The 144,179-nt window shown below is 35.4% G+C and overlaps 4 protein-coding genes and 1 pseudogene across 32 annotated transcripts in view; 4 read left to right on the top strand and 1 right to left on the bottom strand.

The window, feature by feature from the left end:
- Positions 1-13,778, top strand: part of LOC115455742 (basement membrane-specific heparan sulfate proteoglycan core protein) — a 204,384-nt gene extending 190,606 nt beyond the window's left edge. For 28 of the 29 annotated variants that reach the window (XM_037444079.1, XM_037444078.1, XM_037444090.1 and 25 more), the window contains 17 exons: positions 1,819-1,945; positions 2,575-2,744; positions 3,265-3,472; positions 3,627-3,818; positions 3,952-4,093; positions 4,294-4,429; positions 4,751-4,920; positions 5,348-5,580; positions 5,851-5,996; positions 6,141-6,245; positions 6,925-7,023; positions 7,379-7,637; positions 7,838-8,035; positions 8,245-8,342; positions 8,961-9,078; positions 10,473-10,617; positions 13,522-13,778. In XM_037444079.1, coding sequence (XP_037299976.1) covers positions 1,819-1,945; positions 2,575-2,744; positions 3,265-3,472; positions 3,627-3,818; positions 3,952-4,093; positions 4,294-4,429; positions 4,751-4,920; positions 5,348-5,580; positions 5,851-5,996; positions 6,141-6,245; positions 6,925-7,023; positions 7,379-7,637; positions 7,838-8,035; positions 8,245-8,342; positions 8,961-9,078; positions 10,473-10,617; positions 13,522-13,543 — 2,568 coding nt within the window. In that variant the 3' untranslated portion in view covers positions 13,544-13,778. Of the gene's footprint in view, positions 1-1,818; positions 1,946-2,574; positions 2,745-3,264; positions 3,473-3,626; positions 3,819-3,951; positions 4,094-4,293; positions 4,430-4,750; positions 4,921-5,347; positions 5,581-5,850; positions 5,997-6,140; positions 6,246-6,924; positions 7,024-7,378; positions 7,638-7,837; positions 8,036-8,244; positions 8,343-8,960; positions 9,079-10,472; positions 10,618-12,869; positions 13,078-13,521 lie in introns of those variants that run through there. The other variant, XM_030184415.2, reaches the window with a different exon arrangement.
- A 31,965-nt stretch (positions 13,779-45,743) lies between these two features.
- On the top strand, positions 45,744-140,011 carry LOC115455748 (PDF receptor). The gene is made up of 14 exons (XM_037444037.1): positions 45,744-45,866; positions 79,465-79,610; positions 110,957-111,067; positions 118,762-118,919; positions 120,490-120,593; positions 121,269-121,425; positions 124,196-124,425; positions 124,997-125,069; positions 127,714-127,799; positions 128,599-128,785; positions 133,961-134,076; positions 137,475-137,609; positions 137,786-137,872; positions 139,337-140,011. The coding sequence occupies exons 2-14, from the start codon at positions 79,514-79,516 to the stop codon at positions 139,347-139,349; spliced, it is 1,554 nt and encodes a 517-aa protein (XP_037299934.1). The 5' UTR covers positions 45,744-45,866; positions 79,465-79,513; the 3' UTR covers positions 139,350-140,011.
- Positions 52,673-66,344, top strand: LOC119190898 (annotated as a pseudogene).
- LOC115455750 (tubulin polymerization-promoting protein homolog) lies at positions 81,583-83,842 on the bottom strand. Its single transcript, XM_030184422.2, has 3 exons — positions 83,654-83,842; positions 82,651-82,838; positions 81,583-81,916 (listed from the first exon to the last, which is right to left on the bottom strand). Exons 2-3 carry the CDS (start codon positions 82,830-82,832, stop codon positions 81,727-81,729), a joined length of 372 nt encoding a protein of 123 aa, XP_030040282.1. The 5' UTR covers positions 82,833-82,838; positions 83,654-83,842; the 3' UTR covers positions 81,583-81,726.
- On the top strand, positions 89,928-102,990 carry LOC115455749 (tubulin polymerization-promoting protein homolog). The gene is made up of 2 exons (XM_030184421.1): positions 89,928-90,331; positions 102,626-102,990. The coding sequence occupies exons 1-2, from the start codon at positions 90,147-90,149 to the stop codon at positions 102,813-102,815; spliced, it is 375 nt and encodes a 124-aa protein (XP_030040281.1). The 5' UTR covers positions 89,928-90,146; the 3' UTR covers positions 102,816-102,990.
- Positions 140,012-144,179: the final 4,168 nt, after the last annotated feature.

The following is a 144,179-nucleotide window of genomic DNA, read 5'->3' as shown; positions in this document are numbered from 1 at the left end:
CTTTGGAATGCTCTGCCAGTTACGTTGAGGAGGGCAAAATCTTTGCCTATCTTCAAAAAACAGATAAAAGAGCATTATCTCAAGTTAGATGAAGACATTGCTAATGTATAGGTCTATTATTTCATTTTTATATATACTTAGTCTGGCCATAAATACTGTTACACTTAATTATAAAAAAATATTACATTTGAATTTCGAATCTGTCATTTTTATACGATTGTTCATTGTGTTTTCTCATTTTGGCGCCAATACATTGTAAAATATTTTGCGATATTAAAATGGTGTGGGGTGATAAAGAGAACCGAATCGCTGTGATAGCATTACACAAAGTAGGTATGGAGCCAAATGCAATTTTTAAAACTCTCCATACACTTGGTATTAGTAAAATGTTTGTGTACCGGGCTATTAATAGGTACAATGAGACCTCCTCTGTTTGTGACAGAAAAAGATCTGGCCGTCCACGTAGTGTTCGTACGAAAAAGGTGGTCAAAGCAGTAAGGGAAAGAATTCGAAGAAATCCTGTCCGAAAGCAAAAGATTTTATCTCGGGAAATGAAGATAGCACCTAGAACCATGTCGCGTATTTTAAAAGATGACTTAGGACTTGCAGCCTATAAGAGACGCACTGGCCATTTCTTAACTGATAATTTAAAGAAGAATAGGGTGGTAAAATCGAAACAACTACTGAAGCGGTACGCAAAGGGAGGTCACAGAAAAATTTTGTTTACGGATGAGAAAATTTTTACAATTGAGCAACATTTTAACAAACAAAATGACCGTATTTATGCTCAAAGCTCTAAGGAAGCTTCCCAATTAGTCGACAGAGTGCAACGTGGACATTATCCGACTTCAGTGATGGTTTGGTGGGGTGTTAGCTATGAAGGAGTGACTGAGCCATATTTTTGTGAAAAAGGTATCAAAACATCGGCACAAGTGTATCAAGATACCATTCTTGAGAAGGTAGTTAAGCCCCTTAACATCACCATGTTCAATAACCAAGTATGGTCCTTCCAGCAAGACTCGGCGCCGGGTCATAAAGCTCGGTCCACGCAGTCTTGGTTGGAATCGAACGTTTCGGACTTCATCAGAGCTGAAGACTGGCCGTCGTCTAGTCCCGATCTTAATCCGCTGGATTATGATTTGTGGTCAGTTTTAGAGAGTACAGCTTGCTCTAAACGCCATGATAATTTGGAGTCCCTAAAACAATCTATACGATTGGCAGTGAAGAATTTTCCCATGGAAAGAGTGCGTGCTTCTATTGATAACTGGCCTCATCGTTTAAAGGACTGTATTGCAGCCAATGGAGACCACTTCGAATAAGCTTTTTATATTTTTAATTGTTTTATATTTATGTATTAAACTGACACACTGTAAAAGTAATAAATGTTATTTGCAGTTAACAATTTTCTTTTTTCTTTATTACAATATTTATGGCAAGACTAGGTATATATATATATATTTTATATTTTTATATCTATGTATATGTGTTTGTTTTTTTTTTTTTGCAATAATTGTATTTATTTATACGTATGTATAGTATTTGTATTTGTGTATAGTACTTTTTTTCTTATCTTTAAGTAAGTAATTAGTTATATCCTTCGTACGCCTTATGCTGCCCCTTATTATTCCGTTTTCTCTTATATCCATCCCATGGTTGTCTGTAAGAGATTGCCTTGTGCGATAAGACCGCCATTTGTACTTTTTTCTCTTTTCTTCTTACATTATTTTTATCCATGGTGTACAATAAAGTGTAAATAAATAAATAAATAAATAAATAAACATTATTATTAAGTATACAATATTACATTTATTCCTGCAGACTTATGGAGATGGTGCAATGCTTATCATCAATGGCGTACAGGAGTCCGACGCGGGCATCTACCGCTGCATAGCAACAGGGCCCTATGGAACTTATTACGATGATTTTAATCTAGAAGTCGAACCAAGTAAGTTTCTTAACCGTTATTATTCTGTTTTCTATTTGAATACGGTCGAACATACTCATGGTTTTTTTAATTTTTAAAATATTTTTTACAGCAGTGGTCATTATGGATCTGTTTTTTTTTTTCATATACTTTAGCATAAACATAAATTAAATTAATACGCTCCTGGATCCAGTATGCCTTTTGACACTTGTGGAATCATATCATTCAGATTAGAGGCGACTTGTACACATTATCGATAGCCTGTTTCTCGTATCATATTGGCTACTGAAACACGGGCAAGCTTTGTGTACACTAGTTACCAAACCTTCGGCCGTTTAAACATGAAGAATTTCTATAATTATTTCTTATGTTTACGCGAATGTTAGACATTTAAATTAAACAATTTTGCGGATATTATCGCGGTTTTAATATTTTACTTTTCTCCCGACGTTCCGAAAACTTTGCACATGATCACGGGGGAGACTGAGGTGTTGTTCATCCGCGAAGTCAGTTACAATATCTACCTACATTTTACAAAAATACAACTTTTGGCATTTAAATGAAGACTCTGTGCACTACTTACAATGATGCCATACCATCAGTCAGTTGGACGTGTAAATATAATACTATGACTTATGCATTATCTATAGGTAGCAGTGGTCCGATATACCCAGACAATAGGGACAGCCCGTGGGCGGAGTACACCGCGCGGCTCTCGGACTCTGTAGACCTGCCGTGCAGACACAACCTTGAAGAACCGGCCGCTGTTGAGTGGAAGAGGGAGTTCACCCCGTTACCAGCCGACGTCAGATCTAACCAAGTGAGCGATGGTTTATTTTAAACAAACACGCATTCACATATATCACGCCTCTGTATCCGTAGGTATAGGCAGAGGTGCAATTGAGGCACCCTCGTTTCTCCTTGTGTGGTTCAGACTATAATGTGACAAGGGCAAGACTATCGCTTTTTAGACTATGAACTGATACTGAGATTAAAAGTCAACAATACTTCGGCCGACCCGGGATTTAATCCCGAGATCTTCGATTGGAATAATGGTACTGTGCATGCAGTACAACTATGCAATCGAGGAAGTCATTCATCAATTGTGCATTATCTTCTATTGCGTATTTTTATTACGCTTCTATCAAAACGCTCTATGAATTTTATTGTTTACTGCGATATATATTCAAAATGCACACGGTGTAACACGATATACTGTTCAGTTGAAGCAGATGCAGTATAAATGATGATTATGCCTCGCCAGTCGACACAATTATGCCTGTTCGAAATCCGATATACAAAGCTGAACCCGGAATGACAGTTAATTTATGTTATTGCAGCCGATTCTCCACCTGGAACGTGTGACGGAAGCCGACGCGGGCATCTACGTGTGCCGCGCCACAAACTACATCACCACTGTCGAGTCGCGCGCCGTGCTGCGCGTGGAGGGCGTGGTGCCCAGGTTCGACGGCTCCGCTTGGCTCTCTCTGCCCTCTCTCAAGGACGCTTACAAACAGTTCGACATCGAAATATCGTTCAGACCAGCTGGTAAGATATTGAGTAATTCAGAGTGCCAGATCTACGTTGAAATAATCAAGTTGACTGTTACAGCATAGGATGAAAAATATATTATAGTTGTATTCTTATAACATGTCAGTAATCAGTATTATGATTAAACTATTAACTTCATACAATTTTACAGATCGCGACGGACTGATCCTGTACAACAGCCAAAACGCAGGCAGGACCGGCGACTTCATTGCGCTGTCGTTGATGGACGGCATCCCGCGATTCTCGATGGATTCTGGAGCGGGTTCGATATCCGTGGAGGGCGACCGACCGCTGGTACTCAACGCGTGGCACACAATCCGCATCAGCAGGACCAATTCCAGATGTGAGTTTCCTGTGTATTTCATTGCCATTATGTTAATAATTAAGAATAAACAACTACATCACTCCTTTCAATTTATTTAGCTTAATCGATCCAAATATCAATTTTGATTTTTAAACTAATTGGGTAATTACAGTGACCATGGACGTGGACAACACCGGACCGTTCAACAGAGATTTTGCCGAGCAGTGGACTTTGCTTGAACTGGAGCAACCAATGTACATCGGTGGCGTGCCAGACTTCGACCAACTGCCCGCGGAACTTGCCGGATCCTCTGGGTAAGTGGCACTTATGAATACCGGCGTTTTAGACAGAACCATGCCCAAAGTCCAGGTATTAGAAGTCTTGACTGTACCATAAATAATAAATATGAATTATAAATAATGGCCTAATTCAACCCAACATTGTCATGAGTCACCATGAGGGTTTTACACCTTGTATTTGGAAAATGTATGCCATTATGAAACCATTGTTCTAGTTTTGTGGGTTGCGTGAGCATGCTGATACTGGGCCGCGAAGAGAAGAACATAATGCTAGACAACCTGGAGCAGTACCGCGTCAGCGGCTGTGACTCGTGCTCGCCCAACCTGTGCCTCAACAGCGGCGTTTGTCAGGTAATATATTCCACTAGACGTAAGACGTAGACGGAAGTTATTCCATTTCACTTTTATATGTTGAAAGTAATAAAATTGTATCAGGGCCATAGAGTGCACCTGTGTATTGCGCATACACTTGTGCGCTGTTTCCCGCGTGCCTAGCTGATCTCTGTTAAAATTGGCTGCTTTGGCCAAAATTCAGCTAGAAGTGATTAATTCACTGTAGATCATTTTAAATAAAAACAAACCGTCTCTCTGCACAGAACTAAACTGATATAAATTACATAAGCATTTCTTTACACTTAACTGTCAAACTCATGACGACCGTGCAATGACCAGGAGGCGCGCAATGAACTCGGGTACATGTGCATATGTGCGCCCGGTTTCGCCGGGTTGAACTGCGACCGCACCGGTGAGGCGTGCCGGCCCGGACTCTGCGGCCCGGGCAAGTGCGCCGACACCGTCGACGGATACAAGTGCGCATGCCCCGTCGCTTATACCGGCAAAAAGTAAGTATCCTTGTGAAACTAAATGTTATAGTTATCAGAAGCAGGGTGGGTGTCGCTCCAAGTGGTCATAAACAGATATATATGTACATAATATAATTGCTGGAACTTTAGGAACAATTCTGTCATACATGATTGTTATAACTTCAACCCTTTACGTGACCCCTATGAGGAATAATTTTCCCCTTTTTGTAATATTTTTAATTGATGTTCTGCTCCTATTGCTATAATAAAACCTTTCTTGATAAATGGGCTCTCCAACACTAAAAGAATTTTTCAATTCGAACCAATAATTGAGATAAGATTACTGCGTTGAAACAAATAAATGAACAAACTCTTCAGCTTTATACAGTACGTATAGATTACCCTCAATTTACCTTAACAATTTTACGAAATTGATTATCTAAAAAAAATATTATTATTTAAACAGCTGCGAAGTAAGACAGTCGATCGAGTACCCAGCCTTCACGGGCAGCGCGTACTTGGCGATCAAACCGCCAGTTACATCCCGCTTACTAAACATGTCGATGAAAGTGAAACCCACCCAACCTGTCGCTGACGGCATCATAATGTACTGCGCGGAGTCCTCGCGAGGTTACGGCGGCTTCACATCCCTAGCGGTCCGAAATGGAAGACTAGAGTTCCGTTACGACCTCGGCGGAGGTGAGTTGACATTCTTATCGATAATCGATCTTAATTAACCTATATAGTAAGCATCCCTAATCGCCTACTATAAATATAAAACTGAACTATTTGGTACTCTTTCATCGTGGAAACTCGATGGTGTGGTGTGATAGATTACATCGTGGGTTCAAAAGGATAACTAGGGAAACTGTTCACAAACAAAGTTTGTTTCTAATATCTTAACAATCTTTACCGTATGCGACGTAATAAAAAATCTCGGAAACACAGTAAAAGTTTACTTTATTATAGGAAGCAACCCAGTGGTCCTGACCAGCAACAGGACATTGCCAGCGAATGAATGGACTGACGTTCACGTCGCACGCTTCGGCGGCTCCGTGTCGCTCAAGATCAGCAATCAACCCATCTACGAACGAAGGCTGGACAGACCTTCCGAGGTGCGTTTCTGTACAAAGTTTAAAGCCAGTTTTGGTGTTGACGGTACAAAATTAAATTGCATCCATGCAATATTAGTTGCAAGGATACTTTTGATTACATTTCACATTCATTCTACAAATTAATCTTACGTATTATTTCGATAGACCCTGAAATTCGAAACGCCAATGTTCGTCGGCGGCGTCGATGACTCTATCGTGCTCAATAACAACACGGGCGTCACTGGAGGATTCAGCGGTTGCATTAGAGATGTAAGTATTAATATCACATCAAACCTTCAATTAGGTCTCGGTGATTGTACAATTATATTATTAGTTTAAAAAAATTACCAGGAACCTACGTTTTTTAAGTCTAGAAAATAGCCTATATTGTATCACTTCATGACGTTAACCGTTGTTCGTCCATCTGAGCTTTTTCCACACAAATATTTATGATTCTGGAAAAAATGAAGTCTATAAACCATTTATGCGAAAATTGGCAATACGCTGGTCTTCCAATAATTATAATATGGGGTATTAATATTTTCACCTAAAAATACAAGAATAATCATTGAAGGATGTAAAGTCAGTCAATTTGCGCTAGGCCTAGCTAGTGAATAAAGCCGAAAACCTCTGGATAAAAAAACCTCAAACCCCGTCCTCAGCCATGGAGTAGTATAATACATCGTTTACACTAGGTGTTCATTCCCGTTACAAGTTCCTAAATCACTATAGGAATCCATAGCACCATAAATACATCCATAGATGAAGCCAGCGCCATTTATCTAAAAAAATAAAATATTTACTACGAGGAAAATTACTAGAATTAATAACCTACATGTTAAACTAGGTTATGTCTGTCCATGTGCCAAAAATCATCTAATTCCGTACAGCTGTGCTGCAATACTCCTGACAAATCATATAGGAATTATAACATTTGATTTTGTTTCAGGTGATGATAAACAGACTGGCTGTTGACATCGTGAACTCTTCGATCCAGTCCGCCAACGTGCGTGAGTGCAGTAATTACGAACGCGGCGATATACCCGATGTAAGATTCGTTGCTATACTTCAGCACAGTATCGGTTTGACGCAATGAGCAAGAGTCGCTCGGCGCCAACTTAACCACGTCGTAATGTGCTGGTTCTGTTTCGAATACAGTTTGTTGAGTTCATATTAACATCTATATTATTCGAACTGTGCTACTTAGGCATCTAGTTCACTTACGTGCTCTTATTAATATTATGTATATAGAGAATTTTAATTCGTCTCATAGGATTCCTGCGCAATACAACAAATGGATACTCACTTAAAATAATACTCTATTTAGCATGGACTTTATTTTAAAATAAATTTATATATCTATCTCTTATTGTAAACGCCCGTATTCTTGGTATTGTGAACAGACTGACGTCGGCTGTCAGTGCTACAACGATGGTACTTGTCCCAACGACTCCACAACGTGCGTGTGCCCGCCCGAGTTTACCGGAAGGAAATGTGAGACTCGTCTCGCGTTGCCGATAATCTCTTCGCGGATGACGCCCACGGACCCTTGCTCCCATCGACCCTGCCGCAACGGGGGCATCTGTCGCCCGGACCTCAGGAACCGCATGAACCACACCTGCGACTGCCCGCTCGGTTTCGCCGGTGCTTCCTGTCAGATGCGTGAGTAATCAATACCTTAGCAGTGTATAACACAACCTACCATTTTACTGAAATTAATAACTAACGGTATATTTGTCATTCAATTTGATAGAGAATAGAAAATTCATTGAATATAAAAAAATGTGGGATAGTGACTACTGATTGTTTTTTATGAATCACGCGAATTCGATGAGTTTGCATTTAAAGAAAAATGTTTTTAGCTCTGGAACTGTTGGAGAGCGTCGGGTTCAACGGCAACGGATACATAGAGCTGCCGTCGCGGCTGCTGCGCTACGACATCCTGCACATGGAGCCGGCGCTGATCGCGCTCGCCATCCACACCTACAACGACGGCGTGCTGCTCTACCAGCGGGAGGTGAACGCGACCATCGGCACCGGCGACTACGTGCTGCTGCGAGGTAACATGTTAATGCAACTACTATTGTTCAACCACGGCCGTACTCAGGCGAGGGACGAGGCAGAGACCCCATCTCCACCTGAATTAAACACAAATCTATTGTTTTGTATGTATGTTGCGTTGAATTATTGGGATAACTTATATAAAATTTCCGCATAATTATTATCCACATATTATGGTAAGGATAATAATGAATTGTTCTGGTTGCAGTGGTGGATGGTTACGTAGAACTCGAGTGGGACATGGGCAGCGGCATGTCGAACATTCTGATCGACTCTGTCCTGGTCAATGACGGTGAACGCCATCAGGTACGCACAGAGAACGCTTATTGTCTCATATGATCACGGTTACGTCTACGATGATGTAAATGTATTTACCTAACTATATTAATTCAAACTCATAGAAATTTTAGTTATTGTCTGGCTTGAGTAAAGTCCATAAATTATAAACATTATTATTTATAATAAAATTTGAGTTGTACAATGTAGGTAGATATTGTAACTTTGACTGTCTGGATGTTCAACAACTCAGTTTCCACTGGTGATCATGAAGGCTGCAGTCTTCGAAACGTCGGTTGAAAATTATAATATAAAAAACTGCTATAAAATTCGTAAAATAATTGTATTAATGTATGTACACAGAAAATCATGAATTATCCTATATTACCATATTAGCCCATACTATAAAATAAATAAATAAAATACTCTATCACGTAAACGAACAAAATTGCACTTATTTACGCTAAAACAAGTTATATAAATAGATTGTTACGAAATTTAATCAATCATATAACTTCGGACATTCTAAATTGGTAATCAAATTAATAAAAAGAAAGTACCAGGTAAAGCAAAGAAGCCAGCTCGGGCTGGCAGGTAACTGGTACTGCTCACAGAAGACAACATTATCATATAACATGTTGTTTGCAGATCATAGTGAAGTTCTACGAGGACAAGCACGTGTCGCTGTCGGTGGACGGGTACACGAACACGGGCGACTCAACTGGCATAACGAGTGTCATGAACGCTGATTCCAATATTTACATTGGTGAGTGAATTACTGGGGCCTTATTCTCTATCCCGCACGTTATTGTGACAGTGCGTAACAAGCACGTAACACAACGCATCATGTTTAGGACTATAGAAATTTGACTTACAGAATACCATTCCATGCACATTTCTCTGAGATAACATGACACGGCCGCGTTACGCGTTTACACTATCATACAGAATAAGGGCCCTGGTATTTTATCTACAGTGGCGCCTTTACTGTTGTGACTGGCAGCAGGTCCTGGCGAGGGCTTTTTACCCGATTGCTGAAGGATAGTAATGGTCTTTATTTTGTGCCCCTCGCGAGCGCGACGTCCTCGGAGCGCGAGGTTCTAGGCGGTTGTCCTGTTCGCCACCTGTTATAGAATACATTAACAAAAAAGGTGCGCTTCATGGTGAGCGATTCGACTACACATAAACAGTAGAAATAATGGCGCCTAAACTTTGAAGTACAAAGGACTGCGTAGCATTCGGAGGCGCTCGTCATGCGAGTCAAACTGCGGTCTAACTTTACACACACACACACAAAACATCACGCATTCATCCCCGGAGGGGTATGCAGAGGCGCAACCAGGGCACCTAATTTTCGCCAAGCGTGTTCCGTCCCATGATGTGATAGGGGGCGAGCCTATCGCCATATCGGGCATAAATTCCAGACTACGGGCTTATACTGAGCAGAAAAACCCAAATATCTAACTTTAAGCATAACAATATGCCATTGATATCCAATATACAGTGTAATTTTGACATTGCGTTACTAAATGAAACCACATACTCGTCTTCACCTTTGCTGACATTGACATTGATTGACACCAAAAATCATCCATTAATAACGAATATTTTTTTCCAAAAATCTAAGTTTTACTTTTCTAATTATTTTATCATTTTGTAGTTTCATGCGAATAAGTGTATTTCTGACTGAAAGTATGATGATGCCGCTGTAACGAATTCTCTTAGAGTAGTGGTATTAGGACGCGTAATATTAAAATTACTTTTTATTAATATTTATTTTATTCGAAACTTACACTTTTTATTTTACATCGACGGCTCAAGTAACTTATTGTAAAGTGTTATATCCAAGTAGATAACTATATGGTTTCATTTAGTAACGCAATATTAAAATGACCCCGTATAACCTTATATATAATTATAAATAATAGTAAAACACGCACAAAAAACAAATGCATGCAAGTTTTTTGCATTACAGTTAATAATTAATAACAATCTTATATACATAAACAACGCCACGAACAACTCGCATGCCGCTCGCCTACTGATAAGCGATACAACTGCCTATAAACAGTAATAAAAGCAATATTACATTAAAGTATTGTAATATTCCAATTATGTAATTCTTTATATAAATTCTGAGGCGCGTTTTGTCAATTCCAGGTGGCATACCAGACGCTCTGAACGTGCTGAACAACTACCCGGGACTGTCGGGCTGTATCGAGCAGGTGGAGCTGATGGGCACGAGCCGCGGACTCAAAATCGGCCAGGTCGCTGTCGCCGGCAGAAACGCACAGCGATGCAGAAAGTAATCTATCTTACTATCATACTTATATTAGGAGAACGAAAGTTTGTGGAAATGTTTGCATGTTTATAAAAAAAGAGTAAACAGAAAAAATTTAAAGGTATTAGATGAAATTCGGTATAGGGGATTCCTGAATTTGGACAGGCTATTTTTATGTCCTGGTAATTTGTACCCATGGGAAACAATGGAACTTTTGAATATATTTTTTTAAAGAGATTAGAGAGCGTCTAGTAGTGCATACTATAATTATTGGGGTATAATAGCTGACAAACTTGAGCACACTATCGCACGATGATAGATTTTTTTTATAATACTTTTCATGGGTCAGGAAAAAATAATACGCCACAAATTGGCTGTTCAGACTTTCCGTGAAAACGAGAGTCCATTTTATGGCAGTCAATTCACACTTTCGCTATATTTTTCTACGTAATTTATTTTATTTATTTATATATGAACTACAGGGTGTTTTTTCAAAGTGTAGCCAATTTTTTACAAGAGGTTCAGAAACGGTAGTGTAGACGATTAACGAAATAAAAAATAACGATTTTTTTCAAAGAATTCAGTCCTATTGAGCCTAAAAAATAGAACACGCAGACAATGCGAAAGATTTTTATTAATAAATCAAGTCATTCATAAACATTCATAGCGATACCTAATTTTGACCTACGCACGCACACATCCAAAACATAACGGCGTTAATATCTGCGACACAGTTACCCAACTAATGCAGATATTTTCGAATATTGTATTTAAAAAATAAACTGTATTATTTATTCCAAATAAAGATTTATTATTATTATACGATAAGAAAGGCTCAAAAATATCAAACGCATGGGCCGCACCGTCCCGCCGCCCAGGGCTTTGACCGGGGCAGGCGCCGGTGCTGATCGCGATCTTCCCTATCTACCTACAACACCCGTGAGGCTTGATGTGATGCCATGATAAGCTCGGCCATCGAAGGTTTTCGAGTTTTTCGAGCGAGACCCTCGCGCTGACACCAATGAAGCAGCTAAACAATGCGGTGTTAACGAGTTTTACGTGTTTACTAAATTCTTCAGGGTATCACTCGTATTGTTGAAGGTTGATAGCAATTCCAATTTTTTAAATACGCCATAATAAAGTGGTTTGCGATTTTAAAATGTTAAAATAGTATTTAAGTTTTTATTTATTATGAAGGTCCTAAATCCGGTAAAAGTAAAGTACTATCAACTATGTCTAGGTAATACTTGTTATCAGAGTATGTGCCCACGTCTTAGGGGCCATTCAAGTATTACGTATCGCAATTTTTGAAGATTTTTGATCCCCCCTCCCCCCATGTAACGCGCCGTAACGTTTTCCTGTACGAACCCCCCCCCCCCCCTCCAAAGATTATGTAACTCTAAAGTGTCAATTTTTTTCTAATATTCACAAATATGTTGCGCAAAGTACCGGAAAGTCGCTAAAATACCTTTGATATTGTTTTTAACGCGTTGAACGGACCCCCCTCTCGCCCCTGTAACAAAACACCCCCTCCCCTCCAAATTGTGTTACGTAATACTTGAACGGCCCCTTGTCGCAAAGAAGTAAGTAGGCAAGGTTCGGTTTACGCGTTACGTAGCGTCGGCAATGTTCACATTGGCTTGTGTTTATCGTTGTATGTTTTTTATCAATGATCGCGCGTACTATAAATATTGACCATAAATCAAACTGTTTAGATATTTTGAAATGTAAATAACTTACTTATTAATATGTACGTAATTTTAAATATTTTAAATTTTATATTAGTCATCATATTATATATTTTAAATTTAATAAAAAATATGGATTCTCTTTGAAAAACACTCTGTATATCTCATTGCTTAGATAACATCGTGCAATATATAAGTAAAAATTCCAATTGCGAGTTTGAATATTTTTGATTGTATTTCTCGTTGAGAATTTCGATATTTTTTTCATATTGCCGTCGCACGGATGTAGACTCTCGTTTAAGTAAAGGTAAAATAACGATTTATGTTTAAGTACATTACTCAAACAAAATATTGTCGAATATGGTGCGACTGCTTAGTCGCATAAGTAATATATTTTGTCGCTCCTTACCAAGAAGTTGACGAAAATAGCATTAATAATGAAACAAGAGTAAACAACACGATGTTAACTAAGCTTTAGGTTGTACAGGCTCAATTAACAATTTGGTGAAAATAAACTAACACAATGGCGGAAACTCGTGTTAAGCACTAACAAAACATTAACATTGCACGCTGCTATGGATTCGTCAGTTCAATGTTCCCCGACGTGTATCCTTACTTCGAAGAGATCGATGTTTTCGAGTCGCCACCTCCTCGTTACTTCTTCAACTCTAAAATGGGACTCAACTCTAACATTAGCCTGCGAGTCCTTGTACCATCCGTAATGAGTTTCGTGTTTGTTTACATGAAAACGTTACATTATATCTATAATATTGACTTCTAAATAGGACATGCCAGGTGGGTGATCTAATGGCATTGTGCCAGCCAAATGTCGATAATTGCTATCGATATTTTTAGTGTTGCATGCTGTGTTTACATAATGAATATTATTTGCTATGAGTTTATTATCTTGGTAAAACACAATTTCTAAGAAAATTACCACCTAAATCAACAAAACAAGCGATTAATATTCAATAATAATATTTATTATGTTACATTATAATGTGCGTTATTTGTTTTGTAATTATCTTAATAATATAATCGTAAATACGCAGCCCTACAATAGTGAACTGATATCCAGTTAATAATACGCTTCCCGCTTATAATATAATAGACTCACAAGCATGCGTGGTGTAAAGATATTTACAATGTATATGCTAACAATAACATGGAGCGCAATAAATATAATTGTCCCTACGTATCATTTGTATGGCGCAAAATAATGTGTTTTATCTGTTTACAGTTTTCTACCTGATCGGATCTAGCTGACACAAACTATGCGAACGAATCTACGAAATCTCTACTCTCCTACACAACACGGAACAGCAAACTGCATTATGATATGATAATTATAGTCATGAATGTTTATCTGTTATGTCTAAAATGTGAACATACATTTGTTTGAAAATAGGTAGAGATTAACGAAATTGTTCTTTTAGTATTAAGTATAATTCAATCTGGACAATATGGCTAGTTTAGTTTATAAGTATGGTAATGTAATGAAATATCAAGTGATCGAATAACATACAATGTTGAGTGTATGCTGCAACGGGGTGCTCGCCAGAGTCGCATTGGTGCCATAAGTTTCGAAAGTAACGTTAAATATTACAGTAGATAGGAAACTATTAAACTAATATAAATACGATGCATTATCTTGTTTCCATTTTGAATATTCGCTTATTCGCGAAGCTTGCACTTGTCGAGCGCTATCGTTAATTTACTCTCACAATAAGTTAGTGACTGCATCCAGTGGTATGTACCTCGAAGTGCCAAAATATGTTCGAATGCTACATGCTTATGTTTACCACTGCCATTTTGTTTACACTTATTATAGATAGGCGTTTATACCCATCATAATCGCTTTGTGAGCAACGAACTATTTTAAGTACTTTTCGTTTACTTTTATAATAATAATATGTATATTGTTTCTCGTCATAAACGCGGTGGCATTTAATTTTAACATTATTCTCTCGTTATCATCGGTTGTTACCTTAATTTGCTCGGTACAGCTGGTCTAAGTTGTATTTAGCTTGGTTATATAATATGATATTTACTTATAATATACTCTGACCCCCTTATTCATAAACGTTTTTTATCTAAGGACGAAGTAAAGCTGTGATAACAAGCTTGTTTCTCAGTGCCCAACGGCACTGAGAAACAGACATAGGGCCTTTGTGATTGGCTATTATTGTTGCATCTCAATATTAGCCAATCACAACGGCCCTATGTCTACGCACTGAGAAGACTGCCATGCCGTCAGCACTGAGAAACAGACTTGTTATCACAGCTTTACTTGGTCGTTCGATAAAAAACGTCTATGAATAAGGGGGTTTGACTATAAAAGTACTGATATTGTATGTCTATATTCTACGTAACATTTAATGTAACTATAATATTAAACAATAATTATGCCTGTCTATTATCAGTACCGCTTCTTTGAGAACAAATGCAACTTACAATAAGAAATAAAAAATATTATACTAATGTTGTGTTATTTATGTGATCCTAGTACAGACCAAGTCATAAACATACATCATTTTACAGACATGAAAATTAGCATTGTTTTAGGATTTAAGAGTCCTACAGACTATCCCGCTTTGACATTACCACTGTAACTCCTCTGTGGAGCTCGCCGAGTCTCGGGGAACACTAATGAGCAATAAACCACAGCGAAATTAATCAAGTGGAAAATTAAGATCCTCGCTGGTTAAAAATATAACTTTTTTACTTGCCTCCAATTAAAATCGAGGGACAATACTAACTAAAGACGCTTTTCAACCTTTAACCACAGACTCATTTACCGCTGAAAAGCCAGATATAACCTTATAAACACACGTTCTGATGACGTTGCAATGGACATTGCTTAACATTGAATTTCTTAACATTTTCGCTTATAACTTTTTTATTTATAGTTCTACGACAAAAAGTTACTGGACCAAAGTTGTAGAGAATTTAATTTGCAACAAAAAATATTTATAATTATTTTTTTTTGTCAGATAAATAGTTTAAGAGATACATCGTAAAAACTATTTCAACCCCTATTTTCAAGATGGCGGTCGTGGGACAAGGGTGGCGACCCCACAAACTTGGTTTTAGCTTTACACTGACCCCCCCTACACTTCAAAAAAATAAAATTGCGTCCTCTAAAAAACGCAAGGTAAGGCCTAAAAAATGTAACATTTCAATGGACAATACTTATTTGGCGGTCCCTTTTGGGCATAAAGTTTCATTTATGAACGTAATCTAAAAAATGGCGGTCATGGTCACTAGGTTCACATTTCATGTAAACACAAAACATTTAATCAAAACTCATACATACGCGTACTACGAACTACAAAAGAAATGCCGACAAGGCGTCGGCCGGCGTGCCGCGCTGCGCCTGCACAGCACCATCAGCTGATGTTCGTCTTACAACTTACATTATGATATTTTTTTAATAATATTGAATTTTTTTCTAATTAATAGTTTAGTTTATCCATCCATACGTAACGCAGTATAGAAATTTAAGAAAATTCGTTTAAAATAGTAAGCATTCGATCGCGCTGTCTTCGTTTTCGGTAGCGCTTCCCTTACACCTGGTATTTTTGCCTACACTTACTTGTCTACATGTTCAGACAAAAATGTCGAATAGACAACATAGCTACTTGCCAGTTTACAAAACAAGTGGTGCGCCTCGGCAATCTTTTTTTGCTAATAATAATAATAATGTTATCGTTATGGTGATTAGGTCTAAATACAACCAGCAATACAATACGATATTGTAATATTATTTGTGAGTAGCGAGCCGCACATTGTATTTTGTAAAGCGCTCTTTTTACAGTAAACATTATATTAGCAAAATAATTACAGAATACAATTTTAAACATTCTTTTGACAACGTCCAGCCAGAGAGAATAATAATAGAATAGTCGCCGCGTGACATATCTTCTCTTCTGCCAGCCTGCCCGCGCAGCCGAATACTTCCGGAAACGCCCGATGTCATCGGCTAGGATAGCGGCGCGTAACATCGGCCATCCTGCAAAGTGAATACCAAAGGTATTCACAAAAATAAATTTGAGAAAGCAGAACTGAATCGGATACTTATATTTTAAACATTTTTACCAGTAAATCACTAACTATTTCTGATCGATTAACTCTTTAATAAACCAATCAAGTCTTGCGTATCCACAATATCCAACAACTTATCCATTTTGCAATTAACTTTCACGCTATATGTGTATATAATTTATTTTTCGTTAGTACCTAAACCCCGTTTCCTTACTTCATTCCCAGCAACCAAAGACCTTCATTCTATTTATCCAAGTTTACATACAGTTAATGCTGAATTCTAGTAGCAATCATAGAATGTTGAGAACCAAACTTAAGTTTAAAAAAACACCCAGAACAATTAAACCTTTCAAAGCAAAACCTCCAATTAGTAAGACAGCAGCAAATGAAAAGGAATGAGAAGCACAACTAAAGAACTCCATAGAAGTCGCAAAGGAAGTTAACACATAAGATAATATAACACACAATAAGGACTTATCAGTACACGATTCATACATATAAATAAGCATACGCAACATATACCAACTCAATCAAATCTATTAATCAAATGGTTTACGAGTAACACAGCATAAAGGCAAGAAGCGTTAGAAAAGTCATAACTGAAATTAATAAAATATTTAAAACTAACATGCGGAAGATTGCCATGCTTCCAGATTATAAACACAGAAAAATGCATTTAAACGACCAGAGGCATTAAGAAAAGAGACGGGAAAATACAGACAGCGAAAAGAGATTAGATCCCCAGCATAAAGGATAAAAACGGCATAATAGAAACCACAATACGAGAGTCTCTATCAAAGCTACTAAAAGCATCCAAGAATTATACACATGCAGAAATACTACAGAAACAACAGATCCAACCATTAAAGAACCGGTACCGGAGACAATCTCTGATAAATAAAAGTAGTCAAATAAAACTCCAGGTGCAGAGAACATCAGCAATGAACTTCTCATCGAGAACAGGGACATTATTAACACCTACACTCACATAGTTATTGACTGAGGTCTTAAGAATAAATTAATTTCAAGTCAGTGGACAACAATTACTATTATATGACTACACAAGAAGATTGAAAAGGACATTTTTTTATTACTAGCTCTTCTAACCTAATCGATAACATAAGATGTACAGACTCCAAATTAAGAACGGATACATTAGCAACAGAACTGGGTGCACGACTTTCGAGAAGTGAACTCTACATGCAATAAAAGTAAATTAGGAAACAAGTTACATTGTGTTTGAATTAGTAATAACGAATTAGTTGAAGTCACAAATTAGGGACAGAATTTATTATTCCAAGTTTCTTAATCTGAGGTACTTTACCGCTAAAATACAAATTTCTTGAAGCATATTATTGTGGACTGATACATTCGCCACAAAGGCAAGTGATGACTATAATTGATTCGCCGTGTTGGCAAGTTGAAAGTCACTCTGTTATGGAGACGGTTGCCAGAACGAGAATCAGCAAAATTAAGTTTCATTAACAAAACAGAGTTATCAATGTCAACGTTAACCCATTTTTGTAAAATAAAAAATGATATCTGCCATCTCGCGTCTTTATTCAAGAAAACTGATTTTAAATTGAGCAAGTCTAGATTCGTAGCTTTGTAAACTGTGGCTGTGGTTATTCACGTGTGAAAAATGATACAGAAACTGCTTCTGGGCTCTCTCACCAATCTCTGAATATGTTCGATGAATGACGGACTCCAGAGAGCATAGCAACATTCAAGATCAAATCGGACGAAACAACTAAAAAGACGACAGAGATCTCGGGATCTTCAAAACTTTCGTTTGTTATAACAGAAAACCAATTGAAAGCGCAGCCTACCCCGTAACTATGAGTCGAATAGTCAGTTAAGCCACGCGTGTCAAGACGCTTCCTAAATGGGATATTATTTAAAATATAAGAAACTCTAAGAAGACTATAAATCTTAACAGTTTGAATAAATAACTATAGGTCTACAACTTGATGTCAAATATCTACAAAGTCCTCGCTAAAGTGATTCTATATCGCAGGCATAACCAAGACACTGGACCAGATTCAACTAAGAGAACCAGCAGGCTTAACCATTACCCCAGTGTTTATAAAAACTGTCACTGGCGATCGAAGCCGATGTGGAGACATGTGATTTACAATTACACTACTCAAGTACAGCGTTAGCTACACGTGTATGTTCCGCTTATATAAACAACCAGCACAGAGAGAACATGGCCAACATGGAATAAAAACAACTACAGCAATTTTCATATGCATTACACAATGTTGGCAACTCATCGGAACCAGGATTTGTACATAATTTTCGGTAATGTCAATATTACATTCCGTAAATTGGGCTCCGTAAATAGTATCGATACTGAAGCACGCATCCGTCGCTACTTCTACCGAATATGTTTCAACTTTTTTTTTTTTATTATTATAACACTACTTGTAATTTCTCGCCATATAATTACATATATACAAAATGACAATAACTGAACTCTAAACATACTTTTTTTTAACTATTTGATTAAAACATCAGCTTCTAATGACCCACTAAAATCAAAAGAATTCCTTGTGCATGTCTGCTCGATAAAACCACGGTTAATATATTTCTACAACTAAACAGGTTAACAGAAAATAACTTATCATAAGCAGTATAATAGATGTCAGTCGTAAGGTTTTATCTGATATTTTACTTTTTTTTTGTTCATAATGTTATTACCAACAATAAACCACCACCACCACCATGGTACACTTCAAAATTGCAGGAATACTCAAAGACAAATACAAATGTTTTTGCAATCTCAGATTACCATTCCCACTGTTTATCAAAAATTGAGCGAAGGTTAACCAACCAAGCTTAGTGTTACAGCTAGTACGGCAACACAATCCAGTATACCATTTCAGAGTCACCATATTGTACCCTTATTCATTCGCAGAAATATTGCTCACATATTGTACCTTATTAGTATACTTAGAGAGCATCAATTTTTCAGAGCCATTGCGTAAGTGCTATATAAGAATACCAAACATTTCAATTAATAAGCCAGTGCTTTTCAATTTATCTCGAGTCCAAGTACAGACAGAATAGTTTTTTTTTTATCATGCTCCAAACCAGATCAGTGAGGGTATCTGGAACAGAAGATATGTATGTTATATTATATTATTATATTACATTTCTAAACAACAACGTTTGCTCTGTCTTATTTTCTTTACTCTTTTTTCCTAAATTGCATTTATACATCAACACAGTTGACTGGATTTTGGAACCTCGTATACCACAAATCACATAATATTGTACTTCTGCCGTATATTGTAGCTTAATCTCTTTATGTCAGACTGTAAGCTTTCCATGTAAGATTAATGAATTCACAGATATTATATATAGTTTATAATTAAATATAAACACTAAACCAGAAACAGAAATAGAAAAACAAAAAGAAATTAAGTAAAACAGAATTAATGAAGCAGATCAGTAAAATAAAGCAGTCAAATCAGACAGAGTATGTTCTGACGTAGTGTTACCAGGTGTCTCGATGTGCGCGGAATATCCCGGTTATCAGAGTTCTGGAGACGCGTCCCGATTTGCGACTGATTGGGACATTAAATGTCCCGAAAATCAATAAATTTATCAAAAGACATTATTATCAAAAAATAAACAACACATCACATCACTAGCCCTGTAGGTATAGTTTTATTTTGTTCTGTTGTTTAGACACGCGACTGTACCGTGATCTATGATTCGATGTTAAAACAGAAATTGCAATGAAAACCAACATTAGCATGACTTGCAGTATTTTTTTGTGTTTCGACCTTCTACCTGGATCCCGATTTGTTTTACCTGTTGCCCGATTTCAAACAAATAGGACCTAGTAACACCAATCAGAATGCTCATGGCTACAGACAGAATATGATCAGAAGGCTCATGACCACAGACAGAATATGATCAGAATGCTCATGACTACAGACAGAATATGATCAGAATGCTCATGGTTACAGACAGAATATGACCAGAATGGTCATGGCTACAGACAGAATATGATCAGAATGGTCATGGCTGCAGATAGAATATTATCAAAAGGCTCACGGCCACAGACAGATCAGATTAAATAAAATAAACAGTTACGCACGTTCGCATTGTCAGCCTGAAGTGTTGCGCCACCGATTTGACTTCACATGACTCCAGTCATTCCTGTCTCCAATGATTTAGTTTCTAAGAAAACACCCTCTCCAGTGAGCCAAGCAGCAGGCATAACGAAGTTTTTGTTATGAATGTCGTGAATCGTACTAATGTGCAGACATCAATTCCATATGCATTCCCAACATATTTACTTCAACAGACGTAGACGTTGCCATGGTAACTAAAATCTGAGAATCTGGTAATTTTAATTTTGGCATTCAATGATTCATCACAGATTTATTCCGATAGTTCTCTTCACATTCGAATTCAATGTAACTTCAAATTATCATTTGTATAATCCCACTTCTGAATGTAAAGCGCTCTTTTTACAGTAAACATTATATTAGCAAAATAATTACAGAATACAATTTTAAACATTCTTTTGACAACGTCCAGCCAGAGAGAATAATAATAGAATAGTCGCCGCGTGACATATCTTCTCTTCTGCCAGCCTGCCCGCGCAGCCGAATACTTCCGGAAACGCCCGATGTCATCGGCTAGGATAGCGGCGCGTAACAATTTATTTGTTCTATGTATGTAGGTAATTGAAATTGTTTTGAGGTGAATGACCTAATGAACTTGCGTGGCAAAATCGTAATGTATGTACATCATGTTCTAAAATCGTTAAAGTAAAAAATAATTCCTGCGGCTAAACCATTGATTGTAATTTGATAATTTTTGGTATACGTACTACTAACGTGATACTCGGTATGTGGTTTCATTTAATGTCGCTATGTCGTCACCACCCTATATAGAGCGCCCATTAGGAAAATTGGCACACAAGAATTTTGAATTGCTGCGGCCTTTACCGTGAAATAGTATAACTGCTGCATATGTAAAATTAGAAAAGCTTTAGCTTTTGAGGAGTAGATTTCCCTAGTTCGTATTTAGGATGCGACTATGCTGTCCGTATCTTAAGCCAGCAGCCACTAGCTAATTAAATAAATATTATAAATTAAGCCACCTAGCGGCGAAAAGCGGAACCACGTTTCGTATTGAGGTAGAACGTCTAGATTCTAAACGGTATGTAGAATGTAGGTATACATCTGTATTATAATATGTGCACTGAACAGACTTAAAAGTATTAAAAACTTGTAGATGGTGCTGGATGTTCCGGGAACCAACGAAGCGTATTACGTATTATCTCTGCGAATTGAAGCATATTTACTCATGTATCTTGGTAAAACATTACTATATAAAATTTTGTGGTCTGATTTTTTAATAATAAAATAGTAATATTGCAAATTTATTTCTTATCAATTGAAAAACTAAAACACGAGTAGGTATACTTACAATCCAGTTTAGGGGAAGCAATCTTCGTAGTTCAAAAATATTTTGAATATGGTTTTCCAGTACATACCTATAAGTCTTTGGTTAAGAAAATGTTATGCCTCATGAAGTACATAAAATTTTGTACTAGATAAACGCATGAATTGTGCTACCCATTCACATTCTGATTGTAGGGTAGGCGCAACACATTTTTACAAGCCTACCGATGTTACTAGCTTTTGCTCGCGGCTTCACCCCTGTTAAATAGTTTTTCGGGATAAAAATTCTCGCTATATGTGTCCAGGATCTTAAATTCTTTCCATACCAAATTTCATCGAAATCCGTTAGGTACATAGTTTTAGACTTTATCGCACTTAGACAGGCAAATAGATGCGGCAGGCGATTTTGTTTTATAATATATATTTTTATAACATTTTATGAGGAACAATTCCGTCATACATGATTGCTCTGTAACTTTAACTGTTTACGCAGCGTATGCAACAGATGCCTTCAAAAGGAATAAATTTTCCCCGTTTTTGTAACGTTTTCATTGTTGCCCCGCACCTATTGATCATAACGCGATGTTATATAGATTATAGCCTTCCTCGATAAATCTAACTTATCTATATTACACCAAAAGAATATTTCAATTTGAACCAGTAGTTCTAGGAATTAGTGTGTTTAAACAAACAAACTCTTCAGCTTTATATAAAGTATAAACACCTAATTCGTTTTTCCCGGCAGCTCCGTGCCTAATTGATCAACTTGAGAATCATAAACAGAACATCCGCTCCTCGTACATCCGTTAGTCGGACGACAGTAGTCTGTATCCCCATGCCAAATAATAAATACTAAGTGTAACTGCGCAAACTGTAAATGTAAAGGCTATGTCGACGTTCCAAAATTTGTGAGAGCATTTTTATCAGAAAACCCCATAGCGAAAACTAAATCACATTAATACACTAATTGAATTCTTGGTAACAAATACTACAATGAATGTTAATTCCCCATTCATACCCAGATCCAGCTATATTATCGAGTTCGCACGACACAATTAATTTATGCGCGCATCGATTTGCCCCGTTGACCTTGCACTTTCAGATTGCGCTGGAAACTTTTCTCTGGGTATTATACAATGAGATGAAATATGATGTAACCTCAATACCATTTTCCCACGCCCTTACGTAATTGTTTTAGGACTTATGAATTCATTAGGTTAGTTGAAGATAAAGTGAGTAGATTATAGATAACGGTATAAAGACATTCGAGTATGTAGCCTTGTAGGTACTAATGTGGGTACATTAATATAAGTTTTTCTTAATCCACTACATTTTGTGGCAAATTACCTGCCTATATTTTTCTCTGTCCGGTTCTGCTAGCTTCCAATCGTAAATTCATAATATTTCTAGTCAGGGAACAAAATTAATAATGTGAACAAATATCTACATTGTGTTCGACGAAGAAATAGAAATAGACCTATTGTGTGAAATAACGTAACTAACATTCCACGAAAAAGCGTATATAATCTTTTAACTATCCCTTTATCCAAAACTAACTTGGATCACTTCGTTGCTGTGCCAAGCTCTGTAGGCAGTATAGCTCTTGCAAAAACGTATGACCTTGACATCACGGACAATCCTAAATATAGGAAACAAGTCCTGCAATTATTACGTACTCACAATAAATTATAATTAATCACATTCACCACCACATGTTTAGAACATAAGATGTTGTTATGTTTTGTCACTTCTTATTATGTTTTATCCTTTTTTGTCTGTTTTAAGTTTCTACTTAGATATTAATTTATTTATCAATTAAGTATCACAAAAGCTTACAGTCGAAATGCACCAAGACGCTTGAGTGAAAAAAAAAACAAATAGACAAAATAAAACAAAACGAAACAATAAAAATTATCAAGAAAAAACAACTATCTAGATACATTGTACATTATGGGAACAGCTTATTAAATTTAAGAAAAATGCTTAAGTTAAGTAATAAATGACTTAAAAATAAATACTCATTTTTGTAAATGGTATGACTATTATCGACAAATATGTCGGCATCCGGTCTACTCTGAAGATACGCATTTAATAAAGCTATAGCCTTGGCGGTGGGAGTATTGCTTGTTTGCGTAAGATGCCAAGCAGATAAGCAGATGGACCAGTGAGGAGGTGGTGTCTTCTCCGCCCAACAGCCCGAATGTACTGGTTTGGAACGTATAGGTGAATATTTTCATGCACCGATGGATTGTCAATTTTATATCGCAAGAGTAAATAACAATGTAAAATGCATGCTAATTTGCACCTGAGTTGCAACGTATCATAACTAGCCATCCCAGTCACAAAAAGTGAAGGAAATAAAAATGGGTAGTAGCCATACATCCGATGATATAAGTGCCGACAAAACTTTTTATGTATTTTCTCCACCATGAGAGTATACATTTTTTCACGGGGATCCCATATAATAGCATTATATTCTAATTTACTTCTTACATAGGAATTCTATAATAATTTAAGAACGCTAATATTTCTGAAATGCGGGGAGGTTCTTATAATAAACCCTAATGACTTGTGAGCAGCTTTACAGTTGCTCATAATGTGCTCATGGAAGTTTAGTTTGGAGTCAATAATAATTCCTAGATCACGTATAGATGTAACTCTATCCAGGATCACCCCTCCCAGTGTATAAGTCATTGTAACTGGTTTTCGGGAAAGTGAAAAAGTAATAATGTTACACTTAGAAGAATTAAGTGGTAGCTTATTTATTTCACTCCACCTTGCAAAAGCATCAATATCACGTAGCTGCGCGTCACTGTCACTATCATGTGAGATTGATATAAATAATTTAATATCGTCAGCAAACATTAAACACTTTACCTTGCATAAAATGTTGGGTAGGTCATTAATCATGATCAAAAATAATGTGGGTCCCAAAGTGCTTCCCTGACTAACACCAGAATGAGTATAATATTGAGAACAATAGTGTGCTATTCTAACGTATTGTTTTCGGTCTTTGAGATAATCAGCAAAAAATGTAAGGACACTTGGTGAAAAACCTATAGATGAGATTTTCTGCAACAGGATGTCATTGCCGACAAGATCAAATGCCTTACGGAAGTCTAAATATGCTGCGTCTACTTGGGAGCCTGCGCTCTTTCTTGTGCTAACATAGTCTTGAAATTAACATGATTTGTGGGAGAAGATCGCGCTGGATGATAACCATGCTGCGAATCAATCAATTGTCGGTTGCATTGAGTTCGGCAGTTGCTGGATGTAGATTTGGGACACATTTATGGAATACGGACCTAAAGTACTCAGCGAACGCATCTGCAGGTTCTTCGCCCTCCACCGACTCATCTTTAAAAATGTACATTCTTTGGACTGCTGATATTTTTTTCGCCTCTCTTTTATATATTTCCAGAACTTAGAAGAATCACGCCTTATGTTTAGCTATAAGAGATGTATATAACTTTTAAAAGCCTTATTAATAAGTTCTTTAACCTTGGATCTATAATATAACCAATATTATTATATTTGCCGCTGTACAGTCAGCAACAGAAGTCGTTGAACATAATTTGTTTCCAATATTTCCTAATCATTATCATTCACCATAAGTTGCTGATTAATTTAAATACAAAACAACTTGTCATAATTGAACTACAAAAGTAGCTGAACGCCGTCAAACTATTAACTGCTAAACATTACTAGCGACAATTTTGTATGATCTGTAATAAATACAAATGTGGCTGAAATTAGCAAATTCTTTGTTTGATATACAAGCTTTTTTCCTATTCGTTAAATTGAACCCATCAAGTTTCAAGACACCAATCTCGCGAAGCGCAGCGCACCGCGTTTTTTACTATCAAAACATTGCCGAATAAATACAACAGTCCAGGGCCCTTATTCTGTATGGTAGTTTAAACGCGTAACGCGGCCGTGTCATGTTATCTTCGAGAAATGTGCGTGAAATGGTATTCTGTAAGCCAAATTTCTATAGTCCTAACAATGATGCGTTGTGTTACGTGCTTGTTACGCACTGTTAAAATAACGTGCGGGATAGAGAATAAGGCCCCAGAATGTTAATTAAATTGTTATTTTATAACATACTAGCTTAGCTTTAGCTCGCTACTCTGCCCGCGTGAAAAAAAAATTTCAAAGATAAAAGTCGTGCTTTATATTTACCCTGGATAGAAAGTAACGTATAGGGCTTAAGAGTAATGTAGCTTCCTATTAGTGAAATATTTTCAAAATTGGTTAAGTAGTTCCTGAGTTTAGCGCATTCAAACAAACAAACTCTTCAGGTTTATATAATAGTATATATTGAAGTTAATAGCTAGAATTATACATTTTTAAGTATGGATAAAACATCATTATATATTAGAAAGTAATATTATAACATTAATAGTAATAGGTTAGTTACATTTTAAACATCCTATTTTATAGAGCACTGGCCGGTTTAAGAAACAAATGTGTAATTTCAAAATTATTCTGACAGGAGATTCTCCTCGAAGGATTCAACGTAAACGTCAGTTTCTTTTTCATATTTTTTCAGCCAATCTTTTACTTTGGAAAAAATAACTAGTCCGCCATCCTGGGCCGTCCGTCATATTGGATTTAGAAGGAAGTCACTTAGCTGACCATCCATTATCATCCAAACTAAATGTATAATATTTTATCCCAATAAGTTGAGGAAAAAATCGCTTAAAAATCATTTGCAAGATTTGACCCAAACATACATACATACATACATATATACATACGCAGATGCATAAATATATACAAACTTTGCATCGTAAATAAAAGCTTGTAATAAAACAAAACGATGTTAAAAAAGTAATGGTGTAGACTTTTATCTTGTACTAGCTTGTGCCCGCGGCTCCGCCCGCGTTATAAAGTTTTTCGGGCTAAAGTTTTCTCTTATAACAGTCACGCTATATATTTTCCCGTGAGCCTTTGTTTTTCCCAGGGTCTCAAACTGTCTCCATACCAAATTTCATCTTAATACGTTGGGTAGTTTTTGAGTTTAACACGTTCAGGCAGACAGATGCAGCGGGGGACTTTGTTTTATAATATATTTTTGTAGCACTTTTTAAGAGGAACAATCCCGTCATACATCATTATTGGATAACTTTAACCGTTTACGTAGCGCACGCAACAGAAGCTCTTAAAACTATTAAATTTTCCCCCTTTTTGCAACATGTTTCATTACTGCTCCGCTCCTATTGGATATAGAGTGATGATATATATAGCCTATAGCACTCCACAAACAAAGGGTTATCCAACACAAAAATATTTTTTCAGTCTGAACCGGTAGTTCCTGAGATTAGCGCGTTCAAACAAACAAACAAACTCTTCAGCTTTATATAATAGTATAAAAGTATAGATTCAATAATGAGATTCATCAACTAATGCATTGTCAAGTTATAAAACTCACAAATAAAATTTTTGGCGACTTTTGTATCATTTCATGATAACCTTAATCTGTACTCTTCTTTGGTAAGTGATTTATGGTCCGTTTCAGTGTTCTGGTGTTTTGTAAATTAGTATTTGTGCATCGACTTTTGTTGCTGACCGTACCAATATATAAATTTGCATGTTGTGGTCTCCTATATTTAAAGAGTCACGTCACATTGCTAATTGTAAAAATGCTACGACATTGTTTTCGTTGCAGGTCCTTAAATAAATAAAGAAATAAACATAATATTATGAAATATTTATGCGAAAGTGATTAACAATATTATACGATTTTTTTAAAGTTCGCACAATATTTATTTAATAAACAATTTTTTTTATTATTTATCATGGTATGCATATTTCATGGATCCCAATGCAATTTTTGCGGTCTCTTATACAACAACGGTATGTGAAATACATTACTTGTCATATTCATAAGAGAGATAGTTTGCAGATCACATCCATCAGCCCAATTAGCGCATTTTTTCTCTATACTATAGAATATATCGTTTGGCACATAATTTTCATAATACGGTGCTTGTTGGTTTTCTTGCTTCCTGGTTGTAGTACGCCGGGTACTAATCGAGATAATGGTTGTTTGTTCGTAATTCAAATCCAGCCAATCAGGGATCTTTTGGGACTTTTCTTTCTTTTTATGCATTATGTTGTACCATATGTGCTGCAGAAAATTTCGTGACAGTCGTTTCGGTAATTCTGCCGTATATAATATCGGGTACGATTCTCTCAAATAGTTCAAAATGTTAACATTTAACGGAATGCTGGTGATATTATGGAATACTGGCGACACTTCAACAGTTACATTGGCGTCCATGCGTTTTTGAATATCAATTTTTATTGTGTTGTAAACTCGTATTGGTAGTTCCCCGGTGGCTAGCAACATTTGCCCATTAACATCTTTGTAGAATAATGCTTTAGCCTTTATAGTTTGGCTTTGAGCAGCGTGGGGGCTGAGTATAAAGGATAGCGTTACGATGGCTACGGGATACCTAAAATAATGTTTTTTTTAAACAGCGCATCTCTGTATAGTCTCCATATAGTATCGAACAAAAAGTCTTTTCGCATGTAGTTGATACATGTATGTACAAACTGGGGCCTTATTCTCTATCCCGCACGTTATTTTGACAGTGTGTAACAAGCACGCAACACAACGCGTCATGTTTAGGACTATAGAAGTTTGGCTTACAGAATACCATTCCACGCACATTTCTCGAAGATAACTTGACACGGCCGCGTTACGCATTTACACTATCATACAGAATAAGGGCCCAGGTAATAAAATTGTTTTGTTGACATGAAAACGGAAATATTTAAAAAGTGAAACACATTAGAAAAATGTTGGTTTCAGCTATTTTTCTTTATGTCAAAATGTCAAATCTAATGAAGAAATTTGATACATTTTCAAAATTTTATTCTATAAAAGAAAAAATGCAGCGCAAACCGCGAAAAAAAATGGTGTCATTGTTAAACCTAATGCAGTAGCAATAAGAGTAGCACAAAGTTGGTGTAAGCATTTTCAATCCGGGAATTTTGATGTCAAAGATACATCTCGCTCTGGGCGCCATGTTACGGATGAAGTGGACGCCATTTTTGAAAAAGTCAAGCAAGATCGACATATCAATAGTTACGATATATCTCAAGCGATATAGCTCTTGAGCTAAGAAATAACCACAAAACAGTTTTGACTCATAAGAAAATAGCTGGGTACACAAAAAAACATGATATTATTTGGGTGCCACACGAGCTCATTGAACACAAAAAACTTAATGGACCATGTACACATTTGAAATTTTTTATTGAGACGGAATTAACCGAACCGTTTTTGGAGAGATTTATAAGTGGTGGTGAAAAGTGATTCACGTACGACGAGAACGTTCGGAAAAGGTCGTGATTAAAGGCCAGTTAGGTCTCATAGACTGCGGAAAAACCTGAGTTAACTCTCAATTACGTGATTCTGTGTGTACGGTGGGCTTAGAAGGCACTGTTCAAGATGAGCTTTTAGCGCCGGGCAGAACCATCCATTCTGGATCGCTACTGCCAAAAACTACCTAATGAAATCAAAAAAAGAAGTTGAAAGAAAGCCGCCTAAATTGATCAATAGAAAGGGTGTTGTCTTTCATCATGATAACGGTAGATCACACACATCTTCAGCTACTCAATAAATATTAAGAGAGTGTAGCTGGGAGGTGTTAATGCATCAATCATATAGCCTTTATCTTGCACCTTCAGATTTCCACCTGTTACGGTCTCTTCAGAATTCTTTAGGCGGTGCCAAATTTACAACAAGAGAAGACTGCCAAAACTAGTTATCACATTTTTTTATCAAAAATCCCAAATTTTTACCGCAACGGGATTATAGCCCTTCCTAAAAGATGGCAGAGAGTGATCGAACAAAATGGCACATATATATTCAAGTAAATAAACTTTGAAAAAGAAGTCTTGAGTTTTCAAATAAAATGCGAAGAAACATTTTCCCTAACCAATATTATAGAAACGTTTTTTATACTGCATACACAGTACACACACACGCACAATCGCGCGGACCCCAGACCCAAACACACTCTCGCACACACACTATTTAAAATATTATATAAGTTTATCTAGTAGCTACAAAGTTTCTGATACATAGTATTTTAAACACATTGATCACTTTGAAGGTGAAAAACTTACATTGAAAATGATAAATACCGAGAAAATCGTCGAGTTTTTAATGATCTTAAAAATAGCCCATAAACTCTTTACAAGGTTATGGTTATTATATTTTCTTAATAGAATAGGTAATTGAAAGACTTATTTTTCAAACTGTGTCCTATTAAGGATTTAAGATATACAAAACTCAATTTTATGCTCACTTTGAGCATCAGGAAAAACATAATATAAGCAGGCATTTTTCGTAAATATTTTGCAAGAAATAAGCAGTTTGGCCTATGGTATTTTGCTCAGTACTTAGTCATTTTTTTAATAAACATAATACCGTATGTCAAAGTTAAAATCAGCCGAAAATCCTTTAACAACAAGTATTATAGATTGACTATAAAATAATGAAATTCAAGATGGCGTACGTACACTTTACTAAAATGTTAACATTGGATCTGTTCATATTTGTAATTACCATCGGTAATTACAGATGAGTATGTCTAGAAATAGAATGTGCAGGCCTTAAAACAAGGAAAATGAAGATGGCGGTCACTTTTACTAATTCTAACATTCGGTCTACAGTATCCATCCAATAGCAAGTAAAAAAATATAATACTTACGTACTAAAAAAGTTACAATTTAAGAAATTATAAAAATGATTCAACTCATATATACATAATATTCTGTTTCATATATTTCGCAGAAATTCGCCCGACCGTACCTACTGTTTTAGACTGCTTTTTATATCCTTTAGTAGGATTTTGGGATTAAAATTGGCACTCATTGGATAAGTTTTTGTTTTAACCTACTTAAAACAAAACTATTTATGGAAGCAGAACGTATTTTTTTTTGGAAATTGTATAAAATTATTTTTGTATAATTAAAATACGTAAATAATGACGATAAATAACGAAAAAGCTGTGTTGATTTTTAAAATTCGTTATGCGTCAATTTTCACTTGTAGACAGGCGAAAATATTCGGTATCATACAGCCTAAATTCGGTTTTTATGATAATAAATATACAAAAACCAGTCTTGTCTTGATAAACAACCAGTCTTGGTTTCCAAAGCAAAATTGCCATTGGATAATTTTTTAACGAATCGCGTATGTACCTAAAACAAATTCTACTTTAATAAACCTGTTAATGAAACTTACAATAAAATTATTAAGTACTTATATGTTTTTACTTAGAGCTGAGCGTAGGTATACCTACGCGAAATGAAATTTATCTGAGTTATCGGTAGCTACATGGCGATTAAAATTATGTGCAATTAAGGCTAAAGTCGAAAAAAAATTTTCATCTTTTATAAGCACCAACAATACCTTTAATCTTCATTTTATTCTGACATGATCTTTGATCAAATATTGGCAGCTCATCTTGGATTTACACAACGCTAATAATTTAGATTTTCTTTATATTGATGTGGTACCTCTTAATGAATGAAAAATTATCTTTTAGGGATAATATAAACAGAAATGTATATTTCAAATGCATTACGAACGCACGACCTTGTGCTTCGCTGATACTGAGAAATTTCTCAAAGCAAACTAAATATACATACTTATTTAAAACGAAACATCTACCGCTTTATAATACTGACTTCACCTTCAGACGATGAAATTCCTATAAGCGAGATTTTATAGTACAGAATAGTTATATAAGGTACGTGGGGTGAGACCGTAGGAGGTGTAACATCGTTTGAATAACATGCTATTTTGTTATAATTTTTGTTTTCTGACAATATTTACTACGACTCTATAATTTCCCCTACGTCACATTAGTTTGTATAAATGACTTCGACAATTCATAAACACGTCTATACACACTACACTGAAATCCGATCTTTGCGCATACAATTATTTGTTGTTAAAGGACGAATTCAAATCATTTGATCTTGTATTTACTTGTAAAATATTGCAAATATTTGTCAAAATTTACAAACAACGATGTGTCAACTTAGTAATTATTTAATTTTATTTAGCTCTGGTGAATAACCGATTTTGTTGATTTGTTATTTATTTACACGTATATAAATACTACTTATATAAATATATGTTTAATATTAACAGTGTCACTCGTGTGGGATAAGATCGTATAACTAGAATGTTTTAAAAAAACAAATATAGCTTCCAAAATTAATAGATTATGAAATTTATAAAATAATTCAAATTTTTAAATATTAACTACCTACATTGGAATATGTTCTTTTCATCCAATTTAAAATCCCTTAATATAAACGGTTTTAAAGAGCAGTTCAAACTATAGCTGTGAAGATCCTATCTTTCTCACACATTTATAAAAGCATAATTTGGTAAAGCTTTATAAAACAATACTTACTTACCTATTATTTTTAAAGAAATAAAAATTTATTAAGTTTTAGTAAGTATATTAAATTAAATATAACTAAATTAATGATTTATTATTATAATTTTTAACGAATTCTAAAAAAATATTCGCGAACGCTGTTTAACACGCTGAAAAAGTGTCCAATTTTACTCCAACGCATCCTAATAGTTATATAATTAGTATTACTTTCACAAGGTGTTAGTATCGATTGATTTCCTGAAAATCTCGTGTTCGTGGAATACTTTCCACACGTATCACGTAGAGTTGAAATTGAAATTTCAATACGAATTAAGGAATATACGCAGTGGCTAGCAATGCATCGAAGGTTATTTTGTTGTCATGGATTACAATTATTGGCAGCGTTAGCCGTTTATTTATTGTTAACAAGGAAAACTTACTGCTAAAATTGTCATTTAAATGCATTAGTTAATAACGGATGGCTAATTACAAATTTTCACATATAGGTACAAGTACAATTAATGGATGAACAGCTGACAGTAAGGAACACAAAAAAAGAGATCTAGAGCCACTCACTTACAAAATACATTAGGGATTAAAAAAAGATTTACTTACTTTCCTTTTAAGTTCAGGAATGCTAGTGTAAAATAGGTCCAAATTCAAATCATGCGCCATTGTATTAAAAGATATAATGGTTCGTAATAAAAAAAGAGTTCTGATGGTATTTGGATGTCACATTAGGGGCATGTAACAAAAGTGGTTTTCTTAAGTAAGAAGGATATGTACGGATCCTATCCTATTCAATAAGTCCGGACAGTCCACCGAACCATTCGCAATGTTTAAAAGATAGACCAAATCGGCTATGCGCCTTCTTTCGTGTAGGGGGAGAATGTGAATTTTTTTACAGCGTGCAGTATAATTTGGTAGGTAGGTATAAATTAGATTTAAATTGGATTTATCTTAAGAACCTTCTATGTTTTCAATTCTATCAATATGTACATATTGTAAATTGGGTTCCAAACCTGTGAAGCATATTCAAGGTGACTGCGGACATAAGCACAACACAGAATTTTGACAGTTTTAATATTTCTAAACTCAGAGGAGAGCCTAGTGACAAACCCCAAAGCCCTTGAGGCTTTTATTACAATGTTAGAAATATGTTCGTAAAATAGTAATTTGGAGTCAAATGTAATACCGAGGTCTCTAATAGAATTTACTTTTAATTAATGAATCATTAAAGAAGTAACTGTAATAGATAGGCTTTGGTTGATCACTAATTACCCACAGATGGCCAGCTTATTTTTTTCTCACCCTCTTAAATATGTTACTTTATTAGTATCTAATTAATTGATACCTTCTACATATTTAATAACCGAGTAAAAGTTTAGAACATGCTCGAGTACATATTAGTGAGCATATTGGAGCTCAATAATTAGTAACATAATAGAGATTAAGTTATACTGAGTAAATCTTTTCAGCTGTCATTATAGCTAATCTATCCACCACATAGATAAATATTGCAGGTTACTATAACATTTCCTAACTCATCAACCAAATGCTGCGATAATAAAGTATTGTCGAGTTTTTTTTTAGACTAGCGTTGCATATCCAATCCTGCCTCTTATAGTAGCTGTAGTCAAGACGCCTTTCTAAAATCGTTGACGCTAATAGAAAACAGAAATATGTATTGGAATGACGTACCTTATTGATAAGTATCCGTACGATATGTCATTCTCGTACATAATGTTAGCGTTAACGATTATAGAAAGTCATCTTGGCTATTTGATGCGTCGCCTGTTATTCAGTTAGCCCGGAATGTCTTTCTCTTTATAATTTTTATATTGACTCGGCACTTAATTGCAGTGTTTTCATAGTATAAGTGCACTGTTGCATTTCTTTGCCTTATGTAAATATTGTACTTATTATCAAATTTCCTTCAACATTAAAATACTATATACTTCCTGCTAATGAGGACGCCCTAATATGTACATTTCAAGCTTCACGCTTATCGTTCGTCTTTGTGAATTATAATATTTTTGCTGGTCTCCATGACGACGCGAGAGACGAAAACAAATTTATTATCTTCTGGTAAGTCTTAACACCAGTCGAGCACTCTTATTATGCTCCGCCGACCTTTACCTAGATTGCAAACATGAAACTAGATGCGAAATATAAATTCTAAGGTCTAGTTGCTACTACTAATGCTTTATAACAATTTAATGGGGTTTTAATGGGTCTGAAAAATTATAATAAAATAATATTTATTTTTTACGGATACATAATTATTAATAATAAAGATTATTTATACGGCGATTGAACTCCGCGCAGTAACCTTGCTCGTATGCCCTTTAAACTGCAGTCGTCCAACCAATTAACGCATTTTTTCTCAATATTGTAATATATTGCATTTGGTATAACAGTAACATAAGGGTCTACCACATCTGGCCTTATGACTAAGAAATCATTTCTCCCTGCCTTTTCCACATATGGTCGGTCATACAGAGCTGATTTTTTATGCGTTAAAGCATTTTTTAACTCAGTTTCAACGATAGACGCATGTTCATCAACGACTTGAGGTTTCTTTGTCGTCTTTTTATATATTGCTTGTCTCAGTACTGGTTTATCGTCTTCACGATATACAGTTTTCTTTAATATTCTGTAAAGCTCCCGAGCTTTTGCCAGTTTGTCGGAATTAATTGACCTTCTAGCAACCTTAAATACTTCTGGATCGTTCAAAAAACGTGTGAGCTCACGCATGCTTGCGTCGTCAATTATTTTCCTTTCTATAGCTCTTATATGATATGGCATGACGCGAATTGTTTGAGCAATTTTTAACATAAGCGCTGTAGCGAATATTTGCAGCTGAAACATTGTATAACACTTTTAAAACATCTTCAAATGTGGTATGAAGCGTGCTAGAATTAAGTAAGTAAAATTGATTGGTTAGTAGCACGTCGACGGATCAAATATTTAGGTAATAATTAAGAACGATAGGAAGAATATGGATAAAAAAAGAACTAATAAATCGGATACAACATTCAGAGGCCACGCCGGTGCTACTGATTTTGAAGTGTGCATTGTACGAGATCTTAGATTGAGTAGAACATTTTGGCGCAGCTCAATGTAATTGGCGTACTCTAGTGCTATGTTTTTTTTTTATAAACAATGGAAAATAAGCTCGTAAATAGTTCATATCTTACTAGATTTAAATGATCAACTCTCAAAGAAGCGAAAGTAACTCGCCGTAATGAAAAATAAAAAAAAAATATAAATAAGTTAAAAACATGTGTTTAAAAATGGCGTATTAATTTCATAACACAAAAGAAAGAAAATCTCATTTTGAATTAGCACCTAACTCAATATTTGTTATGGTTATCAATAAACAAATTACCGTTAACATCCTGATACCAGTTACAATAGGTATCACAAAATATTATTGAACAATATTTACAACTTATGTTTAAATCTCATATGTTTCAATTTTAATACCGACTACAAAGTATTTAAAGTAAAAACTATTCACTCGATGCAAAAATAAATTGACTGTGAAATCATTCCGACTCAACCAATGTGCAATACACAAATCGGCTTTATTATTGCAGCGGATTTATGGTCGGATTAATAAATCCGCTGAAGGATATATCCTTCCTATCATGGAAAAATATATACTTATAGCGGGACTTTTATCCTAAAAAAACTTTATCTCAGAAAAACTTTTTACACGTGTGGAGCCGCAAGCAATAGCTAGTAAGTTATAAAGATTTTGAATTTGGTGGAAAGGTTAGCTGACAAAAAATACGGCCATAAAATTTATTTAAAACTTGTAAAAAGGTGTTTGATTTATTTGTGTAAACAATTCGGACCGACAATGAAGGTTTCGTATTTATTATAAAAATATTATCTATCCTTGTTTGTACTGTGAAATGGAATTAGTGTACGTTTGAATATTTTTATCGCATACATGGTCAAGTAAGGAAATGGCTACAAACCATACAGGTCCTGTTTTTGTTTTCCACACATTTTTGGTATACACTCCCTTTTTTTCCGAATCTGAGCACTTATAATATTTTCTTACCTTTATATCCCGTCCATATTTTATATAACATTCACATTCATTGGTAAAATATACTGTGCAATACCACCCACGCAAATCTAATCCATCGTGGGTATTTGTGTTGGATTACATTTCGATTTCCCGATGAACGGCTACATTGTTTCACACACTAAAGCCACGAAAACTTTCGCCGCCATTCGTGATAATTGTCAAATGCAATTCAGTCGGATGACTGACTTATCCCATCAAAGGTACCCCTCTGATTTGATAATTTTATAATGAAACTCCATTCGACGAATGCTGTAATGAATGCTCTTGATCTGTTGTGACAATGTTTACTTCAGCGTTTATAACGAGAACTAAGTAACTAGATTTTATACTTAGTTATGAGAATATCGCCACTTACTATGATTTTGGACATTAGTATTAATAATACAGACAGTGAGACAATTGTACTGTAGGTTATTTTATAATATACGATTCAATTACCTTCTTTATTATAATTTAACATAACAAATTGTTACGCGCCGCTATCCTAGCCGATGACATCGGGCGTTTCCGGTAGTATTAAGTAAGTAAGTATTAGAGTAGTAGAAGATAATAAATATGTCACGCGGCGACTATTCTATTATTCTCTCTGGTTGGACGTTGTCAAGAAAAATGTCTAAAATTGTATTCTGTAATTATTTTGCTAATATAATGTTTACTGTAAAAAAAGCGTTTAACATAAGGTAATAACATTATGAAAAAAAATATTTGTAAAACATCAGATAAAACCTTACGACTGACATCTATCGTACTGCTTATGATAAGTTCTTTTCTGTTAACCTGTTGAGCTGTAGAAATGTTTTAACCGGGGTTTCGTCGAGCACACATGTACAAGGATGGAATTCATGTCATGATGATACTTCGAAGATGGATGTCTTCAGATTTTAGTGGGTCGTCAGAAGCTGATGTTTTAATCAAAAAGTTAAAAAAAGTATGTTTAGAGTTCCGTTATTGCCATTTTGTATATATGTTATTATATGGTGAGAAATTACAAGTAGTGTTATAATAAAAATAAAAGTTAAAACATATTCGGTACAAGTATCGACGGATGTGTGCTTCAGTATCGATACTATGTGTGAGCCCAATTTACGAAATGTAAAATTGCCATTACCGAAAATAATGTCCAAATCTTCTGGTTCGTACGAGTTGCCAACATTGTGTAATGTATATGAAAATTGCTGTAGTTGTTTGTTCCATGTTGGCCATGTTCTCTCAGTGCTGGTTGTTTATATAAGCGGAACATACATGTGTAGCTAACGCTGTACTTGAGTAGTGTAATTGTAAATCACATATCTCCACATCGGCTTCGATCGCCAGTGACAGTTTTTTATAAACACTGGGTTTACGGTTAAGCCTCTTGGTTCTATTATTTTATTATATTCTCTTAGTTGAATTTGGTCCAGTGTCTTGGTTATGCCTGCGATATAGAATCACTTTAGCGTGGACTTTATAGATATTTGACATGGAGTTGTAGATCTAAAGTTATTTATTTAAACTGTTAAGATTTAAAGTCTTCTTATTGTTTGTTATATTTTAAATAATATCCCCATTTAGGAAGTGTCTTGACACGCGGGCCTTAACTGGCTATTCGACTCATAGTTACGGGGTAGGCTGCGCTTTCAATTGGTTTCCTGTTACAACAAACGAAACTTTTGAAGATCCCGAGATCTCTGTCGTCTTTTTATTTGTTTTGTCCAATCTGTTCTTGAATGTTGCTATGCTCTCTGGAGTCCGTCATACACCGAAAATATTCAGAGATTGGTGAGAGAGTCCGGAAGCAGTTTCTGTATCATTTTTCATACGTGAATAACCAGTGCCACAGTTTACAAAGCTACGAATCTAGATTTGCTCAATTTAAAATCAGTTTGCTTGAATAAAGACGCATGATGGCAGATATCATATTTTTTATTTTACAAAAATGGGTTGACGGTGACATTGATATTTCTGTTTTGCTAGTGAAACTTAATTTTGCTGAGCCTCGTTCTGGCAATCGACTCCATAACAGAGTGACTAGCAACTTGCCAACACGGCGAATCAATTATAGTTATCACTCGCCTTTGTAGCGTATGTATCAGTCCTACAATAATATGCTTCAAGAAATGTGTATTTTAACGGTAAAGTCCCTCAGATTAAGAAACTTGGAATAATAAATTCTGTCCCTAATTTGTGACTTCAACTTAGTCGTTATTACTAATTCAAACACAATGTAACTTGCCTCCTAATTTACTTTTATTGCATGTAGAGTTCACTTCTCCGTGCACCCAGTTCTGTTGCTAATGTATCTGTTCTTAATTTGGAGTCTGTACATCTTATGTTATCGATAAGTTTAGTAGAGCTAATAATAAAAAGATATGTTGTTCTTATCATTCTTCTTGTGTGTGTGTGTGTGTGTTGACTTGAAATTAATTCATTCTCTAAGACCTCAGACAATAACTATGTGAGCGTAGGTGGTAATAATGTCCCTGTTTTCGATGAGAAGCTCATTGCTGATGTTCTCTGCACCTGGAGTGTTATTTTATTACTTTTATTTTTCAGAGATTGTGTTCGGTACCGGGTCTTTAATGGTCGGATCTGTTGTTTCTGTAGTATTTCTGCATGTGTATAATTCTTGGATGAATTTAGTAGCTTTGATAAAGACTCTCGTATTGTGGTCTCTATTATGCTGTTTTATCCTTCATGTTGGGGATCTAATCTCTTTTTGCTATCTGTATTTTCCGTTAATGCCTCTGGTCTTGTCTTTTTTCTTAATGCCTCTGGTCGTTTGAATGCATTTTTACTGTGTTTATAATCTGGAGGCATGGCAATCTTCCGCATGTTAGTTTTAAATATTTTATTAATTTCAGTTATGACTTCTAATGCTTCTTGCCTTTATGCTGTGTTGCTCGTAAACCGTTTGATTAATTGATTTGATTGAGTTGCTTTATGTTGCGTTTTCTTATTTATATTTATGATTCTTGTGCTGATAAGTCCTCCTTGTGTGTTATATTTATTTTGTGTGTTAACTTCCTTTGTGACTTCTATGAAGTTTTTCAATTTTGCTTCTCATTCCTTTTTATTTGCTGCTGTCTTACTAATTGGAGGTTTTGCTTTGAAAGGTTTAATTGTTCTGGGTGTTGTTTAAACTTAAGTTTGGTTCTTAGCATTCTATGACTTAAACTTTGGATGAATAAAATTAAAGTCTTTGGTTGCTGGGAATGAAGTAAGGAAAAGGGGTTGAGGTACCTACTATGGAAAAATAAATTATATACTAATATAGCAAAATGGATAAGTTGTTAGATATTGTGAATACGCAAGACTTGATTGGTTTATTAAAGGGTTAATCGATCAGAAATAATTAGTGATTTACTGGTAAATATGTTTAAAATATAGGTACCCGATCCAGTTCTGCTTTCTCAAATTTATTTTTGTGAATACCTTATGGTACTTATTCACTTTGCAGGATGACCGATGTTACGCGCCGCTATCCTAGCCGATGTCATCGGGCGTTTCCGGAAGTATTCGGCTACGCGGGCAGGCTGGCAGAAGAGAAGATATGTTACGCGGCGACTATTCTATTGTTTTCTCTGGTTGGACATTGTCAAAAAATGTCTAAAATTGTATTTTGTAATTATTTTGCTAATATACTTAATGTTTACTGTAAAAAGAGCCTTTAACAAAACTTTATGTTGCATTATAAAAAAAAAACAATTTATACCATTTTGCCACAACAGTTAAAATTTAAAAATAGTACTTAAGTCTTGTAAGCGTTATGTTAATATGTGTTGTTTAAAATGGACAAAAGTGAAAAAAGTCAAAATTTGAGTTACTTATTTAGTTGTCTACGAATTTATGTAACTTTGTAGGGACATATTAGCGAGGTCGTTAATAAGAGTGCGTTAGGGGAAAAACGGACTCTTTTTCAGCGTGTTAAACCGTGTTGGCGAATAATTTTTTTACAACATTTCTATAGAGTTATGATACTGAGTCATTAACTTGGCTATATTTTATTATATATACTTACATAATAGTGAATATTTTTTTATTCCTTAAAAATAACAAGTAATATGTTATAAGGCTTTTAGTGGGTACTATTATTGAATAAAGCGTAAAAAAGATAGGACCTTCACAGGTATAGTCTGGACTACTCTCTCAAACCGTCTATATAAAGGTGGCACTAAATTCCATCTAAGGTTCATATTCCGATCTAGGTAGTAAAATATACTAATTCGATTTTTTTTATTTTATCGTATATAAAATTATAATCAAACTTTGTTTTTTCACGAAGGACACTATATACAAGCTGTTGTTTTGCATCTCCGCCATATTTAAGGAGGTTGGTATACTCCACTTATAAAAAACCAAACAATAAAAAAATAAGTTCCAAAAATTACACTTTAAGATAATTTATTGATTACAAATAAAACCACATGTGTAATGGCAATCACCCCAATTTCAATCCCTGTAGCATCGATGATTTTCGCGCCACACAGCACACACACCACGCGGTGACTAAAACAGCTGGTGCCGTCCGAGTGTGAGAGAGCTATTCGCGTTGCCGTGGGGTCCTATTCTGATATGTATGTGAGGGTTAATTCTGAATCATCGTAAAATAATTTAAGTAATTTTGATTCCAGATTGAGGTAGGACATACATTGTATTGTTACATGATTATGTGTACCCATTACAATGGACTCTCCCAACATGACGGGGCTGCAAAATAACACCATGTATATTATTAAAAATATTTGAAGAAATAGTAGGTAAGTATATGAAAAATAAATAACAATTCAAGAAAATCAGTTATCCAGCTAAGCCAAAAAAAAAACATAATTACTGAGTTGATACGTCTTCGTGTAAAAATAATTTTTAAAAAACACTTGCAATACTTAACAAGTGCAAGATCGAATGATTTTAATCCGTTCTTAGAAACGAATAATTGTATGCATAAAGATCGGACCTCAGCCTATAAACGTCTTTCACACAAGACAAATTTTGAATAAACAAGCCTAAAACTGTTTTTGGTTTGTGATACTCTTTAGCTAGAAAATTAATTCCAAACAGTAAATACTCAATTAAAATTAGACAAATCCTTGCACGCAGTTAGTCCAGATCTTCCATGGAATGGTTAAATAGTACATGTATTCTGTTTTTAAGCACCGTAAACATGCCTAACTCGTCGGAATAACTCACGCGAACTAGGGGAGTGTAGAGAACAAGATGGGGTCGCAGAAGATATTATCAGGAAACAAATACTTAATACAATAGCAAATTATTTGTTTTATACGATGTCATACCTCCTACGATCTTACCCCAACGCACCTCATCTTATTGGGCAATATGTGATTGTATTTACAACTATCTTACTCATGTGATTTATTATAATAAATTAAAATATAAGAGGCATAAAGTCCCCAATATCCCCCCCCCCCCTCCATGCCTTCCGTAACCCTCTACTATTGACTTGGTTCAAGAATACACCTCAAGAAAGCGAAGAAAACTGAAGACTCCTGAAAATTTAAGACTCTTCAAGACGGAAGCATACCTGAGAAGAGTTATAGGGACAGGGTGGTTTAGGAATAATAGGGTGGCATTTGGCACGGCATTACGATCTATAAATTATTGTTTCTTATTTGCCGCCTCCCTATATTACACTGCACCTGCCGCTGTTCAGGTGTTACGTGCACGCACACACCCACACCTACATACGCACAGTTACACGCCTTTAAGAGGCATCACAGCGACGTGGGAAGAAACAACGAGCTGGGTACCGGCGGCTGAGTTTCTTAACTCAGTTACTCGCCCAGCAGCCGCGAGTACCTGAAGGTCTCCCGGCACCCCAACAGATGACTTCAAACAGGCATTTATTTCATCAGCAGGAATTGATCGAGGAATGACAGGCAATGTTTGTCGAAATTCCCCAGACAGTAATATCAAAGAACCACCAAAAAGCTGTTGATTACCATGTAAATCTTACATTGTGCATCTTGCGTTGCTTCGAGTAAATGCGTTTGACAATTTAATTCATATTACATTTGAACAAAAATATAAACACAAAGCAATAATTATCACTGACAATTTGCTTTAATCGAAGCACGTCCAAAACGGAATGACCGCATGAATGACATGCTTTTACTGTCAACACTGAAAAAAGTTTCAATTTGACAGCACAATCCCCATTTACAAAATGATTCGCCATTTATTGAATCAATAAATGGCGAAGTCCGAACAAAGCCTAAACATTTGGTTTGGATAGGTGAGCCGGTTCTTGAGTTATAAAATTAAAACGAAAAGTGGCATTAATTTTTATAGAGTGCGTTCGGCTAATTTCGGACGGTTTTTCGGTGTGTTGCGAGGAGTCTCAAAAATTTTTTTTTTCTCATAAAATATTTAAGCGATACCAACATTTAATACATGACACTGGTTATTATTAATGCTACTTTATGTGAAAATTTAATAATCTTCCAATTCTCTCTGTGTAAGCTTAAAAGTAGATGATAAAATCAGTATAGAAATTTAAAACCCTTAGAAAAGATCGGACCTACGCAGGGTAAGTTCGGACTCCGTTCTAATAACGCTTCTAATGCTAGTACGATAAGGTCCACAAAATCAAACAGAAGTCTCAAAAATGTTAAAAAGAGCAAAATCCACCTTTTTAGTTTCAATGCACATAGCGCACACATTCTTGGTCGTAGCATCAACTGCGGTATATAGGGTGGGGCAAAAAGACACAGCGTAGCCGCCTACATAGCTTAAACTAAAAAATAACCATATTCGTGGTATTTTTTCGTTATACGATCTTACCCCGTATCCGATCTTACCCGAACGCACCTATATAGATTTAAAGGTGTACTTGTAAACGTGTTTTGTTTCTTTTGATATCCGCCGTGTGGCGTTGTTGTCTTCCTTGTGTCAAAATATATTGTATAGTTCGTTTAACTTACGAATTAATAAATGTAAATAAAAGAAATCTTACTCAATTTAATTTAAATATAATCATAACCCAACAAAAATTTTGAGCAAATCGATAATCTTTATGGCGGTCCATTCAAGTCAACCATATGGTGATAACTTTTAAACTATTCGGAAAAATTATTTAGTATAAAAGACTAAGTTTATCTTCATTAAACAATTTAAGCGATAAATGTATTTATTTTGATAAGATTTTGATATATATTTTAAAATGTGTATTGTAAAAACGTATCCGATTTAATTATATTTATGGCTCACTATTTTGGTCATAGTAGCTTCCACATAAAAGGCTGATATATGCTGCGGCGGACTTTTATTTAACTATTCAAGACAAACAATCCTCCGGTACATCATTTTTGTCTAACTCGAACGGTTTAGTCAGCGTACACCAAGATAGCAATTTTTTTCTGACTTACTTGATATGTATCGTTATATTATGACCAAATTACACAAAATCTTTATAAATTGTAGCCTTTGTGTTATTCTGATGTATGACCAATATTACTGTAAAGATTCATCCAAGTCCGTTCGGTAGTTTTTCATAAAAGAGGAACAAACATACATACATCCAGACATCCATCCTCACAAACTTTCGCATTTATAATATAAGTAGGATAAACACTTAAAATCTGATTATATGTTTTTAATAGTTCATTATATATGTAAGTCAATGAGACACTTATCAAGTTATATTTATTGTAACTAAAATGTTTAATAGTGTTAGTGTTTTTAGAATATTTTTAATAATTGGAGCGAATTTAAAAAAGTACTTAATTAATACAATAGAACTCACTTTAATGTTTTTATTATTATTTTTATTTTAGTTATAATAGTATAAAATATAACTATTTGTCAGATATCCTCATTACCGACGGCTAATTTTACCGTCTGTTCTGTATTAGTACTTTCATTACCGTAAACAGTCATTCTCGATGCCATTTTAAACAGAATTTTCAAACTCAATTATCTCTAAAACTATAAAATCAATTTCCGCGAACTCTGAGAATCACCGAATTCTCTATCGCTATAATCGTAATTCTGTCGCATTTCAGTGGCGGTATGGACGCTATACAAATGCCCAGAATTCGCGATGCAACTTCGATATGGGAATCAATGTGAACGCCACAGTTGCAAGTTCATTATGCAACCGCGACCGACGCGACGCCTGTCTTGATTCTTGATACAAACTGAAGAAACTGTAGAAATATCTATATTTCATAATTTAGATATTATGTCTTATAAATTATGAGTGACGTCTCCCCGCAAGTTGGTTTGGCTTCTCCAAATTTGGACAAATAATGACGAATATGGATGGCAGTAACATAGGCATAGCCATCCACTAAACCACCACAGATAGAGAAATACATAAACTTGGGGCAAGAGATCGGATCAGGCAAGGATAACCAAATTAATGAGCTTCATAGACGAATCAGGCTTATGTAGGCAGCCTGCTCGAAACTGGACTTACCTTATATTATGATAAAAATCTTTGCAAAACAAAAGGCCAGGATATTGGGCTAGTGCATTTTACTGTTGATCTCTTATGGTTCCGAGACCTAGTTCTTCCCTAAAGATACTATACATAAATTTGAAGTAGCCCCAAAGGCACTAGAAAGGAAGTTGGTAGAAGTGATATTGATGGAGCGCAAAACAAACAAATGGCTAAGGGAACAAAGGCAAAGGCACAGATGTAACGATATAAGCGGCGTTCTTGAAATGGAAGTGGGGTGGAAATCTCGCTCGTAACGATAGATCATGATGTAAAAATCTACTTGAATGGAAGTCATGGGGAGAAATGCTCAAGAAAAACCACAGGTGTGGTGCAAAGACGATGTGAAGAAAATCGCTAGATCGAACTAAATCATCAGAGCTCAATGGCGCAGTGAATGGAAGATGTTAAAAGAGGCCCCCGTCGAGAAGGTTGGAAAAGGCTAAAGAAGAAGAATGATAGTAATAAATAAAACGCATAATATGGATACGAATTATAAAAATCAAACCTCTATTTATTCAATATAATTTTTGAAAATAATTAAGCATATTGTACTACAGGGATTCAGGAAACGTTCATCCTATGACGCAAATGCCAAGCAAGGTGTTCCTGGCCCTCGTTTTCAACTGAAATCTTTATAATATGCTGGTTCTGTGAGATCTGAGCGTCAAAATTTCGAATCTTGATTGTTCATCTCATCCTCATTTTTAAAGTTATATTATTTAAGTATTATATAGTTGCATTATTATTTTTTAAAATCACCAATTGTAAGAGTCCATTAGGTAGTCCAGTCTGTCAGGGATAGGTTTAATTGAGGCTGCGTTAATGTATGGACTACATAGCAAAGGAAATAAATGACATTAGCTATCATCGTAAATAAAAATTGGGAGGAAAAGACTATAAAACTACAGTTAAAATTATACAATTGGGAACAGTGGATAACGCATCCATGGCAACAAATTGCAAGGGCGTCTTTATGCACCGCGCTCCCTCTCCGTGCTGTTATTTCGCGCTCGTCATTCGTCCTCCCGAGTTCACGCGCCGCGGTCGCCACAGTACTCTTGAAGTTCCGCCGCGGAACTCGACGCTTGTGTTTGGTTCAAGGATTCAAGGTTCGGTAGTGTAAGCCGTTGCTGACTTCGTGGCATTTGGAAATTGGTAAGTAATTAACATTATTAGGAGCGAACCTTTTGTGTTTTTTTTTTTCAAATCATGTCACAGATTCAGGTATCCGATCTTTTAGAGTCATGTTTGCCGAGAGCCCTTTTTATGTTCTTATGATTTAAGTATGTTTTAAATTATAAAATTTATATTTATTTATTATTGAATATTTTTTTATATTATGCAACTGTCTAGTTTCAATTTGAATTTAGTTTTTTGTATAATAATGTGTACTTTTTAAAAAAATACACAGATAGAACCGAGGAATGAAAATTATCGTAAAAGAATAGATAAAAAAAATAGTATCTATATTACGCACAAACTTATGATATAATTACGGTTTGAATTAATTTAAGAATATATATTTATTCCCGGACTTATTTACTCTTCTTTCTTTTTGAACTTTAAACTTGAAAAAGTGCCTAACTAATTTATTAATAATGCAACTGCGACATATAAAATACCTGCCGAATGCAGGTTGATATTTTTCTTTTGCGTGTTAGTATCTATCACCCACGGTACATAAAATCTGTAAGTTAATATGACGATGCGTGCAATAACAACGCATGCAGTTCTTTAAGACAGTAATCGTAATATGAAGGTGACTTCGCAGAAGAAAATTATGGTCTAAGGCTGAAGATTATTTTAAAATTCCCACATTTCTTATAAAAAATATTTACTGTTAATATAATTAAAAACTTTTGCAATTACATCTAAATGTATGAAGTACTTCCCATTTACCTAAAATAATAAAATTTGGAAAAACTAGGTTGCATAGCACAAGGAAATAAGAACGAAAATCGATATTTAGCTTCATTGCATGAAAAAATATTTTAGTTGGTGATTGACCGAGACGTATATAGATGTATGGGCGCATATGTTTTTTCAAGCAGAGAGTTAGTGTATCTTGCAATAGGGCTTCATGGAACGGTTGCTGCGCGAGGGAAACTATTTACCCAGTTGATGTTTTTGTTTTATATCGAACCTACATGTCACAAGTAAAATCCTTTTTTTTAAAAAATCAAATTAAAATGATATGATTCTACAACTAAGAAGAATTGTCTAGTAAGATTTATATTTTTTGCTATATGAGTAGATAATGAAATAACGATAAGCAAAACATCTCAAATCAAAATATTATATCGCATATTAAGATATATTTAGCAGCACCAGTGCGGAACGCTAGAAAGCTAGCATCTCCGCGGTATAAATGAACCTTTTATAGTAAATCTCTTTCCTGTAGATATTATTATACTAAAAATAAACAGTTCAATTATTTTCGGGGTAGCAGGGTCAAATTAAAAAAAAAATAGAAATATTCTAATTTTCGTAGATAGATAACAGTCGTTTTATTTGACTGTTAATTTTATGTATTTTTTTTTACTTTGCTGGATATTATTATTTGCAAATAAATTTGAATAAAAAAAATAAGATGCCAATTTAGTAATCGATAAGCTATCAAGCACCATGTCACTTGTCAGTTAGCGATGAAATAGAATATAATAATTAAACAAATAAATAAATATAAAAGCAAATGTCCGTCGCCCAGGTGGGCGACGGACATTTGCTTGGATGATGTTGTGTCCAGACATCGTAGCCTTTTGCAGAAAAGTGGCCGTGTGTGATGAGCCGATCTATTCGAAATTGATTTTTTTCAAAGAAATTCGATTACGTCCTGTGGCCGAGAGACGCACACACTTGCAACTATGGGTATGTGTGTATTCATAAACCGTTTTCCGTTTCGACATGGATTTCATGCATTGTGACGTAGGACACATCTATCCGAACATCCAACCCACGCGTATTTGTGGCAGTTGTACTTAGATGATAGAGCCTTTTTTAATAATAATATATCTAGACAACTTAATGAACAACTAGAAATATTATTCTGCGTATATATAATATGTATATGTGGTGTAGTATTTTATTAATCGATATGTAGTGTGCATTATCGATGTTTCAATAAATATATAAAAGTTTAAATGTTCAACTTGTCCTGTGGCGTAGATGCATTGTTTGTGCGATACGGCCACAGCTTTGAGATTCCGGTTTCGAATCCCGGTATGGCAAAGTGATATTAGATTTTCCGCGTCAGTATCATCCCGGGGACTGGAATTTGGGCGATATGACGGTAGACTCTTCGTATCCGTAAAATAGAAACATTAGCTGTACCTCTATCTATCGCTTCGGGGATAAAAGTCGTAATGCGTGTTTTTATTTGTATTATTGCGTTTCTATAAACAAGAGGCACTAAAATAGGTACAAAATAAGAATTAAAATAGTCTTGTAAGATAGAAACACATGATAAACGCACCAATGTTTATTTAAGTTCTCATTTGTTGACTTCATACAGTTTAAAGTATGAGTTATAATATAAATCCATCTTGTTCGTATTTTGACACGTTATACTCGTGTTTTACATGTTAATGATTTTACAAGTGAGTATATATCGTCTGCTTACGGGGAAAAAGTAATAAGTGTAGTCAATGTCAATTCGAGTAAATGAGTTTTTAAATTTTAAATTGAAATTTAATCTATTTGGAACTGATTAATTAAAAAACAAAAAAAAAATTACTATTTTCTCTACTTTAGACATAACGAGTCGAGAAAATGAGCATGCATGTAGCGTCAGTAGACATATAGAGATAAACGATAAAAACACGAGAAAAAGTGTCGACAAAATTTTGTCGTGGCGCGCATGCCTGTCCGGCTGGTAAAAGTTATGCAAATTACGGAAAAAGTAGTAATTTGTTGAATCAAGTTACGGGGAGTATGGTGGATGTCGCAGACATTCCCTTTAGTGCAATGTGTGGTCTAGCGTTGTCCTACAGTAGTTTCCTAGAGAGATTGACCAGCCGCGGTTGATTAGCAACTAGTGCCTCTATCATGGATTGCAGTAAGTGACAATAGATACCTGCCGTAATCGTTTGGTCCGATTTTAGAAAGTTGTAATTAACGACACCGATACTAGGCCACGAAACACACATAAGTAAATTATTTTTTGAGTCATTTTTCGCTTGGGCCAGAATTTGGCTGGTTCTCCAGGATTCAACCATTGCTACGAGGGCTTCCGATTATCGTCCAGGATCAACTTTTCATCACAGGTAATGATTCTATTTAAAAACTCTTTCATTATTGTGTCGGTTGAGCAATGTAACGCAGCATTCGAGGCGTGTTTGCTGGTTTGATAGCCTCAATTCATGAGATACCCACCTTTAAACCTTTTTTAGTTTCTGGATTTGCTTCAAGTGGATTAAAACAGTTTCATCACTTACATCGAAGCCTGCAACTGACTCTAACGTAGTTTGCGATGGATCCGCTTCCACAACAACCTTTAAGTCCTCATTATCCACCTAGGTCTCCGGCCATCCACGGAGCTTGTACTGATGGTTGAAATTTCCAGAACGTTGGAACTAAAAACGTGCCGTGTTTTCTTATGCGACATCAGCGCCATCCATACACATCGTTAATCCTTCGAGCTGTTTCTGTAGCACCGGTGCCACGGTGGAACTCATACGTCTAAATATAGCGATATTTTATGTTTTCTCGATACAATGATTAGTATTGCAATTGCTCTAAACCCTTTTGATGTACAATCATATTGTTTGATATGCCCACATAAATATCTAAACAAATTTAAAATCTCCAGTCGCCTTTATAGAGTTTCGTCTTCACTAACATTTTTTTTCTTTACAAAAGTCAAATGAATTTACTACTACGTCATACAAACATAGAAACGCGTACATATGCGATTTTTAGTTTTAAATTTGTCCATCTACTTTTGTAACTAACTGTACAGTGTACAGGTATCCCCGCATATGACGTACTATTGCGACGATGTCCGATGATGCTTGGAACGTTTACAGCGTTTGTCATGCAATTGTGCGAAACTTCCTAACGGTAAACGCAGGTGCGGCTCGTCGACCGCCCTGTAGACTGGGGGCGTTTGGAGAATTCCACCACGGTATCCCCTGCCTGTCGTAAGAGGCGACTAATAGGGGCCATCGGGGGGTCGCCGGCGGGCAGCAGGGGGCTGTCCGCCGCTGGTGTAGGTTGTGCATGCTTAGCACATTGTGGTGACCCCCGAGATGGACGGCAGTTTGTAGTTGGCCTCATGCTGCCGTAGACGCCAAGGGCGTCCTTCGGTGCGCCGGGGCTTCTGAGCCCCCCCCCCCATAGGAGACGGGCCGCAAGGCGGCACCGCGCAGGGGCGGCTGAGGACGAAGACTTAGACAACTCCGTCAGAGGAAGCCCGCAGCCGTTCCTAATGCGCCGAAGAGGGCCACTGCGGAGTTTTAGCTGGTAGGCCGTGCATAGGTTAGCTGTACATAGGGTTAGGGACTCGGCCCGGCGGTCGCCCGAAGGTCGTCATCAAATCCGGGCGGTTCAACGCCGGGCCGTAAGGCACGGTTACCCCAGCATAACCGCTCAGTCACCCCCCACAAAGGCTGAGAGGTAGTAATAATAGTAATAAGGGACTTTCTCCGCGAAAACAAAAAGTCGCGTAGGTTTTTAAAGAAAATCCTTTTGTAATCCACCTCTACTCACATAGTGGGTTGGTTCTTTGAATGTGAATCAATACAGTATTTTACCTATCCCACTTGAAGATATTATCGATTTTTCTATTTCTAACATAAAGCGGGAGAAAAAGATAGAATATTGTATAATAGTGAGCATTCTGAATTATAAGTCAATGTCACACGTCAATTTCCATGCAGATTTTTTTGTAAATTCTACATGGGACTTAAGTAACCGCGGTCCTTTCAGACGAGCAACTTGCTTGTCTCATCATATACGTTCTATGTTCTATGTTGAGGGGCTCCTTTTTCCGCATTTAGCCCGTAGTAGGTCTGGCCGTTGTGCGTGGTATGGCGGCTTTGGGTCTAGTCCGCCCAACTCCTTCCAGAAGCGCAGGATCTTCCTGGTTTCCCCACAGGCTACTCGGCGTGACCCCGGTGTATCCCTCGATTTCAGCCCATTGTGCAGCTACACCTTCGCATTCTAGGATAACGCGGTAGGCTGTTTCGTCATTCGACAGATATCCCTTGCAAAGGGGGCTGTTGGTGATACCTAAACATATAAGTGTTTATTTAATGGGCAGTGTCCGATGATTGTACCCACCATACGTAGAGAAGCCCTGTCCAGGGACAGAAGGCGCTATGTCAGATGTCGATACGGGTGTGGCACTACTTCTCAGGACTCTCTGCATGCATTGTTACTTGCCCATCCGCATGATGTCCTTGTGTTCTTTGTCGCACCCATGATCTTAGCTGGTAGAAAGGTAGCGGTACTATTAGAATGGGTCCAACCATTACCTGACTTGACCCTCTTTTGGCCAGATCGTCTGCTGCGTCGTTACCTAGAGAGCCACTGTGACGTTTAATCCATTGTAAGGTGACTGCGTTACTCCTGCTTAACTCCTCCAGTGCCTGGTGACATTCTAGTATGAGACCTGACTGAATAGTTTCACTGTCAAGGGCTCGTAGTACCGCAGCGCTATCTGACACTATGCGTATTTTAAGGCCCCGCTTGTCCACTGCGTTGGCAGCCTGTATGATGGCGATACATTCAAATTGATATATGGAAGTATGTTCGCCTAAAGCCATTGATATCTTGATGTTGATTTCTGGTGAGAACACTCCGGCGCCCGATCCTAACTTGATCTTTGAGCCATCTGTGTATATACGCAGTTTGTGTGTTCCAGACCAGTCTTGTTGTTCTTCGGTGAGCTGAACAGTGTAGCCTTTGCTGAAGATATGTTGTTTGGACACTTTATCATTGGAGGCAGCCATCAATGGTTAGTAGTTGATAGACTTCTCAAGAATATCATTGTGGGCCCCTTGCGTTGAACCCCAGAGCTTTAGTGTGTTTAATCTGATTGCTGCTGAGGCCCCCCCCTTGTTGGACGAAATTTCCAAGGGTGTTAGCCCCAGCGGTACCTCCAGTGCTACCGTGGGTGTAGTTTTCATGCAGCCCGTTATAGCTATACGGTTCAGTCTTTGGAACTGCTATAGTTTGCTTCTAGTTGTGATTTATTTAGTTCTGGGCCACTATACGACGGCTCCGCAAGAGATAATTGGTCGTGTCACCGCTGTGTACAGCCATTGCATAATTTTGAGGCGTACGCCCTAGGTTTTTCCTAGGAGTCTTTTGCATTGCCAAAAGGTGATACAAGCTTTGTCCAGTTTTTGATCCAGATGCCTCTTCCATAACAGTTTATCATTTAATACATCACCTAGATATTTTAGCTCCTTTGTGAGACTCCGTGAGGTGTGTTTGACTTTAGGTAAGCGTAGATTTGGTGAGATTTTCTGCTTCTTTGTGAACTATACCTGTTTCATTTTTGATAGATTTACAGACAATCCTTGTTCAGAACACAATCGTTCGACGATTTTGAGAGCCTGTTGCATAAGGTCACATAGGAATGCCTCAAATTTTCCTTTTACAAGGATCTCTTCATCATTCAAACATATTAAAAAATATTGATTTTTAGTTACGGTGCCTAGGAAAAGTCTAAATATCAGCCCTATAATATCACTAGGTGTGTAACATAAAAATAAATTAATTTATAGGACGACAGAAACAACAGTTTTTCAGAAACGATTAGCGCATTTCCGCAGAGTCCGCATACTTGTCTTGGCAAGTCGCTAGTAGGTGTCGGACTCCTAACACCAAAGAGGAGAAGCGGAATTTCTTTGTCGCTTCCAGATTCAATAAGGGGGCTATCGCTTAACGTATTAACTCCCGTTCAAACGCATCTGTACCGTCTATCTTACCACACCATCCTGGGTGGTAACTGACCATCTTCGTGGAAAACCGCTTGTGTCCATCCGATCCCAAAAAAGGGTGACCGGACGAACCCTGTTATTTACAGGCAAATAGCGATCACGTCCGTACCCAGCTGTCATGGAGCGAATTGTTAATGCTCAGCTCCTGAGGTTCCTTGAGGATCATCAGCTAATAAGCGATCGTCGATACGGTTGCCGCGGTGGTCGTTCGGCTGGTGATCTGCTTCTGTATCGCACGCACCGCTGGGTGGAGGGCGGGGAGAGCAAGGGTCAGGATATAGCTGTTGATCTAAATATAGCGAAGGCATTCAACAGAGTATAGCACAGAGTTTTCTAGCGAAGATACAATCTTATGGTATCCCCAAGGAACCCTGCAAGTGAATTACCAGGTTCCTAGATGGTCGGAGCAGTAAGGTTGTCGTTGATGGCGGCAGCTCTATGACCAATTCCGTTAATGCTGGTGTTACACAAGGCTCGGTGCTATCGTCCAAACTATTCATTCTGCACATCAATGACATGTTGGATTCCATTGACAATATGCATTGCTATACAAATGATAGTACGTGTCATGCACGATACATCGACCAACAGAATGCCCCTCGGCGCACAGTTGATGAAAGACGACCACAACTTGTATCTCAAGTCTTCTGTAGTACAATTACAAGTTTGCGCGTTCACTGCTAAGAAGAACCATGGCGCCACAGTTCCAAGGAGAGGCTCTTATGTCGAATAGCATTAGGATCCTCAGCGTCAAAATTTCGAGTGACGTCTAATTAAGGAGTCATTTGGAGGACAAAGCCGAAATTGGCGCAGTGCAGCCACAAATTGGCGCTTTATAAAACGCAAGTTCGACCGCATGTGGATTAATTGCTCACACTTCTGGCCTGGGGCCCTCAAACACTTGCTTAACCTATTTGACTCCTTATAGCGACAGGTATTTCGCATCATCGGTGCTCCCAATCTCACGGGTAGAGTGGAAGCGCTGGGTATGCGGAGAGATATTGGATCTCTTTGTTCTATCGTGTTTAATTTTGGAAAATATGATCACATTTCTAATTATCGCTCACAATTAAAATGGCTACGTGTGCGACAACGCCGACCACACTGTTCTCTATGCTCATCTTTTCTACACCTCCTATTTACTTATCCTCTAATTTCCAATACCTTTGCGATAGCCATGATAGAAATCATGATTCATCTGGCAATCTTCTCCTTAAGTGTCCTCCTCACAGCTCGGATGTTATACATTCTTCTTTCGCTATACAATCTGTACTTCTGTGGAATTGACTCACTCTCGAAATCAGAACGGCTTCGACTCGGCTGACCTTCAAATTGAGGGTTCGACAACTATTACTGAATGGATTGGAAATGACCCCCGTCCCTAAGTCATATATGTATATATATATATATATATATATATATATATATATATATATATATATATATATATATATATATATATATAGTATGCATTTTATGTATTAGTATATTATATTTATACCTTATATCTACATTTAATTTATTTATACTTCAATTTGCTCGCCGCAACAGATTTCTTTAATGCACCTACCTTGCTCATCTTTGCTCCACCCTAAGGTTGACTGGGAGAGAATGCCTACGGCATTAAGTCCACCTATGTAATTTTTTTTTGTATCTGAAATTCAATCTATAGGTACTATTATATAAAGCTGAAGAGTTTGTTTGTTTGTTTGTTTGAACGCGCTAATCTCAGGAACAACCGGTTAGAATTGAAAAATTATTTTTGTGTTGGATAGCCTATATATTGAAGAAGGCTATAGGCTATAAATCATCACGCTATGATCAAAGGGAGCGGAGCAGTAATAAAAAAATGTTGCAAAAACGTGGATTTTTTGTTTTGCGTAAACGGAGTTATGCAACAACTAAATATGACAGGGTTTATTTCTCTTAAAAAACTCAAAAAAATATATTATTAAAAAAAGACCCTAGACACATTTGTCTGCCTGACTGAACGCGCTAAACTCAAAAACTACCCAACGGATTTCTAGATATTTTGGTATGGAGATAGTTGAAGACTCTGAAAAGGATTTTGATAACTTTTTATCGCGGGAAAGTATATAGCGTGACTTTTATAACAGCAAACTTTAACCCGGAAAAACCTTAACACGCGGGCGGAGCCTCGGGCAAAAGCTAGTTAATAAATAAATAAAATATATTCTACCGCCTCTTTCTTGGGGAGTGCTCTAAGGAATTGTTTATTATATGGTGCCTACATCAACTTTTTACCATCGCAGCAAATGATTAAACTTGACAAACTTAGACAGCTGTTTATAGACACAGTTCTCCGTCCTGGAAAGGAAAGGGATAATGGATGTAGGTCCAAAGTGGTTTACCAGGGAGGGATTTGGGACTTTTGGAAGGGAAATAACAAAAGCCACATAGAGGGGAAAATGCCTATGCTAAAGGAAGTATTAATAAAATGGGAAATGGCAGGGAGAGCATAATCCAATATAAGAACTATCACACAACGGCTGATGTTGTCGTTGCCTGTTGCATTGGATTTTATTGATAGGATTATCTTTTTGATCTCGTCTGGAGCAACTGCAGAAAATTAAAAGGGTGTGATTTTAGGACTTGGAAGACCAGCCAAGAAATCTAAAGTATTACTTTTGATTTTGTGATCAAACAAAGAGGCGGAGAAGATTATTGGTGATTGATGTCATCCAAACCAACAATTGCACCAGGGTGGTTAAGGTATTTTCCTTTGCCAATACCTAAAAGTCCGTAGAATTTCCAGATATTAGCTGGGCTGGATGAGGAAATATTATTGAGAATATGGCGGCGTTTAGTGTTGCGTATCATCTGAAAACATATATAATAAAATAAATAAGTGTGCAAGATATATTTTGGCGTTATTTAAAAATTAATTGTGAATAGAATTATACTTTTTGTTTTTGTAATTGTTTTTTTTTTAATATGAAATTTAAGTATTACTTAACATCAGAAGTGGTATAGGGCTCCGTAGCTCTATCTGCTTTTGTTTTTTTTTTGACAAAAGTTATTAAAGTTGAATTTCGATAAACGAAAGAAAAATATGGCAGATAGACGCATTACAAGAAGCAGTGCAAACAGTGATGAAACAGATCTTCGAGACACGCTTGGAATGGTCTTGACGCGCCTAATTGCTTTAAAAAATACGCCCGTTGTGAACGCTGCACGTTGTACAGATCTCGCGACGCTGCCTAAGCCACCTGAGTCTTATACCAGTACCACTAGTACCGGGATCACGGCATCGAGTCTGGACACTACGGACAGAATCATTGAAGCGTTGAGTGCATTATCTAAAAGAAGATCTAACCATTTTTATATCTCTAAATTTAACCCGAGCTGAAACGAAATCGATTCCTGGTGTGACGAGGTTGACAGGACTAAAGAGTTTAACGGATGGGATGATAATGAGTGTTAAATTGTAAAAGACTTAAACAATGAGTTGATGGTTGCGATTGTAATACGCGGTATAACTGACCCTCAGATTCATGTAGCGGAGACAAACTAAAAATTACTACCCAAAGATTTAGTTATAATTGCAATGAGCTAGGCCATGTACAAGGATCATGACCTAAATGTCCTAAAGATGATGGTTCATCAGATAAAATGATACTAACAGTACTAGTTGGTGAAAAACTAGAAAATCGGTCATGATGTTAGTGTGCTTTTTACGAAACAACTTTTAGAATCGCGTAAACGAGAAACGAGAACGAAGAAGCTAAATTTGTTGAAAATAAAAGGTAAGTCGACCGATAATGATGTAGTAACTGCAGTAATATAAAGTGTACCCACTAATGTATTAATGGACAACGACTCGCGTGTTTCCTTAATATCCACAGCATTGTTTAAGTATTTTAACTGCCATCAAACCCCAAACTAATAATTACTACGGGGCATAGGTAGTCAGGGTGTAGAATCCACTAGTTGTCATTTTAGTGACCGAATTTGATGATATTTTTCTAGACGTTGATTTTCTTATTGTCTCTGAGACTTATACCTGTTATAATAGGAATAGACGTATTCATAATTATTAAATCGTTAAGGTGTTGCTTATGTACGAGTTAACAAACAGCAATGTTTAATGCGCTTTGATAGGTCGCTTCGTGGAATTGACGCATTTAATATTGAGTTCAGTGAGCATCTTTGCATTGAAACGACACTTAACAGTCTTCAGCGTGAAAAGTTGACAATTATTAAAGAATTTAAAGGTAATTTAATTACTGGTACTGCTCTGTCAACTGTTAACTGCAATACTGGCAGCATGCACATTCAATTCATAAGTCACGAACCGGTCAACTATCGACCATATTAACTTTCTCTTGACGATAAGATCAGGGTGCGAGGAATTATTCAAGATCTCCTAAAAAAATCATAAGAGAATCTGAATCACCTTACGCAAGCCCTGTTATTCTCGTTAAGAAGAAGGACGGGTCCGATAGAATGTGCGTGGACTACCGCGCATTAAACGCCATTACGGTGCGTGATCGTTATCTTCTGCCTCTTGTAGACGACCACATCGACCGATTAGGAAAGCATAAATATTTTAGCTGTCTTGATATGGCCACCGAATTTCATCAAATTAAAATTGATAATGATTTCGTGCCCAAAACTGGATTTGTAACCCCAGAAGAGCATTACGAATATTTAAAAATGCCTTGTGGGCTTACGAATGCCCCAATTGTTTATCAAAGAACTTAGTTTTGGTAAGGTTTAGTCAAGGTTTTAGTTTATGTAGACGACGTTTGTATATTGTCAAATTCTGTGAAAGACGCTCTAACAGATTTGCGACATTGACAGGTGTGGGTTTTTCGATTAACCTTAAGAAAAGTCATTTTGTGGCGACTGAAATAGAGTATCTTGGTCGCAAATCACTCAAGGTCAGGATAGGCCGAGTGAGAGAAAAGTTTAGTCAACTCGCCTGTACCCAAAAATGTAAAACAAGTTAAACAGTTATTGAGGTTGGCTGGATATTTTCGGCGTTACATTTCCGGTTAAACGTCAACCGTTCTCCACACGGACGCTAGTTCCACCGGTTAGGGCGCCGTATTGATTCAAGAGCACAAAAAACGTCGTGTGGTAGCTTACTTTAGCAAGACTACGCAAGGCGCGGAACCTCGCTGTCACTCTTACGAATTAGAAATGCTCGCGGTCATTAAGGCTGGACCATTTGAGGCAATACTTGATAGATATCAAACTGAACGCAAGAAAGATCTCCTCCCACGTGTTGCACGTTGGTGGATATACATGCAAGACTTTCATTTCGTTATTGAATACCGAAAGGGTTCTTTTATGTCCCACAGGAATTATTTAAGTAGAAATCCTGTAGATGTTTTTATAATAACCAAACTAAAAAGTTGGGCCGAGTTGCGTAGTCTGCCGGTGAAGAGACTCATACTCTGATAGACAAACTCAATAATAATGAATTAGATCAGTCTCGTTACGTAGTTCGCAATGACCTATTATTTTATAAATACATACCTGTTGGTCAGGAACCGAGACTAGTCTGTTACGTCCCTAAGGGGTATAAATCATTAAATATAAATTATTGCGCATTTTTCATGATCATCATGATCAAGCGGTTTCGATAAAACAGTGGACTCAATTCTATGCCATTTTTGGTTTACCGGGCTTAGGACTTTTTTTAAGAAAGTTAAACTCGAATTTCCTTTTAACGCTATTCGTGTGGATGTGTTATTTATTGTTATTAACACTTATTCTAAATTCCGCTTACCTTATGCAATTAAAGGACAAGATTCAAATGAACTGACTCAAGTTATGACTAACGTCGCCGCTCTGTTTGGAGCACCAAAGCTTATTGTGTATGATCGTGGTCGTATGTTCGAAAGCGCACACTTTCACAATTGGGAAACTGAACTGGGTAGTCAAGTTCACTATATTACATCTGGAATGCACAGGGAAAATGGCCAGGCAGAACGCTACTGCTGGACAGTATTAAATATGATTAGGGTTGAGGCTAAGAGTAAGAAATGTAAGTGCTGATAATAATAAAGGCAAAATAAATTTAGAAACCCTGGATAAAAGTTTTCCTATAGAAAGAAGTGTAAAGCAGTGTGACCCACTATTCCCCAAAAATATTTGGAATCCTTACAACTACCTAGTTCTAATGTAGGACTGGAAATCAATCTCACCAAGACAAAGAAAATAACAAATAGTTGTATAGTACCAGCTGAAGGAAATCCACTGAAATACACTGAGACATCTACTTGGGAAAGAAAATTAGTTGCGACAGAAAAAACAACGACATGGGAATAACAAGAAGAATCCAGCATACATGGAACAAATTCTGGAATTTAAATGAAATTTCTATAAGTAACATGCCAATAAGTTTAAAAACCAGTATAATGAACTCTAGCCTTCTGAGTTTAACATACGGATGCTAGATATGGAAACTTACAGCCCAAGCGAAACATAAAATTAATATCTGCCATTGAACTGGCGTACGTACTTATAGGTATAATACTCTGACGGAAATATCTGGTAACATCAGCAGCATAACAAAATATGATCTCGCTACTGTCACCTAAAGTATTTGATATAAAAAATGATTTCAATTCTCTTCGATCAGATCAGTCAAAACGTGTATCTGATCTGGAAGTAAAAAATAAAGACGTAACACATGACTCACGTCACTCACAGCAAAAATTACTTGATTTTTTATTAAAACAGCCAGAAGATATTATGAAGAGCAAAATCAAATCTATCAGTAAACACTAGAGGTGGAGGTGGTAAACAATTCTATAACCCATCTAGAGACAAAAATTGATAACTTGAAACAACAAACTCAACAAGGAATATTTAACATTCCTGAAAAACGTAACGAAAATCTTATTACACTCTTAGAAACTTATCCTATAAAATAAACTTTACTCTGCCTGAAAAAGATATCCTAGCTATACATCGTGTACCACAGGCGCACCAGGATAATAATAGACCGAAAAATATAATTGTTAAACTAAGTTTTCGATTACAGAGAGTTAACTGTCTAGAGCATTTCTATAAGGCAAAGGTGTTAACTCAACTCAATTAGGCTATCCTGGCTCTTCTATCTCCAACTTCATCCACGAGCACCTTATTTATAAAAATAAAGAGTTATTTCGTGAATGCAAGGGAGTGGCTAAGAAACATAACTTTAAATACGTTTGGATTAAGCATGCTACTATCCTTGTGCGAGAGACAGATAACAATCCTGCCATTGCGATACGCACATATCAAAAATAAAACCAAGTCATATGCCTCAAAAATAAAAAATGGTTGAGATTTTAACTAAAAGATATCAGAATTTAAAGTGCATTAGCCGAGTTATTGTTTTAAATATTATACCTTGCTATAGATTGATAATTGAATTTATTCTTAATCTGGAGTTCATGGTCACTCAGTAATGTGATATCAATTTGAGTGACCATGAACTCCAGATTAAGAAACTGAATTTGGACAAACATGTTAATATGATTACTAGAATAAAAACTTTTTTAACAAAATACCTTACAATAATAATTTGGTATTAATTTATTAATTAAAAATTAATAAATAAATACCAAAAAATTGGTTACCATTTTTGGAGTCGGTGACTAATTGCTTTTTTGAAGTCAGTTAAAAAATAGGCGTATTCTATGAAAGCAATATAATGATAAAATCATTATATTGCTTTAATTATTCGATCTTATCAACATTATTACTATATACAATGTAATTTAAAAGGATTAATAATCTATAAGTACTATAAAACAAAATGAAAAATATTTTTTGTTGTGGAAAAATTTTGGTTTGACTGAAAATGGCTTAATTTTCAGGATAATCCGCTGAAAACAACGAAACTGTGCGAACAGCGCGCGTTTAAATCTACTTCAAGCAACATTTTTTTCAATATTTTTTCAGTAGTATATATATAAATAATATATATATGTTACTATGGTCATCCCCATAAAAATATCTGTTAGTTGGCATACTAATTGGCAAAATAACATACATAATCCCCTCACAAACCGCGTCGTAGAATATGCGATGTTCTAAATGGTCAAAATTCATGGTCATTCATGAAATACACGGCTGCTAATATGACTGGACTGTTTCCTTATAAATAACAACTTCAAAACGAGGAAAAAACGTGTTGTGCGAACAAGTGATTTATATTTGTATAATATCATCAAGTAAATGTAACAGGGTTATACTCACATGATTTTTTATATTTTTGTGATTTTAAAATAATACATATTACATAGCTTTAGATGCAACGGATATTTATAATATTATCTCTACATGGTGCCTATGCATAAAGCATGACCATTTGGAGCTGCGCAAGCGCCGTCATCTTGCACCCGACAAATTGAAATTATACGATAGACAAGCCACAAATCCTTAATTAAGAACACCAATACAGGTCTAGGATGATTCGCGAGGCTAGAGAAATTATAAAACATCCTAAATTAAATAAGAACGATGGTTGGAAGCTTGCACGCTTGGGATCCAGTTCTACATTTAATTAAATCGGAACCCAACAGACCGGCTGCCGGACTTCAAGACACAGTGAGCTCATTCTGCGTAGATCAGACCACAAACAGCTAAAATTTAAAAAGTTGTATACGTGTAAAATGTAGGTAGATATTGTAACTTTGCATTTGCGGATGACCAACACCTCTGTCCCCCCTGTGACCACGAAAGCTACGAAACACCAAAACAAAGTCTTCGAAACGTTGGCAGAAAAGTAAAATATTAAAACTGCGTAAAATATAAAATCCGAAAAATAATTTAATTTTAATGTCTTATATTCGCGTAAACATAAGAAATCATTATTGAAAATCTATCTAAAACTTAAATCTATGTTCTAATTTTAGCAAAAACCATGGTCACTTATGCTTACAAGTATAAAACCAACAAGCTTGTAAGCCAGCCAGTGGGTGTAGACGCCCGCAGATACCTAGTCTCTATAGAGCATGATATCGAACAATAGTTATAAGTAATAACTCTTTTTCGATATACAAACGTCCGAGTGGGTTAAATTTTAGGAATACTTATTTAATATTTTATTGTCACATTTGGACAATATGACAAATATTTAGGAAGGCAAATAACAGATGGCCTAAAAAAACCAGAGGTAAGGGTTGATTGACCCTTAACTGATTAATTCAAATATGATAAGATAATATGTTCTTGAAGTTAGCAGGACAAGACTAAATGGCAAAAGCATAAGATAGGAAGGTGTAGAGGTTGATAGGAGACCCACACCAACGAAGTGGCTTCTACGTGACGGCGTTTCAAAAGAAAAAAATAATAGAAATATGTTTTAAAAAACCGGCCAAGTGTGAGTTGGACTCGCGCAACGAGGGCTCGCTACAAACCTGGTATACAAGTAATAAGTTCACCCATCACGACAATTGAGTCATAGTTATGGTATTTTTATTGCAAAATGATATCCATAACATTACAATATGGAAAACTGGAGGGGCATAAATTAAAGACAAAGGTCTAAAAATTTCAGGTTTTCGGAATTTTTCCTTAATATGTGCTATAAAATATTGCTTCATGCCAAATATCAAGGTTCTATGTCTACTGGAAGTACCCTTTAAGATTTCATTCCTCGCGAGTAGTTGCGAGTTTGAAAATATGCTGTTTCTTTTGATTGCTTTGATGTCGAAGTTTGATTTTGTTACAGCTTCAAGGTATTATAGACCTGAGTATTTGATATGAATTTCAATTTAATACCTCTACGCGTTCATGAGGAAAGGGGGTAGTAACTTTAAAATTATTAAAAATATTTTTATTAAATGATGTAACTAAAAATTTGCGGTTTCTGCAATTTTTCCTTTATCTGTATTATAAGACGTTGCTTCATACCAAATTTAAAGATTTTGAGTTCACGGGAAGTACCCTGTAGGTTTTAATTATCTTGCGAGTTTCTAAAATTTTCGGAAATTTGCGGCATAAACGGCTATATCTTTTGATTGCGTTGGCTTAGAAGCTTGGTTTTTTGACAGCTCCAAGGGACAGTAGACCTGAGTATTTCATATAAATTTCAGCTGTAATGGAAGGTGCATATATGTTGAGACGTGTTGTTGGTTTAAGGCTCTTTATTAGACTTCCCTCATAATACTAACTTAATGCTATGCACAACATGTCTTATATACTAAGTACACACTCTACAAGTTTAATACCTTCACGCGTTCCTGAGAAAAGGGTGTTGACAGACGGACGGACGGACAACAAAGTGATCCTATAAAGTTCCGTTTTTTCCTTTCGAGGTACGTTTCGTACCTAAAAATGTATGTAAGTAATAGAAATAAAGGCTAATTTATTAGTTCATTTATGATTTAATAGTCAAAGACACGAAATGACTACATTTAACTAGTTAAACATATTGTAATTAATATAATGCGACGGCTGTATTCTGGCATCAATAATAGGATCCCATACTTTATTGCTCGCACTTGTAACTTTTTTATTAACTCCGTCGAGGACTTCGTATTGAGCTACCGACGACACATGCACGACATAAAGCCATTTTAAGGTATCACGAAAACTACCAAAATCATGCAATATAAAATGCTATAATCGTAACTCTCTTACAGTTTTTGTTGCCTATAACAATAGACATATATTTTAACTGAGTTGAAGCCTTAATAACCTAGTCGATACGAACGCTTATTTTTCTCTATTTATATAGATATGTCGGAACGGGCATCGTAATCATCAGTGGGTTTATGCTACCTTTGCATAACATGTGGGATTTTCGTGGGTAATGCGAGCAACAAAATAGAGTATTCACAAGATGCACAATTTAATTACAATCATCACGCTTCATTCGCTTGCACAAAATATCGAGAGTAGCAGGTTCAGGACTCCACTCCATTTACTTATAGTATACCATCATTACAATTAATTACAATGTCTTTCACAATACGAGTACCTAATTACTCCATTTTCGTTCCAATACTCCTTCTTACCAAAGAGTATAAAGCTACTACAGCTCTCGCCATCGTAAACAGATCTCAGCATCGATATAATTTTATGTACTACGTACTAGATTTGGCGTTCTGAACATTCACAGTGTTCAAATGATTTGAACTCATATCCATTAATGTGGATAACAGTTCAAATCATTTGAACATGGTATGGTCAATATTGACAGCTTGTGGTTGTGTACGGTTGTGGCGGTCGTGATATAAAAACTCAGTCTAAGTGTAAACCTGGATATATAGCACCATCAATATTCATAACTACAAAAAAATATCTAATTCCATTTTACTGCCGCGTGCACAATCTAGAGAACATTTTGTGAACGGATATTCAAATTTTCAAATTCAAATTATACTTATTGTGGCACACAGGTTAGATTATGGTGACACAGATTTACAGTTCTAGTCATTTTTAAAAAAAACTAAATAATTGTACATTAATAATCAGAATAAAAATAATCATTTAACTAAGCCGGAGGATTCCATTTTACCATTCGTAGGTTTCGCTCAATGTAGACTGCGGTTTCCGATACAAAAAAAAAATACATTTATTACTTAGGCAAAAGCAACTTATTTCTAATAGGTTTTGGCATTTTATTAAATAAAGTGGCGTAATAGTAATATCACAATTTGGATGGACTGCCATTTTGTTAAAAATGAAAAAAAAACAGTCTGTTTTCATGAAAACTTTATTTAAATGTGTAAAACTTATGGCATAAATTGGAACAAAATATATCGCTCAAATGGCCACCTCCCGAGTTGTTGCACCATCGTGCTGGTTTTACGATATTTTCAATTGTTGCTCGCAAAACATCTGGCTCCAAATGGACGATTTCTGCTTCAATATTAGCTTTCAAGTCTTGTAGGATTCGTGGTTTGTTGTGGTAAACGCGAGATTTCAAAAAGTTCCAAAGGATAAGGCTGGCGCTGTTAAATCTGGCGATCTGAACGGTCAGTTCAAATCTCGAAAACGGGAGATCAATCGGCCCGGAAACTTGTGTCTCTAAATTTCCATTGTTGCCCGAGCCTTGTGAGTAGATGCTTTGTCCTGTTAGAACCAATAATGATCGAGATAAAATGCAGCAAGTTGCGGTAAAATTCTGCGTCCTCAGTAAAACAAGGGCCAATCACTTTTTCACTGCAAATGCCACACCAAACAGTCACTTTGATCGGATGCAATGGTTATTCATGCATTTCACGTTCTTGAGGTGTATACCGTTCCATGGTTTGTTGACATAAAAATCTTTATGTGTCTATAACATAAATTTCAAAGCATAGTGACAATCGGCACCATCTACAAAAATTAAGGGACATTCACATTATGACATTTCATTTTCGCCACCTTTTATTATATATTATGTACCTATGTCAGGAATTAAGTGAAATACACTTTTATGAAATAAAGTAGTTTTGTGAGGTATAAATGTAATTTTACGAATATAGTTGTAACCTTACCAATTATTGTCTGTATTCTGTTAACGTTACTAATGTTTTTCCAATTAACCTGTGGTTATAATAATATAAATGCTGTTCGCATGGGAAATAGTAAGTATGATAAAACCGCTATACGTGGAAGAATGATGTGGTGACTGAAAGAATGATGTGCTGATTGAAAAAGTAAAAAGTAATATGGTTCGGGCACGTAAAGAAGATGTATGAAAGACCAGTCACAAAAAGTATTTATCGAGCTAATGTGAATGGGTGGAAAGAAGCGCCGGATTATAACGTACGTTGACCAAATACACTGACGAACTCATAAACTGCACCAAAGTTCAGGATTACTTTCGAATTAATATTTTTGGAAAGTATGCCAATATTTTAGATTAAACTAAATAAAAACGTCAAGATTGTCCATTAATCATTTAAAAAAAAATCAAAATTTTGAAATAGAAATAGTCTCAAATTCGTGTGTTATTAGAGTAAAATTTTAAATTAATAGTTTGGATTTTTTTTGTAATTAAAATTATTGTAACCAATAAGTATTGATAATTATTCTTACAAAAAAAAACCAGTACCGGCAGAACTCGAGTCACCACCCGCCGTGACGACCGATTTATTGTTTTCTTTCCTGACGTCAGTAAACATCAAAACAGAGCCGAATGAAGTGCGTTGGAGTAAAGCGAGTGCAGGAACAATAATAAGGAGACTTAAGGAAGCGGCAATGACCCCTTTTAGGCCTGCACATCGTCCAAAGCTGCCTGCAGCTCACTGCCAAGCTCGTTTAAGATTTGCAAGATTTGCACGTGAATATCTAAATTGGACTGAAGAGCAATGGGCCTCCATATTCTTCACCGATGAGTGTAAGGCATGTTTAAATGGTGCAGACGGTCGCAGAAGAGTCTATGGTCGACGTGGGGAGAGATTGGCTCAAAGTTGCATTGAGGAGCGTTCTTAGTCCTTTTGGAGGAAGTTCGAGTATAATGTGGGATGGCATTTCGATGATCGGGATAACTGAACTTGTGTTCATCGACATGGTTCGTCAAACCGTTATAAGAGGTGGTTTAACGGCACAATGCTATTTAACAGAGATGTTAGAAGCTTACGTGGTACTTTTCATGGGATTAATAGGCGAAAACTTTTCTCTAATTCAAGATAATGCCCGACCTCGTGCCGTTGCCACAAGTTCGTCAATATTGCGTAGAGGTTGGGATACATACCAAGAATTGACTAACACGCAGCTCGGATCTTAATCATATTAGGCATGTTTGGGACAGTTTAAAAAACCTGTATATGCGAGAAATCCTGTGCCCACAATATGCAAGAAAGGAGCAATATTCTGCGAGACCGTTTAATAACCCCAATAAGATCTATGCGGAACCGATTAGAATCCGTAATAAGGGCACGTGGAAGCAATACTTCTTATTAAAGGAAAAAAAACCTGTGTTTCAACTTTATCTTTTATTGTAAAAACCAATTTTATTTTTTTACATTTATCGTTTTTGTTAAAAAAAAAAACTAAATGGTCCTTTCCCGTATACATTATACAAACATACACTTAAGGGTATGTTACTACGCTATTATGAAGTTAACGAACCAAACTATAGGTTTCAATTTAAATTTGTGTAAAAAGTTTGAATACTTGGCAAAAATTTTATCCTAAAGGCGTCTTGAACATTGATGCAGTTTATGTGTCCGACGGTGTAAATTATCTTCTACGAAAATAGCTGGCTCAAGAATATATAACCAGAATAAAGGCATACATTTATGATGGTTAAAAATAACCTCCCATTCTTCTTCTACTCACCAGGAGAACTATAAGCGTGGAAAAGGCGAAAGAGGTCCGTCATGATCATAGCACGTGGCGCTCGATAGTCTCTGCTCACATCTATGGTAAAAGGGCGTGAGCATGTGTGTATGCTTTTTTCAATTGTACCTACCCTACATTTATTGAACTTAATTCATTTCATATTAATAAAACTAAATAGAATTAACTTAACTAATACTAATATTAACATCACATTTATTGATTCAGAGGTGGTACGGAGTTTCCGGGTCTGCTAGTAATAACTAAAAAAAATCTTTATTCACTTACTAAAAAAATTCTTTCAGATAAAAATATTTTTAAGCGAAAATACAGCTTGGTTTTAGGTCGTCTTTTTAAGAGATGGGTTCCATTGAACTATCATTGAATAATAGTAGGAAGTATTTTCTTTCTGGTCAATCGTTGTTACATATAAAAATTGCTTCATTCCCCATTGATTTCTTGATTAAACAAAGAACTGTAGGTTATTAAGATGCTTGATGAATATGATACCATATAAACCACACGCTGAAGGATTTCATGTGGGTATTCATAGCTCACGTGCCTTCCGAGAGAGCTATTTTGCAGCCTTACGCGCCATCGTTACCTACTTCAACCACCCTGCACTTAATATCTGAAGTATGTAGTTTGTGTTATCCACTTATTCTTATTTATCCATAACCTGATTCGTTTTTCCTCGGTCCTACGGCTGCACTATTCACTAAACACACGTGTCATGTTTCTCGCGATCAGTTTCTCTTTCATATTTATTTACAAATACTTACGGTTTACTTCCTCACTGCTATATTTATATCAGGAAAATACCTATAACATATTATGGCCTGTTTAAAGTTTCTACGAGCATAGTGAATAAGTAAGTATAGCACGTGGCGCTCGATAATCTCTGCTCACATCTATGGTAAAAAGGCGTGAGCTTGTGAAACTTTAAACATTGATTTATATATATATATATATATATATAAATAAATCAATTCCTAAATATCTGCGGCGCGTGTGAGTCTTAATTGATTATCACTAGCTATTTTGAGAGTAAGAAAAGATTATGTAGCACAGATTACATTGTAACACCTCAGGCTACTCCGGAAATAGTGTGTTGTCTCATAATATTACATACACGAAGTTCATTCGGTGTTTACCTTTAACACCTCTTAACATTCCAACAAAGTTTAGGCCAATTTATTTATTTTTCCGTTGTATTTATTTTAACTGTGCATCATTGTATGTGTAAAGCTTGCCGCGTGTTTGTTTATACCATTTTAAAACCCAGATTTCTTTCACTCTCGGTAATTTATATTGAATTTTACGTCCGTCTGTTAACAGGTTTAGTGGAGTGTGCTCAAAGAGACATGACATAAAATAATTAGTAGCCTTTAACTGGACTTGTAATATCTCTACAAATTAGAATAAATATGCAGGCAGCATGTTGTGTTAATAAATTATAAGGTATTACGAAAATTCAATCTATTATCAAAACGACCTGTCTAGTTTCTTTGAATTACAAAGTATTGTTTGATATTTCAATGCGCTCGCCATCCTAAGAGATGAGATCTTACGTCTTATTGTATCCAGTAGTTACACTACAATATCCTTTAAACCGGCACACAACAGTGTCTACACAGTACACACTGCTGCTTGGTGTCAGAAATAGACATTGCGGTGGTACATACCCAGGCGGACACACATATGAGAAACCTACTACCGATAGGCAAAGTAATTAAATTTACAAGAAAATTAATATTTAAGAAAAAGTATTTCATTTAACTTAGTTTATACGTGGTAAATGACATCGACATAAGTAGGTAAAAACGCCTAGTTGCACATTGGAGCTAATGTTCCCGTTCGTTAGCGATTGTAGAAAATTTTGTTTTTTTAAAGTTCTATATTTTTTATACCATAAAGATATTTATGAAAAAAAACCATCATGCATTAAACAACAACTCGTATTATGATACAATTTATCGAATAACGCCAATTCATAGTATTCAATTTTAAGAATTTAGGCCGACATAAATCATGATTTTATAAACAACATCGTATTTAATTTAAAAAATTGGCACTGATAATCTCAAGACCAAAGAACAATCTACTTATTTCCTGTACATGTGCATTTGCGATCAAATCGCGGGTATTTTATTTGAAATTATCAAAATGAGCATAAATTAGAGTTTTATGTAACTTAAACCTTGAAGAAAAGGATTTATATACGAGCTAATTAGCAGAATAAGAAGTAGCGTATGTGTTAATCTAGGACATGAGTCATGATCTATCTAAGCAATATATAATCATTCGCATTTTGTTATCAGTAAGACAAGATAAAATCCATATTAGGGGTGCTCAATAGATAATCGCCCGGGTGTCAACTGTCAAACCATGGTCCGGCGCCATTTATTGCTAAACGAATCCTGAGCATTAGAAATACGTAAAAAATGCGCTTTATTATCATAAGTATTTTCAACAGGTTGTATACGCAACCAGTCTATCGAACAAACAAATAAAGATTTTTTACTGACAACCACCATGTGCAAAATAAAATGGACGTATAACTTCTTATGGAGAGATCCCACATAAAACGATCTAATCTGAGATTTGAAATTGGTAAAATTCATATTAGTGCATAATATGACTGTCGGAACTCTCTTTGCGCGTTTAATCTAGTACTCCACACATGATATTTATGAAGTGGTAACGTTATTCATCAAAACAACGAAATTTAGATTAGAAACGCATGACTTTTCTCTCCATGCGGATAGGCCGCAAATATTTTTTAATATTTAAATAAAACCAAGATAACGTCATTTTCAAATATTAATGTTGTAGTTCTAATGACCATGTTCACGTTTAGTTTTAAATAATGCAGTTTTTTACGGTTACGTTATCCGTGAATGTAAAGCGCATGTATATTTTTAATGATTTCATGTGTTTTCAGAGAGGATATTTAGTCAAAATATTGAATAGCAGTTATCAAAAGAAGAATCTCTAGTAATGGCTATTTGCAGTAGTTAAGGCGTGTTTTGTGAAGTAATTGGATTTTTTTTAACTTTCATCATTTAGTTCACTTATCTGTGTGCTTATGATGTAACGAAAAAACGCGGCACAATTATATATCGTATAATTGGGATTGCTGTCACAAGACTGATGCGTGACTCACGCAGTAGTCCGTCGATTAATTATAAACATAATAAAAATAATTTATGTAAAAATTAAACCGCATTCAAAAACTACTCAAAACCAAAAAATAATTTCACATAACAGGTAGCAAGCAAAATGCGCGATTTCGTATTCTTGGATGACATAATTACTCTAGTTTTTTTAGTTTTAAAACCAAACTACTGAAGCTATTTTGAAATAAATTTTATGGGACCAATCTGAAGGTATATTCTTTCCAATAAAAAAAGAATTTTCCAAATCAGTTCATGAATGAGCGAGTCTTAAGGTAACAAACATTAAAAAAAAAACATTGACGTTGAATTGATAACCTCCTCTTTTTTTGAAGTCGGTTAAAAATTAAACGACATCGACTTACGAGTCGCGTTTTTTTGAAACATTCATAGGGAGGCTGAGTCTATTCAAATGAATATCTTAGTTCCTGAGGTTAGCGAGTTCAAACGAACAAATTATTCAGCTTCATATAGATAATACCTATTAGTATAGGTTCTTGCATCATTTCAGCCGGGAATCGTCCACTGCTGGACATATGCCTCCCCCATTGAGCGCCATAGGGACCATAGGTTCTTTACATTTTCAAATATTTGCAGGATATAAAATAAAATACATTAAAAATATTCCAATATGGATGAATAAATATGTTACATTTAAATATTATCGACGTCGGCGCAACAAACTGATGCGGCACTGGATAGAAAAAATGTAGGCATGATAATTATATCTGCTATCCGTGTGAAGCCGGAGGAGGTCGCTAATGTTACATTAAATTTCCAAAAATCAATCAAATAATATTTTACATCGCTTATTATCCATTTAGGAAGAAATGAATCACCGTGCCGTTTCAAAATTTCCCACAAAGCACTCCATAAAAAGACTATGTAATACTACTATATATAATATGTAATACTAATGTACAATATCAATTCAATATCCGTAACACGAAAGAGGTTTTACTGGATCTTGTCCTCCTATGGGTAATGCGGCTTTGACATTTGTAGTAACCATTGCAAAAAACCTTTACAAGTTCCTCATATTAATCGCTGTCCTATTGAATATATTTTTATTACGAGGCCTTTAATCGCTTTATTAATTACTAGCTTTTGCTCGCGGCTTCGCCCGCATGAAGGAGTTAGGAGAAAAGTCTCGCTACATATTTTCTCGGGATAGAAAGTAGCTTATAATCTTCCTAGAGTCTTAAACTATCTCGACCAATTTCTTCTCGAATTTCAAAAATATCCGTTTGGTAGATTTTCAGAAAAACGATCACATGCAGACAGCAAAGAAGAACTTTGTTTTATACATCGATATATGTATTACGTACTAGATTTGGCGTTTCGAACATTTATTGTGTTTGAATTGAACTGTCATCCATTCAAACTGATTTTAGCATGGTGTCAATATTAGAGCTTTTGGATGTGTACGGAGTGGCGCTCATAATATAAAAACGCGAGTCTAACTGCAAACCTGGATGTGTATAAACATATTAGTCAAATAAGTAAAATTATTTGTTGTACAAGTGAATAAATAGATTATAACAATTTCGTTTTGGTTGCCATTTTAGTTCAGATTTTGAACAAATAGTTTATATGGAAGTACGTGTATACAGAATATACGTCAATGGTTTTATAATATGTAGAGACAGATGAACAATCTGGGTGATTCGTGTTAGGAATGGGATATGTTGCAGAGTAATAACGAACTAAGAATTTATAAACTGAATAGTTTATTTTCTATTAGCAGAGTTTACGCTATAACAGGAACACCATTTTTCTTGATATTTTTCATCTCTATGGAAACTCCAATGACATTTACAATATCAGCCAGCTAAATTGATATAATACATAGCATATTGCTGAGCTGGGGCCCGATTGCGGCTGCAATATCTCACAAATGGATATGTATTTACTTGTCTATTGTCTATGTTATATCTTAAGTTATACTGTGTGTTAATTGTAGCCTAAATAAACTTTTTTATCTATCTATCGATCTATCTACATATAAAACCTTCAACAATTCGCGAAGTTGGTGCTAATTTCATGAAGTTTTTAAAAATTAAATTACTAGCTTTTGCTCGCTGTTGCGCCCGCGTGAAGGAATTTTCCGGGATAAAAGTCCCGCTAAAAAAATATCCGATTTAATTATGTTTATGGCTCACTGTTTTGGTCATAGTGGCTTCTACATAAAAGACAAATACATGTTGTCGCGGACTTTTATTTAGAACTATTTAAGACAACCAATACTACGGTAGGTACATCATCTGTGTCTAACTCCAACGGTTTAGGCAGCGTACGTATGTATTGTTATATTATGAACAAATTACACAAAATCATTATAAATTGTAGCCTATTAGTTATTCTGATGTATAACCAATGTTACTGTAAAATTTGATTCACATCTGTTCAAATTTTTTTTCGTCAAAGAGAAATAAACATACATGCCATCCTCACAAACTTTCGCATTAATAATGTTAGTAGGAAGTTGGATTGTTAATTAATTTGTTGATTTAATCTAATACTTATATAAGAAAAAGCCTTCCATCTTTTGCGGTTTACACAATTTTTAAAAATAACAAACATGTTTTTAAAGTCGTACAAAGACGATAATGAGAAAAACGATATTAAGAATTTATATATCAATATATTGCGGATATTCACTTTACTGGGACATATGCTTTATTTTATAATTAATATTAACATTTTTGTTTACTAATAAAATGTATTCCGGAAAGTAGTAAAACCGAAGGCTATGAGAAATAGTAAAAAATTTTCTTTAAAACTTCTCAATAACGTTACATAGAGCTGTAAATCCTACTTATAATTGCGAAAGTTTGTGAGGATGGATTATGTAAATATGTTTGCTCCCCTTTCACGAAAAAACTACTGAACGGATTTGGATGAAACTTTACAGTAACATTGGTTATACATCAGAATAACACATAGGCTACATGATTTAGTGTAATTTGTCATAATATAACGATAAATATCAAGTAAGTCAGAAAAAAAATGCTATCTTGGCGTACGCTGCCTAAACCGTTGGAGTTAGACAAAGATGATGTACCGTAGGATTGGCTGTCTTAAAAAGTTCTAAATAAAGCGGCGATAGCCTAGTTGGTTGTGAAATTCTCTACTAGGAATTTTCGAAGGTGTGTGAAGTCTACCAACCCGGACTAGACCAGCGTGGTGGACTAAGGCCTATTCCCTCTCAGTAGTACACGAGGCCCGTGCCCAACAGTGGGACAGTATATAATACAGAGCTGATATTATTATTATTAGGTGGAAGCCAAAATAATGAGCCATAAATATAATTAAACATATACTTTTTTTACAATACAAATTTTAGAATATTTATCAAACTCTTACCAAAATAAATACACTTATCGCTTGAATTATTTAATGTAGATATACTTTGTCTTTACACTAATGAATAGTAATAAATTATAGAAATTTGGCCGAATAATTTAAAAGTTATTACGATATGATTGACTTGAATGTACCGCCATAAAGATTATCGATTTTCTCAAAATCTACTGAACGGATTTTATAAAGTTTCGTACGAAGATAGTTGAACCTGGGAAGGTTATAGGCTATTTTCTATCCCGGGAAAATATGTAGTGGGACTTTTATCATACAGAGGACATTTATCCAGGAAATCTCCTTCACACAGGCGAATCTGCGAGCAAAAGTTAGTCTCTTATAAATGTAACGATACGTCTATTTATCATGTTTGGTTTTCTTCATATGGAATACAAATATTCTATGTTTATCTGTAAAATTCGATACACCGATTTAAATTCTTTCATAAAACAAATCTGCGGCTGTAAGGAAGGGCAATACTTATTGCAGCTTCTGCAAATTAAGACGTGTTTGAAGATAACAAAGTACCTATTCAAATAATCAAATGCTACGTTGCGGCGCTATGAGATGGCGAGAGACTTACTACTCGGGGACAATGGAATAGGTTTTCAAAACAAGCTGTTACTCTTGCATTAGCGGTGTGAATGTTTCTGAAATTTAATATGATATAGTGCCTCCAGATAGCTGCGATAGCCTAGTTGGGTGTGGAACGGACTGAAGGGCACACACCTGTGACTTTTCTAAAAAATCATGTGCGTATTCTTTGTGTGTGTTTGTGTAAGCGGCGATAGTCTAGTTGGGGTAAGTGGCGATAGCCTAGTTGGGTGTGGAACGGACAGCCAAGACGAATGTCCCTAGGTTCAAATCCCAAGGGCACACACCTCTGACTTTTCTAAAAAAATCATGTGTGTATTCTTTGTGAATTTATCGTTCGCTTTAACGGTGAAGGAAAATATCGTGAGGAAACCTGCACATCTGAGAAGTTCTCTATAGGAATTTCGAAGGTGTGTGAAGTCTACCAATCCGCACTAGGCCAGCGTGGTGGACTAAGGCCTAATCCCTCTCAGCAGTAGAGGAGGCCCGTGCTCAGCAGTGGGCAAGTATCTAATACAGGGCTGATATTATTATTTATTATTATTATTCTTTCTGAATTTATCGTTCGCTTTGACGGTGAAGGAAAACATAGTGAGGAAACCTGCACATCTGAGAAGTTCTCTATAGGAATTTCGAAGGTGTGTGAAGTCTACCAATCCGCACTAGGCCAGCGTGGTGGACTAAGGCCTAATCCCTCTCAGTAGTAAAGGAGGCCCGTGCTCAGTAGTGGGCAAGTATATAATACAGGGCTGATATTATTATAGTGCCTCCACAATAAATAGCTCCCAGAAAATAAAATAAGGGATTAAAAAATATCTTTTAATACCATAACTAAAAAGATTTTAAAGAAAAGATACTTAATTCTAATAATACTACAAAAGAAAATCGCCCACCGCGTCTGTCTGCTTAAGCCGATAAGCTCAAAACTACCTAAAGGATTTTCATACGGTGTTTACCAACAGACGGGGTGATTCGAGAAGCTTTTTGCATATAATTAATTAATACATATACATTACACACACACACATACACATACACCACATCACGCATTTATCTACAAAGGGGTATGCAGAGGCGCAACCTTTTTAACACTATTTTGCCAAGTGCGTTCCGACTTAGGATGTGATAGGGGGCGAGCCTATCGCCATATCGGGCACAAACTCCATACTCCGGGCTGATACTGAGCAGAAAAAGCCAAATATCACTTCAGGACCTCAGAGCGCTGTCACACCGCGCATGCAGTACAACTATGCCACCGAGGAATATATAATACGATAGAAACAAATGGGGTAAAACAGGTTGTCCCAAAAAATAGGTGTCATGCAGAGGTCCAGAGATAGAGCACCCGACAGGCTATCCGAAACATCTCCATCTCTCAACTCCCAAACACCCTTTGAGAGTTGAGAGTCTGGTTAAATTTTTGACCTACCTTAGACCTACGAAGTCACCTGTTTAGATTTTTAATTTAAAGTAGAAAATTGAAGTCATAATTCATAGAAAATACGAGTAAGTTTTTCACTTTACACCAACATTTTCATCATTTTCATTATAGTTACGAAGCCGATTGTTTTTAGCAAGAAAGTACAAGTAATGTAAATTTGCATCAAAAGAATCTCGAAGAAGTCTTCTACTATTAGAAAAAAAAAAATATTGTTCAAATCGAAAATTCTCAACAATTCAGAAAAATATTCATAACTCGAAAACTATGAAAAATCGCGGAACTTTCATGGGGATGATTCGGATACCCCAAGGGTGCTCTATCTCTGGACCTCCGTTTGACATTATTTTTGGGACACTCTGTATATGCTATGCTACCGGTGTGAAATCGGGGCGGGTGGCCAATAAATAATGAACTTACAATGTAGCAACACGGAAAGGCAAACATGTACATCCAATATAATTACAGCCAGCTCTCAGCACCAAATTCTAATCAAATACTGAACGAATTTAACAGCGTATTGTTTCAAACGAGTAAAGTAATTATGTACAATTGGCTGCGTTTGACGTGAATGGCTAGTGTTTTAGTTTTAGGGTAGCTATTGAAAAATAATTAATAATGTTTATCTTAACACATATTAGGAAAAGCGCTGCAATAATATAACAATAAGGGCAGATTTATGATTTTGTTTTGTATTGGCTAATCTCTGGAACTACTCGATTTTAAAAATTATCTTCACTAATAAGAAGTCACATTACTTCTTATTGCTACAGGCGACTTTTTATCCCTGGGAAACACAAAGCGGGACTTTCATTCCGGAAAAAACTTTATAACGCGGGCGGAGCCGCGGGAAAAAAGCTACAATTATCTAGATATATGTATCTACATATATCTCGTATATTCCCATTTATAGAGTAGGCAAACGTGTAACATACGTACCCACAAACTATTCCCTTTTTAGGATATAGGATAAAATGTATTAGCTCAATATTCCAATTATTCGTCACCTATCCAAAATGCCACATGCAAATGAATGCATGGATATTAAAAATTATATTTAAGAAATCAAATTTATATATTTAAGTATACGAAAAGAAATACGCTTTGAAAATAAATAAAGCCTTACATTCTCCACCCACACCTCATACATATCACCCACGCATAAGCTTATAAGAAAAGACATAAAGGAACTGCAAGATGGAGCGAAGTCCTGATGAGAGGTTTATTATTATTAGTATCAAAGTGCATAGAGCAATGTAAGAAATAATGGCTTATTCTAACTTATTGTACTAGTAGTGGCTATATAATCGTGCGGCTGGTGCTTAAAAAGGAAAACCTGACTATAAGCATCAGCAAAATTCCATTGTCACAGAATTTAGTTTATATTATTACACCAGAATAGTGATTAGGAATTTATGTACTTATGTATGACTTTACAAATGCACGCGTGTGTGCGTGTTATTCATTCGTATTTACTTTTATTGCTATAGGCAAGGCGGTTATTTAACAGTTTGGGGAATCTTATGCTTACGTTTGGATTTAATAAAGGGAGGAAAACGACAGTGCTCTTGAATTGGAGAGGTGGAGTATTGTCTCAATATAGTGTGAATGAATATTTGCCGGACTGTCAGGACTTCACAATGTTCATATTAATCTTTTATTGGGAATAGGTATGGTTTGAAAGTGCATACCTTGAGCACCGCTCTTTGAGCACGCTCAAGTTTAATTAGAACATTTTTTTATTGCACTACCCTGTGTTGAGATACAGTAACTTAGTATAGATTGACATAGCGCGTAATAGACCATCTTAATTATGTTAGACTCAGCAACATGTCTTTGTGTTTGAATACATAGATGAGTTTGCGAACCTTACTGGACTGGTTTTCTATCTGAGAATGAAATGGTAGCCGATTATCCAGAATGACATCTAGGTAGCGCGTAGTCGATATCTGAAAAAGTATGGGGCAGTTACAGTCTGTTTTGCACCCAACTTGGTTATGGACAGTGACAATGTGAAGAGGATCCGCACTACTAATTGACGCAGTGTTCTTTATTCTGATGGTCATGTATGTAGTTTTGTCAACGTTTAGGGTCAGCAGGCTTGTTGACAGCCACTGCTTGACCATATCAAAACCAAGCTGAGCCGCTAAGAAGGTATCTCGCCAAGTTGAGCCTTTAAATGTTAGGGCTGTATTATCAGCATATGCTACTATTCTGCCATTAATCAAAGAGAGTTCACACACGTCGTTCACATACACGAGGAATAGTGTAGGACCGAGGATACTACCCTGTGGTACTGCGTATAGAACTGGAAGCTCATTGCTGATAAAATCACCCACTTTCACGCGTTGTGTTCTTTTATATTATTAATAACACATTCCCGCAAAAACCATTTATTTTCATATTCCCCCTGAGAAATATGAGGTTTTAACGTTTTTAACGCCCCAGGCACTGCACTAACAAGCCTCGTTAGCATCCGTAGATTTGTAGATTTGCGAATAGTTTATAGATTTGGTATGAGTTTCAAGCAGTCTGTTATCAAGCTTCGTTTTTATTTTATAGGTATAATTATCTTTAGTACATATTTTACTTATGAAGAGCATGACTGCATAATGGTCGGTTGTAGCAGATTGGATTACCAATGTGGTGCTTTTATATTTGGTTTTCAACATGACATGGTCGAGGCAACTTTTAAAATGTGTTCTTTTGTTATGAGATTCAAGTATTCGGTGGCTCTAGGATCATTACTATCCTCGGCTATATTGATGTTCATATCACCAATTACTATGATATTAGTATATGATAGATTATTATTAAGTTGCAGGATGTCACTGATTACAGGCTACAGGTAATTGATCTGGAATATTTAGAAGACGGTAGTGGACATCCTATGGCTTAAGTGCTGACTACGTATAGAAAGCAAACGATCCCTCTCTATATTGCCGTAGTCGCCAAGTACCCTAGTGAGTTGTACGAAGCGAATATCTAATACTGAGTGCGGGCAGTATGCACAACAAACATGAAACTGATTCTGGTTCACTTTACTAACTGGTGTTCTGGTGTAGCTGATCTGTTTCTGCTCTGTTGGAGGGAAACCCTCCGTATGTGGCCTCCAATACCTCCCCTTTAGCCACCCCTTACCTCATAACCGGTCTGATTTCTGAGTCTGTTTATTCTGGTAAACACTGGTAGGTATTGCAATACTTTAACACTGGTAAGACCATAAATTAACTCACATTATTTATAGTCCCTGTTTTTTCACACTGCCGCTCACAGACATAATAAGAATAATAAGCGCTTCGCCATGAACTTGCCCATAGACCCTTTATCAACTGTCTTCGCTCAGCTCATCGGTGTTGCCAGGTCGATAAAAAATGGAACTAAAACATATCAAATTTCGAATTCGCGATAGTCGTCGCAAATATGCAATATGCGCGTTTGCCGCGCGCGCCGTGTGGTATAGCTATTAGGTTATGTTCAGGTTATGTAGATTGAGAAAACAGTCCACTGCCAGTTTATTAACTATATACTCGACACTAATATTTAAAGAAATTGGTCATAATAACACGTTTTAACACTTTTTATTCGAGCAGCGCAAAGTGACCTTACTACACCTGATGATAAGTCGAGTGGGGTCCAATAAAATGTCTACTGACGAGAGATAATTACTTGTTGGCAGTCGACATAATTATTCCGGCCTGTAGGAACCCCGATATACACAGGCTGACACCGGAACGCGACACACTCACGAGTACGTGGGTCACGATGAAGAAAAGAACATAACGAAAACCTTGTTTGGTGCCTCGTAATACAAATATGTATAATAACTCGTGACTTCGCCACCGCGAAAACCATTCACAATAGCGGTAGTTTCTGTATTTACTTCTGACAAACATTCCAGCATCATAAACTCTTTACTCACACTCTACTAAGACTATAACGAAGATCAGCAGAAAATATAATACTTAAAATTAAATTAATAATATTTACTTTTGCAGATTTCCAGTGCCACTGATGTTCTGCGAGGGTTGTTTGTAATTAGCAAAAATGGGGGGTATACAGACCACACCCACCAACTCCCGTGAATTCGAAAAACAGACAGCAGAATGCGCCGAAAAGCACGCTGGCGTCACCCTGGACTACGGTGCGTACATGATGATCTATATAATTATTAATTTGCTGAGCATAATATGTACAATTATGTTAATAAAATTAGTCATATCAATAATATACAGTCTCGTAAAATTTCGCAAAGCTATACTTAAGTAAAACACAAATTTACTCGATTAGCTGTAAGTCAAAACCTGCCATCTTACTTCTTAATAAGATTTAAACTAAGAAACCGGTCAAACCGGTGACGTCTTTGACATCTGTTTAAACAATTCTTAAGCACCTCTTAATGCTAAAACAAGTTTATAAGTAAGACTGATAGTGTTGAAGTTTAACGCACAAACTTCAGTTCAATCACATCCACCCTTACTGCTTTTATCCTCGGAAGGGTAGACAGAGGCGCAACTGGTGCACATTCATCAGGCGTGTGTATTCCGTATGTAATAGAAAGCGAGCCAATCATCATATCGAGCATAAAATCCAGTCTCCAGGCTAATACTGATTAGAAGACCCAATATCACATTGTCAGACCCGGAGATCGAACCCGATGTCTTAGCATTGTAATCGTACTGGAATACAACTACACTACATAGGCAATCAATATTCAATTAAAAATCATAAATATTGTCTTATTTTACTGATTTTATTTAAGTTTATAATTATATTATTTATGCGTTACCACTGGAAATGGGGTAAGTGCGCCTGTGTAAAAAAAAAACGCCAATATGAAACATTATAAAGAAAACACTCACTTTAGTCCATAGAGAAATAAGTTTTACTCGCATTGCTCTTGGATAATTTTTAATCACTCAATATTATAACAAACTATGGCTGTCAAATCAAATTCGGGGTAAGTGCGCCATATATATGTAAATCAGGGCTTGAAAACATTTTAGATTTTTTTTGATATATAAAAAATTTTGCTATGTTAGAGTTTTGTGTGCGGATATGTTGGAATAAAAAAATGGTAGCACTAATATAAAATCTATTTTATTTCTAAAAACTAAAAAAAACATACAAAAATGTAGGAATTAACAATTTTGAATGCGTTATAACTCAATTACTTAGAATTTGGCCTTATGACATTTGATATGTTTTAGCTGCATTATATCCAGATAACGTGCCTGATCGAACAGTTGCAACCTATTCACGTAAAGTTGCTCTAGACCAAGGTATTTCAGTTTTTCTTTTGTAAAAACGAATTAACTAATACGCCCTTTTATTTAAGTCGGCTCAAAACAAAATACCTTGAGTACAAAAATTCTGCTGGTAAGTATGACATTTTAATAATAATAATTCATATTAGTAAAACTTATTCTCAAAAATGGTGGGTTATATATGGTTCCGGGGCAAGTGCGCCATACGACTACTAACTGTGGCGCACTTGCCCTACTCGACAATTTTTAGGTACATTTTTTCGCATTGCTAAAAAATCCTTTATTTTAGTATATATAAATAAAATTCAGGCAGGAAGTTAAAATAAACGGTTTAAACTTTGTATTCACCTTACTGGTTTACAGAAATATGTTAAATATCTTGAAATATTTGATGTTATCTTTCACGGGGTCATCTCGGTTTACAGGTCTAAATGACACTTAAAATAAAATGGCGAATAAATCGTATTAAAATGAACATAGCCATTTATGTTTTTTAGTGGAACTGTATTTCCGTTAGTGGCATAGATGTAAGATTGCGGTAATTGTATAACATCAATAGTTCTCGATTTTTTTAGGGTATGTGCACTTACCCCGTCGTCGGCGCACTTGCCCCACCTCACCTTACGTAAAATGTAGGTAGATACTGTAACTTTGACTTTTCGGATGACCTATACCTCAGTCCGCATTGTGACCACGAAGGCTGCAATCTTCGAAAGGTCGTGAGAAAATTATAATACTTACTTATATAAAAATAAATGAAATCCGCAAAATAGTTTTATTCAATGTTTTACATTCGCGTAAAACAAATTGTTTTTCCATGACTCTATTATATTATCAATATTTATAAATTCAGAAATCACAAATAATAACGGCATAATATTATTATTACTTAATCAAATTAATTATTATTTTAATGTAACACAATGGAACTCTGCGAAGCTAACTAAATAAACAAATTCCTCTACAGTCTACGGTAATTAAAATATTCTATAATTAAAAGATAGACTTTTCCTTAGGTTGGTAGGTATCAAAGAACTCTCTGTACTGCGGTATGTTCACAGCAGATGCTCCGGGATTGCCGCAGTTAGTCATTGTAGTCTCTACAAATTCTTGATCTAAACTTCTGTACTCGCAAAAATCCGTCAAGAATTCGTGCCATTCATTAAAGTTGAGTTCGGTTTTACTGTAAAATACATAACTTTTACTTACATAACTATTAATGTTGTTCGCGGCTTCGCTTGCGTGGAAATCCTTTCCCGCTAAAAGAATTATTAAATTACTGAAACGATTCTTAGCGCATTTTGTACGACGTCAGTGAGATCTATTTAAAAACAAGATTAAAAATATTTTTTTTCCATGAGAGCAAATTATCAAGATAAAATATAGCCTATGTTAATCCAGGACGCGGTCTAACAGCATGCCAAAATTTATCCAAATCTGTTCAGCTGCTTCTGCTTGCACTTCTAACAAACTAAATTTTACCATTTCATCTATCCCTTTCTTATATTCCTTGGTTGAAATGAAGGTCGTTCTAATAGGTTTTTCATTCGTGATTACTAATTGAAATATACGCATTACGCACACTAGATACTATGTTTTTTTAGTATATTCTTTCATTCATTTCTACATATACAATAATATAAAAATGAATCCCTATTTCCCTTGGTCACGTCATCATGCGTGTGTTGTGTTTGTTATTGTCAGGAGAAGGTTCTTATGAAAGAAAAAATTCAAAAAATGGCGCGAAAAAATTGAAAATTTAAGAATACTTTACGAGAATATATATTTTATATAACTGTTAATTGTTCGAAATAACTGTCAGCGATTGACAGAATGCGCGCTGCAAATTCATAGTTAAGACGGGACAACGTCTGTCGGGTCAGCTAGTATAAAATAATACTATATTAGATATCTAACCAGAACTTCCACCAAAGGATTCCGGTGTCAATCATAGTGACCTTCCTGTCATCGATAAGTTTACTCTGCCGCATCCAATAATCTGATCGGTACAAAGTGATCGTAGAACCATCCCTCTTGTTGTCCATGAAACGGGCGAACTCGCAGAACTGGCTCTCTAATGTTGCAGCTTCTTCATCCATACTTCGCTACAAAAACGTTTAACAGTATAGTTAGTTACTCATAGTTACTTAGAAGTCTTTGCTTAAATATATTATTGTTATGGTTATTTAACACCAATTATTTTAGGATAATAAAAAAATGGTAAAATATTGAATAATTGTTACAATTTGAATAGATTAAAAATAATTTTACCAAAAAATTAAACAGCCTTCAAAAGCCACTCAAAACCAAAAAATAATTTCACATGACAGGTAATAAATATATATATTCACCTCGAATTAATAACATCCTCCTTTTTTGAAGTCGGTTAAAAATAATAAGCTCGTAATACTCATATCAATTCACGACTACGTCTTTCATTAATAACACAATATTCTACTACAAAATCTCACGAAACCATATTTTTTCTATATTTTTAGTACCACTAGCTTACAAAGACCTAACACTACCTATACTTACTCGTACATACTAGATTTCGCTTGCAGCTCCGACTACGTAATAAAGTTTTTCCGGGATAAAAGCCCGGCTTTATTTTATTCTGTTATTAGCGTGGGACCAAATGGAGCCAATATTTTAAGTTAGACTTCTAGCAACACAACTGTTAAACTGCATTCAATTCTATGCAATAATTTTTACATTTACAGATAAAACAATCTAAAAACTGTTTTAGCTTCTGCCGCTGTAATAAACACCACCATATTAGTTTTTCTTCAAGATCTATTATTATAGATACAGACACCGTCCGGTTACAATTTTATTACAATATAATATGTATTACTCTTTAATATTTATACACGAGGATTATTGTTTCCTGGCCGTGTTTGTAGTTATATGTACTTACGTAATAGTATTTTACACTTTCAAATATATTGTTATCACGACGTCGGGATATAACAAACTCAGAACAAATTACAAATTACTGCAACGGTTAAAGAGAATTATAATATATGCAAATTGCAAGGATCAGAATGACTGTCAAACTTGACATCCATTTCAATTATGAAGAATAAAAAGCATAGATAAAGCAAAAAACAATTCCTAGGTCATCATACGCTACGTTCATAGTTTATATAGTTTGAACCTCAGATTGAACGTAGGTTCGCGGTCAGATACTTGATTCAAACGGCATTTTATTATAAAATATTTATTAAGCGTATTAATAAAGCTCTGGATTTAAACAATTAAATTAGTATGTATGTAATTTAAATACATTTAAGCATATATGTAAAACAGTTAGAAACTTATAGCGGAATGTCTAGTTGCGACAAGCTCCTGTCACATGGATAATGCTATAAGTTGCAACACGACTAACGCTATCTCAAATGGACGGTATCGTAAGCCCAGGGCCCTTATTCTGTATGATAGTGTAAACGCGTAACGCGGCCGTGTCATGTTATCTTCGAGAAATGTGCGTGGAATGGTATTCTGTAAGCCAAATTTCTATAGTCCTAAACATGATGCGTTGTGTTACGTGCTTGTTACGCACTGTCAAAATATCGTGCGGGATAGAGAATAAGGCCCCTGATTGTTCCGTTAAAATTAATTTTGAACTTGCTTTTTGAACCGGCTCTTTCGGTTTGTTTTGGTGGGTTAAAAATAAAAATAAATTTGTAAATTATAGCAGAATATGTTTCTTAGAGACAGTGTTAGTATTTGTCTATGAATATTCAAATATCAGTCTAATAATTCTAAAGGTTACGCGAACCATCTGATGGTGACCACCTATGATATGAGTCAATTCCCTTCCAGCCCAATTTCAACGGCGTCTTCAGCCATCTCCGTTAATAAAGTAATAAATTAAATATAATTATATTAAAATACTAAAAGAAATAAAAATAGGAATAAATGTCAAACAATCAAAATCGTATGACAGTAAATTGCGTAAAATAAGAGCAGTCCTAACCTTAGGCCGTTAGTTCGTCGACTACTGCCACCGCATTAACGTGATGATAAACTATGGGATAGAAAATAATGGAATTCAAAAAAATACCATTTCAATCCTTACGGCATAATAAAAGCTTATGGTATCGATCCATCCGAAATAGCCAGATCCACGGCGGTGCTTGCGTTAGCTACTCGCAAAATCGAAACTTATAAAAGGCTTATCATAGGGATTACTTTAATTAGTAGAAAAAACATTTATTAGGAACGAGGAAGGTTGTAAACAGTAAACAAACAAATAAGACCCGTCTATTTTATGATTTAGCTACGGCTTAATTTAACGTATAATAATATGTGAAAAAATATTCATCATCAATTTATTTCCAATACACATATTTCCATTTTCAATGCTAATATAGATAGGTAATACTAATACTAGTGATTTTAAGAAGGTCGAGTGTTCTGAGGCTAGGGTGTAAGATTTTAGAAATTACTCCTGTGGAAAATATAATAGTAATCGATCTTACCCACAGATGTGGATAAGCTACCTTGTCGATATAAGTATATTATTACTACACAAATAGTTTTGCTATTTAAATTATTTTCATCAATATCATATTTGTATACATATTACATAAAGTAGAAAGTATTTTATAAAATATTGTAAATAAACCTTTTTTTGTTAATTACTAACAATTATCTTGTACTTTACAATTTTTGGATAAAAATAGTTTTTTCTCAAAACTATCATTATATTGGTTTATTCCCTTTTGCGTTAATAGGTCCAACTGTAGATCGATAGAACATGAAGTGCAGACCATAGCAATCTATTACCATAAAGATAAAAAAAAAATGTTTATCGTTATTTTAACATGATTTTGTTAACAATACAGAATCCGCCAAAAATCAAAAAAAAAATCCCTTCGCCGCTGGTGACATCAACTTGCCAAATGTCTGCGTAATGCGCGGAACTAAGTGGACTAACTCCTCTCGTGAGTATAGGAGCCCTGTGTCCAATTAGTGGACAATTTGTAATACAAATCTATTATTTTTTTTTATAAAATTTAAAGTAAGAATGTTAAAATAAAATGGTTTATAACAGGATTTGGCATTCCTACAGAGCGGTAACAAGGGACCTTTGTATTTTTTGGTTACAATATAAATTAACGTGCTATTGAGGAGGTCACGATGGAGTGGACGCGGCGCGCCGGAGGATAGCGGAGGGGCGCACGGATCGCGAATAACCTGGAGGGTGAATGCGATCGTTGTCGTGGTAACACGTCGGGAAATAACACCGGATTCATACAACTGCTTGTATTTATATTGTTCAGCACAATTATCATGCTATCGGAATTAACGGTCGTCGACATACTTTTGAATATCTGTATATTGATCCGACATTTCTTAGACTTGTAATAGGTAATGCCTTCTAAAACTGGTTTGAGTTCGGAAAAATCTATTATTATTAGATGATTACTTCCTCAAAAGTTACACTTCAAAGCGCCTGTGCCTGCTTAGATATATTTAGAATATTTTGTTAACTTCTTTATTCACTCAATGAATTTATATTTAGATATTATTATCTGCTCTATAATTTCCGCCATCTCCTTGTTCTTTTACACTAGGCCAGTGCCTAGTGTTGCTTAAAGACTTAGAATAATTATCTTTAATTCTATTCTTATAAATTACAAAATGAGTTTACTGCCAATATAAATACAGGAATGGATTTACAAAAGACCGTTTTTAGTTTCGAAAACTTAGGCATCCGCGTACGTCCCATAATCGTCCTACTAACTATCTAGTTAAAAACCAACATTATGGGAAATTCTTTTCAAAGATTACCTTTTGCCACTCACATTAAATAACATAATTTATACTTAAGTGCAAGAGATGAAACCCATTAACGTCGCATCCACATTAAAAATTGCAAAAATTTCTAAAATCCATACCGTTCGACAATGAAAGGCAGACGATGCAAACACACATATAGGTATAGGCATACAAACACGGGGGTGAATTCGAGTAACCCAGACAACAGTCTGACACACGTACCACTACGTACAGTAGCCTGCCAATATCACAGTCTGCGTTCCCGATGCAAGTTTGACGTATGAAATGAAAATATGTACTTAAATGAATTCTTACCACTCGAGGGTAGTTACTTGTTTGCTATTTTGTTTATTTATATAAATACGTGTCGGCTTTGATACGAGTAGAAATTATTAATTTCGTCGTTCTTTTAAAATTTTATTATGTGGATATTAAACCATGTGACGTAATATAGTATTACTAATTCATTTTTTTACTATTTTATTTAAATATATCGTAGTCTCAGTAAGAATATTATTAACAAATAACAAAATGATTTTTTTAACACAAAATATGTTTTTGGTTTTGGTCCGTGAGGAGAATCACATCTATACGAAATTATATTACACTACTATAATTGATTCAAAATGGTAGTTTGCGTCTAAAATGCGCCTAATTAGTACTTTTTAAAGGTATAAAGTATAATTTTCTATTCATAGAAGTATAACGTAATTGTATTATACTCATTTCTTATTCCTTAATTTTCACGCCGCACGGTTCTCAAAGCTCTCCTCAGCCACGGTAAGGTAAGAGTGCTAAGATAGCACGATGCCTCTTCAAACAGGGACGATTTTGCAACGTTGAGCCGAAAAATTTGATGAGCCATACATATCTGAAAATATAAAAATGTCATCAAATGATAATTTGTACCTACTTAATGCATATTTTTTATATTTACAGAAAAGAGAATAATCGATTTTACAATGCAGAACACAGTATAGGTTATATCGATTCCATAGACCGTTTCCAGAAACATAAATTGAGTTCCAAGTAACAAATAAAAAGTTGTCAAATATTGTTCCGAACTTAATTAAATACTGGCACTACACAAAATACTGACTACTTATTATAAAATACAGAAAACAATATTTTACAGAGCTGCGCATCTCCGTTTCAATTAGTAAGACTACTTTCACCATGGAGCAGGATTCACTACGCTTAACTTTTACACGGACATGTTAATTAAATCCCGTTTGCTTTGTACAAAGTATGAAGTACGAACACAGCAAAGTAACTCCATTGCACCTGATTGTGAGTGGAGTGAGATGTAAATAAAATGTCGACTGACTGATAAACTCCTAACCCAACAACACAATAATACCGGCCTATTAAAACTAGATATACATAGACTCATTAATAAGTCCCGCCACTGTTACTAACTCATAATATCATAATGTTATCATACATTTTATTATATATGGAAGCTATGTAACCCACAATCGTATTGACAGTTGCTAAGTTCAGCAGTGAACTCACTAAAAATAATAATGATAACGAATTGAATGATAATTGAATTTTATTTACGATGCACATTTAAAATTGCAGAGCATAACGTAATATTATATTCACTTAAATTTTATTCAGTACAAAAAATATATGATATTGCTCGAAAATCGCAATTACGCTTCCCGGAATATGAATTCGTATGATTAGATATTTAATTTCAGTTTTGTGTATATTGCTATAAAACTGCCTACCTACTGGTATTACCTGTAATTGATTTTAATTAGGGTTTGGATGAAATGATTGCTAGCTCGGAAATAACTATCGCCAGTCATTTAAAATTGAGTAAAACATACTCTTTTTATCGACATACATATCAGTGGCGAAGCGTCCATACAAACCGATTCCCACCGGCTTCCCTTTTAGGTTTTCGGTGATACTAAACAATATATTTAATAGGTAAATTTAAATTTGAAACATATCAGACAATGAACAATAATTATAATAGCTTAAATTATTAATTAATGATAACTTAATAATGACATCTATCGGCCATTAGCCCGATGTTTATTAAATTTAATCGATATCGATTACTTATTCTAAATAAAATTAGATGGCACACCTTGTATTTAGTTCCCCAGAAATTCCGTTACCAAAGTGAAATTGTGACGCCACAGGCGCAAGGTAACCCGCTGTCAAGCGGCTTAATGTCGTAGCATGTTTTTTTAATATAGATGGCAGCACTTTCTATGACTTTCTATGCCAGTATTTGTCGAAATCGCGCGGAAGATATGGGCAAAGGTAACCCGCGCTAGTTCGGCTTCACGTTAACCGACTTTGTATAGTTGTCGCTTTTTACGTCCTTCAAACGTCATAATCATTTTATTTTTGATAGTTCTGTGATATTTAGTTACCAGCGCTTTATTTAGAAACTACAAATAAAATTGTATTATAATGGAAATAACTAACTACTTTGTGATCAGATAATGTCTACCTTTACGTAAGTATATTATTAGTAAGTATGTGATTTCACATAATAGTATTTAGATGGTTAAATATTTGAACTAGATCTGAAAGTTTTTGATTTCAGACACAAAATGTTTGTTAGAAGAAAATAAATATTATATTTTACTGAATCACCACGATACAAGCAAAAGTTAACGAATAACCTTTCTTGATTATAATTTAAATTGATAATTATATATGTTTATCATGTAGGTAGACTTAAACAGTTGGTCTGTTTGGCGATCGTGATACCTATTTCTATTACATTTACAGTTTTATTTTGAAAATAAACAGATACTTTTAGGTAGGTAGTGTGGTTATTATTTTAATACTTACTTTTGTTGCTGTTATAATAAATTAATAGGTAAGTACTTATATTTGTGATTAATGGAAGGAGAATTGTCTACGTTTATTATTCGATTTTATGGATGTTTCAATTATTTACGCATAATAGGTAATTTAGTAGGCATGTCAATGTTTGTCGATTTAGATTCAAGAATAATTCGTTGTCTTCGTTTTTGTTTTCCAATAAATTGCCCCGATATCTTAACTGAAGCCAATTTTTTTTACACCGGGTTACCTTTTGAAAAATTTCACCCTTCGCCACTGATACATATAGGTACTATTCCCATAATCCTTTATAACGTCCTATACCAAGAAATACGTATTAAGCTTATCTGTAAATAGGTACTGCTCTAACATACGTCTTGTCACGCCAAATGTCTATCCCAACGTTCGGATTCCAGCTAAATGCACTCAGTTAAGTAATCATCTCGCATCGGACCACTTACTCGAAATACCGATCTGTTTGCAATACTTACTCTTGTAAATTCCTAACCGCAAATATTATATGACCATACTTGCACTTTCACTGTTATTTTTTTTATTATGTCACAAACAACCAAAATCTATGTTTTATAATTCTCTTTGCCTTAATCGTTGCCTAGCAACAAATAAGCACGAAACGTATCTATTGGGAATGTTAAAATAATATAATTATTAGTATGTACATATTAACACGAGTTTTATACTTTTATTGTTTACCTTCACAACTCCAGGGTGTCACAGTGTTTCACACTGATGTATTGCGCCCTACAAATGCAAATATAGTTGTTTGAGACACCAAATATAGAAATATGGGTGACGAAGAACAAGCTACGTTAGATGGTCAATATTACGAATTCTGCAAACTTTTTGATAACAAGCGCTCGGGAACTACAATAACCCTATACAGGTCTGACTTCTGGATGCGACAGGCTAAAATATTAGACGATAGAAAAGTTACCATGACCGACACAGGAATTATTTTTAACAAGTTCAGGTAAAAATTTCACTTAGTACTTATGTGTTTAACAGTAATTAATATATTTTTATAAGTAATAATAAATACACACAGCGACCCGTTTAGCCGCGCACTAACGCCCCTTTTATACATACGATCGGAATCGAAAATTTTTAACAGAGAGAAATATCAATAGGGAGTATACTTATTTCCAATTGATTTCCCAGGAAACATTTAAATCAGTGATTCGTAAAGCGATCAGATGTTTTCATTAATCCAGCCGTAGAAAGACGGATTGCCTTTTTACAATGATTCTTGCATGGCAATGACAATAATGCGTTTATACGATATTCCATTTGGAGAGATCTAGTATCATGCGTAAATCATTTTTTGTGCAATCCGCACCTTTCGACTGATTGTAATGCTAAAATGGAAATAATTTCAGGTGATAATATATGTCGGAGTGAAACTGTTTACTTGGTTATGTTTTTACATGACCGGTAAAGTTTCACCGGTCTATATTTATTTTCCAGACAGTTATTCAATTATTGAAACACTTCTTTACTTCAATAACAATTTACTGCATAGCAGCACTAGCGGAATACACAATGTGCTCGGTTCGAGCGTCCAAACAAGACTACTGAAGACTACTACTAGAGTCGTACATGACTCCAACCAGACTCAACCAACACTCGTACAAGACTGAGCTCTCGTCGTTCGACCGGTCCTTATATTGGCAACAGTCGGCCTCCCTCCTTTTCTAATACTTCCTCGATGTAATAATAGATGGCGCCACTATCGCTCCGGAAATTCACCAGTGCTGCGGCGACATATAAATAGCTTCATATATCGTATTGGAATAGTAACGACAGCAAATAAAAAACCTTTACCAGTCTATGTTCGTCATAATTTGAGCTAATATTCCGATCCAGGAAACACAAAGAGAATTTTCTATGTGATTGATTTTTTTTATATATTTTTGACAATATGTACACGCTGTCCAACCCACTAAAGTGCTTAAGGACTTAATCTTCACAATCCAATAGATCCCCGGGCGGGGCCGTAGCTAGACTTGGATTTAAGGTAGGGCAGCAGTGTTTACAGCTAGGGTTTAAGTAAAAATGTTACTAGATCTGATCTAGTTAATCCATTTTTGATTTTTTTGACTTGTGTACATGAATGAGTCAGGTTACCTAATACTTACGTAATTGTTGGGGTAATATACAGAGTGTAACAATATTCCCTCAAATGCCGAAAGGGAGTTATTCCACCCATCAATACGAACAACTCTTACTCTGGGACTAACTTCCAAATCGTGAAATAAAATACTCGCTGGTCCATATATTTTGATTGAGTAGTTATGTAAAATTTTGTTGATTATTAAGGTAGGGCTTTAGTATTTTAAAGTAGGGCATTGCCCCATAATGCCCCCCCCCCAGCTACGGCCCTGTCCCCGGGCCGCTTTAGTAACTGCAAATTTAGCAAGACGGGCAGAAGCCCAGCCCAATAGAAATTGAGTTTAACGCGTCAGACAGGCATACAAATGCAGCGTTCGACTTTGTATTATAATTAATTTCTAAGAACTTTTTAAGACGTCCAATTCCGTCATACATACTTCTTTCGTAACCTTTTACTCAATGCCCGCAACGGAAGCTCTCAAGAGGAAAAGAAATTCCCGTGTTTGTAATATTATTTATTTATGCTCCGCTCCTATAGTCATAGCGTATTAATATACACCCTATATCCTTCAATAATTTCAATTAAATCAACTTTTCAATTTGAACCTATTATTCCTGAGATATATTGAATAAATGACCTGTAGTAATAACTTACTACAGGTCATTTATTCAATATATCTCAGGAATAATAGGTTAGACTATAGTAGCGCAGGAGCTCACTACGTGACTTTGAATAGTTTTGCTTTCTAAGCTAATTATAATTTCTGAGGACAGAGAACCTTAACTGATCCGCATAAGTTTATCCCACATTAAATCGCATAACTAACCCAACGTAACAAAACTCTACTATGACCTTTTGTCAACACGAATAGTCTTTATTAAATATTTATTTATAATATAAATTGAATCGCAAAATGTGTTGCTAAGCGCAAATCTCGAGAGCAGCTGAACCGATTTCGATAATTCTTTTTTTTTGTAAAATTCCTTTCGTACGAGGATGGTTCCCACGGAGAAAAAAGTTTAAAAAATTGCCTGAAAAATCTAAATACGACACTTTTCTATATTCCCATACAAAATATTCGTAATAATACTTAAAAATCAATTTGAACTTTAATACCATACCATACCATAAAGTTCAAGTGTTAGTGGAGGGGTTCCGGGAAGGCAAAAAAATTTAGTGACGTTAGTATCGTATAAATGTCAATATGTCGACTGTTAGGCGGTACGAAGTTCACCGCTGCTAGTACTGTTTATAGAGAGAATACTACACGAAACGTAGTTGTAGAATTTTCTATACGCAAATAATTCTGATAAATATTACTTTAAATAGATGAAATCAGAAATTTATATAGGTAATGCGAAATAAAATACGTCTTGTCAATACACGACATATCAGACCAGAGTGTCAGTACATTTATTTTTTATAGTAGTTTCATTATATATAATTCTACTAATCTATGATCTAACAAATTCCAACACTTCCATTTTGCTTATAATCGATCAAGCTATTTTAAGAAATTAACAAACTACCTAATACGTTAAGCTTTTTATCCAATATCGAAAGAGTTCGCATTAAATTATATTTTATTTTTCTTTATAGAGGTATTTTTAACTGCGGATTAATAAGCACGATAAAAACAGCTTATCAAATTAATAATCATCTCCACGTTTCACTCCAGATATTACATACGTACAATCGGTGCACTAGACTGAATACAGTGCCAAGTTTTGTTAAGTAGCTTGCAAATTGCCACATTTTATTGCACCACTATTATAACAAGAAACCCCTTAACACTATACCTGTAGCATGCTGTGCTCAACACAATTTAACTTTAGATACTATTCAGTACTAGAACCTTACCTCCAACCAGAGCTCGTTATTGCTTGATAGACTGTAACATTCTATATGTTTAATGAGAATTTTAACACAAAGAAAAGTATTCGTATTAGTTTTCGTGAAAAATTTATTTATGCAACAAGACACGCACCAAAGTGAATTATATTCTATAACTAGCTTTTGCCCGCGGCTCCGCCCGCGTTATAAAGTTTTTCAGGCTAAAGTTTTCCGTTATAAAAGTAGTAGTTTCCCGGGAGCCTATGTTCTTCCCAGGGTCTCAAACTGTCTCCATACCAATTTTCATCTTAATACGTTGGGTAGTTTTTGGTTTAACACGTTCAGATAGACAGGTGCAGCGGGGGACTTTGTTTTATAATATATTTTTTAGAACTTTTAAAGTGGAACAATCCCGTCATACATCATTGTTGCATAAATTTAACCGTTTACGCAGCGCAGGCAACGGAAGCTCTCAAAACTTATAATTTTTCCCGTTTTTGCAACATGTTTCATTACTGCTCCGCTCCTATTGGTCATAGCGCGATGATATATAGCCTATAGCACTCCAGGAACAAAGGGCTATCCAACACAAAAAGATTTTTTCCGTTCAAACCGGTAGTTCCTGAGATTAGTCATTACTGCTCCGCTCCTATTGGTCATAGCGTGATGATATATAGCCTCTAGCACTCCACGAACAAAGGGCTATCCAACGCAAAAAGAATTTTTCGGTTTGGACCGGTAGTTCCTGAGATTAGCCATTACTGCTCCGCTCCTATTGGGTATAGCGTGATGATATATAGCCTCTAGCACTCCACGAACAAAGGGCTATCCAACGCAAAAAGGATTTTTTCAGTTTGGACCGGTATTTCCTGAGATTAGCCATTACTGCTCCGCTCCTATTGGGTATAGCGTGATGATATATAGCCTATAGCACTCCACAAACAAAGGGCTATCTAACGCAAAAAGAATTTTTCGGTTTGGACCGGTAGTTCCTGAGATTAGCCATTACTTCTCCGCTCCTATTGGGTATAGCGTGATGATATATAGCCTATAGCACTCCACGAACAAAGGGCTATCCAACGCAAAAAGAATTTTTCAGTTTGGACCGGTAGTTCCTGAGATTAGCCATTACTGCTCCGCTCCTATTGGGTATAGCGTGATGATATATAGCCTATAGCACTCCACAAACAAAGGGCTATCCAACGCAAAAAGAATTTTTCGGTTTGGACCGGTAGTTCCTGAGATTAGCCATTACTGCTCCGCTCCTATTGGGTATAGCGTGATATATATAGCCTATAGCACTCCACGAATAAAGGGCTATCCAACACAAAAATAATTGTTCAGTTTGGACCGGAAGTTCCTGAGATTAGCCATTACTGCTCCGCTCCTATTGGGTATAGCGTGATGATATATAGCCTATAGCACTCCACGACCAAAGGGCTATCCAACGCAAAAAGAATTTTTCAGTTTGGACCGGTAGTTCCTGAGATTAGCGCGTTCAAACAAACAAACAAACAAACTCTTCAGCTTTATATAATAGTATAGAAGTATAGAAGTATAGATATACAAAGTGTTCCAAATAACAGTGTTAAGCGGAGGTTCAGAGACAGAGCACCCCATGGAATATCTAAATCACTCCCATGTATATTCCGCGATTTTTCATAGTAATTAACCTTAGGAATGCTGAGATGTTAGAAAAATAGTTGTAATCTAATGGCAAAATACACTAAGTGTACACTACACATACTATTCTAAGGTATACCCATAGAGAAAAATAAACTGCCATTAAAAAGCGTATTTATGATTCCCTCGTAAAATTGTATTTCGGAGGGAAATATTCAGCGTCGAATTCGATACAATTCGCATTAATTTCGCATTTTATTGCTCGCACGAAAGCGCAAGAATCTCTTCACACACTTGGCTCATGTTTGCCGTTTATGACTACTGAGTACTGACATGCACTGATCAGCCGTTCGATGTATTGAATATTATGTTTATGGTTAAAAATAATAGTGACAAGTCCAAATATTACAATCCGAAAAGCATTGTTTGGAAAAGAATATTTCCGACTATCATTTTTCACAAATTTATGATGGTACCTATATGCACCCGGAATTATTCTAATGAATAGTGCAGAAATTGAATAGGGTAAAGTGACTTACAGTGCCAACTGAAGAACAATAGATGATAACTGAAGCACAAAACAGAGCTCAGAATTTTAAATAAAATAATAAAAAAAAAATCTTTGCATACTACGCTAGTTGACAGAACTTTCTATAAATAAAAACAGGAAAAGTAAAACATCACTTATTTTCAAATGCGAACTACTTTAATACTCTTAGTAATTTAATATCGTTGCATTTCCGACACGTGCAGATTGAAATAAAAGTTTACGACACCTTTCAAGCCGGCTGCTCGGAATTTAATTATTCACAAATATCGTTTTACAATTTTGTATTTGTAATATGAATGTCGCAGTAAGCCAATTCTGGCAACGTGTTTAGCATCTTTTTAGTAACAAGGTAGGTGGATTATTGACGATTAGTTTGTGAACTGAAAATGCCATTCTGGGTCTCAGATACCTAGTCCATGCGATATTGTGCTAACAGATAAACTCCAGTGATTTTTGCATTCTCAAGACGAGTAAGTTAAGTTCATATGACGTGTCATCTTGATAAACATCGAATTAATAGGATCTAATTGTTAGGCGGCCTTTTCAAATTTTTTGTATAAGAGCTCTTATAAATTACAATTGAAATTTTCAAAGCTCCAAATCGTGGGCGTAAATTATATGACTTATTTTTGCCCGCGGCTCCGCCCGCGTGGTGAAAGTTTTTCCGGGATAATTTTTTCTTATATAAAAGTCACGTTTTATATTTTTCCAGGATACACTAGTTTATTTCCCTTCCAGGGTCTTAAATTATCTCTATACCAAATTTTATCGCAATCCATTGGATAGTTTTTGACTTTATCGCGTTCATTCGGCCGATAGATGTAGGTGGGATCTGTTTTATAACATATTCTTTAGAGGAACAATTCCTTCATACGTATTTGTTGCATAATTGTAACCATTTATGCTGCGCACGCAACGGAAGCTCTCAGAAGAAATAAATATTCTCCCTTTATGTAACATTAAAATTGCTCCATTTCTATTGGTTATATCGTGATGGTATAGCCTTCCTCGATAAATGAGCTTTCCAACACTGAAATAATTTTTCAATTCAAACTTATAATTCCCGAGATTAGCGCGTTCAAATAAACAAAAAAAAAACAAATTCTTTACCTTTATATACCTAACAGTATAGATTACGGAATAAAAATCCCGCTATATTTTTTCGCGGGAAACCCGTTAGGTAGTTTTTGAGTTTATCGAGTTGTCATGAAGAAAGATGTGGCTGGGGTCTCTATTTTATAATATGTTAGAATTTTTTAAGAGGAACTATTCTGTCACACGTACTTGTTGCATAACTTTAACTGTTTACGCGGCGCATGCAACGAAAACTCTACGAAGATTCATTGATACTATTCTCTCTCTCTTTAGTCGGCCCCTCATTATTGAGGACTCTGATCCCGTCCAAGGTCATTCAGTTATGTTCTACACGAGGCACCATCTTCGGCTTGATGCACCGCTACGCTCATTGGCATATTTAGGAAGTTGGCGACTTGGTCCGACCAGCGCTTCGGATTACGCCCTCTTGGTCGCTTACCTTCGAGCTTGCCGGTGAGCATCTACTTTTCCAGGTTGTCTTTTTCTAAGGTTTCCAGGTTTCCGTCGCGCTATACAGGGTGTCCCAGAAAATAGTTTAAAACGGAGGTAGAGCTACAGCACCCCTTGTGGTATCCGAATCACCCCCACGTATATTCATAGTTTTCGAGTTATGAATATGTTTATGAACTTTTTTAATTTACGATTTCAACATTTTTTTTAAGTAGAAGACTTATTCGAGATTTTTTGTTGCAACTAAATTTTCATTAGTTGTACTTATTTTTGGTAAAAACAATCAGCGTCGTAACTGCAATGAAAATTTGAAAATGTTGTTGTAAAGTGAAAAACTTACGTTCTATGGATTAAAGTGTTGATTTTAGCACCGCTGTGAATTTACCATAACCGATAGACAAAGCATAATATATCGATATTGATAAGATGCCAGACGGAATCGCAACACAATTAAATTTCTTGATGTCAAGTTGTTGTACACTCAAATATAATGCTATTACTTGCTTGTCATTGTTGTGAGACAATGTATTATGTCGACTTTAGCGTAGATTCTGTAGAATGCCGATAGATAGCGTTGGCACTCCGTTTTTAAAATCAACTCGATGGTTTTGTAAAACGCTGATAGATGGCGTTGGTACTCTGCTTTAAAAATCAACTCCATGCAAACAGAACTAAGATATTGATATAGAGAGGCATTGAGAAGATTAAAAAAGTAAAATCAATTAGAAAACGCTTTATCTATTGCATAGTAGATAAAATTAGTTTGTATTAAGGATTTACCATTGAAATTTCTAAAGATAACAATAATTAATTGCTTTCAATGATATATAAGTAACAATGACCCGTACATATTACATTAAGTATTTATGTGAATAGATATATCTAAGATTTTCGTAAGTAAACTAAAGAATATAATTAACGTGACTGTCTTAACATAAAAAAAAAATATACCAACATTGACCCTATTTAATGAAACTCATAAGTTACAAAGAGTTAAACAAAGTTTATGTCGGGTGTATCATTCAAATGCTATTAAAACGAATAACTCCTTATTATGTCTAATCAATGCTTGTTGAAAGCTTTTTTAAATGTATAATTATTTATACTTTTTATCTTATATTATAGACAAAGTCTATAATAATATTCGTGTTTCTCTTACAGACCAAAATAACATAAGAATGAATTTCTTCATAAATTGAGTGGTTCGGCCAAGCAAAACCATCTTTCATGAACGAATATAATTACTAGTAGAAATCTATAATGATACTACACATACTAAAGTATACATAGTAGATATTATTTATTTAAATCATATAAGTGTAGAATTTAATTTGTTATCTCTACACATATAAAAAATAAACCTTATTTCCCTTGGTCACGCCATCACGCGTTAACGGCTGGACCGATTTCACTATTTTTAATTGCTGTGATTGTAATTCTCAGGCGAAGGTTTAGGTTTAGGAAGGCAAAGAAAAAATTCAAAAAGTTGGTCGGAAAATTAGAAAACTTAACGAAAATATTAATTTTATATAACTGTCAATTGTTTGAAATAATTGTCAGCGATTGGCAGAATGCGCGCTGCAAATTCATAGTTAAGACGGTACAACGCCTGTCTGGTCAACTAGTTGGTAAAGCAACTAATTAAAGAGTAGACTTGCACGTCCTTGTTGTAACGTATTAAGAAAAAAATATCGATAACTTTAATTGATAAATTTCACAACAAATCACTACTCAGAAATAGTAAAGCTTTTCGGCAACAGATGGCACTTTTTATAATGTATGTAAACTTCTAGAATAATATAAAACAAAAGATGTGACATCTCGTTTCCAATATCACAGCGACTTATAATTATTAATTGGTAATAACTTTTGTAGCACAAATTTATACACTTGTAAAAAATGCATACACTTGTTTGTTCCTTCTTTGTAAAGTTTTCTGTTAAACTGTAAACAGCAGTGTTGGTTACATCTCTATTAGTTCAGTACATGCGTAATTTTACTCTTTACTTATTTAATGAGAGACTTTTCTGTTCCTCTTAAATAAAATTAAATAAAAATATCATTTTATCTTTTTTTAACGCAAAGTATTTTAAAACTGCATTTATGTACTTACCACAATTATAAGTAAACGTAAGCAAATGTCAATAAATGTTATTGAAATAATTTGTTACCTATAATAATCAGTGTATTTGTGATACGATATTCTAGCTTACATTTTCTGCATCGGTTGAGTGATTCTGGGTTATGTTTTTGTCCAGAGTCGGGTCAAGTCACAATCGACGACCATTTCGCTGCGTAGCTTTTATCAATACCAAAGCCAAAAAATCGTCTCACATAAGAACTTTGAAGAAAAAGAAACATAGTGTGTAGAATACTAATGTTGGTTTAACAAGATTTATTTAAAAAAGACAATGATCTTAATATGTATGTTACTGTATGTGACTCTAAATTTATGTCTCCATAGTTGGGGTGTAATTCGTCTTGTAAGTAAGTATAGTAAGTAATCAAAATTTAGTTAACAAAAAAATCTTGAAGTCTTCTACTTAAAATAAAAAATAATAATTTTACAAATAGAAAATTCTCCAAAATTCACAAAAATATTCATACTTCGAAATCTATGAAAAATCGCGGAACATATATTATGGGGTGATTCGGATACCTCAAGGGGTGCTCTATCTCTAGACCTCCGCTTGACACTATTTCTTGGGACACCTACGTAATAAGGTCCAAAACTTTTTGGCCTGAACCACTATTATTTTTCAATATAGTCTCCATTTATTTCAATGCACTTTTCACAATTCTTTACTAACATTTCTATACCCTTAAAAAAGTACTCTGAATTTTTCTGTTCAAAATGTGTTAAAACTGCAGATTTCACCTCTTCATCAGTGTCAAATTTTTTTCCTCGCAAGTCAGATTTCAATTTTGAGAATAAATAGTAATCACTTGGGGCCAAGTCGGGACTATAGGGTGGATGGTCGAGCTCAGTGAAGCCGCATTCCCTGATTGCAGCTTTGGAAACAGCGGACGTGTGCACCGGCGCGTTGTCGTGAAGCCGCAACGCTCCTCGCAACAGTTTCCCTCGCCGTTTATCTTTGATAGCGTCTCGCAATTGACGAAATAGAAGAACATAGTAATCGCCAGTCACTATGGTGATGCGTTCTTTAAAATCTAAAAATAAAATTCCTTCACAATCCCAAAAGATTGTGGCCATGATGTTTTTCTGGGGGTTTGGCCGTGGTGAACTCGGACGACGCCACTCCATCGATTCCTTTTTGAGAGTGGATCATGGTACAGGACCATAGTTTCGTCATCAGAAACAATCGAATCCAAAACTTCTTTCTGACTACCTTCACAAAGGGATAAAAACTGCTTACAGCACTTCACTCTTTCTTGGTTTTGAACTGCGGAAAGAAGTCGAGGGACCCACCTTGCACTGACCTTATATTCATTCCCAAATGTTCATGCAGGATTCTAAGCACTGTTGTTATTGGAGAGCCCAGTCATTGCTGATAATTCTCTAGTCTTCAGTCGTATGTCTTTCAGTACTTTCTCCTCCAAAAATTTAATGCTTTCATCCGTAATGACCTCAGAAGGTCGTCCTGGACGCGGTTCATCTTCAATCGATTCTCTTCCTAAACGAAATTGTTTCACTCACTCTGTAACCATTGAATACGGAGGAGAAGAGTACCCGTATACGGCACCTAAACGTTGTTTGATTTTCGTCGATATTTTGCCTTCTTTTGTCAAGAATTTGATTACAGCACGCTACTCAATTTTATTCATTTCGATTATTTTTTGCGATAGTCTAACTTTACGCACCCTTATCTCTAACGAAATATCATAAGTTAATATTTTTTATGGTAAGTAGGTAATAAAAATCGTGTAATATAATGACACAAAATTTTAAGTCTCCGATTAATGCAAATTGGGAAGTCCGTGAAGTTTTGTACCGTCGTAGTATATAAAGTTGAAGAGTTAGTTTGTTTGTTTCAACGCGCTTATCTCAGAACTACTGGTCCGAATTGAAAAATTCTCTTAGTGTTTGATTCATTTATCGAGGAGGATTACAGGCTATATGTCATCACGCTATGACCAATAAGAGCAGATCATCAATGAAAAATGATGCGAAAACGGGTAAACTTATATTAATTTTGAAAGCATCCGTCCGCGGCAAGCACTGCAAAAACGATTAAGATTACGTAACAATCATGTATGATGGATTTATTGCTTTTATAAAAAGTCACCCGCCGCATCTGTTTGTTGTCTAAATGCGACAAACTCAAAACGGATTTCAGTGTAATTTGTTAAGAGGATAGTTTAGGACCCTGGAAAGGGCTTTCGCTACTTTTTTTTTCTAAAAAACTCTTTCACGCGAGCAAATGCTAGTTGTTAATAAAGTTTGTGTTTATTTACAATGATAAATCATTCATTACATTATTTTAAGATGTAATTTTACATTAGTACCTGACTAATATTATGTGATTGCATATTGTATGACTATGAATTGTACATTGCTATACTTATCTACTGTAAAAAATTAAATATCTATACATATACTTAAATAATATAAATTATAATTTTATGCATCGTAGTTTTGGGCGGCTAAGCGCGGTTCAACTGGCTGATCACCGTTGCTGCATATGTGAAGAATGCACACGGTCCCGTCAGGGCCGTAGCTAGGGGGGGGGGGGCATTGTGGGGCAATGCCCTACCTTAAAATACTAATGCCCTACCTTAATAATCAACTAAATTATACATAACTACTTCATCAAAATATATGGAGCAGCGGGTTTTTTATTTCACGATTTGGATGTTGGTCCCATAGTAACAGTTATTCGTATTGATGGGTGGAATAACCCCCTTTCGAGATTTTCAGGGAATTTTATTACAACCTGTATATTACTCAACAATTACGTAAGTATCAACCTGAGTCATTCACGTGCATAAGTCAAGAAAGCCAAAAACCGATTAACCAGTGACCTACCTGTAACCACAAATGCCCTACCTTAAATTCGAGTCTAGCTACGGCCCTGGGTCCCGTGCCAATGCGAGCAACACAGCCTGGTCACATTTACTTCGTGTAATTTTTAAAACATAATTTCTGACTACCTCTCTTCACGTACTAAAATAAATAGTAATAAGGCGAAATTTTGCGAAAAAAGACTACACTTAGACTTTTTAGAATACTTTATGTAATGATGTTTACGAGAATGTTAGACATTGAAATTAAAATATATAGTGATACGGGACGGACCCTAAGACCATGAAAGATGCAAAGCCTACGAAATATCGGGAGTTAAAATAATAATACTTAATTGTGATTAAATCTTAAAATAGTCCTATTTCAATGACTTTATTTGTTATGCAATCGTCGATTTTCTTAAAATTTACCGAATGTCTGCCCTCTAGAGTCCAGACGGTAAGGATTAAGGACCTCTTATATTATATCAATTTGTTTACGCTAAACTCCTATGTTCGACAAACATACTAAAATAGGCGGCTCACTACTACGCACATATTAGGCATTTAGCATATTATTATGTGAATATTTAAAACTATGTCTGAATGTTCTGTATAGTGTATTAAATTAATATTTTTAGCAAAACTGAATTAACTTTTGAAGAATGGCTAGAATTTTTGACGGAATTATGTGAAATGAAAGAACTGAACGAAGAGAAGGTTAAAGAAGCGCTCACTAACTGCGGTCTACCTGGACAAATAGCCATTGTGCTACCTCAATACCGGGACTACTTTCTCACTTACAAACCGAAAGATAAGACTCCTGTCTGACCTACCTAGTATACGACTCGTTGTTTCCATTAAAAATGGAATTTTGTAAATTTATTCGATACTTATTATTCATTTAGAATTATTTAAGTATGTACTATGTTTGAATACAAGTTTAGTTTGTAGTTTTGATTACGATGTTCTTTTTGGAGATATCATTAAAATAAATTTCATAACAGCCTAAGTTTTATTTGCAAGTACAACACGCAACTCTAGACTCAATGACATGAACATAAAAAACGCAAACATTCCTTCACGTTGACGTTTTCCTCAGCGTTTGCTATGCTGAAGAAAGGTTTGCGTTTCAAAATAACAGACAACATAGTACAGGATCCCTGATACACTGTTCATCGTTTATTACTATCAAGCTGATTTTTCGTGAGTAGCTTCCTTTTGACTAGACGCCCAAGTTTTTCTTTAGAGTAATGTTGGTAAATGGTAGCTTAATATGGGTAGCAAGGATAAAATGTGTTGATTTGACGAATTTTAAAAATGTATTACTAACCGAATTTTTCTTTTTTAATTATCGAGATAATTATCTAAATAACGTGAAAAAATATTTGTCCTACAAAATATAAGGTTTGGTTAGTGAGTCCCCTCTCTCCAACATGTATCATAAACAAGGTCATGAAAAATAATTACTACCCAGCTATTTTTTTTTATTGGTTAGCTAACATTTGCATAGCTTACCACTCACATTGTCCTACAAATTGCGTGGTATGTCATCTTCGTCCTACGCTTTAAAGTTGTAGTACTAATACTTAATGTAAAAATAATTACTATCAAGCTAAATGTTCGAGAATAGCTTCGTTTCAATGAGACGCCCAACAAATTCTTGTACGAAAATTCTCGATTGTGGTTTATAACTAAGATAATAGGGATGAAATATGTAGATTTGACGAATTAAAAAAAAAATTACTAACCGAATTTTCCTTTGTTAATTATCTGGATAATTATCTAAATAACGTGAAATAATATTTGTCCTACAAAATATAAGGTTTGGTTAGGGAGTCCCCTCTCTCCAACATGTATCATAACCAAGGCATGACCTTGGTTATGAAAAATAATTACTAACCAGCTGATTTTTTTTATTGGTTATCTAACATTTGCATGGTTTACCCACATTGTTCTACAAATTGCGTGGTACGTTATTCCAGTCCTCCACTTACATAGTTGAAATTCATGAAATTAAAAATAATATTATTTTGTACATTTTGCTATTGGAGCTGAGGCACACTATTATCCTTGCTCACAAACGCATGCGCACAGCATTGTTTACTGTGGACTAGGTATTTCATGCTTGCCCATGCTTGTGTCGATCATAACCATGTAAAGATGTTTTTAGTCAACCTCCTATTTTATTCGTCTTTCGAAAAATAATTTGAATAGTAATCTGTGCTGCAAAATAATAATGGAGTGTTTTTTGTGTAATTTATTATCTGAAAACTCTAATTTTCAAGAAAAAAGAGAAGAAATACAAAAAATAATAAAGATATGTGGCTTTCTTGTAAGACTTTATTATCTGCTCGTAGGATTATAAACACAAATTTTGTGATGCTGTATTGGTTGAAAGTTGGAGTGATTAAATAATCGGTTATCATTCCTCTTGTTACAAGGAATTTAGAGTAAAATCTAAATATTTGTCTTAAGGTAAAAGTAAGGTAGGTCTTAAGGTAAAGCAAAGGTAAGTCCATTGATTATTATTTTTATTTTAAATAAATAAAAAATAATTTTGTAAGTTCATATTTTTACGTAATTATCTGAAAAAAAAAAGGAGTAAGTAATATTAATCTGTAAGTTTTGCTGTATTCTTTTAATAATAATTATAGAAAGTATATTTTTCATATTTTCTTCAAAAATTTAGTTTATAAGATAAATATATTTGAAAATAGATAAAAATTTATATATTTTATATATTTATGAAAATAGTAAAATTTTCCACATGTTCTCAATTTACTCCATTAACAGTCGGAGAGTTCGGTTATGTTCGGAAATGCTCGATTGTTTTCGAGAATGCCTGTAAATTAAATTATCAATTGCCATCCAATATATTTTATATTGCATAGAAAAATAATTTATGTGCTTAATTTCTTTACGATTTAAATTTATATTCTTATATAACTAAGTATATTTAACTAAGAATTAATTTAATGTAAGTTCAATTTTCAATCGTTTCATTTCATTTCATTTTGTATACCCTAAAATTATTAATCTTGTAGGACTAATAAAACATACCTTTTTTTTGTAGGACGTTGTTTTATTTGGACGACAAATATATTAACCTATCATGTGATACCTTTGTCCTACAGTTACTAATAAAAAAAAGTCCTGCGATATTGACAACTTATGAGCGTAGGACCAAGATGACATACCACGCAATTTGTAGAACAATGTAGTAGTAAGCTATGCAAATGTTAGCTAACCAATAATAAAAAAAAATTGCTGGTTAATAATTATTTTTCATGACCTTGTTTATGATACATGTTGGAGAGAGGGGACTCACTAACCAAACCTTATATTTTGTAGGACAATTTTTTCACGTTATTTAGATAATTATCTCGATAATTAACAAAGATAAATTCGGTTAGTAATAATTTTTTAAAATTCGTCAAATCTACACATTTTGTCCATGCTACCCATATTAAGCTACCATTTACCATCATTACTGTAAGGAAAAACTTCGGCGTCTAGTCAAAAGGAAGCTACCCACGAAAAATCAGCTTGATAGTAATAACCGATGAAAAGTGTACCAGGGAACCTGTACTAACACTTATTTAATACACATTTCAAGCAGTTCAACGTAAACAATGCTGTCGTAAAATATATTCGGCTTTTAATTAATCTTTCGTGAAATAGAGAGAGATAGCAATAATTCGGTATCTTATGACTTATCCCGTCGGCCCATTCTAATTACAGGCACCAACCCTTAAACTACGAGAACGAATAATGCAAAATTAATTATACTTAAACATAAAAATATACCAAATTTTTAACTCATAGCTTTCATGGAGTCATTTTCAGTTAGTTATTAAACTAAATAATTAATCTTAGGAATGATGAGACGTCAAAAACATAAATATAAGTTAAAGGCAAATTTTAATTTTCCATCTCGCTTTCTTTTAAGGCTAATTTTAGCCAAAGTAGCCCCCATGAAGGGCTATTTTTTTATGAATATGTAAGTTGAGAGCCTGGAGAAATTATGTGCTACCTTAGAAGCACGAAATCACCTGTTTAGATTTTTAATTTAAAGTTGAAAATTTAAGTCATAATTCAAAGAACGTAAGTTTTTCACTTTACACCAACATTTTCATAATTTTCATTACAGTTACGAAGCTCATTGTTTTTAGCAAAAATAAGTACAAATAATAAAAAATTTATTGCAACAAAAAAATCTCGAAGAAGTCTTCTACTTAAAAAAATAATAATTTAATTTTTCAAATCGTAAATTCACAAAAATTCAGAAGAATATTCATAACTCGAAATCTATGAAAAATCATAAAGTGATTCGGATACCCCAAGGGGTGCTCTGTCTCTGGACTACCGCTTGATACTTTTTTCTGGGAGACCATGTATGTTTTATAACCAGCAAGTAACTCAAATAGACTAAAACCATCTTAAATTCCCACACGGCTGTCCTGACTATTCATCTGCCTCAGATAAAATATCTTCGTTTTCCCACTTCGGCTTCATCAGATCAGCGGACCTAATTGTGCTGATTAGACCTTCTTGAAAACTGTGTCTTCTTGATAACTTCTAAATCGCTAACTATATAAAATGTTACTGCTTTTCTTTAGCTTTTAACATTTTCTTCTTGTATTTAAGTTAGGATACTGAAGTGACTTTGGTTAAAATAATAAGAAAAATCACACTTTACTACTTACTTCATTTTTTAATTTTTTCTCTTTAGTTGGGCTATACGCTACATTGGCCACGCCCAACCAACTTTTCTTCCGTCTTTACTATACTAAAGTATCCTCTTTCATGATTCTTTCTTATTATTACAGTTTGCATCTTCTTCATCTTCTTAGGTACAACAAATACTTTATTGCCATTCGTATTGACATTTATTGAGGTAACTTATTTTTTTTTACCATACTAGATTCTTTAGGTTTATTTACTACATGTTTAGTTATCATCGATTTATTCAATTCAAGTGACCCATATTTAATTGTTGGAATATTCCTGGATTTAATTTTTGTAGAGATCGATTTGTTTCTTTTTTTTTTCATCAACTGTTGCATTGCTTTAGTGTAACATTTTACGACTATTTTGAACATCATCTACTTTTATGAAAGTTATTATGGTAACACCTATCTTCACCCATTTAAATGGGACTAGATCCATGTTTTTTTTTTCAAAACATTTAGCGTCTCTTCGGGTTTAATTGCGCAATCAGGGGCTTTATGTCCAAAGTCATTAAATTTAAGACATTTAACACCTTTTGTGCATGTAGAAGAATAATAATCAACCTCGCCGCAATTAAAGCATCTTCTCTTATGCGTGCCAAAATTGGATTGTTTTCGGTTTCCTTGATAAGACGAAGTTGAAGAAATTAGTCGAAAAAGCATTTTCTTTTTAAATTCGCTGTAAATCTCTAACTTCTTGCCAAATTCCTTAAGATCAGAAGCAGAATAAAGAATTATTATATTAGATTCAGCGTCTCTAATTCCATCAATCACATATTCAATCAGTTCTGCATCTTCATCCTTTCTATGTAATCCATGTAAAGCTATTTCTTTCATTGCCAAGAAATACTGTTAGTATGTCTCTTCATTTTTCATTTTACGAGTAACTAGTCTCTTATCAATAATTACACTATTTAATTTTGGAGTAAATTCTTTTATGAGTCCCACAGATTTGTATAGTGCTTTACTCTTTCGATTACAATTTGGCAGTACCTCCTAAAAGCCGTTGTGCGAAGACTTCAGCAATTCAGAAACATCTTCAAATTCTGCATCTCATTCATTTGAATTCATTAATAGGGTAAGTGTCTTCTCCGGTAACATATTCATCGATTTCTCCAAATCGCGAAAAGAAATATGTAGGTACCTCGACATCGTGATATTTTTCTTCTTGACTCTGCTCATATTTTTTTTTTTCGGTTGCATTCTTGTTAAATTATCTGTAAAATTCTGGACCTTCGTTATTCTCCTTAATACATCCCGTAGCCTTCAATGACGTTACGTAGAGCGTCCCAAAGCATTTGCATCGGTGATACTTCGTCTTTTATCGATTTTGTACACTACATGCCAATATTTAGCTTGATCCCGGACGAGCCCCTAAAATGTTGTGGGATGTTGAAATTGAATAAAAATAATTTTAACAAAATATTTACAATAAACCACTCAAACCATAAAATAATTTCACATAACTGGTGTATACTGGATACCAATTTTGGAGTACAGTTCACAAATTTAAATATTTCCTTAATAGCTTCCATTTGCTGTGCTGCGGAGGTGTGTTCATCTGACTTGCTGACTTTGTACGCTGGCAGCACATTGTTTTCGTATATTCGTTAATGTATTTATTTAGCTTAACTAACAATTTTAATTAGGCACCGACTCCAAAATTGGTATCCAGTATATACTTGTTATGTGAAACTATTTTATGGTTTTGAGTGGTTTTTGAAGGCGGTTTAATTTTTTGTTAAAATAATTTTTTATTTTTGCTTTTTTGTTTTAGTAAAAAATTGACTGTCTCGATGGCGTAGATGTGTTTCGCTCACAATACGACTATCGCGTTGAGAAGTTGCACCTCTGAGTACCCCTGACAAAGGGAAAAAGGTGTAATGCTATATATATATATGTATGTAAGAAGTAGATTCAAGCAAACCCAACGCAAAAACACAACTCATATACTTCGATCACAGTACAACTATCGCGCTGTGGTGTTAAACTGCTGCCTACCCCTAAAATGGGAAAAAGGTGTGCTGCTATTTATATGTAAGAAGTAGAATCAACTAAACCCATCGCAAAAACGACTGATATGTTTCACACGCAGTACGACTATCGCGCTGAAATGTTACGCCTCTGCCTACCCCTGATACGGGGAAAAGGTGTTATGCTATATGTATAAGTATGTGAGAAGTACACTGAACCAAATCCAACGCAAAAACATAACTAAAAATGTCACAAGAAAGCAAAATTGGCGATTTCGTTCACTTAGCCTACATAATTATTCTAGTTTTTTTAGTTTTAAAACCAAACTACTAAAGCGATTTTGAAAAAAATTTATGGGACCAATCTGGAGAAATATTCTTTCGAATAAAAAAATAATTATCCAAATCGGTTCATAAATGAGCGAGTTCTGAGGTAACAAACATACAAAAAAAAACATTCACGTCGAATTGATAACCTCCTCCTTTTTTTTAAGTGGTTAAAAATAGCGAACCTCTTCTGAATAATTTTATTGTTTATTTTTACAAATCTTATGTATCTTATTTTCTTCATACGTCCGAATTTCATTTAATATATTTAATAACCAGCCAATAACTCCAAACAGATTAAAACCTTAGATTAAGTATTCCCACATAATATATCTTTTTTATTTCTTCTTTCCTGCCAGTCCGAGGTGGCTTCTTTGTTTACTTTATAGTGTTTCATACTTTTATAATATTCTCATGTACCTTGACTAAGCATAACAGAAAGAATGTGTGTATTGAAACAAAATTTGTTTCGTGTAGAGGATTTTGTACCCTTTTGAATGCAAAACACGAGCCGGCGAACCAGTTTTAAATTACAGCAGGGTAATCCGATAATAGTTGCAGACTTGTCGAAAAATTAATAGTCCATTGAAATGTTACATTTTTTAGGCCTTACCTTGCGTTTTTTAGAGGACGCAATTTTATTTTTTTGAAGTGTAGGGGGGGTCAGTCTAAAGCTAAAACCAAGTTTGTGGGGTCGCCACCCTTGTCCCACGGCCGCCATCTTAAAAATAGGGGTTGAAATGGTTTTACGATGTATCTCTTAAACTATTTATCTGACAAAAAAATTATAAACATTTTTGTTGCAAATTAAACTCTCTACAACTTTGGTCTAGTAACTTTTGTCGTAGAACTATAAATAAAAAAGTTATGAGCGAAAATGTTATGAAATTCAATGTTAAGCAATGTCCATTGCAACGTCATCAGAACGTGTGTTTATAAGGTTCATAATACTTTTTGTACTCTCATTAATACCCAAATACCCAAGGGACCATTAGGGAACAAAAAACATCTGCCTGCTATTATTATTATTATTTCTAACCTCTGTTGTTGTAAGAATAGCTGATAATATTATGTTGAAGTTGTCGTTCAACTTATATCTTTTAGTTGTGCTACATATTTCTGTACGTGCGGATGTATTTTATACGATTTCGAATGATTTTAGACACGATTTTAACTTTAGTGAAAACTACTTTTTTTTTATTAGCATTTTGACTTTAAAAGTCAAAATGCTAATAAATAACTTACTTACTACAACTTCAACACAATATTATCAGCTATTCTTACAATAAGAGAGGTTAGAAATAATAATAATAATAGCAGGCAGATGTTCTTTTGTTCCTTAATAGACCCTTGGGTATTTGGGTATTAATGACAGTACAAAAAAAGTATTATGAACCTTATAAACACACGTTCTGATGACGTTGCAATGGACATTGCTTAACATTGAATTTCTTAACATTTTCGCTTATAACTTTTTTATTTATAGTTCTACGACAAAAGTTACAAGACCAAAGTTGTAGAGAGTTTAATTTGCAACAAAAAATGTTCATACATTTTTTGTCAGATAAATAGTTTAACAGATACATCGTAAAACCATTTCAACCCCTATTTTTAAGATGGCGGCCGTGGGACAAGGGTGGCGACCCCACAAACTTGATTTTAGCTTTAGACTGACCCCCCCTACACTTCAAAAAAATAAAATTGGGTCCTCTAAAAAACGCAACCCCAAATGTAACTTTTCAATGGACTATAATACTTTGCCGCGATATCAAACATCAGCACTCGAACCTTGAACAAAATCGATTGTTGTCTAAATTGATTTATGATTTCAGACAAATAATTGTGTTATTATTACTTTGTACTACCTATAATAGTTTATTGAATTTGGTTTAAATTTTCAAGTCGCTGTCGTATATTTATTATATATATTTTTTGTCAGGCTATTCGTATTGCAATGCAACCTATGACGGGTACCTGTGCTGGCCGCCGACACAGGCAGGCGCAGTTGTTGAACAAAACTGCCCCACTGAACGCCTAAGCGATACATCGAGTGAGTATAATCAGAGACCACATAACCACATAATTAGATGGTCACTTGTATAAGCAGTTTGAGTGAAACATATATCCAAGTGCCTGTTACATGTTGACACAATATCATAATACTAACACTCAAAGTATGAATAAATAATAATATAATTCTAATTGTTGAAATTTTAATTTTGATATCTAATGTACTATGTGACATCATATATTTTACATTATACATATGAGGTACATAAACATTTCTTATATTTCATTTGGTTTCAAAAATATGTAAATTAAAACAGAGCAATTTTGTTATAAATACTTAGCGATAGTAAAAACGTAATTATTACCATCGAATTAGTGGCTGTCGACTAAACAAATAGTTTAGTGACAAAAATATAGTTACGGCCACTAATATTCGCCGATACTAGCGTATCCAGAATGTCGTGACACTCTTTAGTGGGCCTCAAATTTACTAGAGTCCCGACCATTCTGGGTTTTTCAAGAATGTTCCACAGACATCTATAGTACATGCGGCTGGCTATAAAAGGAGTGCGCGCGCGGCCGTCGCGTTGCGAGGCAGCTTTAAATTTATACGATCAAAGAACACAATCAAAAATGACCATCCAAGAGAGACTTCTATGGGCTTCACTTCGCTTAACATCACGTGCAGTAAAGCCACTTTGCTAAGCTATTATGAACAAAAAAACTTCTTCAACAAGGGTAGCTAGGGAAAATGTAAAAAATAGGCATAATATAAATATATGTATACCTATTTCATATATTTGAAAAAGAATGTTTATCAAGCTAAACATTTAAATTCGTGGGAATTAGAGAGATATCCCAATATAAGCGTAGGTGGATACGTAGTAGCTATTTATCCTGTAATGACTCCTGATCAGATCAGAATCGACGCAGATTCCGTTGGATGTTGGCATTTCGGATATGCAAATATCTGTATCTTTCTTAATAGGTATAAAGCAATTTTTATTGAAATGTTCTTTTTTATTGAAATGTTTTGTTTTTATTCTCCGGCGCCTACGGGCGGTAGATTTTCGATATGTACTTGTACCATGCGGCAAAACTCACACTGCGCCGTGGTTACAAATATCAGACGTAAGTAACTAATATTATGAAGGGGAGTAAGAAGTAACACGGTATTTTCACAGCGAACTTTAACATTATAGCTTATTTCTTACAGAATAAAATTTTAAATAGCAGTGATTGTGAAGGTATTTTATTTTACTAAGTAAAGAAGTTATTTGTTAATGCTGTTCTTTCTCCAACATCTTGATTCTCTATACCTAGTCTTGCCATAAATATTGTAATAAAGAAAAAAGAAAATTGTTAACTGCAAATAACATTTATTACTTTTACAGTGTGTCAGTTTAATACATAAATATAAAACAATTAAAAATATAAAAAGCTTATTCGAAGTGGTCTCCATTGGCTGCAATACAGTCCTTTAAACGATGAGGCCAGTTATCAATAGAAGCACGCACTCTTTCCATGGGAAAATTCTTCACTGCCAATCGTATAGATTGTTTTAGGGACTCAAATTATCATGGCGTTTAGAGCAAGCTGTACTCTCTAAAACTGACCACAAATCATAATCCAGCGGATTAAGATCGGGACTAGACGACGGCCAGTCTTCAGCTCTGATGAAGTCCGAAACGTTCGATTCCAACCAAGACTGCGTGGACCGAGCTTTATGACCCGGCGCCGAGTCTTGCTGGAAGGACCATACTTGGTTATTGAACATGGTGATGTTAAGGGGCTTAACTACCTTCTCAAGAATGGTATCTTGATACACTTGTGCCGATGTTTTGATACCTTTTTCACAAAAATATGGCTCAGTCACTCCTTCATAGCTAACACCCCACCAAACCATCACTGAAGTCGGATAATGTCCACGTTGCACTCTGTCGACTAATTGGGAAGCTTCCTTAGAGCTTTGAGCATAAATACGGTCATTTTGTTTGTTAAAATGTTGCTCAATTGTAAAAATTTTCTCATCCGTAAACAAAATTTTTCTGTGACCTCCCTTTGCGTACCGCTTCAGTAGTTGTTTCGATTTTACCACCCTATTCTTCTTTAAATTATCAGTTAAGAAATGGCCAGTGCGTCTCTTATAGGCTGCAAGTCCTAAGTCATCTTTTAAAATACGCGACATGGTTCTAGGTGCTATCTTCATTTCCCGAGATAAAATCTTTTGCTTTCGGACAGGATTTCTTCGAATTCTTTCCCTTACTGCTTTGACCACCTTTTTCGTACGAACACTACGTGGACGGCCAGATCTTTTTCTGTCACAAACAGAGGAGGTCTCATTGTACCTATTAATAGCCCGGTACACAAACATTTTACTAATACCAAGTGTATGGAGAGTTTTAAAAATTGCATTTGGCTCCATACCTACTTTGTGTAATGCTATCACAGCGATTCGGTTCTCTTTATCACCCCACACCATTTTAATATCGCAAAATATTTTACAATGTATTGGCGCCAAAATGAGAAAACACAATGAACAATCGTATAAAAATGACAGATTCGAAATTCAAATGTAATATTTTTTTATAATTAAGTGTAACAGTATTTATGGCCAGACTAAGTACTGTTCTCATTATGAATAATATCAGCAGTCGGTAACATCACTTCGATTAGAACTTCCTCTAACCTGTCATTCCGACAAATCTTGTGCAAAACTGCAGATGCAATTATTATTGCTTGAACTTTAGGTAAAGATAAGCGCAATGTCAGTGCAACCACAGGGAAGCGATGCTTCCATATACCAAATGTCCTGAGAGTGATAATATAAATATTTTAGAATAAGTTTTATATAAAATTTGTATGAAAACTAATGATAACTAATGAACATTTTTATGATTTTAATAAATTACATTAGATGTTATTATATAACGAGGTAATTTATTACACTTTGTTTAGAGGATAGTGACAAGAACTACTGAACACATTTAATAATTCTTTCACTAATTGAAAGTAGTGCTATCCCTGTGTACAGGCTCCAGCCTAATATAATTAATAGGTATGTAATGCATTATTCTAGTCTGGAATAAAAGTTATAATAAATAAATAACACCATAGCTCCTAAAAAAAATAATTCAATTGCCCCTTGTGAGTTAGTAGCTATCTAATAGTTTGGAAGATACGGTATTTTTTCTAAATAACGTCAAATATTATTTACCTTGTAGAAGTAACACGAATATACGGCATCAGTTTAACTAACAATGATTGGCAAACAGATTTCAAAAGCCTAAATCTAAACGTGAAATCAAACTCATCCAGGGTCTACATGTAGTTAACTCTTTTCATTACCCGTGATGAAGCGCGACTTTCCGTTCGCTATCAGTATCCCTATCGGATAGCTGAGCTAGTCCCTCCAAATCACTGTCGTCACTATCACTGTAGAATATGGAAATTTCCATTGCCTTTTCTTTTCCTTAAAATCAGTGCAAGCGATATTCAAAACATACGAAGTAAACCGAGGAATTGGTCCGATTGGAAAATACGATTATTTACAATGATCGAATCAAATGTCAAAACGGTTAGATAGGGTATTGACAAGCGTAAACTGTCATTTTCAAACTGAGGGGAATCTATAGTCTGTAATCCGTCCTCTCAAAGATCGATTATTATTAGAGATAGCTTACTCAATCTATGGATTGGTTATTGGCATGCTTTATCCAAAAAAACGAATGAATTATCAGTCTATGATAGGATACATTGGATTAGGATTGATTATTTATTTCGGGCGTTAATCGTCACGTGCCAATCTTACTCTATCCAAAAAAGTTACGATTAGGCATTCGTCAATTCTGCGGTCATAAATGTATCAATAATTGAATTATAATAATTAACTGTACTATACTCGCGTCAAATCTTCGCTGCACGCGGGGCAATAAGTGTGGAAAAGGTATGCCTATATAATGTTCTCTGTTGCACTTGTAAATCTTATGGAAGGTAATAGTGATGTTCCACTATCTCATCGATATTAATACGATACATCGTTCACAAAAAACGAAATAAAAAAATGAAATTATTTAAATAAAAACTTTTTACAATAAAAACTGAAACCTAAGTGCAACAAAATAAGAGAAAGCTTTAACTCTTGGTCTCTCGTGAATCGCCGGCGAGCCAAGACAGCTACATGACATTTGCGTGTGTCACGGGATTATAACCTTATATACTACATATATACTACATAATAAGGTTATTTTTCCGTCACACGCGTAGCTGTCAATGTTTGCCGGCAAACATTCAGCTACCTCACGGGTTAAATACACTTTTAAAACTAGGTTTTAGTATACTATACATGCACATTGACCAAGAATCGAATTTAGTGTGCACTAGCGCGCACTCGGCGGCATTATTCCAGGAATCGATAAGTCATTAAGGATAACTTATTCATCGATAAGTGGCGCGGCGCACGTGCTACTCCCTATTGTACCGATGATTTATGGTCTCGCGGGCAGCGAAGGTTTAACACGAGTAAGTATAGCACCGTTTTCTTGCAAAGTAACACCAAGAAACGCTCAAACCCTCATTGCACTTTAGCCTCTCCTATCTCCCTTTTATCTTTATAGTTATCTAAGTTGTCCTTCAATAATAACGCGTGTAAGGGCAAAAGCCGGATATATCCCGAAAACTGAACAAGGCCCACTGACCTTAATTTGTTTTTCTCTCTTGTTAACCTAATTATTTTTTTTATTGAACGATGATGGATATTTCCGCTGAACAGGGATGGATTTAGAAACATGTTTGTCGATTATGTCATTTTCTACTTAATAAAACAAAGATACCACATTCTTTACATAACAGACTAAATTCGTTTTCCCAATTTACTACATCTAGCTCTGACTTAATTTTCTTGTAATTCGCTTTGTAAAAGTAATACCTCTAGATGTTGTTAGTTTTTAGGGCTACAATATTCATGAATTCAATTACAATATCCAGAATTTATTTAACGTGAGTATTATCAAAAATCGTCCGAACCGTAGGTATTGCCGAGAACTAAGTCCAAAATTTTGTTTGTTATAAGTAATTAACGTTGTTGTGTTATATAATAATATTGTTAATGGCACCAAGTCAATAAGATTAAAAGATCGGACCAATGAACTTTGCCAAACTTTCAGTGTACCACAACTTATTTTTATAGAAACTGGTCAAGAGATACAACTTGCATTAAAATCACCAACTAGGCATACATTTTTTATGCCAACAGCACCGATAACGCGGCTGTAATTATTTATAAAATGTCCCTCGATATTTTTATTCAGTGGAGACGGGAGATATACACAACTAAATGTATATCGAATAATTTCTACTTTAATAAAAATATCTTTACATAGAAAAGAATAGAATTCGTTAAAAATTGCTATCAACACGCCCCCGCCATCTTTATTGGTATGAAAACCAGTGCTCTCGCAATCTCTTCTGTAAACAGTAAAATGATCGTCAAATAATCTAGCACCATAGATTTTGTTAGTCAACCACGTTTACTTTGGGAAACAATATCATAGTTTGCACATAGAATATTAGATAGAAATACGTAGTATTTCTCTAACATTCTGATAAATTAATCTATTTTGCAATGAAATGTGCCGTAATGTACACAGAAAAAGTACTAAGTATTATTAAAAATAGTAAATAACCATAAAAAAAATATATTTAAGTTAGTGTCGCTTGATTTCTAATATAAACAAATTCTTCATCTTGCGTTTTCCGCATGTAAAATCGACCTTAATTAATAATCCCTGGCGTCTGGGTGGGCAGTTGCATGTAATTATTATTAGTAGATAGGTGTTCAAAAATGTATGTCGGGGTTTTTTCTCCAATGGCTAAAATGCATAATTTTTGCGAAGAATGTATCTCGATATCTATAAATAGTAAAATGTAATAATGATAGGCGAGGCCTTTTATCGTCTATTACTTTTTAACACGCGTGTGCAATGTTCTTTCAAAATTCGCGATACCACCACAGGCTGAGCAACGATATAGATAGCAAGTTTTTCTGTCTGTGCTCGGTAACGCATTGTATCTCGATATTAATAAAGCGATTATTCTGCTCAGTAACCTGAATTCAGATTTATACGTTTTGCAGCATAATACGTAGCGTATGGCCTAATTATTTTAATGTAATTTAAGCGCGCCACTCTATCTAGATATACAATATATGAAAAATTCTCGTTTTCCACAATTTTTTAAATTAAATCAGCGGAGCCAAATCGTATTATTTTTTATTTATCATTGATGAAAATAAGTCTACAATGTAACAAACTAAAAAATACAATTTATTGTAAATAAAATAATACAGGAGACGAGGGCTAGTAAGACAATGGTACGAAATCGAAATGAAGCGAGCCATGTGACAGGGTATAAAAATAAATATTTAAAAATACCAGTTCGTTCTTCCAAGTAGGCGCTTAATCATTTGCGCCCTTATTTCCAACAATCATCGTAACTATTGATTAGTATATAAGTACTAAATAAAATATCAATGAAAATATTAGAAATTTCTTCTATCTACAATGACATATGACGATGTATAAAAATAATCATTAAAAAAACTACTATTTACCACTGTTATAACAAGCACCTGCTCCCTTACGCGTCTATATTATTGATACAACCGTCTTACCAAAACGCGCGCGTAAGGAAAGGTTGAACCCGGGACTGATATTATACTACTTTTTATTAAAATACAGATAGATAATTTTTGTCTTCCGTTATTTTAGGTACTGGAATAATTTCATGCAAATACTAGCGTACAACACCTATCTGTATTGTAATAAAACATGTATAGCAACTTAGGGTATTTCGTATCAGATCAAGACACGTGTCTTATAGAATTTGAAAAAATTTACGAGAAATAAATGTCTTAACAACTGTGCGTCAAGGTATTTTTCCGTTTTTCGTAGGTTAAAAGGCTTCTCGTCGTTTATAAAAGTTGTTGAGTTAAATGGCAGTAACTGTTGTTTTTTACGCAAAGCAATTGCGACAAATTTAACCATCATTCTTGAGCATTACTATGCTGTACAAAATAATGGTTTTAATAAAGGGGGTAGTTTCAAAACTAGTATCAAATCGATAGGGGTATTGAAGGTTCAATTAATTATGCAATTATAATACACTTGATATTGTCGTTAAGGTCTCCTTGGATGGGTGTTTTTATTTAGTGTTCAAAATATACTTATGTACACGTATATGTAATTCAAATTATGTAGATTTCAATAAATTAATTAATAATTATGAAACCTCTGATGTTTTGTTTTAATTACAAATTTCCTTAAAATAAACTACAAAAGAACATATTTGCACCTAGTTATACCTAGTATAACCAATTAAAAAAATAATATTACCGCCTTGTGTATTATTAATATTTCATAACGAACAAATACTTCATCATAAAATTTACGCCATCATAGACGTACCCAGGTTTTGCCCAAAGGAGACTAATTTTAAGCTCCGTACCAGGACATACAATGTAATTTCTAATTATAGGCAATCCCAATTGTAACTGAATACAAAAAATCATAAGCACATAATATCCAGAGAGAAAGGCAGTTTTTCCAAACTACTCCCTTCTCCTCCTCCTTCATACCTGGGTACGCCTATGCAGATCATGGCTAGAATGTAACCATCCATGGTTCGCGTACCAGTGTGCTTTAATCCGGGCTAAACCTTGCTTTTATTTTCATCGAGGCCACGCGTTTCGTAAATGCAGTGAAGAAGGGCTGTGGGTTGGTCGACGGCCTAACGAAACAAGCCCCTTCGGTTGGACCAACTTCACGCCGTGTTTCCCTGTAGAGGTTCAGCATTTATTGAATTTGGTGTACGACAATGATGACCAAAGTACGCAGGTAATGATCAATACTCGACGTACATATAATATACGATTTGAGTACGAATAGAACGGTGTACACGTACCAACATATATATTTTTATCTACACATTTTATGTAACTAGAACTGCATGAAATTGCTTCAAAAATTTCTTATTATAATAATATATGAAGCAATAGGCGTTTTATGGTTATTTATATTTATATGTGTATATTTTTATACATTTCTCTGAGTAATATACAGTCTAATTTATCTATAAATAAACTTCGGGTTCACTGAGCCTTTTCCTGCTCCACGCTAAGCTTTTAATAATCGTCCTTATGACTTCAAACAATATCATTAAAACTAAAAATAATATTTCCAAAGAATACTTGAACAGTACATTAATCCTATAAGATTAGAATTATTTCAAGAATTCTGGATACTTAAAATAAATAAAACAATATTATTATTTTTTTAAACTAGACAGGTCAATACAGTTAGATTGCAGCTCAAGGCAGCATAACTAAGACGTCTTTGTGACGGTATAAAAATATATTACGTCAGTCCTACATAGTATTGGAATCTGTTTATACGTGATCTGGAAGGTATATAAACATGATTAATCTTAGCCAATAGCTCCTGCAAGTGAAACGCCTCATTGCTGAAGACTCTTGTGTGCAAGCGTCACAGACATTTATGAGACCATATTATTGTCATCTGGTGAGCTTGTGTCCAATGTGTCTAGACTTAACAATTCACCATAGAAATAGGAAGCGGACAAGGTCGTCCTAATATTGAAATTGGGTCTATTTTAGAGTCCACCTTCGATATCGAAACATGCCTCTATGTTTATAATGAACAAAGTAATCATTGGAAATATGACCCAGTTTAGTAATAATTTATACCTAGGTCCATCATAGGTGTTAAAAAGTTTTGAAAGAAGTTATTAAAAACTTGTACACCCAGTTAACTTATTTATAATTTAATTAATTGAAATCACCATTACATGCTACTATTGTGCAAAATATTATTATAGAGACGCTTGTTGTTTACGTAGCTTATCGAGCTCGCAAAAATATTATGTTCTCAATTTTAGAGGATTAAGTTTTTATCATTATATCGTCTGCTCAGCGTCTATAAATATATACTATGAATAAATATTTTATTTTTCTAAAATTAAACGGCTTAACGGCATGGGGGAATATTTATTATAGAAATACATTTTAAGACTTTAAACTTTAATAGAAATTATCTATCATTTTTAAGCTTTGAAAAATGTTTACCAATGCTTTAGGACGCTAACGATTTTTCTTGTTAGGAAATAGGAAATGCATTGTATTCATAATAGATTAAATTGTGACAATTATTATAATTTAGGATTAGGTTCTGAGTGTCTTGAATTGTTAACGATTAATATAAAATACATCTTCTGGGGTAGCTTGAATAGACATTGATGAATCAAGTAAATACGTGTAATGCTGTAGTGTATAATATATAATATGTGCGTGGAAGACAAAAAAATCAAAGTAATATGTAGTAATATTAACCCTTTATATTATTTGAATCGGGCCTCGGCTAAATATAATCATTACGTTTTTTTTTTCAGACAAAATTTGACATTGCCAGTTCCACGCGATTAATGGAAATTATTGGATTCAGTATATCATTGATTGCGATATGTGTGTCACTTATCATATATACACAATACCGGTAAGTATAATTTGATAAGGACAAAAAGGTTCATCGCATCCATGCTCGTGGCATCTCTCTCTGGTTATGAGTCTTGACGTCGGGAGCGCAACGTTTCTTTATAAAAGATCTGTATATAATAATATATACAATTCTTCCGCGCACGGTCTTCACATCGAATGCACACCCATGCATGGGGGAACATTAGTCGCAGGTCGAATCACAAAGTGCAATGTGTGTAAGTACTTCTTGGTTGCATAACATATTGTGGACTAAAGGGGCCCGAGAATATTTCCCCTCCGCCCATCCTAGGAAATTCCCATCCTTCCCCTTTCTTTTGTTTCGCCACACAAGCCAGTTTACCTTCCGCAGGTTACCCCCAATGATAAGCGCGGTGGTTCCTCTTCCCAAAAACAATAATCTTTTTTACACTTGGTTCCTATTTCCTATAAATTTTGATATGGCGACCAGTACCTACCTAATAATCGTCGCGCTTCTTTATCATTCTTTAAAGTATTCATTACATTTGAAAAATTACGGTTATAAAACGGATTTTGTTTAATTGCACAACGTTTAATTCAGTCATGTTATAATTTTATCCGTTAAAAAATCAACATACTATACATCAATAATTTTCCAATTTTATTACTTTCCGATATTGACGTATATTCTACGTACCGATGTGCTTTATTTTAGATGTTTGCGAAACACCAGGACAAGGGTACATTGCTCTCTCTTCTCAGCTATGTTACTTCAAGTGATCATACGTTTGATTCTCTACGGGGATCAAGCCCTAGTTCGCTCATACCAAGAAATCTCCGGGAAGTCCGTTAAACAAGGAATCGATAATATGGTGAGTGGTCTGAAAATCTCATACTTATTTATTTTTTTGTAGATAAAATACTAATTACGAAGCTACATAGAAGCCACAGTAATTTCATTAACTTATATATTTCTGAGTCTACTATCATCTATACTTCTATCTATATATTACTAATTATAGTAATATATAGATAGAAGTGTAAATGATATATTATAATCTATACTATTATATAAAGCTGAAGAGTTTGTTTGTTTGTTTGAACGCGCTAATCTCAGAATCTACCGGTCCAATCCGAAAAAATCTTTTCGCATTGGATAGCCCTTTGTTCGTGGAGTGCTATAGGCTATATATCATCACACTATACCCAATAGGAGCGGAGCAGTAATGGCTAATCTCAGGAACTACCGGTCCAAACTGAAAAATTCTTTTTGCGTTGGATAACCCTTTGTTCGTGGAGTGCTATAGGCTATATATCATCACGCTATACCCAATAGGAGCGGAGCAGTAATGGCTAATCTCAGGAACTACCGGTCCAAACTGAAAAATTATTTTTGCGTTGGATAGCCCTTTGTTCGTGGATTGCTATAGGCCATATATCATCACGCTATACCCAATAGGAGCGGAGCAGTAATGGCTGATCTCAGGAACTACCGGTCCAAACTGAAAAATTCTTTTTGCGTTGGATAGCCCTTTGTTCGTGGAGTGCTATAGGCTATATATCATCACTCTATACCCAATAGGAGCGGAGCAGTAATGGCTAATCTCAGGAACTACCGGTCCAAACTGAAAAATTATTTTTGCGTTGGATAGCCCTTTGTTCGTGGATTGCTATAGGCTATATATCATCACGCTATACTCAATAGGAGCGGAGCAGTAATGGCTGATCTCAGGAACTACCGGTCCAAACTGAAAAAATATTTTTGCGTTGGATAGCCCTTTGTTCGTGGAGTGCTATAGGCTATATATCATCACGCTATACCCAATAGGAGCGGAGCAGTAATGGCTAATCTCAGGAACTACCGATTCGAACTGAAAAATTCTTTTTGCGTTGGATAGCCCTTTGTTCGTGGATTGCTATAGGCTATATATCATCACGCTATACCCAATAGGAGCGGAACAGTAATGGCTGATCTCAGGAACTACCGATCCAAACTGAAAAATTCTTTTTGCGTTGGATAGCCCTTTGTTCGTGGAGTGCTATAGGCTATATATCATCACGCTATACCCAATAGGAGCGTAGCAGTAATGGCTAATCTCAGGAACTACCAGTTTGAACTGAAAAAATCGTTTTGTGTTGGATAGCCCTTTATTTGTGGAGTGCTATATGCTGTATATCATTACGCTATGACCAATAGGAGCGGAGCAGTAATGGCTAATCTCAGGAACTACCAGTTTGAACTGAAAAAATCGTTTTGTGTTGGATAGCCCTTTATTTGTGGGGTGCTATAGGCTGTATATCATCACGCTATGACCAATAGGAGCGGAGCAGTAATGAAACATGTTGCAAATACGCGGACAACTTATTAGTTTTGAGAGCTTCCGCTGCGTGCACTGCCTAAACGGTTAAAGTTATGCAACAATGATGTATGACGGGATTGTTCCTCTTAAAAAGTTCTATAAAAATATATTATAAAACAAAGTCCCCCGCTGCATCCGTCTGCCTGAACGTCTTAAACTCAAAAACTACCCAACGTATTAAGATGAAATTTGGTATGGAGACAGTTTGAAACCCTGGGAAGAACATAGGCTCCCGGGAAACTACTACTTTTATAATGGAAAACTTTAGCCTGAGAAACTTTACAACGCGGGCGGAGCCGCGAGCAAAAGCTAGTTTATATAAATAAAGCTGTAGAGTTTGTTTGTTTGAATGCACTAATTTCAGGAACTACTGGTTCAAATTGAAAATTTCTTTAATATTAGATAGCCTATTTATGGACGACGGCCATTGGCTATATGACATCACGCTATGACCAATAGGAGCGGAGTATTAATGAAAAATGTTGCAATTTATTTATTTTAAGTTGTTGTTAAATTTACGCAACAATCATGTACGACGGAATTGTTCCCCTTAAAAAGTTCTAAAAAAGCTATACTAATATGTAAAACTGAAAGTTGTTTGTTTGAACGCTATAATCTCAGAAACTATTCATCATTATTAGCCGCAGGATGTCCACTGCTGAACATGGGCCTCCACCAAAGATTTCCAGATCGACCATTTCATTTCCATCATTTCGAATTTCAGAAATTATGAAACGGATTGTAATATTTTTTTAATAATATGTAGCTACATTACATCTGATTGCTATAGGCTACTTTTTATGCCGGGAAAACGAAAGCCGCGAGCAAATATAATACTACATCCCCCGCCCCATCTGTCTGCTTGTTTAAACCTATTATACTCAAAAACTACTTGACAAAATTCAATGAAATTTGGTATAAAAATAGTGGAGACTCTAGGAAGGACGTATGCATTTTTCTATACTGGCAAAATATATATCAAGACTTTATTCCGCTATTTATAATAAACTTATAAGCCGCGAGCAAACCCTAGTTTAAAATATAATGCTTCAACAGGCTTCACCCGACAGGTAATATTTTGTCGTGGTATTATTTTGTGCCTGTTACTCAATATGTGGAAATTTTCCTATATACTAAGTTATGGGTACTAATATTATAATTTCATGAAAATAAATTACAATAAATGGAACTTGATCTCGTAATGAATTCTATTCACGAAACATAAATTTTATACCGCTCATCATTCCGCAATGTAATATTATTATGTAATGTTTTGTTGCAGCCATATCTCTGCGAATCGTCGTACATCAGCTTAGAGTACGCTACATCCGTGATGTTTACATGGATGTTAATTGAAGGTTTATACCTTCATCAAGTGGTTACAACGAACTTTCTCCGAGGTGAAATACATTTTAAATATTATTACATCATTGGCTGGGGTCTACCAGTAGTATTCACCTCGGCGTGGGCTACCCTGACTGCAATAAATTACGGGCAACGGAAAAACCGTATGTAAGTATATTTTTTATTATTTATTTATTTATTCGAGTAACATAGGACTCATATTGTTAGTAAAGGATATTTTAAAAAAATAAACTTTGTTAGTGATTAAAAATAAACATTAAACATTAAAAATAAATTAATAATAATCAGTGCACCGCCGCACCATTCCATGTTAAATGGCACAACACCGAGCCACGTACCAATAATCCATTGTACCTGCAATTATTTGGAGAATGCTGTTGGAGCTGGCCCGAACCCTACTCACCCGAGACGCGCACCTCTTGCGCATTATGGTGTAAAACAATCTACGCGGGCGTCTGCAAAGATTCCTGATGCGCTACAGAAACAGGGCAACCCACCAACACTCTGAAAGCATTATTGTATTATTACTTTAGACGTGATGAGTTATATGAAAGTTAACACAAGCGCAGGAGTCGCTGTGTTAGCAAACAGCACTGTATGGCAAACCTGCTAGCTGCGTTGTATTACGGAGTATTTTAAACTCAAAAATAATATAATTATCGGAATTAAATAGATAAGTACTTGAAATATAATGTAATCATTTTTAATTTTGTTCCAGTGAATGCTGGTATGGATACAATTTTCATAGGTTGTATTGGATTTTACAAGCCCCGAGACTCGGAGTAATACTGGTCAGTTATCACATTATTTATGATCAGGTGACCATTAAGGTCCATTATTAACAAGTTAAGCTATGCTGTAGCGGATTTTTTTCAAATGTTTATAATGCGCAGCGACACCTTTTACAGTGACAATGTCAAGTTAAGATTACGCTAATCCCAAAAAATATTAAATACTATACAGTAACACACCATAGCATTGCCCAAATTAGTTGCAGTTATAGTGTTGGCTATTTTCATAGTTTTTTAATGACAAGGTATATTACAGCATTGTAGTATTGTTTTGCATGTTATATAAGTAGGTATACTAATTACTAATACTAACCAGCAAAATGTCGATTCATATAAAAAAAGGAATTTAGGCGGCGGGCCAAATTGTTTATTACTTTTATTTGTTAATGTTTGTTCATTTTGCTAAGAGACATAAGTTTGCAATTTTCAACGTTATATATCTTGAAATTTAAGGCTGATGTAAGAGGAATAGCCAATGAATTAAAATCTAGTATTATTAATATTTAAACCTGCACTCGTCTTCAGAAATGAAGAGTCAACATGGAGATAAGGAACAAAACACTATTTAAAAAACATGTATTAAGTATACTAAAACATACCTACACCGGGAGATGCAAACCAAATCGTGCTAAAAATGCCCGGCGAATTCCGCGAATGTCATTATATTCTCGCGACCGCGCCTGCACCCCGACGCGTTTTTCCAGCAACTTGCGCCACCGTTCGTTTGTGATGGCTATGCACACGGGAATGTTAAGGTGGTAGCTCAAGGTCCATTTTCATACATTTTGTTTCGGCTTTAATCTGGGTAACTAAACAAGTATTGGCAAGTAAAGAATTTAAATTCACGTCTAGTTAGTGATTAGTTCTCGCAGTTGAAGAAAAACGTAAAAATAATTAATAATCATGGATATTTCGGCCTTTAAAATTTCGTCATATTAAATTTTAAAGGCCGAAATATCCATGATTATTAATTATTTTTACGTTTTTCTTCAACTGCGAGAACTAATCACTAACTAGACGTGAATTTAAATTCTTTACTTGCCAATACTTGTTTAGTTACCCAGATTAAAGCCGAAACAAAATGTATGAAAATGGACCTTGAGCTACCACCTTAAGGTTTTACATTTTCGACACTTGATTCCGATGTTAGTCCTGCCCAAAATTCAAGCCACTTTTAATCATTGACGTGTATTCTACAGACGAGAACGTTCATATTAACTATCAAATGGCAACCAAAACGTCACTGTTATAATCTATTTATTCACTTGAATAACAAATAATTTTACTTATTTCATATTTTTTATTCAAATCCAGGTTTACACTTAGACTCGAATTCTTGTACCATGAGCGGCCACTCCGTGCACTGCCACGAGCTGTCAATATTGACCATACTAAAGTCAGTTTGAATGGATTGCAGTTCAATTTAGTAGAACACAGTGTATGTTCTGTACGCCATATCTAGTACGTAGCATATACAGGGTGTCCCAGAAAGTAGTGTCAAGCGGAGGTCCAGAGATAGAGCACCCCTTAGGGTATCCGAATCACCCCCATGTACTTATGTTCCGCGATTTTTCATAGTTTTCGAGTTATGAATATTTTTCTGAATTTTTGAGAATTTTCGATTTGAACGATTAAATGTTTTCTTTTTAAAAACGTAGAAGACTTATTCGAGATTTTTTTATTGCAAATAAATTAACATTAGTTATACTTTTGTGCTAAAAACAATCAGCTTCGTAACTTTAATGAAAATTATGAAAATGTTGGTGTTAAGTGAGAAACTTATGTTCTATGAATTATGACTTAAATTTTCTTCTTTAATTTTAAAAACACATTTTACACCCACGTTTACAACCTTTAAACCATGAGAACGAATCATGCAAAATTAATTGAAATTAAACTCAAGAATATGCCCAATGTTTAACTTATAGCTTTCTTGCAGTCATTTTGGGTTAGTTTACAAACTAATTAATCTTAGGAGTGATGGGAAGACAAAAAAAATAATTGTTATCTAAATGCAAATTTTAAGAATTTTTTTTGGCACTTGAATCCACATTTTTTTCGGCGTTTTCACACTAGTATTCTTATATTCAGGAACCACACACCAATGATAAGGATAGTAGCTTATTTTAATTGTAATAATTTGGTCTTTCTCTGTGCACAGCGTTGTTACTTGATGTTTACTGTCGAGATGACGTCAACAACGCGGCCCTCGAGCGTTTTCGTTTATTTACGCGGGCAAATTTAAAATGTTATATTTAAATGTATTTTAATGGCACTTATTGATTGAATATTTTTTTTATATAAGATTAATTTGAGACATTTTTCAAAAAAGAGTGTAATACCCTATTGCATAGGAGGTATACTGACGGAAATCGTTCGTGACGATGTTATTATAGGATTCGTGACAAGTCTGCACTTCTCAACCTGATTCCATGTTTTATGGCCCGTGTGCAGCGTTATCGCGTCTACAGCGAATGTAATAGCGTCATTCACCGCTACTATATGTTGACATATTCTTAATCAAAGTTGTAATACATGTTTAAAATGTATGTACCAATGGTAGGTACGTACTGGTTGGTGTAACTCAATACAATGATATTTGTAAATGTTTATTTTTAAATATATATTTTTTTATTCATTTCAGATTAACTTTGTCTTCTTAATCAACATTATGCGTGTCCTGATCGTGAAATTGAGACACACCACTACTTCTGAACTAGTACGCGTTAGGTAAATATAAACAATATAGTACCATAAAATTATTCTAATCTCTGACATATTCTTTATGGATATATACTTAATTATTGAATTTACTGATTTTAATACTTAGGTACCGTCTGGGTCAAAAGTAGCTGAACAATTTCAAAACTTTAAAAACGCATTTGAAAATTTTATTTATTTCAGTTACTTTTGTGCTTTACTGTGCAACATCTCTTTCACATGATGTATTAATATAGTGAAATGACGGAACCATTGACGAACGGAACATTATTATTATTATTTGAAATATCGGGGTATAGTATAGCAAATCTATACTTTTAAATATCAATGAAACCCATTATTTGATTGTATTAAAATCAATTAAAAACAATGGTTAATCACGAATCGATAATATTATAACGATGATGACGTTAGATAGTAACATTATATACTTATAAATAAATAATTTATTTTATTTATGAAGCTCAACAGTTTCTTTGTTTATTTGATCGCGCTAATCTTAGAAATTACTAAAGTGATTTTGATTTTTTTCACTAATAGGAAGCTATAGGCTACTTTTTATTGAAAATATTTTTCCCGGAAAATCTTTTTCACTCGAGTGGAGCTAAAATATTATTATTTCCTGTTAGCTAAAAAGTTAAGCAGTAATTACAGAGATAAACGGAATCTAATAAAACACAAGCTATCCTATTGTATATTAAAATCTGTATTCATTATATATATAGCCACATAATATATTAATATTATGTATTCTCAAACAGATGTATCTGCTGAAAGATTGAGGCATTCAAAGTTTTATGGTTAACAGGAAAGCAGTGCGTGCCGCATTAGTTCTTCTACCATTGCTGGGCATCACGAACATTTTATCCATGGTAGAAGGCTACGCCACCAGCCATGGAATTGTTGTATTTCAAATATGGAGCTACGTCACTCATTTCTTGCGGTCCTTCCAAGGGTTCTTTATTGCGGTGATCTACTGCTTCTTGAACGAAGAGGTAAGTTATGTGATAGTATTAAACTGGCTTGCGTTTTGATATTCTTTGAACAATTTCGACTATTTACTTAAAAAGAACACTGAAATAAATCGTTCAGTCCAATCCATATTTTTTCCGTGTATAAATTGAAAAGAGGTATATCTACTTATATTCTATATTTATATTATTAGGTATATAAAGCTAAAGAGTATCTTTGTTTGTTGGAGTGTGCTAGTCTCAGGAGTTCCTGAATTTATTGCTACTGGATTGAATTGTTAAATTATTTTAGTCTTGGATGTCCCCTTTTTCGAGAATGGCTATAGGCTATTTAGCATCATGCTATGACTAATAGGAGCGTAGCTTTCGTGAAAAATGTTGCAAAAACGGGCAACATTTGTTCTTTTTGAGAGTTTCCGTGGCAGGCGCTGCCTAAACAGTTAAAGTTACGCAGTTATAGTCATAATGGTATTGTTCCTCTTAAAATGTTCCAAAAAATATATTATAAATCAAAGAATTGCCCTGCCACATCCATCTGCCTGCCTGAACGTGATAAACTCAAAAACAACCAAACGGATTTTGATGAAATTTGGTATGGAGACAATATGAGTACCAGGGAAGGACAAGGTCCACTTTCTTTCTCGAGAAAATATATGGCCGGAGTTTTATCCCGAAAAACTCTTTCACGTGGGCGAAGCCGCGAGCAATAAAGAATAAAACTTGTGCGTGTGAATGGCATAGTATTTTCGGATATGGCTGTGTAGAAAACAGACCCCCTGCAGCGACTACGTCAGCCACACGTTGCCGTGCATGCTCCATTAACGAACTCCTAATTAAAAGCACGTTTTCACGTGGCAGAAATGCAGACTTAATTATGTAACAGAATACTTATGAGCGACCTAGCGCAAATATCGCGTCCATTCTGTTCGTTTCCAAGACAATCTTTGTGTACATAATAATACATAATAATAATAACATATTACTTTGGCTATTACTGGAACGTAATTCAAGATTAAATTAATTCATTGCATAACAGTAATATAGCATTTCACTGTAAAGTTATTATAACTGATGGTAGATAGTTAAGGGATTGTTTACATACATCAGTCAGTGTGGTTTCGTTAAATTTATAATGAATTTATTATTGAAATGTTTGCTCGCTTTTCCACCCGTGTGCTAAAGCTTTCCGTTATAAAAGTCTCGCTAAATATATTTTCCCGATAAAAAAGTAACCTATGTCCTTCCCAGGGTCTCAAACTAGCTCCATACCAAATTTCATAAATCCATGGCAAAGTGTTTGAGTTTATCATCGCATGCAGACAATATTTTTAAGAACTTTTTAAGGGAAAAAATTCCATCATACATATTTGTTGCATAACTTTAACCATTTACTCAACGCGAGCAAACGGAAGATGTCTGGTGGCTATCCAACACTTTTCAATTCGAACTAGAAATTTCTGATATTAGCATATTTAAAACTAAATCCAAAAAAAAATTAAGAAAAACAAGAAACAGGGGAGTTTAAAAATTATTTCCCAATATGTAATTGTGAGTTAATTTATTTGGGATGTTCGGCAACCAAATGCTATTATTATTATTACATACTTAGTATAATATGACTCGGTCAAGTTAATATTATATTACCTTAATGGTAAATTAGGGCCGATTAGAGCCAAATTACGTTGCATCTACCGTAATTACCATATATTTACATGGAGACATTGTCACACTGCAAAAATAATAATAGAACGTGTGAATCACGAATATGCATAGTATATGAGTGTAATAGGTATGGCTCGTACCAATGGCGAAGGGTGAAAATTTTCAAAAGGGAAACCCTAAATAAACTTAGCCTAAATAAACTTTTTTATCTATCTATCTATCCTGAGGTAAGCTATGCGCGGCCGGGTTCACTTCGAACGAATTATAAGGCGCGAGCACTGCGCGCGAGTTATGATTTAAAGAATTGATATGAACTACCGATATCGTTAAAGTATTAGTTTAAATTAATAAATAATATCTAAATAAAAACCAAGTTACTTGTCTAGCGTTAAATGGTATTTGTTTTTTGTTAAGCCGTTCAAGTATTTAGTTACATAATACTTGAACGGCCCCTAACGCAATTTTTCTTGTAAAACGTTACGATGCGTTTGCAGGGGCAGAGGGGGTTCGTACAAAGCGTTATGTAACATTGGTTTTTTATTTTAAAAGAATAACAAAGTTATTATAGCGACTTTCCGGTATTTTGCATAAAATAGTGAATATGAGAAAAAATTTAACTGTTTTTTTTTTTCTGTGACTACGTTTGTTAGCCTGGCAGGGCCGGCTTTTACAAACATACCGGACTTTCGGGTGAATGCTTTAGGCACTCGAACCCTTAAATTAAGTGACCATGCTGAGGGCGACCCTCTAAAGGGTCACGGCCTCGACTCAGGACGATCACTGAGAGATGATGTTTGAGGACATCAGCGATTAGGGAGTTTACGCGAGGTGTACGGAGCGACCTACACAATCACCTAATCGTCTTCCTCGGCGCGCGGGCCGACGGAACTAATGGAAGGGTCGGGAGGACGGGGAACGCGGCGAGGTCCTCGGCGGCGAGGACGGAACTGCGGTCGTGTAGGTACAGTGTAAGAGCTTTAAGTGCTCGTGCTTTCGGCGGATGGCCAGAGTTATTTCGTCCTCTGGATCTGTTAGGACAGAACGTGGACGTCTCCATTTCGCGCGGTCGAAAGGAGTGTATATGGATACGGACCTAATGGGCGTTCGGGTGATTGACCGCCCGGTCGAAATAGCGTCTGCTGGACATGTGCATGAACTGCCTGATGGTCGGCATATCGGTGTCAACGTGGAGGTTGCGATTGCGAACGTACCGCGGGGCACCGAGTGCACGTCTTAGGAATTGATTTTGCAAAACCTGCATACGCTGAAGACGAGCAGGCGGTATGTCCGTGAACGCGGGCGACGCGTAAGTCATTATCGGCCTAATACACGAGGTAAAGATCGGAATTTTGTTGCGGGTGGACATTTTACTATTTTTGTTAATGAGCCAGTGCAGCTGGCTCATCGCGAATGCGGCTCGCGCGCGTACCGCATTGACATGTGGGACGAAAGTCAGCTTCTGATCAAGTAGCACGCCTAAATACTTGACCTTCCTAGTCCAAGGAATGGCCTGTCCTGACATGACTATAGAAGCGAGAGGCGCTTGTACTCTGGTATGCTGAGTGAATACTATAGCCTGACTTTTTGCGGGATTTATGGTGATGCGCCATCTGACGATCCGTTCATAAAGTTTCCCTAACGATCTAAGTAAGCTAATCGGCCTATAAGAGGTCGGTGATGATGCGGGTTTTCCCGGCTTGTGGATACCTATAACCACTGCTTCTTTCCAGGCCTCAGGAAATATGCAGTTCTGAAAAGCTGCATTGAAAATTGCAGCTAATATCTTGACTAAATGCTCCGGTAGCATGTTTAATAACCTATTCGGGATTCCCTCAGCCCCGGGGGCTTTCCGTCTTTTGAGTGCCTTGATCAGAACGATGACTTCTTCGGTCGTCACCGGAGCGAGGGGATCGAGCGGCGGCGAGTCGACATCCGGGCCGGCAGCAACGATTTGGCATTTAAGTTTAACGGTCGCGGGGTAGGTAGAGGCGGAGGGATCGCGTTCCTACTTTTGACGTAAGTGTCCACCGCAACGACGATGTCGTTTTCTACAGGTATATCTGTCACGGAACATTGAGACTCCAGGCTGGAGGCCAAGAGCTCCGCTTTCTCGTCGTCGTCAAACGCCGGGCGTTGAATCGGGCGGTCGAGCGGAAACATGGAGACTACATCCTTTCTCTTGAAGGAACGAACCAGTTGCCAAAAGGCCGTGTGGGTCGTTTTGATTTCCGACAAACGTCTCTCCCATCCCGAATCGACGGCGCCTTGCATGCAACGTTTGGCCACGCGTTGAAGGAAACGCGCAAGAAGTCGTCGTTCCGGGACGGGCCGAGTCGCGCAGGCTTTGAGTGCCGCGTTTCGCCTCCTCACCACCTCCCGCACGTCTTCGGGAAGGCGCCAGTGGTCGTGAACGGCCGCTGGCACCCTCTCGGAGCTTTCGCTGAGGGCGTGTTGCAGGTGGTCGGTGAAGGAGCGAATCGCACCGGTCGTTAAATTTAACTTTAGAGTTACATAACTTTAGCGGGAGCGGGGGCGTGCAAGAAAACGTTACGGCGCATTAAGTACATGGGGGATTGGGGGTCAAAAATCTTCAAAAATTGCGTTACGTAATACTTCAACGGCCCCTTACTTATCATAATAAAATACTTATGTACTCAACTAACATATTTTAAATACACCACAAAAAAACAATTATGTTATTGCGCTACATTCCAGCCTCTTAGCAATCAGTGAAGTAACGTTAATTTATAACAATTGCTCGAGTACTTAAAATATATTATATGCATCACTGAACTAATGAAATAGTTTATTATGAATTCATTAAACATATTTTTGATTGATGATTGCTTATAAATATTTGTTTATATCTACATATTTATTCCCCAGTTCATGCAGTTATTTAATTTAATAAATTATTTATGCAATAATGAACATGTCAAATATTAATTGTCATCCAAATCCATATAGCAGTTTCGGCGACTACTTCTAACACTGGCCAAACATTTTCACAACAATCGCATTTATTATATTAGGTCAGTAATTCAATATTAATTAGTGGGCTATTAAAGTATAGGTATTATACATATTTATTTAAATAAGTACATCAATTGCACATATAGGCGAGTTTAATACGCTTTAGACTTAATAACTAACACTGGTAGTGTAAATCCTACGTATGCGTGAATCATAATATGCAATATATTTTACTAGATAGAAGAGCTCAGTTTGCTGCTGTCTAGGGTACGGTATTGATAATAATCCGATAATCTAAATGTATCTGAAAAATCCATTAACGCATATGTAAATATATGGAAATACAACCTTAATGTGATGCATGGAATGGAATGTATGCGTGAGCGAAATGAAATAGATAAGTGTGAATGACGGACGAAGTTAAGAAACCACGGAAAAAAGGCGTTAGATTGAAAAATTATTAAAAAAGCAATTGTACTTTAAACAACATTTTTAATTTGAACAAATCCCATGTGGTAGAAACATACCAATGACTTTCTTTGTTCTAAATAAACCAATAAACAGGTGAAACAAGCAGTAAAGAAGCACTACCGAAACTACATGGCTATGAGATCGGACGCTCGCCGCCAACAACGAACAGCTCGCGCTTGCAAAGACTTTGCATCACCACAAGACCCTGGGTAAGCGTATTTCCATAATTTACATTACCCTTGTTATCGTCTCATACTTCATCATTTCCTTCTGACATAAAAAATGTGTCTATTGTCTGATTTAACAAAATAATCACATAATATTTTAAATACTTATTATAGGTACCTGAAAGGGTCCAACAAAAATAAATAACACTTTACACAGACGCTAATTATACAGTATAAAATATTTAAAACAAATCGCGCTAATTGCTAAACGTCATGCAACAAATTGTCGAGTTATCCTGTAGTATGTCACTTCCAAAAGTTTTCGCAGACGCTGCGCTGCGTGTTGAACCGTATTAGTTCGAAGTTTGAACACTACGAACGAATTGGTATCAAGATGAATTAACTATATCGTTAAAGTATTGATTTATATAAATAAATAATAAATTATTTGTTGCAATATAGGTACTAATAATCTTTAAAATTCACCTGAAACCTTGAAAACTGACAAAAAATTATATGTTGGCTAAATTTAGTTAATAGTCTCCCCTTACCCTGGCACCCCTACTGTAAAAACACAAATACGGTAACTTTGTAAATATTGCAAACCTTTGTTAATCAACAAAGAAAAAAAAAATTTTAACATAAAATTAAACCGCCTTCAAAAACCACTCAAAACCAAAAAATAATTTCACATAACAAGTATATATTGGATACCAATTTTGGAGTCGGTGCCTAATTAAAATTGCTAGTTAGCTATAGTTGTTGCATAGTCCATCTATGAGCTAAATTTCTTTCAAATCAATTAAAAGGAGTAGGTTTGCGTGTACTACAACATACACAGTGAAAGGTGTAATACCAAGCACATGTATGGTGTTTCATCTTTTTATTTCCTCTTTTTTCAAAGCAGGGAGTGTAATACACTTGGGCACGCCACTATAGCGGCGGTAAGTCCCCTCTTCGAGGTGTGGCTGACGAGACGTCACGGCGTCCTCTCATTCCGGACGACGCAGGTACTGACCGGTCACGGCTGCTTCGGCAGGTACCTGTATCGGATCCGGGTGGAGGATACGCCCGCGTGTTTTACTGTGCGGATCGGCCGGAGGACACGGTGGAGCATACGGTGGAGGTGTGCCCAGCTTGGGCTGAGCCCCGCCGTGTTCTCACAACGGCCATCGGTGGCGGAGACCTCTCGCGTCGGGGCCTGGTAGAAGCCATGCTCCGGGGCGAGAGAGTGGGACGCAGTCGCCTCCTTCTGCGAGGACGTGATGCTCGCAAAGGAGGTGGCGGAGCGGATACGGCGCCAAAGCGCCCAACGTCCCATCCGCCACGGCAGACGCACAAGACGCGGGCGTCGAACGTCTGCTGAGGATCGTCGGCCTCCGTAGGCGCGGACCGTCGGGTGACGAGCATTGGGTAGCCCGTCGCCCGAAACACCCCAACGGCCCGTGTGTTCGGCGCGTAGTGTTCCACGCGCGCCTCGAAGAGCAGTGTCAGAGTAATTTGCGGGGCCCCTTAGGGCCGGTGCCTGCCTAGGTCTCAATGCCACCGGATCTTGGACCTAGGCACATAGGCAAAGGATGGGAACACCGTAGGTTCTTAGTCGGTAAAAGTCTGACACGCCCTCCCGCCCATCCCAAGGCGGGAGATAGTCAACTGACGATTTACCTACGTAAAAAAAAAAAAAAAAAAAAAAAAAAAAAAAAAAAAAAAAAGGGAGTGTAATACACCCACATTTGACCAGCTATATGTGACAGGGGAAGAATTTGGGTAGCGTACAGTTCACAAATTTAAATATTTAGCTTCCATTTGCTGTGCTGCGGCGATGTGTTTATCTCCAGTGACGATCTGACTTGCTGACTTTGTACGCTGGCAGCACATTGTTTTCGTATATTCGTTAATGTATTTATCTAGCTTAACTAGCAATTTTAATTAGGCACCGACTCCAAAATTGGTATCCAATATATACTTGTGATGTGAAATTATTTTTTGGTTTTGAGTGGTTTTTGATGGCGGTTTAATTATTTGTTAAAATTATTTTAATTTTTTGCTTTTTTGTGTTAGTAAAAAATAGACTGTCTCTATGGCATAGTTGTGTTTCGTTCACGATACGACTATCGCGCTGAGGAGTTACACCTCTGAGTACCACTGAAAAGGGGAAAAGGTGTGATGCTATATATATTTATGTAAGAAGTAAATTCGAGGAAACCTAACGCAAAAATACAACTCATATATTTGGCTCACAGTACAACTATCGCGCTGTGGTTTAACACCTCTGCCTACCCCTGAAAAGGGGAAAAGGTGTGATGCTATATGTATGTATGTATGTAAGAAGTAGAGTCCACTAAACCCAACACAAAAACACAACTAATGTGTTTCGCTCGCAGTACGACTATCGCGCTCAAATGTTACACCTCTGCCTACCCCTAAAAAGGGGAAAAAGTGTGATGCTATATACATAAATGCATGTATGTAAGAAGTAGATTCAAGCAAACCTAACGCAAAAACACAACTGATATATTTGGCTCACAGTACAACTATCGTGCTGTGGTATAACACCTCTGCCTACCCCTGAAAAGGGGAAAAGGTGTGATGCTATATATATGTATGTATGTAAGAAGTAGAGTCCACTAAACCCAACACAAAAACACAACTAATGTGTTTCTCACGCAGTACGAATATCGCGCTCAAATGTTACACCTCTGCCTACCCCTGAAAAGGGGAAAAGGTGTGATGCTATATATATATGTATGTAAAAAATAGATTCAAGCAAACCTAACGCCAAAACACAACTGATATATTTCGATCATACTATAACTATTGCGCTGTGGTGTTACATCTCTGCCTACCCCTAAAAAGGGGAAAAAGTGTGATGCTATACACATATATGTATGTATGTAAGAAGTAGAGTCAATTAAACCCAACCCAAAAACACAACTGATATGTTTCACACACAGTACGACTATCGCGATGAAATGTTACGCCTCTGCCTACCCCTGACACGGGGAAAGATGTTATGCTATATGTATAAGTATGTGAGAAGTACAGGCAACCAAACTCAATGCAAAAACATAACTAAATACGTCACAGGAAAGCTAAATTCGCGGTTTCGTTTTCTTGGACGACATAATTATTCTAGTTTTTTAATTTTAAAACCAAACTACCGAAGCGATCTTGAAAAAAATTTTATGGGACCAATCTGGAGAGAAATTCTTTCGAATAAAAAAAGAATTTTCCAAATCGGTTCATAAATGAGCGAGTTCTGAGGTAACAAACATACAAAAAAAAAATTTAAAAAAAATCACGTCGAATTGATAACCTCCTCCTTTTTTTTTAAGTCGGTTAATAAAAAAAGTGTGATATTACCATTCGTAAAACTGTTGCATAATATACTTAGTATAATGTAATAGAAATAATAAATAATTGTTGATTAACTTCCCCAGCGACGACATACCAGGCTGTAGCGACGAAACAAAATCTTGGGTGGCCCTACGCAACATGCGCTACAATAGCTACGACTGTCCAGTAGCTAACATCAGGCAATCCGAAACCGCATTCGGCGCTGAAATATCTACTGAGTAAGTATAAATGCCACCAGCTTCCTTCTACAATACTGTTTAATCTACATACGCTGGCGTCAAATGTGTCATAACTTGCATGCAAAGCGGTTACGATGAATTATAATGACTATTTTTGCGAATTGATTCGGCTATTTCCTTGTACCTACTGTTTGAAATTTGTGTGACAAACAAAGTTACAGGTCGGCCCCAGAGAACATAGTCTTCGAAGAACTAAGCTTCGGCTACGACCGCCGCCGTGACCCGGAGAAGAACTTTGAATTGTTTGTATTTTTTTTTTTTGGACCGGAGTTGTACCAAAATGTACCAACTACTTTTAAACAATATTTCTGGATTGATATTGATTACAGCTGGATTTTTCTACGTATAATTAAGTTAAATTGTGTGGATTGGTTGACATGTATTTTTGTGTCCGATATGAATAGATCTTGGTGTGTTTTGCTGAACAGCAAAGTATCACATTTATGATTTAAAATAATCGTGAGTTAAATATAAATTACCTACTTATTTCTGGACAGTATTTTTGATTGGTACATTTTGGCGTAACTGGGGCCTATTTGTAAATGTTAAAATATCTGGCAAACGGTTTGTTTTTCATACGTGCAGTGTGTCCGTGCACCAGATTGTAGGTGATATAGGTAGGGTTCAATGGAATGCCGCCAAAGGGAATTGATTATCCCTCGGCAGTCGACACAATTATGATATATACAGGCTTATCCCATAACACACTTACGTGGGCCAATATGATCAGTGACAGTGAAGGGGTTCCAAGGAACAAAAGCAGTGCCTTGAGTATTCAAGTACTTACCTACATCTGGTCATAATCATTACATCTTGATAAGACCTAAAACACAATAATATTTCGAATAACATTAGTTGCATTATAGCACAGTTATGTATAGATTTAAAGCGAAACTGAAATCAGTCTAAACGAACCTTGCCGAAACGTACAATTGCATCACGCAGGTGTGAGTACTGAATACTTAGTATTTAATTAATAGACAGAGTGTGCCTACACGTACGTATTTCTAACGCCAAACTTGTGTATGATATGATATGTATAATAGGTAACTATTTATTTATAAAGCAAGGTTAGTTTCCTATTAGTTATTTTTTACATTATTTTATACCAGATGTTTTGGTGTTTGGGACATCACCTAAACAGCCCACACCCGCCCCTTTTGCTCGCGGTGTGGCGTTCTTGAAAATCCTTTGCTTTTACCACTATAAAAGTACTACAATAGCGCCATCAAAATAAAAAATCTCATTTTTTAATCTTATATTATTTCCCAAGGAAAAATATTACCGAAATAAAAGTACCCTATGTGTAATCCAGGACATGGTCTACCCGTGTTCTAAATTTCATCTAAATCCAGCTGTTTCTGCGTTCACTTTTTACAAACATCCAAACATTTTCACACACTTTCTTTTATTTATTTAACAAAGGGCATAATACAGAAGACAATATTATCAATACTTAAGCACTAAATTACAGTAAGACTAGATTGCCTTCCTTAAACCTATGCGCTAATTGAAACTAAACTGCGAAACCGATTCGACAAGAAACAATTAACAAAGTTTACATCTGCTTATACTTTAGAGTTACATAAACGAAAATTGTAGTTATTTGACAGCTAGCACTTTAACTATATTTCAAAGCTTTGTAACTTATTCATTGTAAGTACTTACTACTTACCATAGATTTTGACGAAATATGTTTTTACCAGGGTGACTATTTGACCCCGCGAGCAGACTGTGCAGTGTTAGGTTCCGAAACAAGAAGTAGAAGTCCATCATGACGCTGAACCCACTTCTGGACGAGTACACTACATCGACGAAATTACTGACAAAAGCTTGTCAAACTATTGTTGCCCTTGTTTGTTAATACTGAACATCAAGGAATATATAAAATAAGATCTAATTATCTAATGCTACGTAGTTTTTAAAAAACAATATTTAATGTAATTTCGATAGCATTGTAGCAGGAGCGTAGCTACCGATGTATCAGCAGTATCAGTGATACGGAGTCCCTTTGGGGCCTCTCTTGACCCTTACCTACATTTAACTAAGCGAGTGCCAAAAAGTTCGCACTGCCCTGAAGAGCCCCCAACAAATATAGTTATAGGGCCCCTATATGGCAAGCTACGCTACTGCATTGTAGGTATAATATTTTTCATACCACCACCACTTTATACCTAAATATTTTTCTATGTACAGTTATTATCTAGATGTGATAAAAACGTTGTTATTTTTCAAATACTTACCACTTTGGACCATTTTAAATTTTGAGAAATATAATATTTATATACATGTACCTACACGAAATCAAAGACAACTATTTTATTCATGTTTATAAATTAAACTTAAGGTAAATACTTTTAAAATAAATAGAGTACCTACTAGGTATTTATTTTATGACGAAATGACAAAACACGTTAAAATTTACATATTATATTATATTTATTCAATTTCATACCTATTATTTCTTAAAGTCAGAAATTAATAATAATATTATGATTAATTATTATATTTATATTATACAAAAAAGATAATAATATATATTTATTAAACCTTAGGTACAATTTACAAGATCTTTGATAAACATTTGATTATTCAAGATATTATATATATAGATATATCGTATAATACCTAAATATTTTTGAAAAGTAATTACTTAGATAAAAAATTATACCTAATCGTTAAGTGAATGGTCGCTATAAACCAAATAGCCTATTCTATTTTATCTTTACCCATTTTTAACATTTGTTGCAATACGAACACGTTTTCATGTATGTACCTACTTACCTTACATAAATCTTTCAAAGAAAGTAGGTAATTTTGTATTAGATTAAAGTGTTTAGCATAGACAAATAATATAATAGTTGATGATTAAAGTAATATAGTAGGTATGACCTATTATTTCATGTTAAACAAATATGTGATGTTGTTATGTAGGAACTGAAACTTCATATCGTTATATTTACAACCTACTCTACATATTTAGATACCTACCGGTATATTCCCACAAACTTATCTGGCCCGGCGAGATAGTCACTGTTATCGCGTTTGGTGTGGCCAGTAAAATAAATTTGCAATAAAGTGGGTAAGCAAGTCGATGTTAACAAAAATATTATGGTCAAAATTTGGAAAACTACTAAATCGATTTTCTACTCTGATTAATAGCTTCGGAGGAATGCTTGGCAAACATACATACATACATACATACAAATATAGGCACATACTTATAAAGACTTGTATATTTGTTTGGCAGCCATAACAAACTATTATATTATGTAAATATATTGCAGTTCCTATAATAATAAAATACATAAGTAGGTGCCTTATCGATCTCCTTTTTTGAAGTTGGTTAAAAATGTGAAATTATACACACACCACCTGTGTACTAGGACTTGACATTACAACACCTGGCGATTTGAAAGAACGTAGGTAAATATTAATTAAATAAATAATAAAAACATATCCCTCAAAAAAGAAAATATTTTAACACAATAATTATGATCATCTAATCTATGGCGAGTGTTCTCTAACTGAAATACTCCAGCTATTCCTAAGCCACCGGGATTTTTTGATTCATTACTCACCATCATCAGAATCACTACATTCGCTTTCACTGCCACTGGCTAAATTAATGATGAAAGGCTCGTCTAGAAATGCATCCCTATTTTTATACTCGTTCTCAAGGTTTTTTATTCGTTCATTGTTATCTTATTGAAGGCTTCTGCAATCAAAGAAGGCATTTCAGAATTTCATTTTTTTCATACTTACATCCATTCTAGTAGCACGTGCGAAATACTTACCCCCTTATTCATAGACGTTTTTTATCTAAGGACGGAGTAAAGCTGTGATAACAAGTCTGTTTCTCAGTGCTGACGGCATGGCAGCCTTCGCAGTGCGTAGATATAGGGCCGTTATGATTGGCTAATATTGTTGTATCTCAATATTAGCCAATCACAACGGCTCTATGTCTGATTCCCAGTGGCGTTGGGCACTGAGAAACAGACTTGTTATCACAGCTTTACTCCATCCTTAGATAAAAAACTTTTATGAATACGGACGTTAGTGTTTACGTGGAATTTATTTTCAAAACCCAGCAACACTAACCTATGACGGCAACTACGCGTTCATACAATATTTCGTATGGTATTATCGGTGTAAGAAGACGATTTTCTTCCTTCTTAAAATTTAAGACTTTTAATATAATATTTCTCGCATCACTTTTTAAAGCTATCAGCATTTTTCGCTAGCTATAACCACTAAATAAAACAAATACATGAAGCAAACAACCAATGGCAGTTATGTCAGCGAATGGCAGGTAGATTGACATTTCAAAATGACGTCGTTAGTTCCTCTTTCGGCCACCGGGCTAGATAAGTTTGTGGCACTATAGTTTGTCTCAATTATTGATATCTAGGAGACATATCAAAATGACATCTATTAAGGTACTTAAAAAAAGGAAACAAATGTGAACCTACTCAATTATTGTTTATTTATTTATTTGTTATTTGCATTGTTCTAGATAATTAAAAATGGCCTGTTTGTAATACTTACGTGTGAAGTGCTTACTTTATACAGTAAATTATTAAACGATTTTTTGTAAAAATAATAAAGTGAATCTATGTTGAAAAGGTTTTTTCTTAAAACAATATATTAACAAAGTGTAAATGTGATCGAGGTGGTAGCTGCTTAAAATACACGTAAACTATTTGCCTGCCAATAGTTGTGTAAGTAGGTACTCAGAAAGCCTGAGAAATAAAATGTATGGAAAATGATCGTCAGGTTCAGCCTTATGACGTATTGATAGGTAATAAGTCATAAGGCTGACTTTTAGTAACAATTATTATGCTGTTATGAAATAACAAATTAGGAATTTATTTTAAGTATTTATTGTTAGCCAGAATATTGATTCTGAATATTGATTCAAAACATTGGTTTTGCAGATAAACTTTGGTCTAGATATGGGTCGAAACGTATTGATTTAATTTTTTTCCACCTAGAGATTAAACGAATACTTTATTTTTTGCAAATAAAATATTTGATTATTTGGGAAAATAATTCGATCTCTTAGAGAAAATCGGCCGAATCAGTAGTCATATTTTGATCTAATTACAAAGTTTTTTGTAGTTAAGAACAAAGATAAATAAATCTCTTGTAGTGTTTACTAGAAGTTGCTATTGTTTGTTAACAGCAACTGAGCAACGTAACGTTAATGTAGTGGTTATATTATAATCTTTTCTTAACTACTATAAATAACTAAAACTATTAGGTACTTTAACGCGAAACTGGGCACACGTAGCGACAACGAGTTGAAAATGGGGAAATTTGGGTATGGGCAACGGAACGCGCAGGATCAGCTATTGGCCGCCTACGTGAAGAGGGAGGGAACCGGCGTATATACAATGATGTCTCTGTGATCAATGCGGTGAAAATCGAAAAAAAAAAATGAAAACCGCTTGAGAGGTCTCGACTGATGAAGTCCACGCTTCGACCAGCATCTGCTCATAACAAAAACCCCGAGAGCTTTCAGCTCGAACTCCGAAACCGCTTTGAGTGCTTAGGTGAATGCGTAGATGTAGATGTGTATAGCAACAGGCTCGTGAAAACTGTCTAGACGAATGGGTCTAAGTTTTTTAAAGTCCGAAAAGAACTCTAAAGAAGTCAGAGTTAGATGTAGGGTTACAGCTCATGGTAGAAAGACGCAAGATGGTCCTGCAGTCTTCTGGTTACGTGACAGTCTGCCGGAGGCTCAATCGACAGATCTCTAAGTCCATGAAACGTGATATCCGTCAATTCAACACTAAATGTGTTGAAGAGGCTATTGAGCGGAACCTCTGTTCCGCTGAGCCCCTGCTCTAAGGTGTTCGCCAGGAATCTGTCCATTGGGCAAAGCCTGCTAACCAAACTGAAGACAGAGGACGGCAGGATTATACGTTTCCGACCGGAGGTCATGGGTGAGGTAGAGAAGTTCTACGGACAGTTATACACGTCAACACGACGACCTGTTTGCAATGCGACCACAGATCCAAGAGGCCCACTAATTCGACACTATACCGAAGACATCCCGGACATCGACCTGTGCGAGATTAGTATGGCTCTCGGGCAGCTGAAAAACAACAAGGCTCTGGGTGCTAACGGAATAACAGCAGAGCTTCTGAAAACGGGCGGAAAGCCAATATTAGAAGCTCTCCAAAAACTGTTCAATTCTGTCATTCACGAGGGTACCACGCCCCAGGCACGGCACAGGAGCGACAAAGACCTTTTAAAGAATTACAGACCCATCTCGCTCCTGAGTCACGTCTACAAGCTGTTCTCGAGAGTCACCACGAATCGTCTTGCTAACAGTTTCGATGACTTCCAGCCTCACATACGCTGCGGCAGGTTACACAGAAATCAGCGAAGTATAACCGGGCTGGTTCTGGTCTGTCCAGCGTTTGTAGACTATAAGAAAGCCTTCGATTCGATCGAGACTTGGGCAGTGCTCAGTCTCTCCATAGGTGCCAAATTGACTATCGGTATATCTAAGTGTTGAAGTGCCTATACGAAAACGCCACC

This window comes from Manduca sexta, chromosome 27 (genome assembly GCF_014839805.1).
Source record: "Manduca sexta isolate Smith_Timp_Sample1 chromosome 27, JHU_Msex_v1.0, whole genome shotgun sequence".
Classification (NCBI taxonomy): Eukaryota; Metazoa; Arthropoda; class Insecta; order Lepidoptera; family Sphingidae; genus Manduca; species Manduca sexta.
The sequence above is the reverse complement of the archived record's forward strand: the minus strand, read 5'-3'. Positions and strand labels throughout refer to the sequence as shown.

What these genes read in the sequence shown, in the direction of transcription:
- LOC115455748 (XM_037444037.1), top strand. Translation starts at nt 79,514, where the DNA reads ATGGGGGGTATACAGACCACACCCACCAACTCCCGTGAATTCGAAAAA. An exon ending in TGGCGTCACCCTGGACTACG is followed by an intron (nt 79,611 to 110,956) that starts GTGCGTACATGA and finishes ATTTTTTGTCAG; the next exon opens with GCTATTCGTATTGCAATGCA. An exon ending in TCTGAACTAGTACGCGTTAG is followed by an intron (nt 127,800 to 128,598) that starts GTAAATATAAAC and finishes TATGGTTAACAG; the next exon opens with GAAAGCAGTGCGTGCCGCAT.
- LOC115455750 (XM_030184422.2), bottom strand. Translation starts at nt 82,832, where the DNA reads ATGGATGAAGAAGCTGCAACATTAGAGAGCCAGTTCTGCGAGTTCGCC. An exon ending in ATCCTTTGGTGGAAGTTCTG is followed by an intron (nt 81,917 to 82,650) that starts GTTAGATATCTA and finishes TGTATTTTACAG; the next exon opens with TAAAACCGAACTCAACTTTA.
- LOC115455749 (XM_030184421.1), top strand. Translation starts at nt 90,147, where the DNA reads ATGGGTGACGAAGAACAAGCTACGTTAGATGGTCAATATTACGAATTC. An exon ending in ATTATTTTTAACAAGTTCAG is followed by an intron (nt 90,332 to 102,625) that starts GTAAAAATTTCA and finishes TAATATTTTTAG; the next exon opens with CAAAACTGAATTAACTTTTG.